A 144,179-nucleotide genomic window follows, 5' to 3' on the forward strand; every position below is an offset into this window, starting at 1 on the left:
CTTCTATTTTAAGGTAAGAATTATATTAAATCTTAACATTTACAGAATCTTTTCTCTGAAGAATTATGGTAGCAATCTGGGTGATTTCATAAATGTCAGGAATCAGATTCACATGGAGCCAACTGAAGCCCTCTCTAGCCAATTTACACAATTTTCTCTCACAGTCAAACTTCACACTCGTAGATGGTGCTAATATTTGCTCTGCAGGTTGACTCTGATTCCTGTCTGGTTTCACCACATTTTCTTTTTGAAATTTAAAAAGAAAAATGATTACTCCAGGAACGATGAAAAGGCACACACCTTCATTTTCCGCAGAGCGCATTGGGGCTGAGCGTGGAGCTGCTGGTCACGAGAGACACGTCCTTGCCAGCCCCAGGTCTCCTGCACACGCCCTCCTCTCTTGCTGTCAGTAGTAAGCGCTGTGCCAGGGTGCCACTTCACTCAGCGGCTGGTTCCAAGCGGCCTTGAGTCACTCACTGCTCTCTGCAGGGTGGTACTTAACTGCTTCTTAACCTGGCCATGATCAAAATATTTTTTCTTTTAAATTGCCAAACCATAACTGTACATATTTATGGTGTTCAATGTGATATTTCAATACACATATACATTGTGGAAAGACCAAGTCGGGCTCATTACCATATCTATCACCTCACTTTCTATTCTATCTTGCAGCACAGCCTGATGATCTAGTGAATGGTTAAACAAAATTTTATGTATTGATTTATTAATGTTTGTAACACAGAAGACTTTTTAGAAAGCTATGGAAAACTTTTTTGATCCATCTGTACTATGGATCTTTATGATATCACTTAGGAAAGTTTTTAAAAAGCATAAAAGTATTGTCTCATCTAGTCATGCAATGGGTTGTTGGTAGGTAAAACACTATATTCCTCATATTTCCCTACAGTTTTTTTTCTTTAAAAGGGCCAAGTGGGTACTACTTGGTTACAAGGACAAAGTAAGATGAAATTATATATAAGGCACTTAAAAGTACTTGCAAGCTACATTATATAAATATATGCACTGTGTTTAAATACCTTACATTTATGTTGACTATTTCTTCAGAGATCTGGACCCTGAGTTTTTGTGAGGACCAAATATTAGTTCATTTATTAAGTTACTGAAATGTTGGTAATGTAGGTTTGTGTTCTCTTGCTTGTGGAACATGAATATAAATATCAGAATACTGCTTTGCTGTGGCTGCCAGAATAGTCACAAGAAAGCACTATTTGGGGGAGTTAAAATTTTAAAATGAGCAAGCCAGGCGCAGTGGCCCATGCCTGTAATCCCAGTGATTTGAAAGGCTAAGGAAGGAGGATGGCAAGTTCAAAGCCAGCCTCAGCAATTTAGCAAGGCCCTAAGCAACTCAGAGAGACTCTATCTCTAAATAAAATACAAAAAAGGGCTGGGGATGTGAGTCAGTGGTTAAACACTCTTGGGTTTGATTCTTGATACCAAAACAAATAAATAAAATTTTAAAATGAGCAGAATGAGGAAGAACAGGCAAACAGTAATTTGACTGATTTCTATTCCCTGTTCACTGAATAACTATGAGCTGTACCAAGAGAAAATATTAATGTTCACATTTTATGAGAATTGAAACTAGTGAAATAATTATAAAACATCTCTGAAGGATTAAGAACAAACCACAGAGTTACAAAGGGGTGCAAGAGAGTCCTCTGGGAAAGCTTTGTCACAGTCACATCTGTTTAGGTCTAAATTCACAGACAGCACTGGAACTGGAGAGGCAGGGCACCAAGGAGAAATTGACATTGAAGCTGCGTGGGGTTTGCAGTGTTATGAGAAAGGTATCGGCAGTACACGGAAAAGTCCAGGGGACTATGAACTCACAACCAACTCACCAGTCACGCTAAGACACTAGTCACCAGTCACCATAAGCTTGTTTCAGCCATAGCAACAAACTATAGGTTCAGACACACAAACGCCTTACATACACCCCGCCCCCCCCCAATACTACAATTATCACAGAATTCAAAATAAGGATTTAGTATGTTCAAAGAAAAGAAAAAACGGACTAATAGAACTATCCTTAATTATAAGGAAAGTTCGAAAAAGTACCAAGGCAACACTTCTAAAAATGAAAAAGAAAAAAAAAAAACCCACAATAACTCTAAAAAATAGCAAAAGAGAAGTTAAAGAGGTGAGAGGGTGGAGAGGAGGAGGGAGAAGACGAAATTTGTGAACTGGACAACAGATCTAAAGAAATTATCCAGAATTCAACAAATAGAGGAAAAATATGTAGAAAATATGAAACCAAGATTTAGAGATCTGGAGAAGTCGGGGAGAAGGTAAAACACGAGGCTAATTTGATTTCATGAAGGACAGAATAGAGAGAACACAGGAGACAAAAAATTCAAAGAGATAACAGCTAAGAATCTTCCATAATTCACAAAAGGCCTAAATTAAGCATTAATTTGGGATGATGACAAGAAAGCCTTAGCTAAACACATTGTGATGCGATGACACAAGGCTGTGGAACACCAAAGACAAAAATCTTAAACATGACTTGGGGAGAGAAGACAGAGTAGCTACAAGAATATTAGTCACACCGACAGCTGTCACTTCAGAAGCAAAGGAATAACTGAAGAAAGAGAACGGAGGAGAAATATCAGAGAGAAGACAGCTGTCAACCTAGACGTGTTCACCCAGCTAGCTTTTTTAAAAAAAAAAAAAAATTTTATCTAGTTGTGCATGGACACAATACCTTTATCTATCTATCTATTTATTTATTTATATGTGGTGCTGAAGACCAAACCCAGTGCCTTACACGTGCTAAGCAAGCAGTCTACCACTGAGCTACAGCCCCAGCCCCCAGCTAGCTTTTTTGAGAACAATAAAATGGTAAACTTGTAGGTAAGTCTAAACAAACATTGACTCTATAAAATAATTATATTTGGAGTTAAACCTAGACAGGACTAAAATTCTAGACAATAATGTATTTGTAAATTTAGGGGAGCCTATCAGACAGTTCTAAAGTCTCTAATGTTTAGGAAGAGAGTAAAAATATTAACTTTAGATTTTGTTAACTGTGCAAGTTAAATTTCCTGATAAGCACTAAAATATAAAATTTGAAAACTTATATAAACTATTACAAGTTAACATAACAAAACTCAATCTACAAGAAGGCAAGAAAACAGGGCTTTGAAAAAACAGAAAAGGCAGGACAGAAACCAAGAAATAAAATAAACCACAAAATAATCCCTAAAATTAGTAATGTCAACAAATGTAAATAGATTAAACTCCCCAATTTAAAAAATAACCGAAAAGAAAATTACACTTTTAAGTAATTTGACTGCAGAACTGTATTCACTCAATGAAGTGATGGAAAATATTGAAGTTTATCATGAGTTCTGGTTTGAGGAAGCTACAAATTTGGCACCCAAACTTGATATTTTAATGTAATTCCCTGGGAATTCTACAGGCCCAGTGAGGTAACCTGGAATCTCGGCTAACCTCTGAGGGCTACTGTAAAGAAGCCCTAAGTGTTCCCACATGAAGCACCTTACTCAGGAACTTATCTCAGAAAAGTACCTTCAAGGTACAAGCTCTTCAATGCTTATCTCTGGCACCTTCAGTCATGGAACAGCTCAAATTCTACAGGTCAGTGGAACCCCATGCTGACATGTATGAAAGTAGTGTACCTAATCCCATCACATTCTCGGCCGAGCTTCAGTGTGGAAAATAAAATGAAAACCCAGAGGGAAAGAGAGCCATTTATAGTTTTGAAGAGACCTATTTAAAACCTAATAGAGAAATCCAACAAAAGGATAAAAATCCCATATAAATACTAGTTTATATTTAAGGCAATGCAAAATGAAGCATCACTAGAAATAGATGCTATTGAAATTAGTAACTCCACTAGAAAATTCTAACATGTTTCAGAATATGAGAGATCAAGCAGAAGGAAAAAAGGTAACAGTAAAATAGAGAATTTGAGCAATACAAAAAAAAATGTTAGTCTAATGAACAAGCAACATCTGGAAAATATGTATACTTTTCAAAAACCATTTATATAAGTTGACCACAGTCTAGGTCTTAAAGCAGTTATCAACAAATTTCAGCAGATCAGTATTATATGTATCTATTCTCTATAATTCCATTAAAGGAAGAATCAATCAAAATAGAATTTAAAAATCTGTTAGGAAATGAAGGAAAAAAGCCTCCTGCAGTCAGACAAGAAATCATAATGAATATTGGAAAATACTTAGAATTTAAAATAATTAAATAATTCTATAGTGCTTTAAAATCACAAAATATTACTTCATTTAATCGTATCATAATCCTGTGAACTTCAGAGGACCCACAGTATTTCTGTTCAACATAGCAGAAATGTAAATTATGAAATGATTAATATCAATTTTTACATAAAATAAATACATAACAAAAGTAGTCTGGAAAACTGGGAAACAGAAGCAAAAGTGTTCAGCACTAAAAATATCAAAAGGAGGATAAACGAACCACCCTTTTAGAAGTTAGGTTGAATAGCTAACAAAATTACAAAGAAAGAACTGAGTATCTTACTGTTTAAAGCTCAAGAACCCCTTGAATTTGTTTTGGTCTAGAAGTCTCTTAGATACTTGTGTAATATATACAAACTTACAAGGTAAAGTATTTATTTATGTGAGATTAACAAAAACTATCAGAAAAGTTTTCCTGTGCCAGTTGAGCAACCACAGAGTACATTCCCACTCACACATATAATCCCGAGTTCTTGGCTACAGCATCTGTTCAATGGTGTGTTGGCGATTAATGGCATTCCGTAAAGTGCCTATGATACAAAGGGAATTTTCATTTAAGGCTCCCCTCCCTTTTTATGTGTGGGATATTTTTGGAAGTTTTTTTTTTTTTTTTTTCCATCCACTGAAAGAATTAAGAAAATTCCAGCATGCCTTAGTGTCAGCAAGTACTCTTTTTAGTCCAGGTACCAGAGGATGATTGATGAATCTGTCAAGCCTACAGTAGCAGACAGAGAAAGTTGGCAGAAGTTCAGTGTTATTGAAAGAAATCTCAAATACTTATTTCATCTCCTCTATTAACTTTAATCACATTTTCAACATGCAGCCAAGAATGAAGCTTTGACAGTAAGCCATAAGTTTACACAGTCAAGCATTGTCAATTTTCTGCAGTCGCAACACTGAGATAAGATGAGAAAGTTAGGTATTTTCTTTCTTGTACCTTTCTTGACTGAAAAGCAATGAAAACTATTACAAAGATTTGGCCATACCTCAAATTCATTTTCCATAAATCTCCTGAAATTATTGCATTTACTTTTGCTTGGTTTATGGCAAACAAAATCAACTTAGTTCTTCAATTCAACTGTTAAATGCAGAATTTTAAAAATCACAGTGATGACAAAATTGGTACATGTTTCATCATAATACACCTGCTTATGAGAACAGACGTGAACATTAAAAAGGATTTACATTTAACATGGATCATTTGCCACGTGGACAAACACTTCTGGTTCATTCAGAGCCAGAATGCTTATATGGTTCCAGAGGGATTCCTTGGCAGAATTTGCTAATTACTCATTAAACAGTTGAACATGTATAGACGTTATTTATCTTATAAAGCTTACCCACAGAAAAACAGACACAAAAATGAGGTAAATACTATGGGCAAGATTGTGGTTCTTGGAAAAAGGCTAAAAGCCAACATATATTTTTGGTAAGCTTTTCTTCCTAAGCATGTTTCAAAAGATGAAAATACTAAGAGCTGGAAGGCCACAAAGCTTAACACACACGTCTTGTCCTCCAGGGAAACGAACGTCACTCTGCTGCACTGCAAAATCTGATCTTTCCCAACAGGCAGTGCCAGCACCACCGTGGCCATCTTTGTCATAGTGGAGACAATGCTTTGATCATTCCCTCTTTTAAATGTGATCTTTGTTCCAAGGCCAGCTGTTTGTTTACATTACTCACGGAATAACACTTTATGCATCCTTAGGTCTCTCACAGCCAGGGAAGCTGTGGGAGGCAGCTATGCTACCTGCCTTTTAAGCTACAGTAATTAACATCAACCCTGTATGAGAATGAGTTGAAAGATCCTTCTAAGAAGTCTGTAGTTATAGTTCTCTCAGCTAATGATCAGAAAACAAATCAAATTCTGACAAAGAGTAAATTCGTCTCATTTTCCTCCTCTTCTTCCCCTCTCAAATGATCATATTTAGGCACTTGAAACAGGAATGGTAGAGCACTCTTCTTCTATTGGCCATTCAGTCAGGCTCCAGCTGCAGTTTCTCTGTGTGCCACTGAAGAGTGCCACTGAAGGTATTGCTAAGCTTGAAGCAGAGGCTAAATGTTGGTGGGAGTATTTTGTGGAGCAGTCAATGAATTCTCCTCCATTTGTGAATGTTGTGGTTCAAGTTCTTAAAAAGTTGAGAATTTTGCTAGGCCCTTCTCCATCTCAGCATATTGTTCTTTAAGCCTCTCCATGGCTCTTCTGTGTTCTTCATCCACCTGAGCCTGACGGCGGGGTTGTTCTTTCATGAAATCCTCCCACTGGAGTTGATGCTGTTTCTCAGTAGCTATTAAGTGGTCATGATACATCTGAGAAAAGAAAATGTGAAAATCACCTAAGATCTTCTATACAGTTATTTTTATATGCAGATGAGACAAATGTAACTTTATTGCTTGATGTTTGGTTACTGTAATGATCAACTATAAATCACAATAAGAAAAATTACATTATCATTTTAACATCCAATAAGAATAGGACACATTAGAAACAGTGAAGGCTTTTCTTATTATAACTGAACATGATTACTCACATTTTTTAAAATTCATAGGTGTTTAGTATCCTTAAATGACAAAAATCCAAGTAATTTTAATACCTCTAGTTTTCTCAAGTTCCAAACTACATATACTTTATCAAGTTTAAAGAACATATGCTAAGACAATCATAAGAAATTAAAATGTCTGTCTTACATAATATGTTTTGAGTACATTAGAAGGAATCAGATCATTAGCTACTGAAGGAGAAATCGAGAAATCTCTTCAGTGCAATTCTAGCCCTTAAAGCAAATCAACATCTAAAACAGGCAAATTAGTGTTTTCTCAAATATTTAAGGTCGAATATGTCAAATATCTAAATTCTTCTTGAGATGGTCCTTAAAATTTCTCTAAAGATGAAAGGGTTTTTCTTTGGCGCACCACAGCAACAAATAGGGAATACCACTGTAGAAAAACAACAGCAACTTAATTTTCTACCCTGAAAGAAAAACTTCAATTATTATCTTTGAACACACACAACAAAGAATTAAATAAAAAAAAGGGTATGAAAAGTAACTTTCTATATTTTCTTCAAGTATTCTACATACATGCTAGAAGTTTTGATGTGGTTTTGATTCCCGCTACGTTCTTTTAAACAAACCAAGGGAAACTGTCAGAAGCAAACCACAGAAGCCTATAAGGCATCTGAAATCACAACTGATTCCTCCATATTAACTCCACAGAGCTCTAATGGAAAGGGACACCTGGTGGGCTCAGAGACTCGACTGGCCACTCAGAGGCTGGAACCTGAAGCTTGTATATTAGTAGTGGGGATCTGAATAAGTACTAGAGTGGTGGTGGGAAAGGGTTCATAGACCAGGGGAAGGGAAACAACTTCAGCACACTCCTTTTTAACTTCTCAGCCTTATGGATTTCAACTCGAAAAAAAAAGGACAATACATGAAGAGTTTAATTAATTTTTTGGTAGTACTTCTGCCAAAAACTATTAATAGTCTCACAGAAAAGTCACAGATTAAAAACAGAATAAAAATTAAAACTTCATCAATATTGTTATCTTGCTTTAACTTATTTATTTACTTTGTTATTTATCTACTTATTTATTTATGGTTGTGGAGATTTAATACAGGGACACTCAGCCACTGAGTGTCATCTCCAGCCCTTTTTGTTTTTTAATTTTGAGACAGCCTAAGTTTCTGAGGCTGGCCTTGAACTTGCAATCCTCCTGTCTCAGCCTCCCGAGCTGCTGGAATTACAGGCATGTGCCACAGACATAATTGGCTTAGCTGCTCTTTTGATCTGGCTGATGGCCTGGGTTCCTACTCCTATCAGGCAGCACTTTTTATCCAGAGCAGCTCAATGGAGAAAAATGCAGACTTGGGAACCATATGAATCTCACTTCAAGTTCTAGTTCACCCATTGCCAGTTGTCTAAAGACACTAAGTTAAAGTTTAATCTAAAAATGAGAAAAATATTACTTTGTTCAAAAATAAATAATATTTATGAAGACTAGAGGTAATACATGTCAACTTCCTAGCTCAGTACCTGAGGTGCTTAAGAAAAGTTAAATATTATTGTAGAAATCACAAGCACAGCATCTAGAAGGCAGATTACTCCACTTTTTATCCCCTGGTAGTGAAGTTTTTGTTCTTTAATTAATTAATTAATTAATTTAATTTTTTTTAAAAAAAATTTTTAGTTCTAGGTGGACACAATATCTTTATTTTATTTTTTTATGTGGTGCTGAGGATCGAACCCAGTGCCTCACGCATGCCAGGTGAGCGCGATACCACCTGAGCCACATCCCCAGCCCCTTTAATTTATTTAACAATAGATTCTTGTAATAAATTGAAGCATACAAGTAATGCAAATAAAGTAAGTTTGCCCCTCCCATTTTTCAAATTCACTGCATTCCTCCTGGATATAGCCACTGCTGATGAATTGGCTGCCAACAATCAGTGTCTCCATTTTGTACTACAGAACGTTATAACTAAAGACATACACACCCAAGTGGCCTTCCCACATCAGTTATATCACTTCTTTCCCTCAAGGTTCAGGAGACAAATTGAAAGCTGACAATTCCCCAGCCCAAAATGAAAACCCAGTCTTGCTTTCTTCTCCTGAAGTTCCTGAGGTCAGTCCACTTGACCTAATTTCTTAGTCTCTCACCATTAAAAATAATAATTGCTATGCATTCTTCATAAAAATTACACACAAAAAAACAGAGAGGTTGATTATATGTTTCCATATTGACAACACTGCAGTCTTCACATATATAAAACTCAGCTACCCGGGAAGAACACCCACTTGAGACTTAGTTGAGGAACTATGCAGCAGGGTCTTTGAGCTATCCAAAAAAAAAAGATGTAACAAAGTCCATTGGCAAGAACTGCTGTTTTCAGAAGATTCTGAACCTATCACAATTCTAACTAGTTAACTGGTTTTCAGGACTACACCATATGAAAAATCACAAATAAGAAAAAGAAAGAGCTGATAAATGAGATATGAAGAAATGATAGCCTATGGCAAAGAAGGAGACAGAAAAACCCGAAGCACAGTATTTGAAGGCATTTGGTATAGAAACACAATCCTCTCTCTCTGACCCCGCTCTCTCTCCATGATATAAAACTTATGCATAGAAGAACATATTTTTAAAGATTTTCATCCAAAACAGTTTTAAAAAGTCATATAAGAGCTCCATGTTTAAGGAAGACAAAAACTTGGGCTTTTTGGTAAACCTAGCTATATAATATTATAGAGGTTCCTCCAAACGTTAAATGTAGAATCACACATAACCCAGTAATTTCACTTTGAGGTCATACCCCAAAGAACAGAGAGTAAGAATGTGAACAGATATTTGCACACTCATGCGTACAGCAGTATTTTCCACAACAGCTCAAAGGTGGAAGCAACCCAAGCACCCATAGACAGATGGATAGGTGCACAAAATGTGGTCTATACACATAATGGAATAGTTCTTTAGCCTTAAAATGGAACTTAAGTCTGTAACATGCTACAAACACAGATGAGCCTTGATGATATAATACTAAAGAAATAAACCAGTCACAAAAAACCCAAATATTATATGATTCCACTTTGAGCAGCCAAATTCAGAGACAGAAAGCAGAATGGTGGTTCTGAGGAGTGTGGGCAGAGGGAAGTGGGAGTTAATGGTTAGTGGATACAGAATCTCATTAGTTTTGCAAGATCAAAGAGTTTTACCGAGAGTTGGTGGTGATATTACTGCAGCACAACAATGGGAATATATTTAAAGTCACTGCAATGTAAACTTAAAAATTTGGTTAGGGGGAAAAAAATGGTTAAGAAGGTGAATTTTATGCTGTACATATTTTACCACAATAAAAAAAAATTGAAATCAAGTTTCAGATGAAAACAATTGCATTCTTAAATGGATATATTTGCTTTCTTTTGGGGATAAACTTAGAAAATTCTAAGTTTAAAAGAAAATGAAGAGGCAGTTTATTAGTGAGCTACAACATGCAGCAGAAGTCATAAGCGGCAATGGTGTTATATCTTTCTACTGAGTAAATTGTACAAATTAAGTCACAACAGAGAAAGAAATAGTAATAATATACTGAGATACCTATCTATATCTATTTATATCCCATAAAAGATAAATTTAAATAAAAACAAATCCTGAAGCTAAACTATATCTAGAACCAGTTCAATAAATAAAGTCCGGAATACAAACTAAAGATAGTTTTGCTCACATTAGTTAGAATCAGTGAGTCTCAACTGGGGTGGGGGGAGTGCTTCTTTCTCCAGAGATTTTTGGTCATTGTAACAGAGGTCAGGGGAGGAGCTACTGGCAGCCAACCCATGGTGCACTGGCAGCAATCCTCAGCAACAGAACAAAGACCTTTCTATCTGGTCCAAAATGTCAACAGCATCGAAGTGAAAAATGCTGGTGTAAGAAACAATTCTGAATAATCCAACTAAGGTTTAAAAGGTATTCTGGAACATATGTCAGCAATATACGTGCTGTTAATTTTACACACACTTTACCCAGGCACAGAAAAAACTACTTTGGTAAGAAATATCAGTACAAGTGCCAAAAATTATTTTAAAGAGAAGAGCAGGAAATATTACTCAGTATTCTCCAAATCTTTTCAAGAATATGGCTTTATATGATCTCATCTCCCTCATAAAAAGAAATTATGAAGAAGCATAACCAAATCTAATAAATATCTGTGGACAAGACTGAAACAGTTACATTTATTTCACTGTCTCTGGCGTGGCTGGACAGCGCTTCAAGAGTGGATGCTGCACATGAACCTAAATTTAAATTATTGACGATATCAATCACCTTCTGTCTCCTAATGGCCTATTTTTCAGAGCTAGTGAACTTTATAAACCAATTGCATTTTCAATTCACTACTTAGTGCTAGCACGCAAAATGTAACCTTTGTATTAATGGCAGTTCTCATGACATGTTAAATAAGTAGGGAATGTGCATTTATTGTTCTTTTGAATATACTTTTAGATATCAATTGTGGGAAATGTGATTTGGCTGAATGACGCTTATCAATTTACTTCCGGCAGAATTCCACAAATTGTCTTGGCAAAAAAGAAGTAATGATTAATGGCAAGAGTCTATTTTATTCCATCACTACTCCCATCTTTCTTTGCTTTTGAGAGCCTTTCAAATATACAAAATGTGGCCAACAGGATAAGCAAAAGCAACAATTAACATTAGCCTGTAAAATGCAAATAGAAGTCATTTTTATTTTCTACATATTTCTCTCTCTCTCTCTCTCACACACACACACACACACACAGACACGGAGGTGGACTGTACATATAGTCCAACACCCTGCCATGTGAAAATTTCAGAAAAAGCTAGATATGGCAGTTAAAAAAAATCCTAAAGATCCATACTTCAAATTGTTCTAGTAAGTAGATAAACATTTTTAAAAAATGAAAATTTAAGACACAAGGCTCATTGTCCCACTAAGACTATAAAGAATTTTCACTTTTTGCTGGGCTGTGAAAATGCATCCCTTTAATACCTTTAAGCTGATTAATTTTACTAAACCATCTTGAGAGAAGAAAATCAGGGTGGTTCCTCACTAACAGAGGTTTCATATATTCTCAGTGAAACTCAGCTTTGCAGTACATTCAAAAACATTAACTTTTAGTATTTTACAAAAATTAGTATAACAACATTCTCAGACATAAAGACAGTTAAGAAATATACTGGTCTAATTCCTTGAGCCACCCCCCCCCCCACCTTTTTTGGTCCTCCTCCTTCTTCTTCTTCTGCCCCCTTTCCCTTCTCTATACTGAGGACTGAACTCAGGGACACTTGACCACTGAGCTACATCCCCAGTCCTTTCTATTTTATTTTATTTTGAGACAGGGCTCACTATGTTGCTCAGACTGATCTGGGCTCAAGTGATCCTCCTGCCTCAGCCTCCCGTGTGCTTGAAGCTTAGGGACTCGTCCAAGGGCATACAGTCAGCTAATAAAAGAACCAACCATTATAAACAGAAGAAGCCAGATATTTTTTATGCAGTCTGGTCATTTTTCTCCTATATAGAGAAGGCTAATATGTTAAATATGAATATAATTCAAAGTGATAAGAGGAAATATTCCAATTATGGTTTAAGGGTTCATCCTACTCAAGAATAAAAAGAATTTCTGTTTATCAGACTTGTAACTGTTTTGACATGTCTGAAAGACCAACTCAGGTGTGAGTGCAAATTCACCCTAATCTGCTTACATAACATTGCAACGTGTCAGAGAAGTAGATGAGGCACAGAATGCTTTTCCATTTTGAAAGCCAAGAGAACTACATGTTAAAATGTATAGCCAGTATTCTATCAGACAGTTATTCTGCTGCTTAATAACAGAAATGCTCCTAGTGCCTCCAGTAACAGATGGCTTAATAGAGCATTTTGGCTGGCTCCTCTAATACCTCCAGAAATAACCACCTGATGCTCACACACCAGCTCCATGAGACCACTGCTTTCCTGCATCTTTTGCCCTTGCATAGGTTACATTCCTTCCCTGCACTATCTTTCTTATCATCCAGCAACTGAATTCTTATTGACTGATCAAGGTCAGGCTTGAATGTCACCATCTTCCTAATAAATTATTCCTTTTGCCAAATTGCACAAATTTTTCTTCAACTTGATCACAGTTCTTACTATCCTACATTGTGTTAGCTTTAGGGGTTTGGAGCCCCCCAACTTTTAACTCCTTGAGTGTAGCAATTATCTTAAACTTAACAAATTAAAAAACTTTCATACACAGTGGTACCTAGCAAGAAGAGGATTAAAAAATCATCTGCTCTCCAGCCTGGCATGACCTACTCAAGCCCCCACGCCTGCCTTTGCAGTTTTAGGAGCATCATGCTGGCACTACACCCCAAAATGGACAGTCCGAACGAACTATGGCTCTGTGACTTGCTATTTCATCCATGTGCTCAGCAGTGGCCGTGCTCCCTGACCCTGCCTGCTGGGACTCTACTACCCTTGGGCAGTCTTCCCATCAGTTGAGTCCTTTCAGTAAGACTTAAATCATCCAAATGTTGAATTTTCAAACTTTACATCTGGAATTGAGTACAGAGTGTAGAAATTAAAGCCCTGGAAAGGTTCACTCCATTATATACTTATGTAGTAACAGATCTGAACTTTGTACTGTGGATTAACTACAACATTTCCAAAGAGAGAGAGATAGTAACATTTACTGATATGCACACATGCAAAAAGGAATTGTTTTCAGAGTGACTTAGTATTTTCACATGTCTTAGTGTATCTTTACTTAGAGTGATGAATAAGTTACAAAAGCACTTTATGAAAAGTCCAAGTGAAAACACCAAATTATCACAGAAACTTAAATTTGTATGCTGTCTTCCACATCTGAATTTAGTTAAGATATAATTCAAATAAGCAAAGCACTGCCCATCAAGTGATTCACATACTCCTATGACTATTCATTAAATAACCCATCTGCAGGCATGAATGCTTCCTTTTCTAGAAGAAATATACATAATATATTCTATGCTTAAGGCTCAAAGGAAAGATTTATATTTCCAATCTGGTGGGTATTTTTTTGCTACATGTAAAACTTCTATTTTCTCTCTCCTTTATGAGACAAATACCACTTTCAGGGAAAAGGTGAAAATGCTGAAAAGATAAAAAAGAGATCTGCAATTTGAATTATAAAAATATTGATGGTGTGACCATGTGACCACATCTCCTCAACCCATATTCAATAAATTAACTCACTGTATAAATCAAAATAATTCAGAGAATTTTCTGATCAAAAGCAATTGCTAATGATATGATGATAATAAACACCCAGAGAGCTGGGTGTTACAGTGCACGCCTGTAAGCCCAGTGACTCAGGAGCTGAGGAAGGAAGATCACAGGAAGAAGCTAGTCTCAGCAATTCAGAGAGGCCTGAAGCAATTTAGCGAGACCCAGTCTCAAAATAAAAAATAAAGAGTTCTTTAGCTGGGCATGGTGGCACATGCCTCTAATCCCAGCAGCTTGGGAGGCTGAGACAGGAGGATTGCAAGTTCAAAACCAGCCTCAGCAAAAGCAAGGAGCTAAACAACTCAGTGAGACCCAGTCTCTGAATAAAATATAAAAAACAGGGCTGGGAATGTTAACTCAGAGGTTGAGTGCCCTGACTTCAATCCCCAGTAAACCCACCTCACCCCAAAACAAAAGCTGGGGATATAGCTAAGTGGTAGGGTGGGTTCAATCAACAGTACCAAAAAAAATTAAAAAATGAAAAGAAACATCCAGGAATCACATGCTCATTATCTACTTTTACCTTTCTTCGTTCCTGTTCCCTCTGCTGGAGTCTACAGACGGAGTCATTAGCTGCTTGCACTGAAATAAAAGAGACAGTTGGTTTACAATTGTTAGCCTTTAGTCAGGAGAGACTGACTTGGATTCTGTTAATCTCAAGAAACTACAAAAAAACCCGATCATTTTGATGGCTGGTGGGTGGCTAAAAGGGAAAAACAAGTTTTGCCAATATATTTGGGATATTGTAATTAGAACGACCATCATCGTTGAGCGTTGAGATATGCAAGCCAACGGCATATGAGTACTGGCTTCAATGACAAGTGTCAAGAACAACCTCAGAATTCTCTGATCACTGCATTCTGAGGAATTATGGCTTTCCCTCATCTCTCCAATTCGCTGACTCCCACCCTTCCTCACCCACACCACCATTTTCTTGCAGGCAGTGCTTCACCTCTAGATAGTTTCAACAACTTTCTACCATTCTTCTCACCCCTGCTCTTTTGTCTTCTAATGCATCCTGGCAGCCCGGACAAGTTTAACTCTCCAGATCATTTCTATTAAGTCATTTCCATTTCTTAAGAACCCAAACTGCCAGTACAGGATGAGTACCCCTAATCTGAAAATCCAAAATCTAAAAGGCTCCAAAATTCAAAACATTTTGAGCACTACCTGGGTGTAGTGGTGCACACCTGTAATCTCAGAGCTAGGGAGGCTGAGGCCCTAAGCAATTTAGTGAGATCCTGCCTCAAAGTTAAAATGAATAAATAAAAAGGGCTGGGGATGAGGCTCAGTGTTTAAGTGACTTTGGGTTCAATCCTTGGTACCAAAACAAAACAAAACCCTTCTGAGTTCTGACAACACAAGTGGGATATTCTACACAGACTTTACGCAGTAGGTCTCAGGCAAAATGCAAGCACACTAAAAATACTGCATAAAATTACCTTTGGGCTATATGAATAAGATATATATGAATTAGAGGCGAATTTCCTGTTTAGACTTGGGTCCTATTCCCAAGAGATCATATGTGCAAATATTCTGAGATCAATAAAAGAAAAAAAGCCAAAATTCAAAACGATTCTATTACCAAGCATTTTAGATAAGGGATACTCATGTATTCATTACTGAAGTTATTTGAATATTTACTATGTGCCAAGACCTGCACTAAGAAATTCACATGCTTGCCGGGCGTAGTGGTGCACACCTATAATCCCAGCACCTCAAGAGGCTGAGGCAGGAGGCAGTTGAAAGCTAGCCTCAGCTGAAGTGACATGCTAAGCAACTCAGTGAATTTAAATGAAATACAAAATAGGGCTGGATATATGGTTCAGTGGTCGAGTACCCCTAAGTTCAATCCTTGGTATTCAAAAATGAAATTCACATGCTTTAATCCCCTTAATCCTATTTTTCTCTTAGAAAACAGACCATCCCATTTTATGGATGACACATCTGAGGAACAGAGAGGTGATCCTGTCACTCAAGAAGATCATACAACTAATAAGAACAGGAAACAGCATTTCAAATCAAATCTTTCTGACTCTCAAAAGACTTGGCTCCATACTTTACTGCCTCTTAATATTTCATCAATGAAACCAGTTTCAATTCTTCAGTCACTCAATTTTTTTCATTTACCAGATCTATTATTTCTGTTTACAGGTGTTCTCACTTCACTCAAATAAAGATGTTTGGTATGCAGGCTGAGGAAGCCTTGGTCAGCCCAATCCAGGCTTGAGCCCTTGGTTGTGTGGCTGATCCTGGACATGTTTTCTCAGTCATTCATTCATCAAATATTTACTGAGCATTCACCATATACCAGCACTGTTCCTGGTGCTGCTCCTACTCCCTTCACACCTTACTTCCTCACTTATTAAACGAGCATAACAACCAATAATAGGACTTCAGGACTGACATGATTGTTACATGAGATAACAGCAGAGATTATGCTTATAATAATTCAAATACTACTAATAAAATCACCCAAAATAGCTCTTTGCACACAGCCATTAGTCCCAAAATGTTATTGTTACTATTATTCTATTTACTGCACTACCCTATTGAAAGTGCTTTCTTTATTCCTTTCCTCTTTTTAAAATGTTTTGATTGTTTCAAAAGCTGAGTTCAAGGTCATTGCCTTCACAAAGCCTTCCTAGATTAGTTATTCTCTATAAAGATTTTTCCTGATTTGAAATTCTTTCATCAGATACACGTGTATGTGTATTCTACCACTTTATCTTGCATTTGCTTAAACTGGAGGTTGATCTAATTGTTTTACAATTATGCCTTCCTACCCCACCCCAGGCTGGGCCCAACTAGGTCACAAGTTCCATAACAGGGCAGGGACTGTGATTACTCTTTCAGAAAAATGTTAGGCTTCTCCCTCTGGGAATATGGTAAAAGAGGAGGAATTTGTTTTCAAAAAGCTATGTTTTTATCAGCAACCATTAATTTTAGTTATTATCAAAGATAATATTTAAGGACTGAAAATTAGGTTCCCAATCATTGTTTTTTCCCTAAAAGAAAAGATGAAAACAAAACAAAATAGGAGTTGATTAGATCTGCCTCCTTTCTGCAGCATTTATTAAGATGACATCATCTTTCCCAGGCAGTGGTTCTATCATTTCCTGTTTTTTTCCCCCTTCCTGGCTCTGTGAACATAACTTAAAAATCCAACTTGCTGTCTTTAGTTGGTTGCCATTTTCAGATCATTCTGAGCTTACTCTAAGAGTTACAGGACTGTGCCACTTATTTTGTCATTTGTTACATCCTTTAGTTATGACATATCTGACAAAGGCACACTTGTTTCTCAACAGAATTTTCTTTATGTCTGAATAGAACATCCATTTTAAGAAATTTCAGCCCCTGTGAAGTAACAACACATTTTAACTCATTAGCTACCCAACAGATAAAATTTCTTTTCTGAATTCTGAAATATGCTTTTGTAAAATCTAAGAAAATCATCTTCCTACACCAAACATTCTCTTCCTTCATAATTACTGATTCCAAGAGGAAAAAGTCCATTTCTCGGAACTTTCCTATCACTTCCACATCTCTTACTGGCTCTACCTAATTCAGTACAAAGAAACTTCCCGGCTGTCTCACTGTTTTAGGAGGCTATGTTGACTTAAAGAATAAAAGGTCAGGAATTTAGCAGATGCCTTTCTCTTAACCAAGATTTTTCAAGGAAGTTAGCACCTTGATAGAGTTATTATGCCAAACATGCAGCTAGCATTGTCCCGATTTTCCCAACATAAAGGAGAAATTCTATCATAATAATTTTGGTTTGGTGTTAGAAGCAGATGTTGGCTCACTCATTCATTTTAATGAAAAATAATTACTGAGCAGCTACAAAGTGCCAGACACAGTCATAGGTCAGACTATAGTGAACAAAAAGTCCCCAAGCTCAAGGAACTTGAATTTCAGTATGGAAAACAGGCAACATGTAGGTAAACATTCAGCATGTCAGCTGGTGAAGGATGATATGGATAAACAAAGCATGGCAGAGAAGCCAGTGAATGCCAAGTGGAAGAGGTGGACAAGAAAGGTCTCACACTAGCATCTGGGCAGAGACCTACAGCAAATGAGGGTGCTCAGGCATCGGAGAGAAGAGTGTTCCAAGGGAGCAGTATGTGCAAAGATGCTGAGGAGGGAGGGAGTATGCTCGGTGCATCAGAGGAAGATGAAGGAGGCCAGTGGCTGGCATGAAGGGAGGGAAAAGGAAATGGTAAGAAATAAAAGTGAGAATGTGGGACATTATGTAGAAACTTCCAGGTCATCGTGAAGATTTGGGCTTTTAATCTATGTAAGATGAGGAGATTCTGAGGTCAGTTATGACAAGAACTTAGTTATATAAAAGGATCGTTCAGGCTTCTCTGTGGAGGATGGACTATAGGGAGGAAAAAGAAGAAGTAAAGAGATCAGGTATGAAGTACTAGAATAATCTACATAAGGGATGAGAGTGGCTTAAACCAGAATGGTAGCAGTTGGTGAAGTAGCAAGGATGATCAGATTCTAATTAGTCTCAAAGTTGAACAAAAATAATTTGAAGTTTGGTTCTAAACATGTTATAGTGAGATGCTTATCAGACCAGGCAGTTGTATATGGAATTCAGAGGAGTGGCCTAGGCTGAAAACAAAAATATGGCATTATTGATTGGCATGCAGTTGACATTTAAAGCTATGATTCTATATGAGATCACTAAGAAATTAAGTATTGATGGGATGGCAGTTGGGGGTAACCCAATGTTAAAGTCAAAGCTCTAAGTGGGAACTACAAAGCTAAGGAGGAGCCTGGGTTAGAAGGAAATCCGAGAGAGTGAGTGAGGTCCCAGAGGAAAGGAGGACTTTTATTGGCTGTACAGAAGGTGATGGCCTGAAGCTGAACTTGGGCTCTGGAGTCAGCAGAATTTACTTTGCACTATAGTTCCTCCCATAGAACCAGGAGTATTAAACCACTACAAATTTCAGTTTCCTCCACTATAAAGTGGGGAGGATAATAAATATTTATTTTACTGGGTTTTATAGTTAAATAAAAAAAGAGGTGAAAATTCTAATAGTAAAATAGTATAAAAAAAGTTGAAAAAAGGTCAAAAATTCATCGCTTAGTAAATACGAAAAAATTATGACTGTGTACTACAAACACTGAAAAGTGGTGGCCAAGAATAGGAACAGATTTTAGTAAAGAATCAAGAATACAAATCCCATCTATCCAAGTCATCCCCCAAAAGTCAAAATAGGATAGAGAAAACAAGTTGCCAAAGCCCTTAGAATTCGAATGTACTTTCATTATAGATGAGCGAGGGGAGAAAGGAACATGATATGTGAGAACATCCATTCTGAAAGAAAACCTAATAAAATTCTTGATAGGTCCTTTGCCATACAAATCAACAATATGAGTTTAATGAAAGAAATCAAATGTGATGATAAAATACAGAATGAAATAAAAAGTGAGACTGCAGAGCTAAGTAAATAAATTGAGAACTATAATACCATTACAGATATAATAAATGGAAAGGGAAACTTAGTAGTAAGAGGGTGGGGGAGAGAAGTGAGGGGACACGGACACAGCCCCACCACCCTCCCACTGGGGAGGCATGCATTCATGTTGCCAACAATGGAAACAATAAAAATAAACAGCAGCAAGAACACTGCACTTTCTAAATGTTTTTTTATAATTATTCTCCTTAGAATGATTTTTTAGTAACTACTATCTTTTATAGTAAAAACACTTGTTTTAAGGTATTGCCTTCTGTTTTCTTTAAATTTTTGTTGTCAAATGTAAATGAAATTAAAAATTAATACTTCAATTTAAAAATTATACAATATCATTGTTGCCAAATGTCCTTTCTTCTTTCTTCCTTTCAATCCTTCCCTATCTACTCATCCAATGATCGCTCCTCCATCTATCCTTCTATTGGATTAAACAAGCAGATGTCTGGAATGATCTTCACAAAAGTTGAAAAGCACTTGTTATTTTTAGGTAATTATTTAGTGTGATTTATTGTTTTCCTTTTTTTTTTTTCTTCTTCTTTCTTTTAAAAAGTTCTCAGTTAGGGGTGTAATAACACAGGGGTAGATGATGTGCTTTCTTAGCTACAGGTGTAACTCAGGGGTAAATCATGTGCTTACATATGTGAGGCCCTGGGTTTAACTCAGGAGTGGGGGGGGGGGGGAAGGGAGGGAGGGAGGGAAGAAGAGAGAAAGAATTTATTTTTTCTTCATTTCTTATCACTTAAAAAGATCCTTTAAAAAATAAGAAAAATCACTGTACTTAAAAAGAGGGAGAGGGGAGAGAATATTCTCCAACTTTGGCCATGTAAGGTTATCTGAGGAACAACCTAGAAGCTTTTTGTCCTCCTTACTCTCTAAAATCAAGGACCCTTTACATTGAGGCAAGATCTTTTGACCTCAAACTTGGTGAAATTTATAAGCCTATTGAATAACCAATAAGTGGAACCCAGACACCACTGGTATATTCAGAATGAGAATATGTAAAGGCAATATTTTGATGACCTTCAGGGTTGCTTTCTTGTATCCTGGTAGACTCATTTACTTTTTGTGGTTTTTAAGGAACCATGGATGAGTTTTGGCCTAAAATCTCTGCTCACCCAATCCCAGAACACTCTGCAAAGTGAGTAGTAATGTAGCCAAAAGCAGAAATGATACCAAGCTGAGGATTCTGGCCCAACTCTCCACTGGGAGACTCCTAGAGGTCCCTGGCTTCCTGTTCCACAGTCTGCTGTGTGTACAATGTCAGACCAGTGGAGTATGGTCCAAATCTGCAGGGTTCTAGGAAGACAATGGACTGAATCCCCTGTATGTTCTCAAACATGTATAGGAAGATACAGACATGGCGGCTTTATTAATAAGCACAAAACTAAACTCAACTCATCACTAGTCTTGTACTCTTTCAGAAAATATTCAATATATAAGCTTGCTTACATGATTTTGCAAAACTCCTTGATCAATCAGTACTGAAAATAAATAAGCTAACATATAATTTAGAATGTCAAGTTTTTAAAAATAAAACTTGCTAGGAATGACAGCCAGGTCCAGACTAATTTTTAAAACTACATCAACTTTAAAGGCAGATAATTATCTCCATTGTAACTGTTGACAGTCAGCATAATAGGCACAAGGACATTCTTATGTCGGAGCCCAACTGAAGAAGCTTTTCCTGCTGTTAGCAGAAAAACAGCTCCAAAAGCCATTGCCTGGTTTCTAATGCCAACCAGACCAAAGTATTTCACAGATGTTAGAACCCCATTAACTTCACATTTTGTGTTTTAATTCATCCATTCAAGAAAATGTATTTTCAGTCCAGTATCCAAACTGTCAGTTAATATTTTTCTATTTCACTGGGAAGACTTTACTTTCAAAAGGCTGTCCTTATTCAGAGTTTCAGACCAAGAAGGCAACCAGTCAAAATAGCTGTTCATTGTTTTCTACTGAGTTTCACCCAATTTACTTTTATATAATCAAAGTGTGGAAAAGAAGAGTTATAGGCACATATCAAATGCATACATAAACATTCTGATTAATAACAATTGCAGTTTTCCTTTTAGCATAGTACTGGAACGTTTTTTGGGGTCTGGGTTCTGTACAAACATATAGACTTCTTGCTGTTCCACTCAAGCCAAATATGATCTTGGGAATTTACCCTTCCAACCCTCTTTTAGTATTAGAGTACATCAGCCTGGACTTAGTTCCACACAAAGCCATTTATCTCCATTATGAACCAAGGTCTCTGCTGATCTCCTTCACGGCCATTCTATTATAGGTCAGTTTTGTCCCCACCACTATCAAGGATACTTTTCCATTTTGCACTTCAGTAACCCATCATTATTTGCCAGTATATCATACCTCAAATGTTCTCAATATAAATCTGAGAAGCCTTAAGTTTATGATATACTGCTAATTTTAAAAACAGCTACTCATAAAGCTTCTCTATGTTATGATATTAAAAATACTAATAAATAATCTTTTGATCAACTATCACTCTACATTAGAATGTCACTTAATAAAGAAAAGTGATAAAATACAAACATTTATGAAAGGATTATTTTTTTGGGGGAGAAAAGAACGGAACTAAAACCTCTGATAGTCTGTTTGGAAAAAAATTTCCACTTCATATTCTAATTCCACATCATCAAACATTTTCTTACAGGTAACTTTTTAAAAATTTTTTTATTTTTAGATGGACACAATATCTTTATTTTATTTATTTATTTTTATGTAGTGCTGAGGATCGAAATTATGCCTCATGCGTGTGAGGCAAGTGCTCTACCACTGAGCCACAACACCAGCCCAGTAACTTTCTTTTTAAAAGGTAAAATTGTTTTGATTTTTTTGCATGCTAGAAGGACTGCTTTGCACACATCTTGCTTTGGAGATGCATGCTCCTAATACCAAGGCAACTTGCATTAGTCACTAGACAACCACTTTCATGTGTCCTGATTAGAAGTTTCTTCTTTTCCTTTCCCACCATAATACTTCAGAAAATAAATTTGTCATAGCATTAATTTGAAATCAAAATCAAAAACTTACATCTCTGGAGAACTTCTTTCAAGTTGTCCTGCATCGTTTCTCTGCATTTGGGAAGAGTGTGTTCATTTGTTTCATGGATCATATTCTTCAAATTTTCAAGAACTCGCATTTCTCGAAGACCACGTTTTTCCTATTAAAAGGAAGTAAATGACTAGTACTTATTGTGTCTGAAGTCTTAATAATTATTTTCTGAGCTTTCCACTCAAGTTCTGGTTGTTATGTTATTACTTACTACTGAAATTTACAGCCTTCTAATTATTTGGCAATAAATGAGGTCATAACCTGGAGGCATTTTTTTAATTATGAAAAGCTCCAAAAATTGCCATGAGTAATATTTTTATAGCAATGTTTGAAAATGGGCAAGAGAAATACTAAAAGAACAAGAGACTTAAGAGTACCACATATTTCACTAGGAAGAAATTAGACACTTTGATCTGACTTTAAATTTCATTGTGCATTACATTTTTTTTACAATTTTTTTTTACTCTCAATAATAAAAATGGGTGGTAAAAGTAATGATATGTAGATAACTCCCCTGATAGAATAGAACGAGCAGCAACAGACTGAGACTGCTGTCCTCAGAAAAGCCTGCTTGCAAGGCTGTCCTTGGCTGAGGACTGGAATACTGACCAGTAATCAGTGTCCTTCACTGGTATAACTTTCCATAAATTATAAAACAGCTCACTGTGCCTAAACTGTTTGCACAAAGACTGCGGTTAACACTGACACCTTCCTTCTGGCGCATGGAATTCTGGTATTCGCTAGGCTGAGGATGCCTGTTTGACTAGTCCAAGTAGAAACCCTGGACACCCAGGTACTCTGAATGCACTCTGTGCGTGTTGTCACAACCTGTTGCTAGGGGAGTCAGGCACATCCGTGGAATTGGGACAGAAGTCTTGGGAGTTTCTGCCTGGTTTCCTCCAGACTTCTCTCAGCACCTCTTCCCTTTCCTGGCTTTGCTCTGGATCAACTGTAGCTGAGTCCTGTGAGCTCTTGTAATGAATCACAGCCTGGGGAGAGTCTTGGGGATCCTGCTATACCCACCCCCCAGAAAGTAGAGCTTAACTACCTTCCCCACCCAACTTGAGGGTGGGCTAGACTTAGTGACATGCTTTGAAAGAACAGACAAGGGAAAGGGGAAACCCTTCACTTTATAGAGAGGAGAAACCTAGCCAATGTGACCTCAACTGGGCCATGAAGGTTCATGCAATTAGTGGAATCATGTCCATAGCATGTAGCCCTGATGTGATGCTATGGGAAGGGGACTTCAACTCTGTGGTTTTCTTCCCTCAAATCCATAACCCCAAAAGCCTAATCATGAGAGAAAATCAGACAAACCCAGATTGGGAGGCATTCTATAGGGTACCTTGCTAATATAAGACTATCAAGGTCAAGAAAAACAGAAAGACTGATAAACTGTCTCAGCCAAAGAAGTCTTGGGAGACATGATAATTAAATGCAAGGTGGTACCCTGGATCAGAGCCCAGAACAGAAAGAAGGCAGTAATGGAAAAACTCATGAAATCCAAATACAGTCTGGTGTTTCATTAACAGCAATGGGCCAATGTTGATTTCTTAGTTTCTTCAAATGTGGCATGGTAATATAAGACATCAGTAATGGGCAAAATTGGGTGAGAAGTATATGGGAACTCTATACTATCTCTGCAAATCCAAAATTAATACAAAACAAAAAGCTCATTAAAAAAGGTTGCTAAATTTGATTATAATAGTAAGTTCTACTACTGGGATTTTTATTTGAATCATGCTTATGAAACAGCTGTGGCCAGTTTTTCACTTTTTGTAATTTTCCCATAATGAAAAATTAAAAACTTATAAAAGTTGAGAAAGGATAATATAATGGACCCTCGTGTACTTGTCAACAAGCTTCAACAATTCTCTACTCATGACTGATTTTGTTCCCTTTATAATACTTCACTGATTCCCCTAGAACATTTTGAAGAAAATCCTAGGTAGTGTATCATTTCACTGTAAGTATTTCAATATATCTTTGTAAAATAAAGATTCCTCTTAGGAAAAGAAATAAAGGCACATATTCTCCCCCCTCCCCCGAAAGACACACACACATACTGTACACAAGGTCAACAATCCTTTAATATCATTAAATATCAAAGTAGTGCTCATATTCCCTCAAATGTCCTATAAATGTTCTTTCTTATCCCTCCATTTGTTTGGACCAAAACCTAAATTAAGATTCATATATTGCAACTGGTTAACATTTCTTAAGTGCTTTTTAATCTACAGATTTCTCCTCTATCATATTTTTTCCTTGCGGTTTGTTGAAATAAAGTGAGTCATTTGTTCTGCACAATTTCCCATAGTCTGTTTTTTAATGAATGAATCCCTGTGGTGTAATTTAACATACTCTGCTGTCTCTTCCCTTTCCTGTAAATTAGTAGTTAGAACTAAAGGTTCAAGCAGATTGAGGATTTTGTTTTGTTTTTTTGTTTGTATTAATTTTTCAGAGGTGGGTTATGCACTCTCAACAGGATGTTGGCATTCCGTCCTCATTTATCAGCAGGGATTCTTCTATGAAAGAGAAACTGCCCTTCCTCCACTATTTGGTTACTCTGAGGAATGTTCACATATGAAGGAAAACAACAACAACAACAAAACCACCCTTGATTTTCTCTCCCTTTATTTACCAATTTAAACAATAATGAGTTACTTCCTTAGTATTCTCTAGGGATGATTAGAAAGAATTTTTGTTTATATACATCCTAGAGCTTATAGATTTAAGCCTACTTGGGATTTTCCAACCTATTTCAGTATTGCTCTTCAGTGATACTCAAGACTGTCCGAGCTTTATCTAGTGGAAGTCTCTTCAAATTGGCTGTGGGAGGCTTTTTAGGGAATTCCACTATTCTTTGTCATTCTCTTTGCCTTCTGGTATAAACTGATGCTTCAGACTCATCCTATACATCTGCTCCAGAATCAGCAGTTCTCTAACCATTACACCAGCACCAAGAGACGGAATTCAGAAACTGAGCACAAGGGCTGCTGGCTGCTACCGGTTGGCCATTATTTCTAACCTTTCAGTAGACAAGGCTGGGAGCTATGTGAAAAAAGGAAAAAAGGAAGAAAAGAAAAGAAATACCATGAGGTGATATTGACAAACAAATTCAGACTATAGAATTTTTTTCTGCCCTGTACTGCAGATTGAATCTAGTGACTACCATGGAGTTACACTCCCAGCCCTTTTTATTTTATTATTTTTTGAGACAGGATTTCCCTAAGTGGCCAAGGCTGTCCTTGAACTTGTGATGGTCCCTCTTGTCTTAGCCTCCCAAGTAGTTTGGATTACAAAGTGTGCCACAGCATTCCCCAGGACTATAGAATTTCAAATTACCTTCCTCTGTTTTAACTGTTTCTTTCCAGGTTTTCAAAACACCAACCCAATTACTCATTTACCTTATCATAAATTTGATCAAATAAAAACACTAAATATTAGCATTAACAAAATGATTACTAAAAACAATTTAATATTTTTAAAAAACTTATGTGTTTTGAAAGTATATTACATTAGAAATGTATATTTAAGCCAGGCAATCCCCAGTACCAAAGAAAGAAAGAAAGAAATGTATCATCCAATCACTGTGTTTTAACATTATTAGGAATAATTTCTTTCTAAAACACAATTTGTTTCTCTACATTTAATTTGATGTTTTGAGATTGTTCCTTAAAGTTCAATTTTGATTTAAATTATGTAAAATACTTACATGGCTCCAAAACTACATCTGTGAAACAAACAAAAAATTCAAAGAAGCCTAGCTTTCATCTTTATGCTTTGTACCTTGTGTCCTCTATCACTTTCTCTTCAGGTAACTATTTTTAAAAATGTATCCAACCACTATTTTAGTGTAAGGATATATACATCCATACACATGTGTATGCATGTAAGTTGAAAATAATGTAAGTCAAAATGCACTTAATTCATCTAATCTACCAACATTCTAACTTAACACATACACTGGTGAGTACTGTTTGTTTCCTTTCATGATTGTGTAGCTGACTGGGAGCTGTGGTTTGAAGTACTGGCCACATGGTGAGAGGACTGGACCTCATGTCACAAGCCTGGGAACAGATCCAATTCAAAATATTTGAAAGATGGTTTCTACTGGCTGTGTATCACTTTTGTTCCACCATAAAGGAACATAAAGGTGAAAAATCTAAATTGAACTACTTAAAGTTGGAGACTGTATTTTTAAGTCAGCATTTTTGTTTTCATGGTTATGTATATACCAATTCTTTATGCAATAACCTTGTATATAATACCTCCACTTTTTCAGCAATAGTTTATTTGTTCTCTACATAAAGAATATATTAGGTGACCATCTTTTCTTTCTCTAGTCTTTCCTTATTCCTCAGGATCTAATTTGAAATACTGTCTATTATGGGTTGGGCCTTAAATGTCTTCCCACAAGCTCATGTGTTGAAGCCTGATCTCCAGCTACTGGAAGGTGGTGGAAACTAGGCGATGGGGCCTTGCTGGTCACTGGGATGTGTCTTTGAAAAGTATTTTTTCCCAGCCCCTATCTGTCCCTTTCCCTTTGTTCCCTGGTGGATAGGAGGTGAGGAACTCTGTACCACCATGTGCTTGCTTCCATGACATTCTGTCTTAACACAGGCTCAGAACCAAAAGAACCAAGTGACCGTGGACTAAAACCTCTGAAATAGTAAGCCAAAATAAAGCTTCCCTTTAAATTGTTTTTCTCAGGTATTTTTTTTCCCACAGTGACAGGAAGTTGACTAATACAGTATCTTTTTATTTTCAGTTAATATTTATGAGGCAACCAGCAAGGGAATCCTGCTTTTCATACACCTTCCCATCTCCTTCCATTTGCTGATAATTATGCTGCGTCTTCACTGTTAGAACACGGAGCCACTGCATGTCACACTGTTCTTCTACACTGTTCAGTCTTAATTCTTTAGCTCAACATATCTTTAATGCTTACTAATTCACTTTTTAAAAATATTTTTTAGTTGCCAGTGGATTTTTTACTTTATTGGTTTATTCATATGTGGTGCTGAGGATTGAACCCAGGGCCTCACACGTGCCAGGCAAGCGATCTACCACTGAGCCACAACCCTTACCAATTCATTTTACGAGGGAGTCTCTCCAAACATTTTTGTTGTCTGAAATTCACTCTGTTGGAAATGCTCATTTGAACAGTATTTCCAGAGTCCTGCAGACTTTCACAGTGTGTCTGTGGTCCTTATGTCTAGGAATCATTTTGGCTAAATATAAAACCCCCTATTGTTACTCCACTGTCTTCTAGCACAACACAGATAAATCTGTTAACGATCTGATTTTCTTCCTCTCATAAAGGACTTAGCCACTTTGTCTGGATGCCCAGGGGATTTTTTTTTCCCCTATAAAACCCAACAGTTTTATCTGCAAATGTCTCTGTGTTGGTTATACCAGGTTAATCTTCACATAAAGCAGTGTGCCCTTCAATACAATTCCAATAGTATTGTTAATATGGGAAAGTTTTCTTGAATTCTTGTTTTTACATTTGTCCTTTACATTGCTTTGGTTTTCTTGTTTAGGAGCTCATTATCACACATAATCTTGGATGGTCTGTATTTATCATCAATGAACATTCTTTCCTTTTGAATCTTTATCTCTTCATCCCTGTCTCTTCGATTTTAAACCTATTTTCAGTTTCACATAAGGACTAGCCATTTTATTCAGTCTTGTCTTCTTTTTCATTTAGTTTTCAATTCTAAAATACTTCTAAAATTTTCTTTTTCCTGAATTCGTTCATCTCATCTTTTATTTCCCATTTCTATTCTATGCAATCATTTGGATAGAATTTTTCTGACTTATGTCATCATTCTCTCCTCACTTCCCAAATTTTCTTATGTTCTCTAAGCTCATTTTGAAGTATTAGCTTATAGCTTTTTATCTTTCAGGGTAGTTATTTTTCTTATTTTATTTTCTTGAGGGATACTATTCTGCTCTTTTATCTTCTAATAAATTTCTATGGAATTTGACTTCTGTGCAGGTTTAACTGAAATTAGGTTTCCTCCATTTTTAGAAGGAAGTTCAGCCGAATTTCAAATTGTAGAACTTACCTCTTAAAAAGCCTCTATTTTTCAGCTGCTACTAACAACTACACACCTTCTTACTGATATACCTAGGTATTCAATAACTATTCAAGAAAGCACTAAGTGTATGGGGTTTGCTAAAAACTACACTGGGATTTGAATAGCACTATTTCATTTGTATTTCATAAAACTCATAGACTAACATGTATCTCTCCTCAGCATCATGAGAAAGGCCAGCTAGAAAGGTAATGGCACAGAGGACAACACCTTGACTCATAGGATTCCACCTGAAAGGAAGACCTTTCTGAACTTCTGTCCATAATTTTTGCAGAAAATCAGGAGCAAGACAGTCAACTCTCCTTAAACACTAATGAAAATACAAGAGCTCACACTACCAAGTACTTCAATAATTTAAGTAATGCTGCCACCATGTGGCACTTATTTCCTTCTTCTACAAATAAGATTTAATCAAGGAAAAGATAACTGTTGCCATATGCATTAAATCTTTTAAATATATAAACAATTTTAGTTTTAAATGCTAGCCAACTTTTCTTAAAGTGAACTATATTTAAGTGGCAGAAGGAAGATGAAACTTCCAGGAAGTACTGATACCCCTGCTTCATCACCTTATCCTGTACCCCAGGACACTCTGAACAAAGGACATTTTTATTAAATATAGGATATTATTGTTGGGGCCAAAATAGTTTTAAAAATGTGTAAATACTGCAGATATATATTCAAACCTGAAGCCTCTCAGCTTTTCCCTTCTAATTTTAGAGGAAATGTGCGAAGATAACAAAAGAAAAGGGAGCTGAGCCCCATATGCAGAACAATTTCTATGCTGCACTAAGCCTGGGAAAGACCAACTGGGGTGGCAATTGTGTGAAAAGCCCAGATCAAGTACTCTTTAATGGGATTGTGGCTCAGCGGTAGAGTGCTCACCTAGCATGGGCGGGAACCGGTTTCGATTCTCAGCACCACATAAAAATAAAGGCATTTTGGGCTGGGGATGTGGCTCAAGCGCTAACGCACTTGCCTGGCATGCGCAGGGCGCTGGGTTCGATCCTCAGCACCACATAAAATAAAGATGTTGTGTCCACCGAAAACTGAAAAATAAATATCAAAAAAAATTCTCTCTCTCTCTCGGAAAAAAAAGGCATTGTGTTGTGTCCACCTATACCTAAAAAATAAATATTTAAAAAAGGAAGAAGAAGAAGAGCACTCAAACACAGCTGACCAGGAACTTCAGAGCCCTTCAAGATCATTCCTTAATGACAGAGACCCTTCTTCAAAGCAATACGAGAATGCTCTTACATACAGGATACAAATGTATTTTTGGGTCCTGACATTATGTCTTACAAAATAAAAAATTTTTTTTTTGTTTTACTCTACAGAATAAGCTTTTCACATCACAGCCAATGTGAAAATTTTATTCTTCAGTAAACATTTTCTAAGACAATGCTTATGCCAATAGTTCAGGTAAACCATGTTTTCCCTTGAGATATTAAAGACTGGACCTAAACTCACTTAAGTTATTGCAAATTCTGAATTAACACATTTTTGTTTGCTTGTACTTGTTACAATCTTTTTCTTTTCTTTTTTTTTATTCTTTTTTTGTAGTTGTAGATGGACAGAATGTCTTTATTTTATTTGTTTATTTTTATGTGGTGCTGAGGATGGAACCCAGTGCCTCATGCATGCTAGGCAAGCACTCTACCACTGAGCTATAGCCCCAGCCCTACAATCTTTTTCTTAATAGTTAGAAACATTTGTCTAACATCTATATACCAAGGATTTTTTAGATGATAGATCATTAAATCCTCATAAAAACTAAAAAGTTCTGTAGTGTATATTATTGTTCTAATTTTAATGACAAGGAAAATGATTCTTATAAACCAAGTAATCATAACTACCTGGATGCCAGGATTTGAATCTGGACACGTCAAGTTCTAAGGCCTATATTCTTCCTACCCTTCTATAGTGCCTCCTCTTCAAAAAGATTTTGAAGGACTTATTAGTGCAGAGTGCAGGTGTTATGGTTTGGATGAGGAATGTCCCCCAAAGGCTCATATATTGAAGGCTTGATTCCCAATGCAACAAGGTTCAGAGATGTGTCTCTAAGTATATACTAAGTAGGTTGAGAGGGCTCTGACTTCAGTGGATTAATCTATTGACGGATTCATAGGTGATGAGTTTCTGGGGGAGGTGGTGGAAACTTCAGGAGGTAAGGCCTAGCTGGAGGAAGTAACAGGTTACTGGGCATGCCCTGAAAGTGTATATCTTATCCATGGCCTTCCCCGATCCCAGCCCCGGGGCCCCTCTCTCTGCTTCCCAGTGGCCATAAGGTGAGCAGTTTTACTCTGCCTTACTTTAGGCCTAAAATAATGGAACCAGCCAACTATGGACTGGAACCTCTGAAATCGTTGAGTTTAAATAAATCTTTCTTCCTTCAAGTTTTTTTCTAATTGATTTTTAAAAAATAAATGATAGCAGAATGCATTACAACTCTTATTACACCCATACAGCACAATTTTTCATATCTCTGGTTGTATATAAAATATGTTGACACCAATTTGTTTCTTCATACATATACTTTGGATAATGATGTCCATCACATTCTACCATCCTTGCTAACCCCCTGCCCCCTCCCTTTCCCTCCCACCCCTTTGCCCTATCTAGAGTTCATCTATTCCTCCCATGCTCCCACTCCCTACCGTACTATGTTGTTTTTCTCAGGTATTTTGTCACAGTGAGGAAAAGCTCACATAGCAGATAATGCATCTCTTCTCAAAAACATGCCTATTTTCTCTTGGCCAGCTATCTTCCAGCTCAGTTAAACAGGTGATGGCTTCAACAAGAAGCCATCTTGAATACAACATATTTCAAAGCATATATAAGGTATGTTTTGAGGTAAACTTAAACATTTCTTTCCTCTTCCATTCAAGACTCAAAGTTTTATTTTTATAGTGCTTTTACAGTCCTATTTTACACTAATATAGAACATGAAAAGAAGTATAATGACACTTGTATCTTAAGGACAACTCAGACACTAATCAATTAACTTTTCGACTTTATTTTTTGCTCTCCAACTTTGGGCTCAGTCTCTATGAGATGAAGGGTTTAGATTAGAGAAAACAACCTAATTCCAAAATTCTATTTTTCTTTTAATATAAATATAAATTGGACCTTCAGAGGTATATTTATAAATATTGTTTTAATAAAAACTATTCAGGGGCTGGGGATGTGGCTCAAGCAGTAGCGCGCTCGCCTGGCATGCGTGCGGCACTGGGTTCAATCCTCAGCACCACATACAAATAAAGATGTTGTGTCCGCCGAAAACTAAAAATAAATATTAAAATATTTAAAAAAATAAAAATAAAAACTATTCAGTATTACAAATTGACCAGATTAACAAAAAGATGACTCATAAGAAAGGGCATATTAAATGTCAAGAAAACCCAAATTTAAATCCAAGCTCTGTTGCTTGTTCTTTTAAATCATATTAAGCACCTACAATGTGCCAGGTATTTTTAAGCATTTTGAACACAAGAATATGAAAGATAAGCCCCTACTATTATGGTACTTACATTCTAGTGAGAGAAGACAGGCAATAAATAGTAAATAAAAACAATAAGTGCTTGTGGCAGACAAAATTTTAAATGGTCCCTAGATCCCCACCCTTAAGGCACATACACTTTCTCCCGGTTAACTCAATCAAACTCTAGTGCTATGGTGAAGGGATTCTGAAGGTGTAATTAAAATCTCAAATCAGGTGACTTTAAGAAAGATTATCTTCAGTGTGCCTGTCTTGCCAGGTGAGTCGTTAACTGAGACTGAGCTCTTCCTGGCCAGAAAGATTTGAAGCATGAGAGGAATTTTCTGAGGGGGGAGCTCTTCACTTTTGGCTTTGTTGATGGGAGGGGGTCATGTAGCAAGGGTTATAAGTGTCCTCTGGAAGCTGAGGAACTGAGTCCCTCTATAATCATGTCAGTCTGGAAAAGAACTCTGAACCCAAAATGAGAACACAGCCTGGCTACTACCTTGATTTTAGCTTTGTGAGAACCTGAGCTAAGGTCCTAGCCATGCTGTGACCACATTTCTGACCTGGAGAACTCTGAGCTAATTAATGGGTATTGTTTATTAGCTCCAACTTTGGGCTCAGTCTCTATGAGGTGAAACGTTTAAATTAGCAAAAACAACCTAATTCCAAATGCTATTTTTCTTTTAATATAAATTGGATCTTTAAAGGCATATTTATAAATTTTGTTTTAATAAAAACTATTCAGTATTTCAAATTGAAATAAGCTACTAAACTTCTGGTAATTTGTTACATGGCATTAAAAAACAAGAATAGCATCACAGAGGGTGAGAGGATAGAATGCCTTAAGGACTGCTGTGAATTAAGGGACCAAGTGACATTTAATCTGCAACCTAAACAAAAAATAGCAAGCTGTACAAAAAATGGAGAGGAGCATTTAGGAAAGATGAAATTGTGGGAGCAAAGACATTAAGATGTGTTAAAGAAAGAAAGAACGTGGCAGAAGCACAGTAAATGCATAGCTATGTGTAACAAGGTATGAAAGACAACTCGGAGTCTGTGATCACCCAGGATTTTTAAGCACAGCTAAGGAGCTAGATTTACTCTAAGTGTGAAGAGAGGACCTGGGTGCCAGACATAGACCCATTTGGCTAGTGTGTGAAAAACATTCCACTCAGGTTGAAAGCAGGAAAATCAGGCAGAAGCCTATGGCAGGTGTCAGGGGACAGTTGGTGGTGGGCTGGATAACACTAGGGGCAGTGGGAAGAGGGCTAAGTAGGAAGAGTTAAGGTATGTTTTGGAGGTAAACTTGATCATGTAGTTGCTGATTCAACTATAATTCTCACATTTAAGTATAACTAAATCCACAATTCCTATCTGAAACATTCAATGCAATTCTTAAAACATGTTTATACAACACACTGTAAAGGAACATAGCAAGTTTCCATAGAAATTTCTATTATGTTCTCACAAAGAATTGGTGACAATCTTTACACAGCATATAAAGAATAGTCTCAAGATAGCTTTCGGTGTGTCCTACCTATTCTTTTCCTATAAGGACAATGAAAATAACTGATGGTTATTCCCAGGTACCACACAATATTCTAAGATACACACATGCACACACATGTGTACAGACATACACACTCACACATCTTTAATCTTCATTATCTTGTGAAGAAACAAGGAAATGACAGTTTTTGAGTTAGTCTGCTGAACTAAAAAATGTTTGTCTAATGCTACAGCTCAATCTATCTTGAGTGCTCAGTAACACAGGCTTCCTGTAGTTTTAAGGGTTTATTAAAGAGTCTTTGCTTTTGGCAGATTTAGACACCCTACTTGGTTGAAGTCTCATTTGAAAAGAGAACCCCAATATACACAGAGTCACAAAATAGTGTAATGCCATTTATCATCTGCCCAACAGTAGCTTGGGAAGTTATTATCTAACGTACAATGAGTCGATTACACACGTGCAAAACTAAGAAGAAGACAGCATATTGCTGGTAGTCAAATGCAAGGTGAACAGTGGCAGGTGGAAAAGCTTGGACTTCACCCTGCAGCTAACAAATATTTATCAAAGGCTTTTAAAAAGTAAAATAATGTTAGATCACTGTAGTAGCAAGGCAAAATCTTGATCTGACTTGGTTGAGATAACAGGCACACCAGTCAGAAGGAACTGGAATTCTAGATGCAGTAACATCTAAAAGATCTGCCCACTGGATATGGGCCCTCAAGGGAATTTGTGATTTCAACTTAAGTGTGTCAGTGAGTGCTGATGCCCCAACTGAGGAGGAAAAAAAAAAAAAAAAAGAATTCTCTATAGAAAGTTTCTTTCTAGAAAAAAATTTTTTTTTGGTACTGAAGATTGAACCCAGAGGTGCTTTACCACTGAGCTACATCCCTAGCCCTTTTTATTCTGAGACAAGGTCTTGGTAAGTTGCTTAGGGCCTCACTAAGTTGCTGAGGCTGTGATTCTTCTGCCTCAGCCTCCAGAGTCACTGCGATTACAAGTGTGCACTATCACGCCTGGCTATAAAAAATTTTTCATTTTCTATAAAACAAGCCTGGAAAATTCAGACCCATCAAGCCCTAAAATTTCTTTTTTGGCTATATTTCATTTTATAGATAAAACCCCTGCAAGCCATTGGCATTAAATACCTTAGAATAAGCACTAGAACTTGAACCTGAGTCTCTTGCTATCTGGTCTTGTACTCATCAAAGTACAAAAGTAAGTTTTGGGGACTGGGTATATAGATTAATGGTAGCCTAGCATGCACCGGGCCCTGGGTTCAATCCCTAGCACTCTCTTTTCCCACCAAAATATTTTCACCTCTTTGTACATAATAATAATAATTTCTATTCAGTATATTTTCTAAGCCTCTGAAATAAAACCAGAGGAATTTCCTTTCTGTATAGTATTATGTTAATGAGTAGGGTAGTATTTTTACAAAATAAGCTTTTGATACTCACTTCAAATTCTTTTACAAAATAACGAGTTTCACCTTGAATAACTGGTCTGTGATCCAAAAGCCTTGAATGAATTTCTCCAAGATCTAAAAAAGATAAAATAAAATTTTGGGTTAATCCATGGTAAATGACATAATCTCTAGATTGTTTTATTCTTCCCCTTCCCCACAAATAGATGAGAAAGTAGGTTAAAAATCCATTTCTGACCTTGTATTAGGAGAAAATCTCATCCACTGCCAGTTGGTACAAAATTGGTACAACTACTTTTAAAAGCAACTTGGCAATATCTAATAAAATTGAAGACATATGCATCTAACAATTTCATGCCAAGATATACATTCAAGAAAAAAATCTTGCGAAAATGAATAATCCATCTGTAATTATTTACTATGCATAGGTATACTATCAAAAGAAAAATTAAAGAGAGCATCCTAAAAACATTCACACAGTGGGATACTACAAATCAAGTAAAAAATGAATAAGTTACACATAACAACATGGATAAATCTCACTGACATAATGTTGAACAAAAAGCAAGTTTCAGAAGGATTAAATACATTTACCCAAACTTTAAAAATATGTAAAATAATACTTCAGACACACAGAAGCAATAAAAATAAAAGACATGCAGAAGAATGATAAACACTAAATTCAGGATAGTGGTAACCTTTTCAGAGGGGGAAGTCAATGAATGTAATTAGAGAGGGGTGCACAGTGGGTCTTTTAATGATTTATTAAGGTGGGTGGTGAGTGTTCATTATAAGTATCTTTACTTTTTGGAAGGTTTGAAAAAGTGATAGTTAAGTAAGAAAGTTCTGAAGTTTCAAAGATTTTGGTGAGCCTACTCATTCTTCTTAGTAACAAATAGTTTAAGATGTAAACCACAAAATTCCTGGAGAAACTGAATATCCAAATAAAAATATGTATCATCATATTCATTTATCAGGTTAATTAGTATAGCTCTCACCTCAAACATTCAAAATCTTCTCAATTGGCTTTTCTGAAATATTCAATAGTTGTCAATTATAGTTATCCTACTGTGCTACACGACGCTAGAAGTTAGTCCTAATGTCCAATTGTATACCTGTACTTGTTACTTGCTAATCGTTCTCTACCTTTGGAAGTCATTTTAAACAGAGAAAGCACCAGTGAAAAGTCTCAAAATGTGAAAAATAAGGCACTAGCCAGAAAGTGGAAAAAGAGACTTGCTTACAATATGACTACTGAGATAAAAAGTAGAGCATCACTTTGACCTCAGCTGGGAAACGTGCAAATCAGATGACTCAAACTCTGACATTGCAGATGAACTTGAAATCACCACCAATATTGATTTCAGAGTTACAAGTTTGTTTTAGCAATTAAGTGAATTCAATGAGGATGGCTGTAAGTAACTAAATACTATATTTAAAAAACAAATCCAACCACATGGCTCTTTATCATTGTTCTATAGTTTCCTACTATTCAAGAAAAATCTCATTTTCCTTAAAAATGTAAGAAATCCTCTATGGTATGATTTCCCCTAGCCTCACCCCTCAGTCACACTGAAGTAGTATCTGTAGTTCCCAAATACACCAGCCTGTTTCAGAACTCCATGCATGGCTCATGCTGTTCCAAACTAAGTCCCAAACACTAATCCTCTTTCTTCTCAACCCCCCAACACTGCATTCTTTAAGACCCAGACCAGACACTCATCTTCCAGCAGCCTCTGCAGTTTCCCAGTCCTCTCTTCCTACTCCCAACCAATTGCTGGCAACTCTCACAGACCCAGGGCATAATATCTATTTACATATTCACTAGAATCCAGCAATAATATTCAACAAATAGCTGTTTATACCTGATAGTCTTAAAATGAGATGGACTAAAAATTGTTTTCAAGATGAAAAGGTCCCACGAGAGAAATCAAGAGGGTGGAGTGGATAGATAGCTAAGTGGTGAAGTGCTTGCTTAGCATATGCAAGGCCCAGAGTTCTATAACTATCACTGCAAAAAAATGGAGTGGGGTGTTCCTTGGAAATTTTTTTTTCTTCTCTCAACTTTTATTTATTTATTTATTTATTTGTTTATTTTTGTGGTGCAGGTGATTGAACCCAGGGCCTTGTGCATGTGAGGCAAGCACTCTATCAACCGAACTATATCCCCCGTCCTCAACTTTTATTTTTTTATCTTTTATCCCCTGGTTTTATTTGGGTATCAATTGACAACAAAAGTTATATACATTTAAGGTATAAGAAAGTGATGATTTGATACACATACATTGTGAAATGATTACCACACTTAAGCTAATTAACACATTCACTGCTTCATACGTATAATTACTATTTTCCCCCAAAGGAGAGAGTACTTATGATTTATTGTCTTAGCAAGTTTCAAGAACACCATACAGGACTGAATTATCTTTTTTTTTTTTTTTTTGGTTCTGGGAGTTGAACTCAGGGGCATTTAACCAGAGCCACATCTCCAGCCCTTTACTGTATTTTATTTATAGACAGAGTAGCACTGAGTTGCCAAGTGCCTGGCTAGTTGCTGAAGTTAGCTCTGAACTTAAGATCCTCCTGCCTCAGCCTCCTGAGCTGCTCTCAGATTACAGGTGTGCCCACCAGGCCCTGCTGAATTACCTTTTTAACAAAAAAAGTACTGCCAGGCACCGAGGTGCACACCTGTAATCCCAGTGGATCGGGAGGCTGAGTCAGGAGGATCACAAGTTCAAAGCCAGACTCAGCAACTTAGCTAGGCCCTGTCTCAAAATGAATAATAAAAAGGGTTAGGGATGTGGCTCAGTGGTTAAGCACCCCTGGCTTCAATCCCTAGTACCAAAAATAAATAAATAAATACAAATAAAAAAAGCACTACCTCAAAGTTTAAAAACTTCTGTACTATACATCAAAGTAGACACAATCAACAAAATGAAGAACAACTGACAATATGGGACAAAATATCTGCAAACTGCTTTTCAAGGGAGTTAAGATCCAGAATACATAAAGAACTACAACTCAATAACAATAATGAAACTAACTTAATTAAAAATGAGCAAAGGACTTGAATAGACATCTCTCTAAAGAAGATACATAAATGGCAAACAAGCACATGAAAACATGCCTATGATCACTAAATATTACGGAAATGCAAACCAAAACCCTAATGAAATACCATCTTACACCTATCAGGCGTCTACTACCAAAGATAGAGTAACGAGTGTTGGTGAAGACATGAAGAAATCAGAAGCCTTGTGCTGGTGAAAAGGTAAAACACATGGAACACAGTATGTCAGTTCGCCAAAAAATCGACAATAGAATTACCATAAGATCCAGCGATTCCACTTTTGGATATAAATCTCAAAGTACTGAAAGCAGAGCCTCAAAAAGACATGTACATTCATGTTCACAGCAGTATTACTCACAATCACCAAAGATGAAAGCTACCCAAGCGTTCAGACAGATGCATAAAGTATGGTATATACATACAAAGGGCTAATATTCAGCCTTAAAACAAAAATTATGATACGTGCTACAACACGGATGAACAATGAGGATATCTGTAAGTGAAAAAGTCAGTCACAAATGTACAAATACCTTATGATTCCACTCATATGAGTTAGACAAATTCAGACAGAAAGTAGTAGGATGGTGGTTGACAGATGCTGGAGAAGAGGAGAGGGGGAAATGGAAGTTACTATTAAATAGATACAAAGTTTCAATTTTACAAGGTGAAAAGAGTTCTCTGGATGTCTAGTGGTGATGGTAGCACAACAATGTAAAGTTACTGAATTATACACTCTAAAACTGTGAGGATGATAAAATTCGTTCTTTATTTTATCATCATAAAACAACTGAAAGTCATATTTCACTGATTGCACACAAATATCATTTGACCCTAAGCCCTGTGCAACCCTTCCCCGGGACGCTTTCGTATGTCATTTACTCCTGGCATGACCCAGGAGCAGACAGGGTCGGTAAAGGGAATAACCCGACTCCTAAAACAACTCCTAAGTGATTGCCTGGGAACCCAAACTCTTCCCAACTCCCAGGTCGGTGCCCTCTGCGTTACAGGTCGGTGTGAGACTCTCCACAATAACGCTGCCCTTCTTTGGGTTGCTGAGCTTGGGGAAGAGACAGAAGGCAGGCCTGGTGGCTAAGGGCTTTGGAAGGAAAGCGAGGAAGGACGAGCAAGTGGGTTGGCTGGATTCGGGGAGGCGGCTGGCTGGGAGAAAAGGCGGCGACCAACCACTGCTCACTCCCGCCCGCCCCGCTCAAACGCACGCGCGCCCGCCGGGAGCTGGGCTCGGCCCGGGTCAGAGGGCGCAGTCTGGGAGGCGGGCTGCCTTGGGATCCGTCCCAGGGTCGAAAGCCCTCCCACTGCGTACCCTTGATAATGAGGTGTGCTGAGCCCGCAGTCCCCAGCGAGTCCCTCTTCTTGCCGCCGCCGCCGCCGGGGGCGACCTCACAACCCACAAGGGTTTCTGTCCCTCCGCCACTCATCCCGACTGGCTCCGCCTACTTCGCTGCGCCTGCGCAAAACCATATGGTCCGCTTAGGAAGAGCGCGTAGGTGTTTTCGTCATCAAAAGGCGTCGGAGTTGCGTCTACTCAGTGGGCGGTTCCAAAAAGGGACCTGGAAGCGTAGCTAGGGATGTACTGGCAGTACCGGGTGCCGCCATGTTGGACTAGGGCATATGCTTCTGGAATAGAAGGTGCCTGAAAGTTTGAGCGGAAAACTCTATTATCCCTCCCTGAAATCGCTGGGACTCGTTGTGTGTCAGGGACAGTGGTGTGCACTTACGGCCTAATTCTAATAGTAGTATATTTCTATATTATTATCTACCACCAATTTTTAGAAAACATTTTGGCATGCGCTGTCACATTTGGTAGGCATTCGGGGAAACCCCTACAATTTATAACAAACGAAGTAACAGGGTTAGAGGTTAAGAGACTTGCACAAGTTCCTTGTCAGACTCACTTATGCCCATGTGAAAAAAATTCTCTGGCTTTTGTATTTACAAAATTGCAACCATTTTTTTTTTAAATGGAGTAAGATAAAATATATATAATTATGGAAGGGACTGGTTTGCAAGGCTTCTTTGAATTGATGTAGTGAAGAGAAAACCACAGGATTGCCATGTGCCTGTCTTTTGCCATTTGATAAACTCCACAACGTCCATCTTGTCTTTTTAAAAAGTCTTCATGCTTTCCCAAGAACCACGTGCAACTTCCCAGGAGTTTCTTTACCTCCCATGTTATCCAGTGGTTCTAAGAATCATCTCTGCTCTCCCTGTTTCTTTCTACCATCTGCCTAAATAGTCCTGAACTTAAAAGGTCTCACAGTCTAGTGCTGAAGAAGGAAATATAACCCAACATTTTACAATAAAGGCCTTGTGAATAACTGATAGGATGGAGGAAAGTGCGGCATACATGCAGGATACCTGGGGTGAGGGGTCAGAAAAATTCCCAGAGGAGGCAAAGCTTGGTTCCCAGGCCTTAGCGGTAGGCATCAGGGATGGGGTGGGATGGGCAGGTGAAGAAGGAACTTGGGGTTTCCTAGCAGAAGACACAATAAGCCCAAACAGAAAAAATACAAAGCAGATGAATTAATCAACAAAATCTTAACTTAGTTAATTGGAAATAATTGGGTCTGACTTAAACATTCAGTTCTTACTTTCATTTCCTTACCTTTATTATCAATCTCTAAAGAGCGTAATTCTTTTTAACGTCATTTGGTATTCTCCACACTTAAGCACTTTCCTTAGTCAAGCTTTTTTTTTTTTTTTTCCTGTTCATGTAAATATTTTTCTTTTCTTTTTCTTGTTTTTGGTACCAGGAATTGAACTCAGGTGTGCTTAACCACTGAGCCACATCCCCAGCCCTTTCTAATTCTTATTTAGAAACAGGGTCTCACTGAGTTGCTAAGTGTCTTGCTAAGTTGCTGAGGCTGGCTTTTGAACTTGGGATCCTCCTGCCTCAGCCTCTGCGCTGCAGGGATTACAGGCATGGGCCATCCCACTCAGCTGTTCCTATAAATCTAAATGACTTCTAAGCCTGTCTTCTTAGTGTCTTTGAACTACTGAAAAACCTGAGAAGGCTCACAATTGCACAGTAAGGATGGATGCTCCTCCTATGTTACTGTGGATGTTTTTAAAAAATGCAGATTTCATCTCCAAAGTTTGCCAATTGATTGTGTTATAAGTGATAAAAGAAATTCTGGCTGCATTAGTTTAAGACTTGAGAATCAACCAGAATTTGGTTCAAACTCTAGCTCACCACATAGCTGCAGTTACTTTCTGTAAAATGGCAACAAAATATTTACCTTGTCAGGTTGTTGTGATGATTAAAGATGATAATACCTTTAAAGCAGTTAGTAGAATTCCTGGAACATAGTAAATAACCCCCAAATATTTTTACCTACAGTAACCTCCTCTGCCCGCTCTTAAAGTGCTAGATATTCTGCTTTAATTCTTTTTAATTTTTTTTTTCTTTTTAGTTATACATGACAGTAGAATGTATTTTGACATATATACACATATGGAGTATAACTTCCATTCTTGTGTGCCGCAGTCTGGCTGGGCACAAATCACCAGCCACTGAAGCAGGAACAAACTTTATTTTTAAACTGCAGAAAAACACTTCACACAGCTCCAGGGGAATCCTCCCGAACGCAACACGAGGCTTGTCCAGGAACCCCCAGCCGGAACTATCTCTCCCGGAAATCCCTCCTCCTGCACTTCCCCAACCAATGGGAACTCTCGGGGAATCCCCGGAAATCCCCACGAGAACTCCAAAATAGTGCGAGAACTCAAAAGTTGTGGCAGAGGCTGACAGGCAGAGGCGCCTGTCAATCAATACTGTTGGCAAAATGCCAGGGGCCATACAGACTCAGCCGTGGCTCTCAGCATTTGTGGTTGTACTGATGTGGAGTCTCACTGGTCTTGAGTTCATATATGAACATAGGAAAGTTATGTTTGATTTATTTTACTGTCTTTCCTATTTCCATCTCCTTCCTTCCCTTCATTCCCCTTTGTCTAATCCAGTGAACTTCTATTCCCCCCAACCCCCACTTATTGTGAACCAGCATCCGAATATCAGAGAGAACATTCTGCCTTTGGTTTTTGGGGATTGGCTTATTTCACTTAGCATGATAGTCTCCAGTTCCATTCATTTACTGGCAAATACCATAATTTCATTCTTCTTTAGAGACGAGTAATATTCCATTGGGTATATGTACCACATTTTCTTTATCCATTCATCTGTTGAAGGGCACCTAGGGTTGGTTCCTTAGCTTAGCTATTGTGAATTGCTGCTCCAATTCTAATCAACCGTTATCACCCACCACTAAAATATCTTCTACTTGCTTAGCACTTAGAAATGTATAAAATGCTATCACATATCATATGCTATATATCTCCTAATCCTCTCATTAACCTCATAGAGAGTTTGAGGAGGATCAATTTCAGAACTCCCTCTGAAACCCAAATCGGTAAGTCCCTTATATAAAAGTTAATTTTTTATAGAAGCTATGCATATTCTCTGCATAGACTTTAAATCACCTACAGATGACTTATATACCCAACATGATGAAAACACTATATAAATAATTGTTACGGGCTGGGGCTGGGGCTCAGAGGTAGAGTGCTCGCCTGGCATGTGTGAGGCACTGGGTTCAATCCTCAGCACCACATAAAAAAATAAAATAAAGGTTTTGTGTTCACCTACAACTAAAAAATACATATTTAAAAAAAATTGTTATTCTGTATAGTTTAGGGAATAGCAACAAGGGAAAAAGTCTTCATATGTTCCAATACAACCATCATAGGCCTACCTACATGGAACATGTCAGTCATAATGTTAAAAGATACTTTCAATCCTGGTTGGTTGAATTCCCAGATGAAGAACCCATTGACTGGTAAGGAGGGCCATTCTCAGATGAGGAAACAGCAGGTCAAGGACAGTGGTAAAATCTCCAAAGATGATCATAGTGGTTCCTCCCCTCCCCGCACACAGGAAACATGCTGCTTGCTCTGTCAAGAGACAGGGCTCATGTTGCCTCCCCTTGAATCTGAACTGGCCTTGTCGCTTGCTTTGACCAACAGAACACAGTGGGAAAATGTCTGTGCCAGTTGATAGCTTTCCTCCCGTGGAGAAGCACAGGAAGTGATGCTACGGCATGGAGAAGTCCTGTTAGTTGAGACCACACACACACACACACACACACACACACACACACACAGGCTGCATGAGAGAGGAAGGAAGCAACCTGGCCCACCGTCATGGGAGAAATAAAAATCTTCGCTGGTTTCGTTCACTGTCATGCATATGTTCCTGGGACATTTTCTATTGGCATCACTTTTTAATCTCCTTTTTTCCTAACCTATTTTGGAAGAGGGTTAGAAAATTGAAAATGCAAAAACTGATGAAGGCAAGGGAGGGGAAAAGATGAGAGGGTCTCTTGGGGTAAGATGCTATCTATCACTGCATATGAATTCCCTGAAGTTTAGGAAGTCATGTGACACACTGGGCACCAACATCCCTTTGGTGTGGAGCAGTGCACTGTGAATTAGCATCAGTGGTCTTCCTCTACCAAATCCTGCTATTCCCCCAGAGATGCTTCTAGTGAAGACATCATTTGGAAAACACCTTCAGTGCCTTCCTGCTAGAGCTACCGAAGACAAACTGCTCCAGTGACAAGCGCCACCCCATTGGCAGGTGGAATGATTCAGCTGTGCAAAAAGCATGATCCTTGGATGCAGGCAGCCAGCTCCCAAGTCCACCGTGTCCTGAGCTCTAATAGGTGCAGCACAGGTGTTCTCATAGTGTGGATATCACATTAGAATCACCTGGGAATTTGTTAGAAATGCAAAATATCAGGTCCCACCCCAACATTCCTGAATCAGAAATTTAAATCAGAGGCCAGAAACCTGTTTGAAGAAGCCGCAGGTGATCGCCATGCATGCTAAAGGCTGAGACCCATTGCTTGCATGCAGGATGTTGCCTACTCCCTAGACATCTGGTAATGACGGTTGAGCACAGTCATCCCCCTTATCCAGTTTGGCTCACCACTATCTCGGTAACCTGAGGTTGACTGCCTCTGAAAATAGTAAATGGGAAATTCCAGAAATAACCACATCTTAACTTCTAAACATTTTTCATTACAGTATAGTCATATTTTATTATCAGTTATTGGTAATCTCTTACTTGGCCTACTTTATAAATTAAACTATACTGTAGGTATAAATGTGTAGGAAAAAACAGTCTATGTAGGGTTTGGTACTGCCATAGTTTGGACCTGGAATGTCCCCAAAGGCCCATAAGCTAGTTCTCCAGAGTGGTGCTACTGGAGGTGACAGACTCTATAAGAGGTGGGGCCCAGTGGGAGGTCTTAGGTCACAGTGGTGTGCCCTCGAAGGGGATTGTGGGATGCTGGTCTCTTTCATCCTTTTGCTATAAGGTGAACAGCTTGCTCCACTGCATGTTCCTCACCATGATACGCTGCCTCACCACAGGCCTGAAAAGAATGGTCTGCTGGACTATGTACCGAACCTTCAAAATTCTGAGCCAAAATAAACCTTTCCTCTTTTTAAGTTGATTATCTCAGGTATTTTATTACAGTAACAAAAAGTTGATTAATATAACTACTATATGGGGTTTCAGGCATCCACTGAAAGTCTTAGAACATATCCTCCTTGCGTAAGTGGGGCTGCTGTGTGGAGTTCATTTACCTGAGGGAAATGGCTCAAGTCCAATCAGGAAAAGTCAGGAACTGGAAATCTGATGAGGCCAGCCTGAAAATTAAAAATCCCTAAGGACCTTTAAGACAAGGTATGTATGTGATACAGAAGGCGAGTAAGAAATGGGGCAGTGGAGAAGGGATAACTTATATTATGCAAACAGACTAGTCCACGGACGACCCCAGAGGAGCTTTGGAATCTGTAATCAGGTGGTTGGAAAGTTTTTCGTTTTGGTCAAAGCAAGCCTGCGGCCTTATTGTTTAGAGCTATGCCTTGTCAAATTAGTTGTATGGCTACAGTATCTCAAGCTTAACTTGGACAGACAGGCCTGCCAGGCACAAATTTCTCAAGCAGATGATGTGAGGGAGGGCAAAAATTATCCACAGCAAGACCGTGAGGACAGATGACACTCAGCAGGAACGGCAGGCCAAATCTGCAGGATCCATAATACAATTGGCGAGCCCTAGGGACCAGGCCTCATTGAAGTGGAAGAGATAGCACGAGAGAGCCACCAAATTAACTCACCGGTCTGGAAAAGATGCAAAGCTCTCATTCCCCCCAACAAAGAAGCAAAAGTTTAGAGAATTAAAAGATTCTAAAGGAATCGTGATAATGTAAACAGAGGTCCTAGGAACCTAATAGCAAAATGGGCAACATCTCAAATTCTCCTGACTTCCCATCTTACCCTCTTTTAGCCTCTCTCCTGTATGTGAAAGATGAGTTTTGCTAGATTAGGTAGCAGTTGGAATTAGTTTTATTCACCAGCAGTGTTGGGAATAAAGGCAGAGCCTGCAGGAATGTGGGCTTCGTAACAAGTAATCATTATTGCAAAATCAAATTCCCCATCTCATCTCCGATATGCCTGTATGTAACCCTAGAGCTGGGCCTCTCGGTGTTATAAATCCAGCATACAAGACATGGAACCGTGGGATATGGAGCCCCTTGTGTATCTAAAAGCTCTGCCCAGCAAGAGAGATATATGATGGTAACTTTCTCCCCATTGCTTTTGCAATAAAAATTCACCCAGCGCTCCAGGAAGAGTTAGGAATGTAATTCAGCTTCAATAAATCAAGACTAAAATTAAGATGGCCAGATATGTAGCAGCCTGCTCAGGTGTATGGAGAATTTGAAATTTAGTGCCCTGGTAATGGGTAGCAGCAGATTATCTAATTATGGGGAGAAAGAAGAAATATTGCTCTCTGGGGTAAAAAGCTAAATGCTCTAATCCATTAAACCACCACATCTCTGCCAAAGCTAGATTAATATTAAAGTTCATGTAACATCGGACTTTTTTTATTTTCTTATAAGGAATGAAGTCAAATGTTAGGGAAAAAATACAAATGAAAAAGCTATAGTTCACAATCATTCTCATTTGACTACCTGTCAAATCGTTGTGTATTTTATCTTTGGGTGTGATGTACCTGGACCTAAGTATAATGGAGTCCTATTCTTTCTTAACAATATATCTGCTGAAATTTTTATCAACATATCTTGAAGCTATTCTGGACAGACTTTCAGCAGGGCTCTTATGAATTAGATATAGTTGTGAGGGACACAGAGGTCGATGTGCTGGCAGTGGGCAATCTTGTCCATTCATTCTACCGCTATCTCTGCCTTTGTCCCTGGGAGAAACCTGAGGTACCTGTTAATGACCTTGGTGAACCATGATTGTGGGTATAAATGAAGTCATTGGAAGACCAGTGTTTAACAGGGAGTAAAAATGAGAATTCCCACATACGGTATTCCTCCTCCAATCCAAGGTTTTACTTTCCAATGCTTTAGTTGTGTACAGTCAACTGTAGTTACCATTAAATAGAAAATTCCAGAAATAAACAATTCGTGAGTTAAATTGTGCAAGTTCTGAGTAGCATGATAAAATCTTGCCCTGAACATGAATCATCCTATCGTCCAGCATAGACATGCTTTATATGCTACCTGCCCACCAGCCACTTAGTAGCTCTTTTGGTTGCCAGATTCACCTGCGTAGTATCATCAGACTGTTTGAACTAGTCTATTTATTAGTTAATGGTTAATTTCTTACTGTGCTTAACTTACAATTAAGCTTTTAACATAGGTGTGTATGCAGAGAAAAAAATTAGTACACAGGGTTTGGTACTATTTGTCATTTCAGGAATTGACTGGGGGTCTTAGTGCATATTCCCCTGCAGATAATTGGAAACTACTGTTATCTGTTAAAAACTTGAGTGAAATGATCTTCTTGTTATACTGGATGGGGAAGAGGTGTTTAACTGGGAAGTCACATCAAGCATGAATGATTTTCTTGAAATTATGTCACCCATATTGGGACAGCAGTCACTGAGATTTATAGTCACAAACCTCACAAAATACTTCAGGATATCTTGGATGCTTTGGGTAGAACTGAGCCTAGAGACAAATGGCTTTTTATTATTGCTTCCAGATCCATTATTTCTATCTTTTAAAGTTAGTATTTACTCTTTACTAATGAATAAATGTATGGATCCTCAGCTGAAGAATGATCCCTATTTGGAATTTTTAATGTTCCTGAAATGTGCATGTGGAACTGGGACATGTAACTAATTCAAGGCAGTCAAATCAAGACCAGTGAACAGTATGGTGACAGGAGGTCTTCCAACCCTAAAGTCATACAATTTCATTTCAGCCCCTAACGGAGGTCAATTTGGAGGTTTCTGCCCTCTACGAGAGTTAGTCTCTGTTCTCCTAGCACCAAAATTAACATGAGATAAGGCTAATATGAAGTGGCTAGTACAGAGCCCAGAACACAGAAGACACTGGTAAGTGACATCCAATTATATTTATTTATTCACTTTCAAAGAAGCTGGAAGCTGGCAGCCTCCCAGAGAAAGCTTCATGTACCCTGCCTCAGGAATTTGTTCACAGATCATTGGATTATAAACCCCATGAGGGCGAGGATCTAATTGTGTTATCTCCAGGCCTAGCAGAATGTCTAGTACATAGTAGGTGCTCAATAAATTCAGAGGCAGTCGTTGAATGGCCAGTGCTGTAAGCTTCCGAGAATTACAGAAAGAAAATGGTTGGAAAGGAGCATTTTCAGAAGGAAAAGCATGCAGATGAGGACATTCTCTTTTAGATGAATCTTACAGATCTTTTACAAGCAAAATAAGAAAAATGGACCTTTTTTCCCCCAAATGCTTGAAAGAATGAGGGTCAGATTTTTGAAGTGGCAAGTAATATGAATTCATGTTTTACTAAAATGAGAACATTCTCTGCCATCACATGCCCTGAGAGGAGCTCACTGTTCAGCAGGGTGGCATTTCAGGGATGGCAAATAAAAAGACCAAAGAGTTTGGCTTTAATAAAATTGTAGGTTAGGTTATGATTTTACAATCTGTCTTTCACTGATGATTTTCTGTGTGGTAAACACCAGGCTAGGTGATTTTTATAATTCCCATGCAACTGAAATATCAGTCATCTTTTACTCATTTCATGAGGAATTTCATGGGTAGTTAATTATCCAGTGTCTCAAAATTGATATACGGAGAGGGTAGTATGTTTGACACTCCCTGCCCCTACCGCGCAAAATGTTTTAATGAGCTATAATTCTCATAGCACAACATTTACTAAAGTGCACAGCCAGGCGCGGTTGTACGTGCCTATAATCACAACAACTTGGGAGGCTGAGGCAGAAGGATCACCAAGTTCGAGACCAGACTCAGTAACTTAGCGAGACACAGTGCAACTTAGTGAGACCTTGTCTCAAAATAAAAAATAAAAATGGCTGGAGGTGTGGCTCAGTGGTTAAGCAGCCCTGGGTTCAATTTCTGGTACTTAAAAACAAAAAAGGCATCAACAGATCCTCATAATGACAACTTTGCATATCGCAGGATCTGGAATCTAGCTTCTGAATTATGAGAGTTCAATTGTGTTCAGTGAAAAGTTATATAGTACATCGGTGATCCAATTTACAAGGTTCTTTTAAAATTGACCATTTGGCATTCAGAAGGTTTTTTTTTTTTTTTTTGTATATAAGCACTACTCACCATGATGGAGGTAGCTAGTTGCCTCTCTAATGCCCTTTTTTCCTTCTTCCTCACTGACAGATGAGTTTTTATTCTGGGTGGCAATGTCCCCACTAAAGAACTATTAGTGGCATTTCTCTATTTTCAGTGTCAATGGATACAGATGAACAAGGCTCCCAGGAAAGGTCCTTTAGTGGACTGACTGAACTGGCAGAAGAGCCTTTGGCCTTTCTTTTTCCCCCTTTGGATCTTAACCAGACTTGACATCTACAGCTCTGATATCAATATTGGATCTTAAGTTGAATTTAAGGATGGAAACTGCCTGTTGAGTACTGAGCAGAGACAGGAGCTGGGTGCTTACACCAACTACAGACCATCTCCCACCTTCACATGAGATAAAAACAATCCTCTCTGATGTTACTTGGTTTTCCTGCTATATACAGCTGTAGCCTAATTGTAATTTATACTTTTCTGGTCAGCTCAAATGGACCTAGACGAATACTGAGCACCTATCGTGGGTGCCAGTCACTGTTTTGAGGGATGGATCTGCAAGGGAAGAGGATTGAATACTAAAGAGGCTATTCGGTGAATATCCATTAGTGCTCTGCCCCATCAGACAGAAATGACCATGATGCACAGTTGCAATCCCACCAGAACATGGGGAGTTTCCACGGGGACACTGACAGCATCATCCAGCTCTCAGCCACGGGAGCCAGCCAGGTCATTATCTTCCTGCCATCCCCTCATCCTCTAGGACCCAAGTTACTGGTGGGAAGTCCTAGCACATAGCAGGACATCTGCTACATCTATGTTGTACCCTTTAAGAAAGAACCGAGTAGCAGGTGGAAAGATTCAGAGGGCTAAGACTCACAGCTTAAAGAGGGAAGAGGGCACAATGGTTGCAGGAAGGCTGGGTGGCCCTTCTTGTGCCAACCCTATTGTCCTCCTTCATTCCTCCTGCTCTCCAGGGGGACAAGAGTGAAATGCCAGAGGAAGGGTCATTTGTAGCAGTGAAACATCCAGGTAGTGTGATGGTTGGCACCTAAGGTACATCGACTAGCCTGCGCCGACAGTGCCCTTTGTAACTTGATGAGCTAGAGCCCCTCTAGTCTCTGAACATGCAAACACCAAGTCTCCAGTCTCTAAATTAAAGGCCAATTTCTAACATTAAAAATGCTCCCAAGGGCAATGAATCATGATTCATTCAATTCAACCCTGTAAAACTGTCTTGATCTACTGTAAGATACTCATACACTTGGCTTGTTAGTTCTCTTGACTTGGGGACATGAAGGGCAAAAATGGGGGGTTCCTACAAGTCCTCATTTCCTTATAAACAAAAAAATCCCCATCTGCCTGAAGATAAGAAAGGAAACTAACATTTCCTAATAGCCATGGGCTCTATCTTGTTTTTTTTTCTGTACAGTAACCTTTTCAACTGCCTAAGTTACAGTTATATTCATTTTTACATGTTTACTTTTACAGACTAAGAAATAAGGTTCACTGCTTTGCTTAAAATCATACAGTTAGAATCTGATAAAAAAAAAAAGGACTCGACTGAAGCGCTGTACATTTTCTTAAGTACCTGCTCTTCCCATTGGAACTCTGAATCGTATACAAGTCAGGCCTGGGGTCAGCACCAAACTATGCACAGTATTAACCAGAAAAGGACCCAAAGACTCTGCTTTTCTTATTTGGAAAGATAAAGAGCTTTCTTTGGAAAGATTGATTGCTATTTACTCAGCTAGTAAAAGCCATAAAATTTATAGATCCATTAAAACATCTCTTCTTCACACAGTGCTTCAAAAGCAGCTTTGATTCTAAGAGAGCTGGCTTTCTATTTAGAAAAAAATTAGTAATTTTAAGTCCAAAATGAGAGGGATAGTAAGAATTTCCCATCTCTTTTAGCCACTGCATATTCCAGTGAACCCAACAACAGAACAAAATCGTTAACTCAAGAAGAATGTATCTTATTCCAGTTCCCTTAAGGGCAGCTCAGTAGTTAGTTTCACCCCAATGAATACCGACTACAGGAAAGAATGAACAAACAAAATGGGAGTTTTTCAGCCATGTTTACTAGCTCACATAAATATTTAAAACAAATACATGTCTTCCCTTTCTCAATCCTTGGTATAAATTATCACAGTTTTTAATAAACAAAGTATGGTAAATATCCATAGGAAAAAGAATTTTAAAATATGAAAGAGAGGTTAATAAATAGCCAAATACATCAACCATTGAAAGTACTACCTTTTTTTTTTAAAGATTAAGCCACTGATTTGCAACTTTATTAAAATAAATTTGATCTTTTAAAAACCAGGTAATTTATAACTTGATTTCACCTTTTTTTTGGACAGCAGTTGAATTTTTTTACATCAAAATTTGCAAAACTTCAACTAAAGAACAAATAAAACATCCAGACACAGGTTTATACTTCAAAAATTCTACCAACTTCAACAAATAAACAATGACAGCATATCAATTTACATTAGTACTATGGTCCAGACGCACTTTCCATTTAAAACATTTTAATTACGCCGTGTGTGGCATGGTGACTTCTAGTGGGAGTTAGTGTATAGTCTGTTCTTGATGAAGACAACACTAGACAGATGTTGCCTGACGCCTGGGTAATGCTGAATGTGACAAAACCAGCGAGACACATTGAGATATTTCTCCTTTTCTTGAACTGTCAGGTCAACCTAAGTAGGATTAAAAACACACATACATAATACAGACATAAGCACAGCTATCAATATCATGAGATACTTCTTAGAAATTAGAAAGAAGAAAAAAAATCTCAGGAAAAAAAAACAAGAGTTCTCCCTCAAAATCTAATGTATTTAGCCACTTGGGAAAGCTATCCATTTATTAAATGTGTTTATGTTTAGTTCAAAACCAGATGTGCTTTCTAATGAAATATCACATATTCCACAAATGCAAAATTTATATGAATCCAGGGCTGGGAGGCACCCAAAGTTTTTTACTTTACTGGAAAAGAAGATGGGACAGGGAAGATAACAGCTTCTGAAACACTAAGACATAATTCTTTCTCCAACATTTTTTCAGTAAAACTCAAAAGATGGAGAGGTTCACAAATATCAACATGTTTAACAAGCGAACATTGTGTTAAAGAAAACAATCATATATTCACACACATTAAAATGGCTGTATAATATATAATATTACCGCCTCGATACTCAGCTGAGGAAAAACCTCACTCAAGACAATGACCCACTTAATTTCAAGAGATTATTGCTTAACAGAATTAGAGAAAGACACCAAGTAAAAACACAAGAACAACATACCTTCTGCATTTTGTCTGCAATAAAGCTGAACTCTTGTGGATGTAGCAGTTCACACCTGTTACTCTCAAGCTATGAGTACCCAGAGATGTGGCTATAGAAAGATGCAATGAAAACTATAGGTGCCTATCATTCCACTAGACTCAAATTCAAAGTAGATAACTCTTAGGACTCTTCTAAGACAAAGTTTGGAATTATTAAGAGTCATCAGGTAAAAAGAAAGCCAGCATGGTGGTAGTATGCACTGGTAGTATGATTCCTTCTCCTTTGTTGATTCAACATTTATTTAACAGATATTCCAAAATCTCCACAGCGCAAAGAAAATGAACAAACAAAAAACCCAGTCAAGACAAGAGGGAGTCAAACCCATCAGAGGTTCTATTATTGGAGATACTTTTATTAAGATAGAGTCCTGTGGCTTTTCACAATTTAGCATATACTTATGCTGCAAGTAAATGTTTTGCTAAGTGACTGAACCAATAAAATTGAAATACAAATCACTTCACTATTCAAAACTTATTACAGAATGCAAATTAATATTAACAATAAAAAGGTAGTATTTTTTCAATAAACGAGTAACTGAACTCATTTGTGGCTCAGCTTACTTCAAGTGAGTTTCAGGTTTCAGCAATACACACTGAAGTCCTACACACAGGTGGCTGTAGCAAATTATAAAAATCTGTTCATCTTGCTTGAGGTGCCCTGACACTAAGGAGATGTTACTATACATGTTTCATCAACAATACAGTAGTAAGTCCATGACCCAAAAACAAAAAGCTAACATATTAGTCAAGAAGTCTGGTCAAGGATATCTTTTTTTTAATATAAAAGTTAATTTTTATTAAAATAGAATTCATGTTCAAGTCAAAAGAAAACATCTGCCTGGTGCATTTTTATAGAAGGCACTTAGGCAATCATGTGTGGAACAATCTTGAGTGTTAGTCTGTATTTTAAAATATTTTAAAAACTATTTTGTAAAGAGCTAAATTTTTAGTCCTTATCCAAAGCTTTATGACATGTAAATTTTACCAGAGACTTCAAATAAATAAAAACCTTAATCAGTAGAAAACACAGCTGCAAATCTAAATCTAACAGGATACGGGTCTGAGTTTTCTTACAAGAAACTGAATGAATGAGCCAGGACAGTGATGCAAGCCTGGTATAAACCCAGCCAGTCAGGAGACAGAGGCAATAGGATTGAGAGCTGGAGGCCAGCCCAGGGAACACAGCAAGAGTCCATCTTGGGGGGAAGGAAGGATGAATGGCTCAACCCACAGGGGAGGGGGAACAGATGAATAGAATTTAAAATCAACTTTAGCAAACTTCTTTGGCTGATAGTTGAAGCAAACAGAAGTAACTTTTACTGCATTTTGACTTCGAATCAGTCGGCTGAATTCTGACTTCTTTAAATTTTAGTTCAGAGCTTTTTCATTTTAAAGTCTCCATGTAGCCATTTTGTGAGATGCTATTTTTTTAGTATTCTGTGTACTAAAATACACAGAGAGTAAAGCATTGCCAATAAAGTTCTAATAATTGTTTGATTTATGTTCAAATTGTGCACCTAGATTTTGAACCAAGTGAAAAGGGCAATAGACAGCGAATAGTAATATTTTAGAATGACATTTGCTTAAACAGAATACTGGCATATGTTGCTAGCAGACCTATTATTTAAAACGAGAACAACATTCAATACGCAGCAAAATAAATATTCTCCAACTTAAAAATTTCATATTCAGAGTCTCTAATGGGGCTGGAGATACAGCTCAGTTGGTAGAGTGCTTGCCTCACATGCACAAGGCCCTGAGTTCAATCGCCAGCACCACCACCATAAAAAAAAAAAAAAAAAAAACAACCCACATACAACAAAAACAAAAAACCTTACAGAGTCTCTAATGTAAGGACTATAAACACACCCACACAAAGTAATTTTTATTCTAAGACCTTCGAAAGCTTGTAACATTTTCTAATCTACACTAACAATTTCAATTACATGATCTATTTTACGATATTTTTAGTTGATTTACTTTAAGGAGTGTAAATTTACTCATTTTTCCTCACAAAGTTATGCTAGATACACAGAGCTTTTCTGAAAGGATCAGGGTTCCACTTTAACTTTCTTTTAAACTTTGGAACTTGTCCCTGCTAGTCTGAGAAAATGATGATCAACCTCAATCAGTTACCTCTCCTCCTTGGGCAGACATTTTACATATGCAATTACTGTAAACAAACAAACTAAACAACTTTCCCTTTCCAAATGTACTTTTTTTTTTTAGAACATTTTTGATGGAATCCCCTGGGCTGCTTCACTTTGATTTTCTGTTACCCCTCTTTAGCTAACAATTTTTTCCTTTCTTATAACAGGAAACACCATGCAATTGTTCTAGTTACCATTTCCTGCTTCGTGCTGGTCTACATGTCAGTGTGTCTAGCTGTGCCTGGCTCCTTCTCCCTGCTCTTCCTCTCTGTTTATACTGGCACTCTAATTACTTTAAACCTTACAGCCAAACAGATAATATTCTGAATCACTAATTTTCCATGAAGACATGTAAGACACACTTGAAGTGAACCCTTCCAGATCAGTGTGCAAGACTGATCTGCTCCCCTCCAACTGGCACCAGGAGGCCTTTGGGACATTCTTTAGGGCCGGTGTTCCTGGACTATTTTGTAGCTATTTTACTTTTCTTTTAAAGAATCATATACTCTGCTCGTGTTCCAAACTTCAGAAGAAATGTACTTCAGCTGATAACAATCTTATAGTCAAGCAGCACAGAACATTACAAAGGATTTCAATCATCTTATTAACAGTCTGTCCACAGGGACTACTATCTACTGGTGAGATCACTGGAAGAAAGCAGTGAGTCACTGGTGTTATCAACAGCCACAATGAGGGACACTGAAACAAAGAAGGCACAATATAATATTCCTCAGAGGGATTAGGACAGATCAGATCTTGGAGTATCTCAGCCAACCAAGACTGGGTTCACAATGAAACAAAACACAGCGGTATCACTGATGACTGCTGTTTTGTACACTATGCTGATTACATATCAAGATTTAACAATGTGAAAAAATAAGGCACATTTTCTAATCTACACCAACAATTTCAATTACATGATCTATTTTACGATACAGGCACAATAAGTAAGGGCAAAAATATATATACTGCCAAAGCAAACAAAGCTGAAGAACCTGATGACTATGAGCAGGTGGCCAATCCAGACTTTGTATCTCTCTGAATTAATACCTAGCAATCACTTTTTTTCTCACCTGTGTATATTTATGCCCAATTTAACAGGGATGTTATTCAATACCACACAGCAATCCTGTTGTGTGTAGATTTTAGTCTGTGAGGCCTGTTCTTTAAGAAGGTCTTTAGATCTCGGAGTATTCTGCCTATACTTGGACTGTGGTGAGAGAGATGCTGGGACCCACGGTTTGAACCCAAAGAGATGGTCAGCAGGATGACATAGGTAGTATTCCACTCAAAGTCATTTTGAAAGGGCATAACATCTTTAATCATAAATCCTCAACACCATATATAAAAAGGATGTGCATCCAAAAATAGGAAATATAAATAAGTACAGATGGTTAAAATATAGCTAAAGTAACCCTAATGTCAATCAATATGCAGAACTAGAGGAAACACTCCTAACCTGTCTGAAAACCCAATGCCCTCCAGGGCACACAGACTCATAATTAAATAACTTTGCAGCTGGGCCTAAGAATATTTTGCATTCTGGGATTCTGACCGTGTTTACTCTACTGGCAAAGAAAGGCCATGCAAGCTGCTGCCCTTTCAGAGCCCTTCCTTTCCTGCCGGGGTTCTGTTCTCGCGACTAAAAGGCTCAGGGGTCACTCCAGGAAAACTGGGCTAACTGGGCTGCGCAAAATATCCACACAAGAGACACAAATACCTTTTTCTTTGGGGTCACTGTGATGGCTTCTCTGACCTTAAGGGTCTGCAGGAAGAGAGAGAGAGCACGCGCTGACCCCTTTTATTGAAGAGAAGCTTTTCAAATGAGGCAAGGGGTCAGGTTTGAGGGGGCTGAGTCTATCTTCATGATGTCCACTGTCAGGTTGACTGACATTTGGGTAGGCCACACTCAAAGGTACAGTAAGAGCAGGGGACACACACAATGCACTTCCATGGAAGATTCTATCCTAAACAGGGTAAGGGGTTATATTACAAAGGAACAGGTGAGCATAGCTGTAGCAAGACACACCCATGCATGAGACACTGACCCTAGAACCCAAGAAGGGTGGGGAAAGCTCTGCCACATTTCTGTGACTGAGCACCTCAGTACCCAGCAGGGGAGTGTGACTCAGTCACGTGCAAGGTTGGTCTCCCACACTTTTCCTGCCACATGACCTGCATAAGCCAGTAGACAGGAAGAGTATGTGTATAAATATATACTTGGTTTGCAAAAGTTACACCTCATTCTCATCTATTTATTTTTTTAATTACATGAGACATGTTCTCCTCTTTAATGACAGCTCAGTGCTGCAGGAAGCCAGACCCTGAGTCCTGATAGATGCTCACTAGCTGCTGGCAGTCACCACAATTTTTCCTAAGATTAAGCTTTTAAAGTAACCACAGTCAGTAGCACAGGCTCGCTCAAGTCAAGTTCTGGACTCCCCAAGCTGAAAGACTAGGTTTGCCACCAGGAGAGAGATGCTTAGATACTTCACAGCAAATCCTCTTTACCTTGGAGGCTTTTTTTTCCGTTTTGAAATGAGGTAGGTGCCATGTCATCATTCTAAATTCAAAAAGCTACTAAAATATATTGAACCTAGAACGGAATAAAAAGAGGCTGGTGTGATCAATGTATTTCAGCTCCAACTACATTTTCTTCACATTCAAATAAAATTACTATGATTTAATGATACTGAAGAACATAACTAAAGATTACATTTCACTACAGATATACAACCTAAAATACTTTACAAATAGATACAGACTGTGAAATATTGCTAATCTCAAAAGCCCAGAGCTGTACAAGGAACTGGGCCAAGAGCCAGGAGGGGCACAAAGAGAAACGACAGGATCCTCCCTGGTCTCCTATTTTGCTTAAAATTGAGCCATATTCCTTGTAAGTATGGGGACTGTTCATCCCATTTCATTCCTGCTAGTGACTGTAATCCTGCGTAGTGACTGGTAGGCTTTCTTTCATGGCCCAAGTGTTTTGGATGAAAAATCATACGGTCGTACTACTTACAAGCAATATTTACAGTCCAACTTATATGCTTTCTAAACAGTGAAAATTCCCCTGGATAGTCATGGTTATCCAAACTCTGAATGTATTCTTTATGATTCTTCATCCTACTTTACTTGTCTCTTTAAATGATCAAATTATATTCTGATCAGGAGTTATCACTAGATTCCGTTTTCTCTAATTAACTGTTTTCATGTAAAAGTCTTATTTTTTCAATGAGATTAATAATTCCTTGAAAATTGAGTTTATAGGTTTTTTTTTATATCCCTCTCTGGTGGGCACACAGTAGGCTCTCAGGAAATAATTTAAATACAATCATAACAACAGGGAGTTTTATGCTAAATTAAGGATCAAACTAGCCTATTGAAATAATACTATTATAGAATACAATTACTTAGGAATGTTTGAGGAACAATTTTTAATAAGGTGAAGTAAATCCAAATTATGGGATTATAGATTGAGTAGGGAGATTAAGAATACAGTAGTCTACTGGTATCTGCAGGGGACTGGTTCCAGGACACCCACCCCCAGGGACACTGAAATCCACAGAGTTTCACATAACACAGTATAGGTTAAGTATAGACTCCACACAACCCTCCTGGTGTCCCTTAAATCACCTCTAGGTTAGTAATGCACTCAATACAATATAGATGCTACATATGATACTAGATTGGGGAATGAACACCAGAAAAAGTCAGTACAAGTTAAGTACAGATGCCATTTTTTAAAAGAGCCTTTTCAATCTGCAGTTTGTTGAATCTGCAGACATGGAACCTGCAGAAGTAGGGGGCTGAATATAACTGTATCATACATTATTACAGTCTCTTATAGTTTACAAAGAGTTTCCCCACACACTAAGAAGATACTTGATTCAGGAGACTGAGGTTTGTCTTGGCCCTTCAAAAAATGAGTTCTGTGCCTTTGACAAATCACTCAAAATTCCTAAGCTAGTTTCTGTCTCTGTAAAAGGAAAATTTTTGTACAGCACACCTTGTATTAAAAAAAAAAAAAAAAAAAAAAAACTCCTTTAATTTTTATTTGATAGTTGAAAATACAAATCTGATTAAATTTAAGACAAATCTCAAAAAATATTCTGAACTTTACAGAAAATAAACCAGAAAGTATCCAGATACTCACTATAAAGCGATGAAGTCCATAGTACAGTAGAATATCTGCTAAAGTAAAGTTATATCCTGTAAGGTAGACTTTATCTTCAAGATACAAATTCAGATCCTAGAAAAAAAACAGTAAAACATTAATGAACAGTATTAACTTGAAAACATTTAGATGGCTATCAGAAATTAAATACTGATATTTAATAAATTCACTCATTCATTCATTTATTCTTTCAGTGGTGGGGAAGGAACTCAGGGCTTTGCACATGCAAACGAAACAAATGCTATGTCACTGATTGATAAATTTATTTATTTATTAATAAATTCAATAAATTAATAAGTTAAAATTAATCTTCGATAAGAAAAAAATTCATTCAAAATCACAATTAGACTCCAGTCACATCATTTAAAAACACAGAATGAACATTATTAATCTCATTTGATTTTAAAGAACATTAAAAAATGAAAGAATATTTAAAAAACATTAGAAAATGATAGACTTCTGAACAATTTCTACCTTTTTGCTGGGCATAGTGGTTTAAGACGCAACCCCAATAATTTGGGAGGCTAAGATAAGGGGTTCAAAAATTCGAGGTCAGCCTGGGCAACTTAGCAAGACCTGCCTCAACGTATAAATAAAAAGGGCTAAGAATGGCCATGCATGGTGGCCCACACCTGCAATCAGGAAACCCAGGAATTTGAGCAAGGAGGATCCCAGGTTCAAGGTCAGCCTTGACAATTTAGTGAGACCCTCAGCAGACTACAGAGATCCTGTCTCAAAATAAAAAATCTGAAAAAAGAATGGGGGAAATCGCTCAGCCAGCAGCTCAGAGATGAAGTGCCCTTGAGTTTAATCCTAAATTTAAATTAAAAAAGAGTTGGGGATATAGCTCAATCCCTAGTACAAAAAAAAAAAAAAGTTGAGAATTCCAAGTTACTGGGTTTTGCAGTACATTTGTGTATATGTATGTGTACTTTATGCATACACATACATTTTTAAAACTTTAATTGGAATACATTACACATAACACAAAATTTACCAACTATTTTTAAGCATACACTTCAGTAGGGTTTACAGTTGTTTACATTGCTATATAACCAATCTACAAACTTTTTCACCTTGCAAAACTAGAACTCTATGACCCATTAAACAATTCCCCATTACTCTCCCCTCCAAGCCTGGCAACCACCATTCAACTTTGTTCTGTGACCAACTACCCCAGATACCTCATAAGTGGAGTCATGGGGTAGTTATACTTCTGTGACTGGCTTTATTTCACTTGTACAATGTCAAAGTTCATCCATGTTATAACATGCATCAAAACTGTCTTCTTTTTAAATGGCTGAAGCATACATGTATGTATACACCATATTGTGTTTGTCTATTGACACAACAGACACATGGGTTGTCTACCCTGCCCTAGCTGTTTAACAATGCTGCTATGAATGCAAGTGTAAATCTCTCCTCAAGGCAATGCTGAATTCTTCTGGGTATAAACCAAGAAGCAGGATTGCTAGATCATAGAGCAACTCTATGAATGTCTTGAGTAAGTGCTGTCCTATTTTTTGCTAACAGCTGCATTTTTTTTTTTTTTTTTTTAATATTCTCACTGACAGTGTATCAGTTACAATTTCCCACATCTTTGCCAACCCTTGTTATTTTCTGGCTTTCTTTTAATGGATTTGTTTTGGTGGGTGGCAGCCATCCTAATGAATGGAAGATGGTATCTTATTGTGAGTTGATCTGCACTTCAATCAGTGATTATAATTTCAGCATCTTTTCAAATACTTATTAGCATTAGCATATAGTCTTTGGAAATGTTTACTCAAGTCTTTTGCACATTTTAAAATCAAGTTATTAGTTTTTTGTTGAGTTGTTTTTTTTTTGTATACTAAATATTCACAACTTATCAGATACATAATTTTCAGATATTTTCTCCCAGTGTGGGTAGATTTTTTACCTTTTTGTCATTGGATATAAGATTGAACTTTGAACATCAAAAACTATTTTTTGTGACTAAAATCAGAATTCATAAATATATTTTAGCTATGAAGATAGTCTTAAATGTAGTTTTCATAAACTATGAATAGGAAATACTTTCCTGATTAGTGACATAAAAGGTTTCCTATCAAATAGAATTTCACACTTGAAATAGTCAAAGAAGGGAAATGTCTAACATTTCTTCATTTTTAAAAACAAGTCTTTCTGATGCTATTGCCAAACCTGCTAAAATATTTCCTCTAGAAATCCAACTGATTTTTCTTTTTCTTCCCAGCTATTATTAAACTTTTAAACATCATACAATCGAAAGTTGAAAAAACACAATAGACAACTATATGTATCATTCATCTAGAGTCAAACAATGTTAGTATTTCACAATTTTTTTTTAAAAAAAATATTACCTTACTTATAAGGCATTTACTCTTAAGAGCTGTGGTTTTAGCACCAAAATGGAAATTTGACAATTAAGAATTAAATCTTTTCTTAATATCCAAAGAGCAAAAGATTTAAAAATTAAATAATAAGGTAGCCCAGTACAAACATGGTTAAAGAATACATACAAGTAAACGTTTAGAAATAAAAATGGTTCATGAGCATTATGAAAAAATGCCACAACAAAGTCTTATGAAAACAAAGAACACAATGTCAACAGGGAAATCATTTTTTGGCTTGCTTGTTTTAGTAATGTAATTGGGGAGGTGATGGAGAAAAAGGAAAATACCTATGTTGTTTTGTGGAAGAGGCCACTTCATATACTGACATATTGTAAGATTACACTGTTCTGGAGTCCACAGGAACCATGTAGCCTTAAAAAAGATCTTTTTCTTTTTTTGGTAAACAAATAGGGGAAAACTGGATATACATATGTTGAAGAAAAAGACTAGACCCTTAATTCTTATCCTGCACAAAAAGCAAGTCAAAATGGAACTAAAACCTAGGAATTAGATCAGAAATTATGCAACTCCTGGGAGAAAATACAGGGTCGACACTCCAACATATAGGCACAGGCAACAACTTTCTCAATAGGACCCCCTAAAGCTCAGGAAATAATGCCAAGAGTTAATAAATGGAATGAAATCAAATTAAAAAGCTTCTGCGCAGCAAAGTAAACAATTTAGAATCTGAAGAGAGAACCTACAGCAAGGAACAATAACGTTGCTAGCTGACAAAGGATTAATATCTAGAATATATAAATAACTCAAAAAACAACCCAATTAATAAAGGGCCAATTAATTAAATAGACACTTCTCAAAAAAATAAATACAAATAGTCAACAAATATACAAAAAAATGTTCAGCATCATTAGCAACTACAGAAAGGCAAATCAAACCTACACTATTTATATCACAGCAGTAAGAATGGCAATTATCAAGAATACAAACAACAAAAAATGCTGGAGAGGATGTGGAGAAAAAGGAACATCTTTACACTGTTGGTGGGATTGTAAATTAGTACAACCACTATGAAAATCAGTATGGAGTTTCCTCAAAAAAGACGAGGCATGGAACCACCATATGACCCAGCTACACCACTCCTCAGTATTTATCCTAAAGAATTAAAGTCAGATAATATGCATACCCATGTTTATAGAAGCACAATTCACAATAGCTAAACTGGAACCAGCCTAGGTGTCCATCAGTGGATAAATGGATAAAGAAAATGAGGTATATGTACACAATGGAGTTTTATTCAGTCATAAAGAAAAATGAAATTATGTCATTTGCAAGAAAATGGATGTAAGTTGAGACCACTGTGTTAAGTGAAATAGGAAATTCAGAAGATCAAGAATCATGTTTTCTCTCATATGTGGAAGCTACAGAGGAAAAAGGAAAAGAAAGGTAAGGGAAGATGTCTCATGAAAATCTAAGGAAGATCAGTGGAAGAAAGAGACCAAGAAGTGGGAGATAGAGAAGAAGGTGGGAATTGCTGGGGAGTGATATTAGCCAAATTATATTATTATATTATGTGCATGTATGAATATGTGACAGCAAATCCCACCATTATGTACAACTACAATGTACCAATTAAAAAAAAAAAGGTAGAAAAAAATAATGGCAACTTTCAGGAAGAAGAAAAAGAAGGCAAGGCTTTTCTTCTAGCAACCTCCCTTGTAGGAATTTAGCCTATGAAACAAATAGGAACATGTTCAATTATCTAGCAACAAGCTGATAACTACCTGGGGGTAGATAATTTAAACTGTGGTACAACTTTGTGCTGGAACATACAGGTTATCAAAAGGAAAGAGCACACACGGACATGAAACAATGTTCCCAACACTCCGAGAGCAAACATAAGCCACAGCAGGTTGCTGTGTCCAATAATGGCCCACTTTTTAAAAAAGTCCCACATGCTTGCATGCATGGGAAGACCATAAAAAGGATTTAATAAAGACCTGATGACTGAACGCAAGCATTAATAATAGTTCACTCTCGATCATGGGACAATGGTTGTTTAAAATGTTTTACATTTGCTTACTTCATATTTCCTAAATTTCTGTAACAAATATTGACTGCCTTTAAAATTAACAACACTATCTTGAAACACCACAGTTGCAAACAAAACAAAAACACAACAACCCTTTCCTTTTCCTGTGCTCCTATGGTGAAAAAGCACACTTGTAGTCCATTCACCTCCCCAACTAGAGACAGAACAGCCTGCTCCAGACAGAGGTCACAACAGGTACAAGCTACCTTGAGCTAAAAGGCAACAGGCAAATGCAGCCAAGAGTTGGAGGTCTGCATACCTTGAAGCAAAAGAGAACAGGTAAAGGCAGCCTGTTCCCAGGTCTGGAACCCAAGGGGAGAGATTTCAGCTTATTACAGTCCACGCATTCCAACAAATCACAATACCTTCAACAGCGTGTGGATATCCTCTTTACTGGACTGTCTGTCTACTCGAGTGACCCTGTATTCCAGCCACTGCTGAACTGTTGCTTTTTCTTCTGCAGTACTCCCCAGCAAATACTCCTTGTTGGCTTCTTTGACTAGATGAGTTGCTATGGTAGTCAATCCTGTTAGGCTTGGACCATTATTTGTTTGAAGAACTGGAATCTTAAAAAAAAAAATTCTTCAGATAAATTAAAAAAATAAAGACCATCAATCATGACTACAAATTCTCAGTAATCACTATATCATGCAGCTGGTTTTCCCATAGTCTTTGTTTTTAAGATCAAGATTATCTATACAGATTAATCAAACAGTGCTAATCCAGGTAAACTAGATTATACAGCAGTAACAAAACCTAAACTCTTACCTTGCCCAATATAAGCTCATTTCTGACTTAAGCAAAGTCTACTGAGGTCTGAAGTGACTGGAGTGTAGCCCAGAGATTTGGGCTCCTTCCATCGTGGCAACTCCCTCATGAAAAATGTCTACAATCACCACAATGGGGGAACTGACCACGGTGGGTGGCACCAGTATCAGCAACCAAAATCTGGAAGTGATGTTTGTCACTATTTCATACATCTCACAGCCAAAACTTTCTCTTAATTCACTTTTTTGGTCCCAGAAAATTTTGATTTTTGTCATTCCCTGATTCTGGAAAAGATTATGCCTTTGCAACTACCAACTTCTGAGAGTGACATGCATTTCATTTACCTAAGACCTATTTTCAAATAAAATCAATTTAGAATTTAAAAAAAAAAAAAAAAAGAACAAGAACAAAGGTCACTTGGTTTATAATGGCAGAGTCAGGGTTCAAATAAAATACCACTGGCTCAGAAGTCCATTCTCTTTATATAACCTGAAGTATACAACTGCTAGTCTTATGTAGTTGCAAACATGGAACACATACTATTTTCACATCAATCTTACAGTTCATGATCTTCAAAGCAATTACTTTTAATGGCTGCATAAGTAATATTCCAATGTGGTAATGTACATTTTGGGAGCCTGGGGGTGGGGAATGGTAGGGATAGAATTCAGGGTCTCAACATTACTCTACCACTGAGCTACACATCTATCCCTGATGTACCATAATTTAATGAACCATTCTTCTACAGCTTAATCCCTAGGCTGTTTTCAGTTTTAAATTATTTTGGGTATGTGGCAGAGAGCTTTAATTCTGGTTTATTTGCTGTCAGTTGCTTAATCAAAAAAAAATGGCTGAAACTTATCTGCAATGCCCAGCCCTTTCCCTAAACACATAAACAGAAACTTTCAATAGCTACCCAGTGCTAAAATTTTTTAATCAAAATAAAATAAAATACCACACTTTGAACTGGAAAGCCCTCACAGTTGGACCTCAACTATGATTTTGGGTTTACCTTGCATTGCACCCACTCCCCATACTGATTTTACTTATTGCTCTAGACTTTCCAATCTTTCGTAATTTAGTGTTTTCACACATCTTTCAAAACCTAATTCCTTAAACGCCAGCTTTTCCAGGAAGAGTAAAAATCCATCTTCAAGTCATAATTAACTTGCTCTTCCACATTTCTCACTAATGTTTTGTTCCACTAGTACATATCTGCTGTGCTTTCATTTAATTGTTGTTGACTGCTTCTCATACTAGGTGACAAAGGTTTAAGTGTTCCCAGTGTTTTCTAAAAAATATAAACCAATATTGAAAAGTGGCTGACCACAAGGAATTGGTACCAGGAGGAGGAAAAAGAAAAAACAGGCCACCTTAGGGCCAATGCCTAGCCTAATCTGCCACCAATCAGAGGGCCCATCTTAGGCAAGTCACAACCTCACCAGGCTTCGAGTTATTTTAAATGTAAAAACTAAAATATTGCTACTTTTGAGACAAGATTTAACATCAACCAAGGAAAGAAAAAGTTAAGGCCAAAACACACTAGTCTGGAAAAACCTCAAAGGGGCCAGAAACATCAGAATGCATCAAAGTAGTGTTCTACAGCACTTTTTTTGCTGTAATACATTCGCTCCTCGGCAAACAATGACCTTCATAAAACACAAATGTTCTTTTCAATACCCTGGGAAATCTGAGTCTTTATGCTTCATTAGTCAGTCTCACACTCTGTAACTTTCCCTCATTCTCTGCACAAAGCAAACCGAATTTGGGATTACAGGCCTCAAAAAAAAAACAGCCTTCCCTGAATCCTCCAGGGCCAGCCAAGCCCCCAGCACATGTTCCCTTGGCCATAGCCTCGTCAAAGTAGCACTTTCCGCTACTATAATTTAAATCACTGCCAAGTTTGTCCACCCAGCCAAACAGCAAGCTTCCAGAGGGGAGGGGGCGTGTCCCCTTTATTCAACGCAGAATTCCCCAGGCCCAGTGCAGTACCACCGGGTCCCCGTTTGCGCTGACGGAATGGTTGCGCAATTAACCAAAGATGCAATTTCGGCAAGAGCAGCGGGTGAAGGCGAACGCTGGCCTCCACCTTGCTCCATCGAAAGGTCTTTTGTACCTTCCCTCAAATGGTTTCGTGATGGCTGAATGGGATGCTGAGAATGTCGATGGAGATAAAGCTCAGGCCGAGCCCGTCCTGAGCAGGTTCCCCTTCGTCCCTCCAGGACCTAGAGTGGCAGAAGCCTACGAGGACCAGCCGACCCGCGGCTCGAACGCAGACACGTGGGAGCCGCGGAGCTGCATCCCAACCCCGCCGGCCCGGCCCCGCCAGGTTCGGCAGGCCCCGCTCCAGTCCGCTCCTTCCCCTCCGCGCCGCCTCTGCAGCTCACCTGTCTCTCGCCCTGGGCACTGTACTTATTTCCCTTACTCAGCCCCAGGGACTTCTCCAGCAGCTTCAACTCCGCGGCCGCCGCCATCTTCCGGCCCCAGCTCTTGAGAAGGGTGGAACCAGGACAGCAAAGGCCTCCTGCATTGGCGGAGACGGAAGGCAAGCGTCACCGGTGATTGGCTGAACGCGCAGGGGAGCGTGAGGGCGTGCCTGAACGCAAGAGGCGTGGCCAAACGAAGGGGCGGGGTCTAGGAAGGGATGTGGGACCGGTGAAGCGGTGATGGCCAATTTCCATTCGCCTCCAGGTAGAGCGAGCAGCAGATCCGAGCTTGGGTTGCTGCAGTCGCCTGTCTTTGCCGGCGTCTGAGTGGCAGGCTGCTGGCCTGGCTGCCAGAGTTAACTAGGTACTTCATTTGGCAGCCTGAGACTTCGAATATAATGAGTAGTTTGGCTCAGGGGTCTGAATTTGAAAGATTGATAGTAAGGAGTTCACAGTTCATTAAGAGTTTCTAACCTATAACATCATTCACGGGGACTTTAATTGTGATGTAAGGGTGATTTGGAAAACCTGAAAATCCTTAATCACATCTCTACAGGTCCTTTTTCCTTAAAAAAAAATCACGTTTACAGATTCCAGGGATTAAGATGGGGCCCATGGTCAGCCTTCCAGACCTTCATTTCCAGAACACATGGAACATTCTGTTTCTTAGGACTAGAAGAAAACAAGAATTCTAAAGGACAAAATACATGATTTATTAAAAACTAATAATAAAATAAAAATGTTAAAGGCCTTTGAAACCTAGAATTACAAAAACATTCTTGTAAAAATCTCTTTGCTCAAAAAGGAAATCCAAGTTGAAATTGCAAATTCTGTTATGAGGGATATAGTAATAGAAGAAAATTTATACTATAAAATATTCATATTAATAAAAATGAAAATAAAGAATTTTAAAATAAGACAAAAAGCAAAAGCAAAAAAGTAATCAAGATAACTATAAGAAAACTAACAAGGAAAAATTAATAAATAAAATTAACAAAACAATTGCTAATGTAAGAAAGAAATAAAAAGGGGGAAATGCATAAATACACAAAATTAGAAGTGACAAAAAGGAAATGTGAGCATAGCAAAGGAAATTAAAAGAAAATCGAGAGACCTACTTTTTGGAAGTTATGTAAATAAATGTGTAAACTCAGATGAAGCATTTCTGAACAATTTTTCAGAATAATTTACTAAAAAAAAAATGCAACCTAATAGAACTGACGTTGGTGGGAGAGGAATTTTAAATATATCAATTACTATGGTAGAAATAAAGGAAGTAGTGAAAGAATTTTCTCATAAGACGTACCAACTCTATTCTTTCAGGTGAAGGTCAAATGATACAGTCCATCCCATAGAATATTGGCAAAAATACCAAAAATCAAACATTCATGCATAAGATAATTGATGTTCTGTTTATGATAATAAAAATTGCAAACAGATATTCCTACATAATGGATTGGTAAAATGAGCCTCAGTAAATTCATACCATAGATTCTTTTATGCAGCTTTAAAAAAGAATAAGGAACCTCTCTATGTAGTGGTGTGGAATGATCTCTAGGATATGTTAAGAGAAAAAAAGCAAAGCAAAGAAAGTGTTTATGGCATGCTATCATTCACCTAATAAATTTGGGGTGGTATAAATATAAACACATTTTTGCTTCTATTTTAAAAATGAATTACATACCAAAAAATGTTTAAAAAAAAGAAAAAATATTACTTGTGAGGGAGGGAATAGTATGTAGAGAGCAGAAATAAAAACCAGAACTTTGTAACTACATCTTTTCAGTACAGAAGTCTTTCATGTCCTCAAAACACAATGATTTAGTTATGCATTCTTTGTGAGAATATTCTATACTCTAAGGACATGAAGTTGTGAAAAAAGTTTTTGGTTTTTTACTGTTGTTGTTTGATGAGCATATTGGCAGCGTCAGTGTTGGTATTGTTATTCCAAAGCACACGCATATATATGGGATAAAACAAAAGAAAAATTGTGGAACTTGGAGCTTTGGCATTGCAGAAAAGGAAGTAGATGTACCTTAGGTAAAGCAAAACCAAAATTCTTCAGTCCTGAACTTGAATCTGAGTTCATAATGGCTTTATCTTAAGAATAATAAAAATATTTCCTTCCTGTTTTATTTTAAAAGGCCTCAAAACAAGGACTACTCAATAGCAATAAGAACCCCTGAGCACCCAGGTTCTACTTTCAGATACTATTTCTCACCAAAAGGAAAATGCCTAGAAAACTGGAAACATTTTGGAGATTGGCAAATTCCAGACCTGAGCAGAAAATATCTGAATTGAGCCTGGATCGTGTTGTGTAGCAGAAAGGGAAGAAATCATATAAGAGTGACCATGGATGTCAAGGGATAAGATAAGATCACTTTGGGGTCAATAAGAATAATTACAATGAGTTGAAACACTTAAAATAGATTTAAATCTATCAGTTTATAATGATGCTGAAAAAGAAAAATAAGACCAAACGTGAAACAACCCTTGCTGGTCACCTTTTGAAGACACTAGAGACCTAACTTATTATTTTGAAAATGATAGAGAACAAATAAAGAAATCAACATTTGTCTTAATCATCCTAAAGAAGCTCTATTTCAGGGACATCAAGCACTGATGAAGGGAAGTCTCTTTATAGATTTATTCCAACTAATCAATGAAGGCAAACCGTAGGATATCATTGTTTTTCATCCTCCAGTGAAATAATGGACCTAGGTTATGATCACCGATAGCTGTTCATTGCCCCTGAAGTATCCTGGACAAACGAATCCAATTTTGATCAAGACTTTGGATCTAATGCCAAATTTCTAGCGAATCACAATGGGAAAGAAGATCATGTTACATGATTCCATGGAGATGCAAAGAGCTCATTCTAGACCAAGGAAAATGCTGTATGACATATTGAGGTAGGAGCTTAGGAGCATCAAAATAGCAGAGGCAGGATACAAGAAAAGTGCTGTTGGAGTACAAGATGCAGAGATGAGTCTTCCTGTCCCTGTTTACAAAAGTCTCATTACCATGAAGAAAGCTGCTGAGGGCCTATGGCCTGTGGCAACTCTCAGCACAGGCTCTACATTTTAGTTAGGCGAAAATAAAGTAACCAATGGGAACAAATGGAGCAAAGTCTTCAATCAGGTCTGTAGGGAGAGCAGAAGGTGGCACAGCTCTGCATATAAGACCAGACTAGTCCAGACGTCAGGGCCTTGAGCCATTCTCTCTAGCTAGGCCCACTCCACTCTACTCTATGGGGTGTTAATTTTACTTTTCATAAATCTATGTACTGCTCTTAGGGAACACACAGATGAGAATGGTGGGAACCCAAGGTTACAAAAATAATTCTATAAAATGGGTCTACTGTGCTGACCCCACATGCTTTCTTTTTCCAAGAAACTGATAGATTTAAATATATTTTAAGCATTTTAATTCATTGTAATTATTCTTATTGACCCCCAAAGTGATCTTATCCTATCCCTTGACATCCATCGTCACCCTTATATGATTTCTTCACTTTCTGCTACACAAGATGAGTTACCTGAAGCCCTTCCTGGCTTAGGTGGGCAGGCTATCTCACTTTCTTCAGCAAACTACCAGTTACCTGCAGGAGAAATGCAGGCCCAAGATAATGTCAGTAAGAGGAACCCAGGTTACCTGAAGTGGGGAGACTTTTGAAGCTCCGGGAGGTAAGGTTCCTCCTAACCATAAAATCTGTAAGAATGTGGTGTTAAGAATCCAATTAAAATTGGTCAGCATGGGCCAAGGTGACCTGGAGTTGTCATGGCAATGGGGACTTGAAAGTCCGATATCATCTTGCTGTCAGTCAAAAGCCAAGAGGTGGACGTGGGTGAGACTCTCTGGAAACCTCTCTAGGATCCCCAATAAATCTTGAGTGCAGTAAAGACATGCTGTCCTCTTCTCTGAGGGGACCCATTCTCTCCCTTGAGAATGTCCTCTTTCCCTTTTTATATCCCTTCAATAAACTCATTCCTATTACTCTGAGGGACTTCTCTGAAATCTTTCTGACTTGATTGCAAGAATTGGAGTTTGAAGTGGGCAGCCTTCACACTGCTTCAGTTGCTCGGAAGGCCCCATCTTTGTAACACTGCCTGTTATTTTCACATATTTTGCTCAATTCTTTATTCAGGTTGTCAAGATCCCAAGTGGACACTCCAATGGTATCAACATGATTGATTGTGTCAACAAATAAATTCCAAAAAGAAAGAAAAAAAAACTGAAGGAAAGGAGAGAGGAAGGGAAATGTAATTTTGGGGTGATCTGTATATTTGATTTTGGAGATGTCTGTATCAAGACAGCCTAACTCATAATAAAAATAATTAGAGGAATTGAGTTTGTCGGATAGAACATTTCTCCAGTCCCTTGATAGCACAGTCAAGTTTTAAGTCCACAGTACCTTAGGATACAAATTAAATGTCAGATGAAATTAATTTGGCAAGCAGAACACGGACTGGGTGGCTTTCCTTTCTGGAGCAGACGTGACAGCTCTCTCTGTGTCTTACTGGCATCTGTTAAAATGAGCCGCACATGCCAGAAGCTGTTACTGTATCGAGTTGCTCTTAGTGGTGCCATCAGCTGAAAATGCTCTGTTCAGGGGAGTGTATCATTCTATTTCAGAGTATGTTGGGGTTTCCAACTCAGGTTTAACAGATATCCAATGTGTGGCAAACAGGGTGTTGACCCAGGGGCTGTAATTACTTTATCTGTCACAGACACCTTTCATAGCTATGGGTGCCTTGCATTTGCCCCACCTGTTCATCGAGACATTTCTATGCACCAGGCCCTAAAATAAGCTCGGGGGACACATGGGGGATTAACCCTCCATTAATCTTAGGGTAGCTTCAGGGGAGACTGGTCCATGTCTGAACCCAGACTGCCTTCTGGCCACTTTTGGACCTTCTGCAGGATGAGATGGAACCCAAGGTCTCCCATGTGCAGGGCAAGCATTCTACAAATGAAACTGAAATTTATTCTTAGAATTTTTTACTCATTCTGCTATACTTTTAGAACTTTGGTTTGTTATGCACTTTCTCTCTCCTTAATAATATTCGTGTGTTAGAATAATATAACAAATAATTCCACAGTCTTAGAAGTTTAGCATGCAAAAGTTTACATCTTGCCTGTGCCACTGGTCGGTGTGAGTCTCTGATTGACACTCACTGAGAAACCAAGGTTTTATAGCTCTATCCTTCTGTAAGTCCCCTCTGTCATTTGAACTGTACAAAGAAGGAGGGTATGGAGGACCATGCCAAGTATTAAGGGCCAAGTCTGAAAATGTTGTGCATCCTTCTTTCCACATCCCAAGGGCCAGAACTTTGTCAGAAGGCCACCCCTGGCTGAAAGGAGACCAAGAAATGTCTGTCTCCTGGTTATTTTTTTCTGCATCTGCCTCCACTTCTATCCACTGCTCTCTTCAATTCTGTCAGTGCCTCAGAAGATCTACCCTGTGGATGACATCACCCAGGTCTCTCATTTTTTTTGTTGTTGTTGTTGGCTTCCAGGTAGGGTCAGTGTAGGAGGCACGGGGTGCAGACTGGAGAGCTAGAGTCTGGAGTGTTTATACCTTGCTCCCTCCTTACATTTGTCTGGGTTTGGCCTTCATAGTGCCTGGGGTAGGGAGTCTGACTGGAAAAGGGTTCTGATGCCTGTGATCGGCCTGGGGGGTTCAAACCTCCTGGTGCATGAAGAGCTAAGGAGGTAGCCAACAGGGTATGGTGGCACCTAGAACAGAGACAGAATGATTGCAAGTTCAAGGCTAGCCTGGGCAACTTAGCAAGACCTTGTCTCAAAATAAAAAATAAAAAGAGCTGAGCTCGTTTGTGATATTTGACAGCCAACAGCATTTAGGCTTCCTTGCCTGAAATAATAGGATTTTTAGCAGCAGCACATCTCACCCAGCTATCTGGAGAAAGGCTCAAGGGTAAAACATGTCCTTGGTGCTACCTTTCAGGTGATGATGAATGCAAATAGAACACATCTGGTGCTCTGTGAAAGGACCCTCTCCCCAGCAGCTCCTGAGCTCTTTTTTTTTTTCTTCTTCTTCTTGTTTTGTTTTGTTTTCAGGATGGGATGGAACCCAAGGCCTCATGGAAGTTTCTATCACTGAGCTATATCCCCAGCTCTTTTTATTTTTTATTTTGAGACAAGGTCTTGCTAAGTTGCCCAGGCTAGCCTTGAACTTGCAATCATTCTGTCTCTGTTCTAGGTGCCACCATACCCTGCTGGCTAGCTCCTTAGCTCTTCGGGCACCAGGAGGTTTGAACCCCACAGTCCGATCACAGGCATGAGAACCCTTCTCCAGTCAGACCCCCTACCCCAGCACTATGAAGGCCAAACCCCGTCTCTGTTCTTTGTTCTCTCCAGTTAGAAAGGCTTTCATTTGCCCTTCCTGCCCTAGAAGTCCCTAGTGTGTAAGTAATAGACTTGCTTTAAAATTATTTTGGCTTTTGTGCTACAATTTGAATATGTCCCCCCAAAGTTTATGAGTTGGAAACTTGGTCCCCAACGTAGCAATGTTGGAAAAGGAAACATCTGGGTGGATATTGGGTCATGGGAGGACTCTGCCCTCACAAATGTATTAATCTTTTCATGGATTCGTGGGTTATCAAGGGAGTGAGTTGGTTCTCTTGAGAGTGCATCTGTAGTAAAAACCAGCTGGACCATCTCTCAGGGTCCTTCTTGTCAAGTGATGCCCTGTGTTGTCTTGGGAACCTACAGGGCATTCCCACTAGCAAGAAGGCCCTCACCAGATGCCGATGCCATGCTCTTATAGACTTCCCAGCTTCCAGAACTGTGAGCTAAATAGACCTCTATTCTTTACAAGTTACCCAATCTCTGGCATTCCGTAATAGCACAGAAAATGGACTAAGACAATGAAGAAATATCATTGGTCTCAATGTATAACCTATCGATTGGGAAGAGTCCATCTCTTATTTGTGGGATGGTCACAAAACAGGCCATGTTATCTAATAAGGATTGGTAATCGAGGTGTTACTGGCTTTCTATTCTTGCTCATACCTAAGTTTCTCTTATGGTTTAGATATATAATGTCTCCCAAGGTCTTATGGGTTCAGAGGTGGGATTTGGGGAAGTAATTGGATCATGAGGGTTTTGATCTCATCAGGAGATTAATCCATTGATGGCTGCATGGACAACTGGGAGATGGAACTTAGTTGGAGGAAGTAGGTCAGGGGGGGCATGTGGTGGAAGTGTCCCCCCACCCCTTGGCTCCTTCCTCTTTCTTTGCCTTCAAGACACCATGAACTGAGCAGCTTTCCTTGGTCATGCCCTTCCACCTTGCTTTTCCTGGCCATGACCTTCCCTTTGCCTTGGAGTCAGCTGACCTTGGATTGAATCCTCTGAACCATGATCCAAAATACTTTTCCTCCTCTAACTTGTTCTTGTCAGGTACTGTGGTCATAGAATTGCACAGCACAGAATCCTGACATTCCTTATTAATTTTCTTAATCCCTTCCATGCCTCTGCATATAGTCAGTCCTTCTATTAAAGTTTCTTGAAGATTCTGTTCCTGCAAGGATTTTGACTGGCACCAGAAGAAGATGAAACAGGTTTAGTGAACATTTGTTAACTTGTTGTCACATTATATATAAATTTTATCTTCACTTTCAGCAGATATGGATATATGTTTCACATCGTTTATTGCATGTATGTATATGGGTGTGTGTAAATTTAATAGGGGAGGATCTTTATCAAACAGTTGAGGCTGAAGTGTCACTTTGCTTTAAAACATTTTTGGGATTAGGATGACATTTGGACATGAATTGAGATAGAGGCTACTCATGTGCTATTGGGCTTTAACTAATAGGAAACAAACACGTTTGAATAAATCTTCAGTGTAGTGCCTGTATGAGTCAGCTTTGAGTTATTACAATGATGTACCTGAGGCAATTAATTTATAAAGAGAAAAGGTTTGTTTTTTTCATGGTTCTGAAGATTTGGGTCCAAGATTCATTGCTGTGGGCCTCTGGCGAGGGCACTGGATGGCATTGGCAGGGAGAATGTGGCAGAGCAAACTGCTTATATTAGAGGTCAGGAAGCAGAGAGAAAGATGGCGAGAGAAAGAGCGCATGGTCCGGGGTTTCATAACCCCCTTTGGGGGCACACCGCTAGTGACCTATGGACCTCCCATTAGGCCCCGCCTCCTAAAGGTCTCATCACCTCCCAATAGCATCATTTAGAACTAAACTTTTAAGACCTTTGTGGGGACACTATCCATTTTCAAATCATAGCAGGCCTCAACTGAGCATTAGTGTGTAGGTCTGTCTGCAAAGTAGACACACCCTTCTATTCACCCTGCTGTGACACACATGGCTGTCTGTGTCCTAAGATCTTCCAATGCTGAGAACGGGCTCTGTTCAATCAAGGGGGCAGGAGCTACAGAAAGTGGGGAGAAAGGCCCTTCCCACAGAGCTGCTTGGAATTCAGTAAATGACCTCCCTGCCTATATCTTACTTAGTTACTGCATTGAAATTAGGCCACTGAAACTTCTGTATGTATCCTTTATTTGATTTTATATCAAGCATCCCCTCTACATTGAAGGGCATTTTTCAAATTCCCATAAAGTTTGTGGACAAGAATCTCCAAGGAGGTTTTGCGATCTCTGTTCCTGATTTGTGTGCTCTTGCTGGCTTGCAGCTCTTTCCAGGATCTCTGGTGTTAAATTAATAACAACTGATGTGGAGCTGACAGGTAGGAGAAGATGGAGAGTATCATGATATTAAAAAAAAAATCTCAATCTATTATGTAGCACAGAGTGCAACACTTTGTCAGGTTTTGCCTGTAGGTATCTTAATTTTACTTAAATATTTTGCTCACATCTTTTTAACCCAGAGGAGGAAAACAGCACTTAGCATCTCTCTAGCTGACTTTGTAGCATGTGTGTTAGTGTGATACAGAATACCGGGCTTTGCCGGTTGCTTGGGATTATTTGGAAAGGCAGTGGATAACTTAAAAAGGATAACAATACTTTTGGGGTGTAGAAATTGACTGGATCTCACTTGAAGTCATAAGGCAACATATTTTGTATATAAATATAAACATCATTTTCTCATAAACAGAGCTATCACTGTCTCAAAATTAGAATGCTCCTTGTAAGTATTTTAGCAATTACAAATCATCTGCCATGAATTCCTTGGAAATGATTCTTAACAAGTATTTAAAATATTGGAAGAATACTTTGGCAATTTTTTAACTACATGCATTCCATCTAGTTTATATATTAAATGCAATGCAATATTTCATTCAAAATATTTACTATAAAATATTTCAAACATACCCACAAATTGAGTGAATAACATAATGAACCCCAGTTTCAACAATTATAAAATTTCTTTGGAAAAGAGGTGCTACTTCTAAAAATAGATTTAGAAATTACTGAATTAGATGATGTCTGAAGACTCCACAATTTTATTTTATAGGCAACATAGGGTCAGCTTTCCCCCCCAAAAAAACATTTTTTTCTTTTTAATTGATAATTATTTTACTTACTTACGAGGTGCAGTGTGATAATTCAATATATGTATACATGTCTAATGATCAAATCAGGGTAATTAGCATTTCTATCTCCATATACATTTATCGTGTCTTAGTGTTTGGGGCCTTCAAACTCCTCTCTTCTACTTCTCCATAAAATATTAGGTGCTGTAAACTATAGCTCACTTACTGCGCTGTAGAATACTAGAACTTACTTCTCCTATCTAATTGTATTTTGGTTCCTGTTATCCATTATTCCCTACCCATTCCCTGCCCTCTGCTCCAACTCCTGGCACAATATACTACTCTCTACTTGTATGTGTTCAGCTCTAAGCTTTCACATATTAATGAGATCAGGCTGTATTAGGTTTTCTGTGCTGGAATCATTTCACTTAACGCAATATCCTCCAAGCTCACTCTTGGTGCTACAAATGGCAGGATTTCTTTTTTTTTTAATGGCTGAGTAGTATTCCATTACATTTTCTTTACCCCCTCATCTGCCAATGGACACTGAAGTGGCATTTTCTTAATGTAAGTTGGAAGAAGTTCTTATTCATGGACCTCCTGAGATGTCCTCTTCTTCATCTGTCTTCTTCATCTTCACTCCCAGCTCTGCTGGGGACAGCTACTTGTTTCTCTGTTGTTATTTTCAGGTAGTTTTGGATAAAATTCCTGAGTAAATATTGTTCCCTCCCTGTGTTGCCTGTGGGTGGGGGAAATGGGGCAGGCTCCACCTGCCTCTTCTGTTCTCACCCTTTGTTTTCTTCCACCCATGGGTCAAATCAACTATAAGGAATGTCAACAAATGCTGTTTCACATTTAACTGTTTGGTTCAAGAACTAGTTCCCATTCAAGAAGCTATGTTTCCTAAGGGATCCTCTCATGGACATTCCCAGGTCCTGACCTCATTTCTTGTGTCCACAGATTGACCCAATTTCACAAAGGTGCTCTTTATTTTTCTAACTTTCGTGATGTGCTATATCCATTGATCTTTCAGAAAACCCCATGGTATACTCACTGGGATTGGTCTCTCTCTTCCCATTTCTGCAAGCCTGAATCCTTCAGTCTGGAAGCCCTCTCTGGGGAGAAGGGCTCCAGAATGACAGCATTTTGGTTTTGCCTTGCCAATGCTATGGAAGATAGGAATATCCTAAGACCAACTGAAGGAAGAAACGAATAATCATTCCTGGTACAATCCTCTCCAGTGTGGCCACTATCCCCTGTATTCTCTATTTTGTTCATTGAGCAACTATTAAATCAAACACACCCATTTCCTAAGGACAGTCTTCAATTCTTAGCTCAGGCTGTATAGTTGAAACCAAAGCCACAAAATTGTAGCCAGTGAGCCAGACTCAATCTGTAGATGTGTTTTGTTTAGCCAGTATGATGTTGGCCTACACAGTTCAGAAAATTTGAATTAGCTGCCAACCTTTAAAATCAGAAGAGTTAACATAAAACCCCAGATATCTAATTTTCCTTGAGAAGTAGGAAAATCTGGCAATGTTGAACATGATTTCTGCTTAGGTCCAAGTGAGTAGCTCTCCTTTGAAGGAAAGCATCCTTTTGTTGCTTGATATAGACCTCATCCTTTTTCTAGTATCCCAGGTACTAGTTACTCTTTATTATCTTACATTAGCCCATTTCTTTTTTTTTAAATCTTTTATTGATTTTATTTTTCTTTAAATACACAACAGCAGTGGAATGCATTACAGTTCTTATTACACATACAGAGCACAATTTTTCATATTTATGTATATAAAATTTGTTCATGCCAATTCATGCCTTTATACATGCACTTTTTTTGTATTACGATTCTTAATACACATATATACCACAATTTTTCATCTCTGTTTGTATATAAAGTATGTTGACACCCAATTCAAGCCTTCATACGTGTACTTTGTATGATGATGTCCATCACATTCCACCATCCTTGCTAATCCCCTGCCCCCTCCCTTCCCCTACCCATCCCTCTGCCCTATCTAGAGTTCATCTATTCCTCCTATGCTCCCCCTCCCTACCCCAATATGAGTCAGCCTCCTTATATCAGAGAAAACATTTGGCATTTGTTTTTATGGGGATTGATTGGCTAACTTCACTTAGCATTATCTTCTCCAATACCTCCACCCATTTACCTGCAAATGCCATGATTTTGTTCTTTTTTAATGCTGAGTAAATTTCCATTGTGTATATATATGCCGCATTTTTTTTTATCCATTCATCCACTGAAGGGCATCTAGGTTGACTCCACAATTTAGCTATTGTGAATTGTGCTGCTAAAAACATTGATGTGGCTGTGTCCCTGTAGTATGCTGTTTTTAAGTCCTTTGGGTATAGACCAATGAGACAGATAGCTGGGTCAAATGGTGGTTCCATTCCCAGAGAGCTAATTTAAGTTCTTCTTTTCCTGTACATGTCCCTTTAATTTCTTTCATCTGTCTAATTGCTCTGGCCAGTGTTTCAAGAACTATGTTGAATAGAAGTGTTGAAAGAGGGGCATCCCTGTCTTGTTCCAGTTTTTAGAGGGAATGCCTTCAATTTTTCTCCATTTAGAATGATGTTGGCCTGAGACTTAGCATAGATAGCCTTTACGATGTTGAGATATATTCTTGTTATCCCTAGTTTTTCTAGTGTTTTGAACATGAAGGGGTGCTGTATTTTTTCAAATGCTTTTTCTGCATCTATTGAGATTATCATATGATTCTTATCTTTAAGTCTATTGATGTGATGAATTACATTTTATTGATTTCTGTATGTTGAACCTACCTTGCATCCCTGGGATGAATCCCATTTGATCATGGTGCACAATCTTTGATATATTTTGTATTCGATTTGCTAGAATTTTATTGAGAATTTTTGCATCTATGTTTATAGAGATACTGGTCTGAAGTTTTCTTTCTTTGATGTGTCTTTGTCTGGTTTTGGACTCAGGGTGATATTGGCCTCATAGAATGAGTTTGGAAGTGCTCCCTCTTTTTCTATTTCCTGAAATTAATTGAAGAGTATTGGTATTAGTTCTTCTTTAAAGGTCTTGTAGAACTCGGCTGTGTATCCATCCATCCAGTCCTGGACATTAGCCCATTTCTACTATTTCTATTTCTCACTTGGCCCCTTTAGCCACTTGAATTTGTGTCTACAGATGAAAAACCCACAAAAAGAGCAATATTTTTCTGACCACCCTGTTACCACCCAATGAAATTCTCTTTATTATGCAAAGAAATGTTCCATTTTTGTAACCTCCCATGCAATCAGATTTTCTTTTGCCCTATCCTACAGGAATTTTGCAAAAGGCTCATTCCTGAGCAAACATCTCTTTATGATTCACCTCTGTAAATCCCCAAATGAATGGCAAGCTTTGAAATGACTTCATGAGTTTCTTAGCTAAGGTACATTCTAACAATCTGGGGGAAGACTATATAGAGAAAGGAGTGATTTCATTTTTCAGCAATTCATGACTCAAAGCCTTGATTGAGTAGCATGTCACCTCTATCCATTAATGGAATCTCTGAAATAGAGTATAGTAATATTTTCATTTAATTTCATTCTTGAAAGGATAAGTACGTCTATGTGGAGCATGTCTTTGGCTTCTGGAGAGAGACAATCAACAAGCAAACAGTAAATACTTCACATGATTTCAATGGTTATAATTACTATTGAGAAAATAGAGATTTATCAGGAAGTGGATCCAGGAACAGCTTTTCTAAAGAGTGATATTCTCTTTATTATGCAAATGAGACCTGAATATGGGAAAGAGCCAGCTCTGAAGAGCCTTCTCTGGTACAGGAAGCACGATATCCTGAAGTACATCAGAGCTTCATGAAATAGTTCGAAAAGAGCAAAAGGAGATGGGGTCAGAGTGGTGTGGAAGGACCAGGATGTCACAGGTGCCTTTAGGTTTTATTTCAGACACACTGGTGGGGGGGGGGCGGTCTTCAGAATCTTTACCTTCAAATGTCACTTTGGTAGCCCTTTGAAGAGAGGATGGTAGGGCACAATGACAGGCAGTTATAGAACACTTTTCTTGGGTAGACTCGTGACTGTCCAAAACAAGGACCCCATTTCCCAGTCTCCTGTGTGTCTAACTGAGGTTGTGTGGCTAAGTTCTGGTTAGTGGGATTTGGGTTAAAGTGTCTTGCAAAGGAACGCTCCCCTCTTTGATTTTTCCTTCTGCTGACTGGAATGCAGGTATAATGGCTTAAACTGGAACAGCCACATTGGACCACAAGTAGGGAGCTGCCCTGGATTATGGCAGAAAAACAGGAGAAGCTTGAGTCACTGAAGGCTATAGATTGGTCATCAGCTTCAGATATCTCTATGCAATAGAGAAATAAAATTTTGTTTTGTTTCAGTCATTGGTTCTTGTGCATTTGATGGTTTTTCTGTCCCATATATAACCCAATCTAGTCCTACTTATTTATTTGAATTTCTCTTGCCTATCTGGCAAATTATTATGCATTCTTTAATACTGAAATAAAAACCTCATGTAATTATTTTTGTATTCTCCGTAATAGAATCATTTGCTCTCCTATTTCTTATCTAGAGCATTGTATGAAGACATCTTTCCTAGAGTGAAGTCACCATATTATGTCATATTAATGGCTTGTATATTATGGCTGCTCTGCCTGCTAGTGAACTACATTTGTTACTTTGCTGTGTATTTCCAGTCTTATCACAACACCAGATAAGTGGCAGACAACCAATGCTGACTCCGATTCCCAGTTCTTTATTTTGTCCCTTTTATATTTCAAGCGATGGTCATGGTTGTGTATTATAATTTTTTTCTCTTTTCTGATGAGGATTACTGGGAAGAATCTTAAAGCTTTATGCATGAGAACAGAGTTGCAGCTTTCATATGGATCAATGACATTTTGAAAAATGTACTTCTAAAATTACCCAGACTTGGAGGTCTCATGATGACATTTCTATCATATTCTATTTATCAAAGGCCACCCAGATTCAAGGGGAAGGGAAATAAACTCTTCCTCTTGAAGGGATTGTGGCAAGGTTCTGGAAGGGCGCAGGGAATAAAACTATTGTCACATGCGTTTTTGGAATGTGCAGTCTGCTACAGGATACCTCTGGCCACGAAAAATAAAATACACCTGCCCTAAAGCTTCATCTTCTATGACTGGCTCCAACTCAATCTCCAGTGTCTCATCACTTACAACTGATCCAGGGTCAGGTGAACAGCTCAGGTGTACAGCATTTGCCTCGCGTGTGCGAAGCCCTGGGTTTGATCCTAGCCCTGGGGTAAAAGAAAAAAGTCAGGTCTAGGTGAGGATGAGGTTTTCAAAATTCCTTCCTTGAGAACAAGTCCTCAAGGACTTTCTTGTGATGGGAAGACTGTAGCTAAGCAATGAGTCACCTGGATCCCTCTTTGCCAACACACAGTGGTGGAATAGTCGTGGGATGTCCACTGCAGACACGCCTGTTCACAAGGAGCAAAGGGACCCTTTAAGGGAAATGCATACATTGAGATGTTTTATGTTAGAAGCAGCAAGTAACTAAAACCTAGCCCCTCCCCTCGTTGCCTGCTGCCCTCCCCCAAGAATGAAGGTTGGATCAGCTTGGGTGAAACCACAGGAGAAAAATCTAGAGAGTTTTCTGATTAGATGTTTTTGAGGGAAGGAAATGCCCTTGGTGATTGGTGATGGAATACTTTAGATCTAGAATGTCCCCCAAAGTCTCATGTGCTGAAAGTTTGGTTCCTGATGCAGAAATGTTCAGAGGTGGAGCTTTGGGAGAGTGGTTGGTTTGATCTTGAGAGCTCTGACCTCATCAGTGGATTAATCCATTGGTAGGCTCATCATTGAGTAGACCATGGGAGGTAGTGGGAAGTGAGAGAGGTGAGGCCTATTGAGGGAAAGGATACTTGGTGGCCCTGGCCTAGTCGAAGGGAGAGGGTCCTGGGAGGCAAAATCTCTTCCTCCGTCCAGTCCCTTTCTCTCTCTGCCTCCTGTCTACTATGAGGTGAGCACCTCTGTTCTGCTACACTGAGGCCCAGAAGCGAGGAAGCCAGTTGACCGTGTACTAAAACCTATGAACCCATGAGCCAAAACAAAACTTTCCTCCCCTAAGTTGATTTTTTGGTCAGGTATTTTAGTCAGGAAAGCTGAATAACACAGGTGAAGACTAGAACTAAACCAGGCATGGTGGTGGTGAATGCTGAAATCCCAGCAACTCAGGAGGCTGAAGTAGGAGGACTGCAGGTTTGAGACCAGCATCGTCCACTTAGAGTGGCCATAAGGACTAAATGAGACCTGTCTCAAAATGAAATGTTTGAAAAAGGGCTGGGGGGGGGGGTGGCTCAGTGGTCAAGTGATCCCGGGTTCAATTCCCGGTGCCAAAGAGGGGGGGAATAGAACTAAAGTAAATTTCGGTCATTATGTGGCTTTCAAGCCCTTTCATCAGGGAGTGAAGGTCTTAACCACATTCTCCTGAAAATACCTGTTCAACTTGAAGATACAGATGCTCCTCAACTTCCTAGAGGGCTGTATCCCAATATACCAACACATTAAAAATACTGCGATTTGAAAGTGCATTAACCTTCAGACCCTCTTAGATTAGCACACAGCACACTGCTGAGTGTTGGTGGTATCCTCTCAGGATCCCAGGGCTGACGGGGACCTGCAGCCCACCGCTGCTGCCCAGCATTGAGAGAGGATGGGACAGTAGTCCCTCCTAGAATAGAGCCACATTCAAAACTCAAAGTGTGATTTCTACTGCGTGCTTATCCCTTTCACACATCCTAAAGTCTACAAGTCCTACACTGACCCATGGTAAAGTGGGGACTCCACCCCTGTGGGCTCACCTGTCACATGGATGCAGAGGTGGGGCAAGAAGCATTGCCTCCTCCCGTCTCTCCCAGCAGGTGACTCATTCACCTGGAAGAACTTCTCTGATGGGTGGATGGGCTGAGTGAAGCTTTTGCAGCTGGGGTGGTGGGGATGACCTTCAACTGGTGGGAATGACCTGGATACTTCAGGAAGGATTATGAGGCTTCTTTCGGTTTACTAGGAAGATAGGAACAAGCTGTCATGGGCAAGAGGATAATGTGGCATTTTTGTGACCAGGACTCATGAAGAACACACTATGCGATCTACATGTTCTTTACTTAATTGTGGTGATGACTTCATGATTGCTACGTATCAAATGGGATGATTGAAGTTCTATACTTTTTATGTCAATCACATCAATAGTTTCTTAAGATTAAAAAGAAAAGATAAAGACACACAGCAGTTACAGGCACAAGTGACAAGCTGAAATCCAGTGTGTGTTGCCTGATCCATGATTGAGGCTCAGTTCTAATGCCTGGGAATGATTCACTGTGGTCTTTAGCCCAATCTTTTGAAATATCCTTCTTTTGCCCTGAAAACATGGCCCTGTTTGGAACTGAGTAATTTTTTCACCCTGTTTTCTGTCCATAGGAATAGGAGAGTTCAAAATTGAAAGTTCATTTTATTTTATATTCTCTATGGCTTTCGTTGAATCTAGAACATGCAACTCCTTTGAAATGTTAAAGATGCGCATGTGTGTGTATGTGAATTGATTTGTAATCCAGTCCAGGAGAAAAAGACACACCCCAAAACTCTCCATTAACTCTGCTGTAGCTCAGACTCACTGTAGGGCAGCAAGGGACAGTAACATCAAGACTAATCTTACATACCCCACTCCCCTCCGTTGGAAAGCGGAAGTGACTTCTGAGATCTTAGCAAAAGGTTTTATTGTTACACACTTGCCTTCATCTTTAGGCCATCCTTTCTTCATAATGGTCTGGATTTGGTTTTAGAGGGGTGATGGTGCTGTAAGGTAATTTTTGATTTTTGCATTGTTTTCTATCTGAAAAGTCTGGGAGTGAGAAATTATTTTTAAACTCAGAAAGATCTGGCTCCCTTATAGTAATCATTCTTTCTCTAGTTTATTTAGTTTATCTTGCATTTTACTACAAGCAGTAAAGAGACCAGCAACACTGTCAACTCTGCTTGAAAATCTTTGCTGGATTTTCCCTTCTAAACTGTGCTTTCTCTTTCCCTGTTTGCATAGGCAACAGTGTTACTAAGTCTTTTGCTATTGCGGAACAAGTATCCCCTTAGCTTCTGATAATGTTTTCTTCACTTTGCTTCTTTCCACAGGCCTCCTCAAGATTCTGCTAGTAGTTTTTTCAGGTCCTTGGGACTTCCAACCACTTGCATAGAATTTTGGAAGAGCAGCACTCCACTTCCGGGTACCAAAATCTGGCCGTTGTTTATCTATATAGTCCAAATATCAAATAGTGACTATTTGATGTGGAATTTAGTGGAATTCAATTTTCAGGTTTTTTTTTTTTTTTGCCTTTTCCCATCTTAAATGGGCATAGGTATTATGATTATTTTCATTTTCTTGGAATCTAGTGGGGAATGTTAAAGTTTTATGAATGAGGAAAGAGTAGTATTTTTAATAAAAGATCAATGATATTTATAAGTATTCTCTTTCGAAGTTACTCTAGCATACAATTTGATACTATAATTTGTTCTTATTCTTTAGGGCCTTTGTGAGGAACAGGAAATTACTTATAAAATAAAAACATTCAAAATGATTTCTCTCTCTCTCTCTCTCTCTCTCTCTCTCTCTCTCTCTGTGTGTGTGTGGGAGAAGTTGTTGGAAAGATTCCTTTTGTTTAGGATTCTTTTTGCAGGTAAGGAGAATTTAATCTATTAGAATCACCAAGTCATTGTCTATGTATTAATTTAATCAATCAATGGGAATAGGGTTTTTAAAGTACGTATTTAGTGGTAAAGTTGATGGGTTCATAAAAGCATCTAGGAGTTTCCATTTCTTATCTTAGGTCAGTTGTCTGCAGTAGCTGAATTCTCCCCATGGGAGGTGGACATAGCTTCTCTGCTTTTTCAAGGTTGTGTTCCATTGAGCCAATGTGACTTCCTCCACTCCTCCTTGTAGGAAGAGATTGCAGGAAACAGTGATTCAAATTAAGAGCAGGAAAAAGCACAGAAGCAGGAGCACTTGCACAGACAGACCCTGGGGGGTAGACATGGAGCCATGGTGGGCATGTGGATGCATTTCTCCAACAGTCACTGCAATCCTCCCACCTCACTCCCCGTCCGTGTCCACTGCCTGCAAGCCCTTTGTTCTGTTCACTGTCACATACACTTGCAAGAAAAAACCGACTTATCACCTTTGAGATTCAAAAGAACATGGTGAACAAATACAATCACACAACTACTATTTTTTTGGCCACAAATAAATAATTTGCAAAGATTTTTTTTTCATAAGTTAAGGGGGCTAACAGCACTTTTTTAAAAAAAGAGAAATGGCACATTTTAAAAAGTTTGATTGTTGAATAACTTGCATATGGCAAAGTGCATCAGTTGCAAAGGTTAGGCTCTGTGAAATTTCACAAATAGAACACACCTGTGTTAACAGTGCCTGGCTCACTAAAGTAATATCCCCTGCACCCCTTTGTAATTCTTCCAGTTACTCATGCTAAGAGCAATGCCACCTTCCTTCAAACTCCACACATTAGTTTTGCCTGTTGCTGAAACTTTATATAAACATAATCATATGGTATCTTTTTTAAAAAAGCTTTATTGAGGCATAATGACATACAATAAATTGCCTAATTTAGAGGATGGAATTTGATGAGTTTTGACATGAATACACCCATGAAACCATCACCACAATCAAGATAATGAATGTATCCATCACCCTTAAATTTCGCTCATCTCCCCCTTCCTTCTCCCACCCCCACTCTCCCCAGGCCACTATTGATCTGCTTTCTGTCACTATAAATTTGTGTGAATTTTCTAGATGTCAGTGGAATCATGTGAAATTACTCTTTTTTGGTCTTTTACTCCTTATAATTATTTGGAGATTCACCCAAGCTGTTCTATGTATCTTTACTTAGTTCCTTTTTCTTGGCTAACTGTGGATTCAACGCATTGGTTTTTCTCCACTTAGCTGCTAGTAGGTGCTTTTTGGTATCTGGCTGTTTCGTTTAATGTTACTCCTTTTACTTATTAGAAACACAGCCTGGGAGTCAATTACTCCTCATTTCTGTGCTTTAGTTTTTTTTTTAATCTGTAAAGTGGGACATTTCTAAAATATAATCCCTTCATAGGTTAGTCATGAGGACCAAACGAGTTAATGCAGTCATCTCTCAGTGTCCAAAGGAGGTTGGTTCCAAGACTCTCCAGGGACACCAAAATCCAGAGGTGTTCAAGTCCCTTTTATTAAATGGTACAGTATGTGCCTATAATGTCCACATATTCTCCTGAACTCTATCTATCTATCTATCTATCTATCTGCCAACCTATTTATTTATTTATTTTTATCAGGGATTGAACTCAGGGGCACTCAACCACTGAGCCGCATCCTCAGCCCTATTTTGTGTATTACTTAGAGACAGGGTCTCACTGAGTTGCTTACCGCCTCACATTGCTGAGGCTGGCTTTGAACTTGCCATCCTCCTGCCTCAGCCTCCCAAGCCGCTGGGATTACAGGTGTGCACCACCACGCCCAGCTTCCCTCCTATACTTTAAACCATCTTTAGATTGTTTACGATATACGATACCTAATGCCATGGAAATGCTGCATAAATATTCCAGAAAAAGAAGACTGTACAGGTTCAGTACAGACCCAGTTGTTTTATTTCTGAATATTTCCAGTTCATGGTTGGTTGAATCCATGGATGTGGATCCCTCATCAAACCTCCTCGCAGGTCCACCATGCAGCTCTGAATGTACCAGCAGATCCATGCAGGGTGCTCAGCCACAGTGGGGCAGTCTGGCCAGATGCTACCTACTACACATTGCTAACATTACATAGCACTATATAAATCACACACACACACACACACACACACACACAGAGAGAGAGAGAGAGAGAGAGAGAGAGAGAGAGAGAGAGAGTTTGTCCTGTGTTTGATGGAGCTGAGGTTTTATCCAGTGCATTGCTTGCCAATAGGATTGGCTCCAGGACAATTTGAGAAGTAAAGTCATTCTACAGCATTCTCCCTTTGTAGTATTTGTTCTCTCCATCAATCCATCAATTTTGGATAGCCTTCCTCTTCTTTATATTCTAGTAGGACAATGTCTTTGTGATCTTGATGCTGATCGTTATGTCAGTGGGGTTGGGTCCAGAACCAAGCCATGCAGATTTCCAGTTTCTTATTTTGTTTTAAATGTATTCTTTCACAGATCTATCTGTCCATCCACAAACATTATGGAACACGTCCTGTATGTTAGGCAACTGTTCTGCACAGGATGTGCTGGGGGAATGACAGAATTTCTGACAGTGATATTGGATTAATCCATAGGAAATAATACCAAGTACTGAGAATTCTGGCATTTTGTTAGGCTACTAAAAGAGATACTGACCTTTTCAGGGACTATTTCAAAACATTTATATGGTAACATGTGAGGCTTTATCTACCTATTTGAAAGATATGTATTACAAATACTACAGAAATTTAAAGACAACAGGAAGCTGGAATATTTAGAGTCAAGAAGTTAGGCAGTGAAAGAGGAATGGGTATTGTGAGTGCAAGAATTTGATGTAAGAATTCTGTATCCTAAACTTTGCCTGGTCTGAAACCAACCAATCATTTTATACTGTGGCTCTTCAGCACAGCACAAGTGGAGCTAACGATTTGATCCATCAGTTATGACCACAGGACTCAGGTGCTATTGCTACAGGTGGAGACAATGATTAGGTACTATACTGACCACCCCAAGGAGTGCCAATAGAACCCGTCACTGTGCTGATTCTATTTTCAGCAAGTTATTAGAAGCATGTAAGGATTGTGTAAGATGTCACTGCACAGCTTTTCTCACTTGATATTGCTGATCAAATACAAATATCCAAGAGGTTTCATCTGTCCTCTGTAATCCCTGCCCCACCTAATTCATGCCAATGCTCTTATGGCTTCTCTATATGCAGCTGGGCTTCCACCAAGATGCTCTGTGGTTGCTCACTAAAATTAGCTTCATTCCTACCTTGAAGCTTCCACTCACTCTCGCCCCTTGGTTAGATAATTTTTTTTTTAAAAAAATCTCTTGCTTGTTATTTTCTGGTTCTATTTAAAACACACCTGTTCAATAAAACATTCCAAGATTGCTCCAATTCTTTAATTGCATCTAACTTTCCCCCTTCAATTTCTAGACGACTCTGTTCAGAAACTTGATTGTGCACCTTGGCCATTAAGCAAGGACTGCTCTGCTGACTAGCTGCATGGGCCACTGTGGCTCCTTAACTAAATGGCAAGTTCCTAGAAGACTTCCTTTCCCATCCCCACATATGCCAGAGCGCCTTGAAAAGTGCTGAGCAAATACTTAGCACCTAACAATAGCCCCAGAGCATACAGTGCTGTGGGTATGGGTTTCAGTTTTATGGAGCCTGAAGCATGTACAGTTTGAGGCACCATATTTTCAGAGAAGACTGCAAGATTTTGAGTACAACATCAGAGCAAAAGTGAACCTTCCTGGAAAGGCATCCATTGGGCCCTTTTTGGGAAAAGGAACTGTTCAAATGGATGGAATGGGGGGGGGGTTGTGGAGGGGCTCTGGAGATCCAGCAGCTCTGAAACTAATGGAAAAATCTAGACATTGGCCTTCCCCATCTGTCACATAGAAACCAAACTTCAGACCACGCCATCTTTCTCACAGCTGCACCTTCCCTCACATGGTTAGATTTGCGAGGACCTCTCCTAAGTTAGTCCAGGTGATGAATCTGGGTGTGTGGTTGCTAGGGAGAGAAAGGATTGACATTTAAGCATCAACAATGTTGATTTTGAGAAAGGGAGGAGGAGTCTGTGAAAGCCAAAGTATCCATGCACTTTTATGTATTAGTTATAAACATATGAGCCTATTTATGCCTCCCGCTGTACATATTATTTAAATCAGAACAGGCACAGTCAGGAGGGCTGGCTGGCATACAAGGGCTGCGTGGATGTCATTCTGAACACAGTGTGCCCAGCTGAGCCATTTCCTACCCGCTGAGGCTGTTGTTTGGAATCTGACCAGGTGATGTCACTATGGGACCATGAATGTGGACATATCCAGGGATCTTGGTTTAGAAAAACTTGGGATTGACATTGTAGCCCTGGGAAAGATAACCTCCCTCCCACCCAACCTGTCTCTCCCCTGCCTGCATAGTTTATGAAATCGAAAATTAGCTGACGGATTTAATTTTGATGGAGAATTACCTATAGGCAAGAGGGTGATCAAACCCATACTGTTAAGGAGAGGAAGGCTGAGGTAATGAATCTATGATCTACACTTAGCAACTGCAGACTATTAGGCTAATCATCCTTCGGTTCCTTTCTCCTATGCTGTAAACTTTCACTGCCAGCTTATTAGGTATGATGAACTCAGAACTCTCTGTAAAGGGCTGACTCACCTATTGGTGTATTTTTCAGGCTCACTCTTTCCCACTCTCTGTCCTTCAACTATTTGGACTACCCAAGAATCCCAGGTGGATTTGGGGTTTTGAATCCATCTCTTGGGCGTGAAGTTTCAGCGATCATGGAGGTTTGGTAGGGGAGAAGTTTGAGAGAGGAGCTAAGAAGAGTTTTGGATTAGTCACAGGGGGAAGCATTTCTCCTGTAAACCATGTACATCTTTTATAGGTCGCAGGAGATCAGAAAAACCTTCGATTCAAAGTTCCATTAAGAACCATGCTGACTCAGGGCTTCTAGCTGGGTACTGTTGTAATCATCTGGGGCTGCCATGATAAAGTTCTATACCTGGGGCGAGGAGCCTCTTAAACTGTGGATGTTGATCTCCTTGTGATTCCATAGTCTGTTAGTGCGAGGTCAAGGTGTGGGCAGCGTTGGGTTGGTTTCTCCTGAGGACCTTCTCCCTGGCTTGCATGATCAAGGACATCTTCTCCCTGTGTCTCCACATGGTCTTCCCTCTGTGTGTGACCTTGTCTCCTCTTTTTATAAGGATAGCGGTTAGATTGGATTAGGGTCAACCCCAGTGCCCTCATTTTAACTTAATGTCCTCTTTAAAAACCCTGTCTCCAAATAATAGTCATATTCTGAATTACTAGTATTAGGACTTCAACCTAGGAATTTTGGGGAACACCGTTCCAGCCCTAACCCCCACCCTACCTCCCTCATGTGCCTAGATAGAAGTTGTCCAGTCCGGGAGGCTGATTATCTGGCTGCAATATGTCCTCCAACTCTCTTAACTTCTCTATGCTGTTTTGAGTAGCCTCATACAGACAGCCAGCAGCCTGGGAGCCCCTTTTCAGAATCATGAGATCACAGAGAATTTCTTTTTGATGTCCAGAACCTCCCTGGGGCTTAAACACACAGGAGCTGGGGCAAGCCTGTGGTTTGGAAAGAGCTTCTGATTGACCCCAAAGGATCCACTTGGTCTCCTTCTGTTTATGTTAGAGTGTTAGGCATTTGAAAGAACCTGTTATACCAACATGCTCAAAAAATTAATTTATTGAAAAGAGTCAATACAAACATAATTGAATTTATAATATAGCCTTTCTCTGCAGTATGGAGAGCTTTAATATTTTACTACTTAAAAATAAGGAAACATGCATTAAAATAATATGCAGATAATATGCACTTGTTATAAAATAACAAGAATAATGTTCATGTTAGAAAACTTAGAAAGTGAAGGTGTACAAGGAAGAAAAGGAAGACATAAATTTTCTTTATTTCTCTTTAGGTTTAAGCATATTTTACCACACACACACACACAAAAAAAAAAAAAAAAAAAAAAAAAGCCAAAAGACTAGCATAAGTGCTGCTTTTTTTTTGGCCAGGGATAAAACCTAGAGTGTCATCCATGCTAAGCACATGCTCTATCAGGGACTACACCCACAGCCCCAGAATAATGCTTTTTAACAAAGAAAAAGAGTTTTAACTGAAAAGAAAAAGTCTTTCCAATTAGCAACTTAATGGGATGTATGAATTGATTAATTCAATCATCTATTCAATGCATGTTGATTGCCTAGCATGTTAGCATCATCCTGGGGTTGGACAAGGCAGTGAATAAAATAGACCAAGTCTTGCACTCACATTCTAGAGGGGAGACACAGACTGGTAGATAGCAGCTCAATGCATGCTGCATTTCCTTGCATTCCAGGGCGTATATGTTTTGTAAACAGCTTTGATTGGGATGCATCTTACAGTCACTGTAAGCCTGTAGCATCACTGCCTGAAAACAACTTCAAAATGGGCATCAAGAACTTGTGAGAAAATCCCAGTGATGGTGGGGAATGCTCTTTTATCTCTACAATTAATGCTTGTGGGGTGGAATGGCAGCAGTGGCAATCATAGGACTGTAGCATCTTTCTGGAAGATGGAGTCCAGTAGGCCTACGATGTATCATGCAGGAGGATTTATGGTCTATTACAGATTTAAGAAAAGCTGCATGATCAAGGACCTTAAGTTACCAAAAAAAAAAAAAAATGACATCGTGTGCCAAAATGTAAACAGAAAACAGCTCTCAGTTGGAAATTGTTTCAGGAAGGGGAAATGCTGTGAAAAAAAAAATTCAGGATTATCTTAACTGATTCATTTCATGTCATAAAGATGTGTGCATAAGGGTGATACATGATATAATTTATGCCTAATTAAGTCTAAAAACTCTTTTAGTGAATATGCAAGGCTTGTCTAAATAAGGAAGCATGTTCAAAGAGTGGTTTTTCCCTCACTGGATATAAAATGGTAGTACATGTCAAATTTGAGAGTTTATGAAATATACTGACATATCAGATGGTGCTAAGTGACTCAAATAAATTCAAGGTGAACTTGGAGGAACCCAGGTAGACAGAAGTGGTTTGCAGGATTGTGGGACATGACCTTGGGCCTACTGGCAGAAGCAGGAACACCTGTATTTGGGTCCTGGTTCTCCTGCCAAGTTCCTGCTTGAGTTTATGGGAATTCCTCAACTTCCCTCAGCTTCAGTTTCCAAATGATAGCTGTCCTCCTTGTTTATCAGAGGCTGAGTGAATGTCCCACGATATCCCTTCATGTGGCCAGAAATTGAAGAATTTAACCTGGAGGTCTGTGCTTGGCACTGAGTATAGATAGCCTCAGCCCTTTGCAGGATAATATTTGATGGAGCACTGAGCCAATACCTTACCTACCTATTCAGTTCCTTCAACTTTCTCTGCCCACTAATAAAAAGTAATATATAGCTGGGTGCCGTGGCGCACACCTGGAATCTCAGCGGCTTGGGGGCTGAGGCAGCAGGATCGTGAGTTCAAAGCCAGCCTCAGCAACTTAGTGAGGTACTAAGCAACTCAGTGAGACCCTGTCTCTAAATAAAATACAAAATAGGGCTGGGGATGTGGCTCAGTGGTCAAATGCCCCTGAGTTTAATCCCTGGTACAAAAAAAAAGTCATATACAATGTGGCAAAAATGTGTCAGTACTTTAAATCAAGCTTTTAAGTCACATTTGAAAGAAATAAATGGATATCATTAAATGGACTTTAGATGCCTCTTGATATAATTATCTGGAAATTGTTTAATTATTTCAATATTAGGACTGGTTCTTGATAAAATTGTGAAATAAGAGTAGTTGGCCTTCAGGAGGTCAAATATCATTTTGGGTAAATTTCTTCTTAGTGCTATAGACATCAACTTATAAGGATCCGGTTAGTATCTTTGATTCCCACCCCATCTTTTTGTCTGCCTTACCTCTGCTACACGTTTGTGCTTCCAAAACTTACTTTTAGGAGCTAATACATATGAAGTGGTAAGTGACTGATCAAAGCTTAAAGTGTATTCCTTCATAAATGCTCTGCATTTTAAATGGTATCAGTACCTTGAGTAAATAAATTATTATTATATTTTTTCCCAATGGGTTTTAGATCAGAAGCATTAAATAAAGAACTTGATGTCTGCTTTACCTGTCGGCCCCTTGCAGGCACATGTGAGACAACCTAAACCATCCCAATGATGAGCACTTACTCTGCATTCCAGTCAGATTGTTCCACTTAACAGGAAATTTTGTTGCTATTGTTGTTCTATTTATTTCTTATTATAATTTTCTATCAAATTTATCTTCTCAAAGTCAAATACATTTTCAGGGAAAACCTGTTCCCTAATTCCACTCCCCTCTCTTTTTTTGTTATTAGGGATTGAACTCTCAGAGCTTCTTTACCACTGAACCACATCCTCAGATGTTTTAGTATTTTATTTAGAGATAGGTCTCACTAAGTTGCTGAGGCTGGCATTAAACTTGTGATCCTCCTGCATTAGCCTCTGAAGCCACTGGGGTTATAGGTGTTCACCACTACACCCAGCTGTTCCCTAATTCTCTAACTCTAGAACCAGGAGAATTATATTTTATGTTTAATTTCTTTGAATGACTTTATAATTTTAATTTAAAAATATGTTAGATGGCAAAGTGTTAACTATGTGTTGGAATAGGACGTGCATATTTAAAAACAAAACAATATAGATACAAATAACATGTCATTTATACTCCTTATTCTAATGTTTGATGATTCATTTTAATTAAAGGAAAAAATGTGTGTGTGTGTGTGTGTGTGTGTGTGTGTAGCAGGGATTGAACCCAGGGGTGCTTAACCCTGAGCAACATCCCCAGCCCTTTTTATGTTCTATTTTGAGATAGAGTTTCTCTAAGTTGCTTATGGCCTCACTAAATTACTGATGAAAAAATGTGGTTTCTTAATTTAACTAGAAGAGTGACTTTTGTTGTTGTTTAAAAGAATTCCTCCCTCTTTCTGCTATGAACACCAGTTGATGGGATTCTAGCCAAGGGCAGAACCTGCCATACTGAAGAGCAGGACAGGTGTTTGCCGTAGCCTGGATGGGGTTCATATTATCTGCACAACTTACTAGCATTAGCCTAATTTGATGCAAAGTTTTGAGAAAGAATGTTCTCACCAGCGAACGATGACCCAATAAAATCACTTTGCTGTTAGCTGAAGTTTAATCAATAAAATGATCAGCAGTGAATTTGCTCTACTGTCCTGCGTTGGTGGGTGTTGTCTTCCCTCTCTGGTCCTGCATCCTGGTACTCATGGATCAGAAGTCAGTGGTGTGGAGCTGTCGTTGCTCTTGGGAGACTCAGCAGCTCATGGAGAAGGGCCTCCGTTTTAGTGCTGATTCTGGGAACATGTAGCCAAGCTCTACCCTGGCGCTGTGGGCATCAATGAAGAGCAATAGTTGGGAAAAACTATCCATCTCTGCTGATCTTTCAGCCGAAGAGGAATGAGGGAGGGCAGAAGGGAAGGAAGGACTGTTCTGATGGGAACACCAGCCGTTTTTAACAATTGTAGTGTAATGCAGTTGGAAGAAGCCATTGAGTTAATAGGCAAAATTCACCTCCATTGTCATCAAAGTAAGATCTTTCTCCTCTAGAACCCATGGGGAAAAGAAGGAGTGAAGGGGCTTCAGATTCATTAGATTTTCAGTATACATTGAACCACTTCCTTCAATGTCAGTATCATTCCTCTCACTTTACAACTGAGGGAACACTGGGCTCAGCATGGTTAAACCACATGCCCAAGGTCACGTAGACATCGCTGTAGTTTGGATCTATGTTTCCCAAAGATCCTTGTGTTAAAGACTTGATCCCCTGGGTGGTGCTGTTAGGAGGTAGTGGAAGTTTCAAGAGGTGGGGCCGAGTGGGAAGAAGTTATGTCAATGGGGACATGGGGATAATGGAACTCAGGCCCTTCCCTATTCCTTCTTTGCTTTGCAGCTATCATAAGGTAAACAGGCCTTCTCTTCCCTGTGCTCCCACCATGATGTGCTGCCTTGCTACAGGACTCAAAACAACGTGGCCAAGCAACCATGGACTAGAACCTCTGGAACTGTGAGCCAAAATAAACCTTTCCTCCTTTTAAGTTGTTTATCTCTCAGGTATTTTGTTACAGCAATGGGAAGCTGACTAACACAAATATCAATAGAAGAGCTGAACTTTGGATTTCTAAAATTATAACTTACATTTTCATCTTTTTGAGGAAATAATACTACTTATTTGTGTAGATGACATTTCATATTTATAGAACTTTAAATCTTGCATTATAGATTTTTAAAAAAAAATAAAAATGGCATGCCTTAAAGGAAGAAGCTCCTGTTACAAAGTTTTGGAGAAATAGAACATACATAGGCTCTGTAGTTGCATAGAATGGCTTAAAGCCCACTTTGGGTGGTGACCTATGTGATGTTCTTTCCTTCAAGTTCTTCATTTATAACATGAGAATGCTTGTACTGAGAAGTTGTAGACTGTATAAATATCATCCATTGTATAATTCTAAATATATCACATGAATTGATCACAATGAAGGAATATTTTATAAAGCATATTGAATAGTTCTTAAAAGTATCATTTAATTATTCTCAAAACATCTATAATGTCCATACATAATAATTTGAGCAGAGGTCTTGACAATTTGCTGCATTGGTAAAACTGGATCTGATTTAATACACTCTAATGTAGTGGCGCAAGAAATACAGGAAATTTCTTCATTGTTTTAAACCTGAACATGTATTACATGTGAATGTTCATTCTCGTTGATTTCAGAAAGACTTAAATTTGACAACTAAAGATAACATTTTATTTTTCTTTAAAAAATAAATTGGGTCAATTGATAAACTTCAAATATCCTATCTCTCCTCCTAAGGAGGACTTTCCAGACTCATGGATCTCTTGGGAACTGAGATGTCCCAGCCCTCCTGGTCACTTTGCTTCCTGCGCAGGGAAGTGCTGAAGTGTGGTAGGTTCTGCTTGGGTGCTGGGCATCCTCCCAGGGTCTGCTGAGATGCCCTCATCCCTGGACTCTAAGGTCCCTTTGGTCTGCTCCCAGGTCTCCTCCGGACATTGGTTCCCTTAATTTCATGTAGGAGTGTATTCAAGGAGCCAGATAATTCAACAGGAAGTGAGCATGAAGCCTAAGAAGAGCTGTGACCGAGGCATGCAGGTATTCAGCACCATTTCTACAAAGATGGAAACTCGGGAAACAGTGATTGATCTACTGTTGCTGGGACCTTGGTGACTTGTGGGTGAAAATTGATGTTTCCTGGGCATCAATGTACAAACCAGGGGTGCTGAGTCCAGACTGTGGTTCCTGAGAAGGGTTTCCTGTGAAGTTGCTCTCCAGCTGCAGCTTGAAGAAAGTGAAGAAAACAACTTTCTAGACCAAAGGCAGTGAGTTTCTTAAGAATTGGGAATGGAATGGTGGTATGGATATACCAGGCAGAGAATACAGTAGTCACCTGCTATTCACAGGGGACACATTTTAAGATCCCCAGCAGATGCCTGAAATTGTGACTAGTAAGGAATCCTATATATGCCAATTTTTTCCCCATTTATACATGCCTGCAATAAAATTTAATTTGTAACTTAGGCATAGCAGAGAGATGAACAGCGATCATAAGTTAGAAAATAGAACACTCAAAACATTATTCTGTAATAAACTTTATGTGAATATGTTGTCTTTCAATATTTCTTGCAAAATATCTTTCTGTTCTGGAGATCTTAGCAACCTAGTGTATGTTTTTTCTTTCTTTATTAAGTCAAGAACTTCTACCTTTTCACATAAAGGAAGAACTTTATGATTTTTCTTTGGCATATCCAATTGCCAGCATCACTATTCTTGTACTTTGGAGCAATTATTAAGTAAAATAAAGGTTACTTGAAAAACACCATCACTGCAATCTCCCCACAGTTGGTCTGATGGCAGAGATGGCTACCAAGAGACTGACAGGTGGGTAGCTAATATAATGTGGATACACTGGATGAAAGGATGCTTTAGGTTCCAGGTAGGAAGGAGTGGGATGATGTGAGATTTCACTCAGAAAGGTGCACAATTTAAAATTTATAAATTATTTAATTCTGCAGTTTCCATTTAATATTTTCAGACAGAGGTTGGCCATGGGTAACTAAAACTTCGGGAAGCAAAACTACAGATAAAGGGGGACTACTATAGAACATGTAAAATGGTCCCGATGGTAGTTTTTGTTTGTTGGTTGGCTTGTTTTTTGAGTAACTGAAAGGTGGGTTAAGGGTAAGATGTACATGGGTAGAACTGGAAGTGTCAAAAGATAGGGCTGGAGAATAAAAGTGAGACCATGTCAAGAAGGTCTGTAGTGACCATAGTAACCATGGCCACCATAGCCAGTGAGTTCCAGGAGCATAGGAAGTGTTAGTCAGTAACAATAGAATATGTATGTAATGATCAGAGCGGGTTGATCAGATTGGCTTGCATGATCAGAGGCTGCATAGTCCCATGATGACCATCTGCATGTCGGAGAACCAGGGAAATCAGTTTCCAGAAGCCAGAAGCCTCAGATGAAGGGGACCAATCATGCAGTTCCAGTCTGAGGCTGCAGGCCTGAGGCTCTCTGGAGAGTTCTGGTGAGTTCTCCTTCCAAGGCTCAAGAAGGAGCCTGATGTCTGTGGACCTCAGCTGTAACAAAAATCCACACCTGCTAAGAACATTGGAGCTTGCAGCATGCAGGAGCTTCTCTCTTCCTTTTCTCATTCTATCTTGGTCCCCAGCCTGTTGGGTGGTGCCACCCACACTCAGGGTGGGCGGAACTCTCCCCTCAGTTTGCAGACACACATGCCAATTGCTTCTGGAAACACCCTCACAGACACACCCGGAAGTGTGCTTTACCAATTTTCTGGGTGTCTCTCAACCCAGTCAAGTTGACTTCCAAGATTAAGAACCATATGCTTTGTGGGCATATGACCAGGCAGTACTGAAGAGGATGGGGCTGGGGGAGTCTTCTGCAGCAGTCCAGAGATTTGCTAGAAGACAGATGTGGATTCTACGCCTTCCACCATTTGTCTCCCTCCCCTCCATAAAAGTTCTCTGGAGAAAAGGGCAGAAGCTTTGTCTGGGTGTGTGTGTTGCTTTCCACAGCATTCTTCTTCACAGCCGTCCACATTTATACAGTCAGCAAGGCTGAAAGCACATGTGAAGAGCCTTGGCCGGTTTCCTCAGAAGCAAGGTATAAAAAAAATCAGCTGGTAACTAAGCACAAGTAGGTTAAATAAAAATAATACTTGTGAAAAAATTGGAAAGTTTGAAATTTAAACTACTAGAATATTAGGAAACCACAATTAAGAAATCACTCGGTTGCCAACACAGCTACAGACTAACATCATTCAGGGGAGGAAAACTTCCTTAGAGTTATTTTTATATTCCAGGGATTTTTTTTGTTTTGTTTTGTTATTTTTCCTCTTAATTTTAGAATTCTTTAAGATTTAAACTTTACCTTTACATTATTGAACATAATTTAGGTATTGTGAGCTTAAAATAAAAAGGTTTCCAAACAACCCCTTTACCATAAACAAGCCCCTGGCAAGCCATAGCTTTTTGTTTCAGAGTTTAAAGCCTATGAACAGTATTTTATTTTTTTTGAAAGGCCATGACATTTGGTGGGTTTAGCCTTCACACTTGACTGAAGGGAGCTCATAGACTTTTAAGTACTGGTTGAGATATGTCCTCATAAGGTTTTTGGGTACTGTGGGTCCCATTGAAACCAGAGGCAGGAAGGGCATCTCTGAGTTTGACCCTTTTTATCACAAGCTTCAGTATTTAAAAAGTTATTACTAGTACTTTTAAATCACTCCAAGAAAAATTTCTCTATTTCTTTCTCACCACTACAGATAGTATACATTAATTCTACAGGGGATACATAGTATACATTAATTCTACAGGGGATACAGCCTGCCTTGGTAAGCCTGTACACCAAAGGTGGACTTGATTGAGGGCCAGGCGAGAGGCAGAGGAGATGCTGAAATGGCAGGGTGACCTGGTGGTTCTGCCCTTGGAGAGGTGGGATTGGGTTTTGCTGGCTGTGTATTTATACTGTATAATAGATTTCATGCTTTTTAAAAAAATTATCTGTGTCTGTATTGATTTTCATGTTTATAATGTTTTCTCATGCCAAGATTTGTTTATATTTTTTCAATGTTAAATTAAATTGATTTGGGTAAAAAAAAAATCAGCTGGTTCTATTACTTGAATAAATAATAAGGAAATCCTTTAGGACTTTGGGACTTTTATGGGACACTTTCCATTTTACTCCAGTTAGCAATTTTTTTTTTTTTGTATTTTTGTCCTCTTTTAGTTTGGTACGGGGAAAAGCACATGCAATTTAGTGTTAGAATAGATAAGGGGAAAAGTTCCTTCTTTTTTGAGGTCTGGTTCCTCAAGTGGCATAATGTAAACTGTCTGTCAGTGTTTTTCTGAGGGTTAAATGAGCTAATATGTGAAAACAATTAGCATCATATCAAATATATAGTAGTCACCCAATAAATCCCACTCCTTTTTAGTTTCTTCTCTGGCATGCTCTTTCCTTAAGGAAAGCTTGCAATAGCCTCACAGTCAATGAGATGGAATGAACAAAGGTGGGGAAAAAAGGGAGAAAGAGGAAAAAAGGGGAAGAAAAAAGAGTAAAGAAATAGTATTAACCTGACATGAAAATTAGTTTGGATACACAATGTTAGTTAAAATGATTGTTTAGTATTCTGCTAAACAAAGTAATTAATTCAGGATTTAAAAAAAATTGGTAGTCCAACATTTATTTAACACCAAGTAAGTACCAGGTACTGGGATAAAAGGTGAGCACCCATGAGTCCTGGGATCAAAAGGTGCCAGCCCTCCAGGAGTTCAATTTCATGTGGGAAAATAGTCACAAAAATATCTTTAACAAGATATGCAAAATCCTGTAACAGAGGAAAGGCTGCACATTGGTGGCTGTGTGTCCCATGTTGTCACATTAGAAGGGAGACTTAGGTTTAGCTCCATGAGCTCCATTAGTCTCTAGCACATTAGAGCGAGTTTTTTTTTTTAATCAGTTATATATGACAGTAGAATGCACTTATATAATTTGATGTATTATACATAGATGGGGTATAATTTCTCATTTTTTCTGAGAATCACATTGGTCATGCAGTCACATACCTACATACAGGAATAATGTCTGTTTCATTCTATTATTTTTCTTATCCCCACATCCTCTGCCTTCCCCTCCTTTCACTTCCCTCTACCTAATCTAAGGTAACATTATATATATTTTTTGCATTACAATTCTTAATACACATAAATACCACGCTTTTTGTAATTCTGTTTGTATATAAAGTATGTTGACACCCAATTCAAGTCTTCATACATGTACTTTGTATGATGATGTCCATCACATTCCACCATCCTTGTTACTCACTCCCCTGCCCCCTCCTTTTCCCTCCCACCCCTCTTCCCTATCTTGAGTTCATCTATTCCTCCCATGCTCTCCCTCCAAATCCCACTCTGAGTCAACCTCCCTATATCAGAGAAAACATTCGGCATTTGTTTTTTTGGGGATTGGCTAACTTCGCTTAGCATTATCTTCTCCATCATCCATTTACCTGCAAATGACATGGTTTTGTTCTTTTTTATTGCTGAGTAAAATTCCATTGTGTATATATGCTACATTTTTTTTTATCCATTCATCTACTGAAGGGTATCTAGGTTGGCTCCACAGTTTAGCTATTGTGAATTGTGCTGCTATAACATTGATGTGGCTGTGCCCCTGTAGTATGTACAGCGAGTTTTTCCACAGAGCATTTCCCAGGAAAATTCCTTGCCATTGGCTGGACAGTTGGAATAATTTAATACTCAGGCAAAGAATGACATATTTTGGCTTCCGTAAAAATTATCTGATCAGAGAGGCAAATGATTTTATATTAGGGTAAGCTATAGATACTCAAATTCCTCAAGGGTTAAAAAATTTTTATCATTTGTTGTATTTTGTAGCAAATCCAACAAATGCATAAAAGACCCAAATGAAGCATCTATCTTATCATTTAATATTCTAAAATAAGTTGGCATATCCAAGGAGAAGGTATAGGTTGGAAAAAGCCCCTGTCTCGCACAGCTTTAAGCAGATCCGACAGTTTCTGGTTTAGAGAGAGCATGCTCCTTAGTTGACATGAAAAGTTTTGATGACACGCGGCCCTAATTATCTTCCACGCTCAGGAAGAGCTGAATCCACAATGCGATTCTGGGTGACATATTTGTGCCTTTCTTGCTATTCTCAGTCTCCACTAACTGGTCATCATCAAGTCAACCTGCAAATACAAACTCCCAAACCACTTAATGAGACCCTTATCTATGGCCAACTTTGAGGCCTCCATTGAACTCTCTCCCAACCTCTCCTCTGATAAACAACATCAAATAATGCTTCCGTGAAAATAAATGCATCTTTGTTAGAGATGTCAGATTTAGGGATGCCCGGCTTTTCTGAAGTGGGCTAAGACATCACTCTTTTGCTCTGACGAGGTCAGGAGCTCACTGGAGCGATTAGAGCAATTATTCAGAGCTACCTGTCATGGGTAATCAGCTCTGGCTCAGCGGATGGGAAGAGGTGACCTAGACCTGCCTTTTCAGACCAAGCATTGTTAATCGGTGGCATCCGTGCCCCCTGCATCGCCGTAGATGTGCTCAAGTTTCAGACATCTGTTGGCAAAACTTCACTTTCTTCCATTTATTTTTCTGTTCTCTTTTAATAGTCTTCCTTCTTGGAGAAGGTCATTGGAGGATTGTTGTGATTTATTTTTCTTCTGCAAGCTCTGTGTTATTCCACCTGACATATTTTATTGTTGAATTCCCTTGTGATAAAGCAAGAGTTCTGAGTTACAGAAAACTTCTTACCTTCTTTCATCCTACCAGATCATTCTGAAGAGCAAATAAAAACCTTTTAGTGAAACTTGATATGACCAAAGAAGGGAAGACATGCAGAAGCCATACAAAAAATGGATTATATCAGATACAGAATTTATTGAAGAGTCAGGATTTATCATTAATCACGGTCCCCCACCTAATCAGCATCATCTTCATCAGAATTATCCTTATTTTTCTTACCATGGATTACTGTGTGTATGCTGAATAGCATTTGGAATGACATAAAAATGGAAAATAGACATAGTTCTGCGTCTCTGAGTCATGCAATTTGAGGCAAGTGAGATTCAAACATTCAGTAAAAGTTACATATTAAAATTTGAGCAGAGAACAAACAAGACCTCAGATTGCAAAAATAATTGAAACACTGTCTTCACATCAACACTTTTTTTCCCCCTAAGTGTGAGAACTAAAGGAAAGCCACAAATGCCACTTCATGAGAGCAGGGCCAGGAGAATGTTGTTATCACTCCTCTAATTTCTGGGGACAGAACTCAGGGAGGTGGGACATTATTTTATGTACTTTAGAAAGGGAATCGGATGTCTCTACTGATGGGACGTTGAACCCCATTAGCACCTTTATTAAAATTCATTATCTTGGTAATTTTTGTGAAAGTGAAATCAATTTCATTGGCTGATCTGGACAAGAGCAATGGCAAAGTTGGGGTGGCCGTCTCCTTGGTGATCCGTGGACCTTGATACGTGACAAGGTATTTGACTTTATCTGGATCCAGGAAAGTTTTCTCTTTTCTTAATTTCTATTTATCACAAAGATGACCTCACTCTAGAGCTCTGCGGGCATATCTCTCCTTTTTATCCGGAAACATCTAATAGTTCCTTCTTACCTTTTTGTAATCAACGTATTTCCAAACAGAATTGGAAGAAAGATCCCTTACCAAGTATGGATGCAGGAAAACAACAGTTATTCATGAGAAGTTTTGCTCTCTGTTCTCTCCACGAATACCTTTTGGGATCCTCATTATATACTAAAACCTGCTTTCCCATTCTGCTTTGGTCCAAGTTGAACCTCCACTGGGAGATGTTTTATTCACACCTAAAGTCATCCCAGGTGATATTTGGGGATTGGAGGGTGAGGTGATTCCACTGGATTCTCATAGCATTTATTGCCTTACACAGCAGACGTTGCCATGTATTATTATTGTTACTCTCAACATGAATTCACCAGACACTGACATCATGTTATTTGGAAATTCCAATCACTGGAGTTATAAGCCACATCAACCTCAACCTCTTTTCTTTTTACATTACTCATTCTCAAGTGTTTTGTTACAGCAAACTCTGCAACCCCTTCTCACCCATTGTATTTTTCCCACACTGTACCTAGAAACATTCCCCTTCACAGGGGAGAAAGACATTTTATTCATTAGGAGACAGAAAATATAAATCAAACATGAGTGACTGAAGTAATGCCAGTAATCTTGCAGGTGGTGTGATTGCTCAGTGTGATATTTCAAAACCTCTGAAGAGAAAGTCAAGATGATGGAGTCAGTCAGGGTGACACTGAAGTGGGGCCTGGAGAATGGCAGCCTTTTCATTGTGACATGTTTTTATGTTGGGTTTTTATGTGTGAATTTTTATGTGTGATATTTATGCGGCATCTATTTTAGAATTATAATCCAGGAGCTCTGGCATGCAGGGTTTTTTTTTTTTAATTTCTGTAAGCTCTTTTGGGTTTTGAGTTTTCTACAACATTTGTCTGAGCTAAAGTTTATCATGTATGAGAGAATTAAAAATTTAAAAAGCAATTATAAACAGTGTGAAATTTAAAGATGCCAGAGACATTGTAATAGTCAGCGTTCTCCAGAGAACAGCCAGCAGTGTGTGTGTGTGTGTATGTGTGTGTATGTGTGTGTGTGTGCATGCACATGTGTACACATGTATGTGTACAGATTTATGATAAGCATTCAACTCTCGTTCCGGGATTTGCAGTCAGTATACTGGAGACCCAGGAGGGCCAGGGCTGTGGTTCCAGGCTAAGACCAAAGCCTGAGGACCAGGAAGAGCTGCTGTTTCTACTTGTGTCCAAAGACGGGAAAGAGGCAATGTCCTCGATGAAGGCCACCAGGCAGGAGCAATCCCCTCTTACTTGGTGAAGGTCAGCATTTTTGTTCTGTTGAAGTCTTTAACTGATTGGAGGGCAAACTGTTTAAGGAACCCAGTCAACCAATTCAAAGGCCCATCTCATTCAGAAGCACCTTCTCAGATACATGTGGGATAATAATGTTGGACCAAACATCTTGACACTTCACAGCCCACTCAAGCTGACACAGGAGGTCACCGTGACAGACATCTGCTGACCAAGTGCTAAAGTGGGAGTCAGGAGATCTGTGGGGTGAGGTGTTTAAAAGGTCAAAGAGGCAAATTCCTAGCGTGAGCTGTCATCTCCTTGCTATTTCATCTATGTTTTTGTGAGTGGGTATGCTTCAAGTCACTTAGGTAATGTCCAGTTGTTCGTCTGCGTGCTGGGCTTGTGGTGGGACCGTTTAATATACTGATCTGCAAAATGAAGTTTTGTTCCCTTCCATATGGCCTATAAGGAATCCACTGAGGATCGCATGCTGACCTGCAATCAGGCATCCTGGCTTTTAACTTGGATTTGGCCACCAAATTTGTTGTGAATCTGGGCAAATTATTTGAGCCTCATTTTTCTTATTTGTAAAATTCCCAAATTAGGCATAACCTGAGTAATCTCAAAGGTCTCTTCCAAACTCCAAATCTTAAAATGAATAGATGATATGTAAATTTCACATAAAACCAAACAAATTTTTTTCCCTGTTGAATTCCCAGGCTAAAGATGGACCTAAACACACAAAATAGGCTAAGAAGAAATTTTGCTTCTTAGTGCCATTTATTTTTTAGTTTTTATTTTATTTTGGATACTTAGAAATGATAAGTGTCTTACTTCCTCATTTGGAATGAATTCTCTTCTAAGTAATTGTTTCGAAACTTTATTACCTTGCTTTGGTCTTCTGTCTGAAATGCCATAAAGAGCTTTGAAACTAAATTTCTTTCTTCCCATAGAAATCAAAATGCATTTGTGGAAACACCTGACACTGCTACACCGCTGTATGAGATAATAGTTGTTAGTTCATAACTTGTAAGTTCTCGATTTCGTAACTCCAGGGCAAAACCCAAGCTCATTATCTCATCAGTTGGTTTTGAATCCAATGATGACATGTACCAAGAAGACAATCTAGAAGGCTGATTGACATTGTGAGTATAGAGAAAACTCTAACATGAATTACAGTTGGATGCAGGATAGGAGACACATTTCCTATTGCTGTTTTCTTTTGTAGAGAAGGCAAATAATCTATTGCTTAGAGATTAGTCTGCTAACTTCATAACTTCACCCTTGAACTTCAATCTCCACATGTTTCAGGACCACACAGGATGTCAGTGACGAGGTGAAGGCTATTGATCAAGATCCTTGTGGAACCGCCCACACATTCTTCATAGAATCAGGGCTGACAGAGTGACACACTATATGTTTCCACAATGACATAGAGATTGAATATGGAAAAGTTAAATATAAATCTTCGTGGAAGTTTCAGTAATTTTTAATAATTTGTTCTTTTGTGGCATGCATATGTGAATGATATATTTGCCCTAGAGTAATATGAATTCATTTCCCCACATCTGTAATATCTGCAGTAAGCTAAATTAAAAATGCATTTGTACTTGTACAGTTAAATGATCATATTTAATGAAATGTCAGAGATGAATCTTAGCAAATAGTCAGGAAATTATTTTAGAGAGTACGGCATTTCATTACTAGCAGACAGGGCAAAGCAAAGTGATTAAACAAATGGTTTACTGCTCTAAGGTGTTGGCTGCCCAAGAAGAATTCAGAGCCAGTGTGTGCGGTCGATAGACAAATGCTGCATTTTCTGTCTTTGCCCTCTCCTCTCCGGCTCTTCTCTACCTGCATGGAATCTTAAGTTGAATAGTAGCTCACATTAGGTGAGTTGCAGACTTTCCCCATGCAATAAGGGAATTCTGCCAGTAGGAAAATGATATGATGAATAGGCATCCTTCTCCATGAGTTCCAAATTTGTATAAGTCCATTTTCCATTACTATAACAAAATGCATGAGGATGGATAACCTTTGAAGAAAAGAGGCTTATTTAGCTCTCACTTTTGGAAACTGAAAGTCCAAGATCAGGTAGTCTCATTTGTTCAACCTCTGTGAGAGCCTCATGGTGGACAGCATCATTTCCAACTGAATCTGGGTGTAAGCAAAGTGAAACTGGAAAGAGATAGGAAATTAGTACCTGTGCTGTGGGTTAGAACAGGGTGAAGGAAGATGGGCAATAGTATAGGTGGTAAGAAGAAGTGGAGAAAGAGAAGGGGAATCAAGTGAATAGCAGGGAGTCTGATGGGAGTGTATTGGTCAATTGAAAGGGTAGAGTGTTATCATTATTCATCACCAGTACAGGGCCACATCCATACCAATCCATCCAGTTTGCATACAGATGCAACTTGATGTGCCACCAATCCAAAAGTTAGAATAAGAATTTTCAAGTATTTTGGATTGTGTTATAGGTTGGTTTGTGTCCCCTTAAAATATATGTTGAAGTCCCAACCCTTTGCACCTTGGAATGCACCCTTCTTTGAAGATGGGGTTGTTGTAGATGGAACTAGTAAAGAAGAGATCTTACTGGAGCAGGTTGAGATCTTCATGCAGTGAACCTGGTGTCCTCTTATGGTAATGTGAAGGTACGCAGGGAGGCAGCTAGTGACAGGCAGTGATGGGCAGCATGTGGCTGCAAGCCAACTTGTCCCTAGGATTGATTAATAGCCACACGGGAAGCTGATAAGAAACGGAGAAGGATTCTTCCCTAGAACCTTCAGAAAGGGTGTGGCCCTGCTGACCTTGGGCCCTTCCAGAACTGTGAGAATAAAGGTCCACTGTTTGAAGGCACCCAATTTGTGGTACTTTACTATGGCAGCCCCAGGATCCTAATGTGGTCAGAAAAAACACAGCTTGAAATGACGGAATTGGGAAGCCATACTTATCAACCTATTGAAATTTTTTCTTAAGGAAATCACATGATCTTCCATTTACATTTTTTGTACTGTCATCTGGAACTTGGGTGAGACAAACGGGACCTAATTAAAAGGGCTGCTGAAAAGTTCAGTGATTAAGATAAACTTTTAAGGCAATATTTTAAAAATAAAATTCTGACAAAAACATCAATGATGAAGAAAATATGAGCGTTTTACATACAGGATCAGCATTAGGAATTTTTGCTCTTGTCAACATCTACGTAACACAAATAAGTTTACAAATGCTTATGATGAAGGACATAAATGTAAGAATGTGCATATAATATATAATATATTATATTTTTTCAATTTTTATCTCAGGCAGACCCCCAAAAGAAATGGCATGGTAACAACAAGCCGATGAAATGAATTCCTTTTCAACATGTGAGGACTTGGGACTGTATCTGGACATTGGAAAGACCAGATCAGTGACATCAGCTTACAATGGAAGCCCAGTTAAGTCTTGTTCAAATATGAAATCTGCATAAAAAAGACAAGCTGCTATAATCCCAGTGGGTGAAGGGAATTAGATTCTTTGGCCTTTACCACATGACAGTAAATGACAGCATAATAAATAAAGCAAAAATGATTTCCGACTTGTATTTTTCACATCATATCCCGGAGGCACTTTGCTATGGGTACAAGTATATTAAGTGTAGGTCTGATTATTTCCTAGGGAGAGATGACAAGGGGCAGATTCTGCAACAGGGAGCTGCTGGCCTGTGTTTGGTGGCTAATATTTATTGGGTGCAGACTTCTAAAGCTGGGGCAAGATCAATAGTGGAATTGGGAGAGGCCAATTGTGGAAGATTTCATCATGCATCTAATTCAGCTGGACTTTCTTTCAGTTGCTTAAAATTATTGTCGCGTATTTGTTCATCACTTGAAGATGGCTATTCAATCCTCTCTCATCCTCTGAAAGGACAAGTATCCCTGCAGTGGCCAATGGACAGGACTAAGATATGGATTTTATGATTGAGAGGAAATGAATAAAGATAGAATAATTAAACGAACATGGAGATCTGTGTTGATGGAAAATGTTATTAGTTCCTTTTTGGCACATAGTTCTATGAATTGTAACACATATACAGATTCACGTACATATTGCCACAATCACAGAAAAAAAAAAAAAACAGGCACATTCTTTAAAATTTGATTTTATCTTTTCTTTGTAAAGTTTCCTGATATTTAGGGCTCACTTTTTACTCAATTCTTGTGCTTCAAGATATGGTTCCATCTAGTGAATATTCTGAAAATTTATTTTGCTTTTAATAATTCCAATCTATCTAGGTTTTGGAATCTCTGGACTTCAGGTTAATGGTTTAATAAGAGATATTTGATAAAAGGAGGAACCCATGGAGGTGGGGCCATTGTTGGAACAGAATGAGATACTGAACCACACTCATCCAAGAACGGTATAAACCACTGTGTGTGAGAGTTGGGGCATATGTTCAGCTTTTAAGGAGTATTTAATTTTACAACACAAAATTTCTTTCAACAACAGTATTTTTATATCCAGTATTTTTGATAATGTGGAAAGGGTTCAGATATTCTGAATTCACTTTTCTTTAATAGTTCTTTTTTTTCATTCTAGCTGTTTCCAAGTGTAGGGTTCTGTGGCATTAAGCACACTTACATTATTGCACCACCATCACCATCATCCATCTCCTGAACTTCTTCATTTTCTAAAATGGAAGACTGTACCCATGAAACCTAACTCCTCATTCCACTCTCTTCCCCAACCCTGGCCACCACTTGTCTACAATCTATCTCTGTAAACTTGACTGTTTTTAGAACCTCACATAAGTGGAATTATACTGTATTTGTCCTTTTGTGGCAGGTTTATTTAATTTTGCATAACCTCCTTGAGGTCCATTCATATCTTTCTGTGTAGCTGGGTCTGCTTCCTTTTTAACACTGAATCATGTCCCGTTGTCTGTGTAGTCCCATTTTAGCTTATCCTAAATACTTCTTTAGAGTCCGTACTTTTAATTCTATATGGGTATATACCCAGAAATAGTAATGCTGGATCATGGTAATTCAATTTTAAATTTTTTTTGAAGAACGAGTGAGTATATTTAAGACAGTTGTTTTAAAGTTTTCTCCTAGCAAGTCTAATGTCTGTGTTTCTTCAGGGGTGGTATCTGGAGATTTATTTTGTTCCCTTGAATGGGTCATGCTTCTCTGTTTCTTTGTAAATTCTTGTAATCATTTGTTGAAAGGTAGGCATTTAAAAGACAAAAAGGGGCTGGGTTTGTGGCTCAGTGGTAAAGCATTTGCCTAGCATGTGTGAGGCACTGGGTTCGATTCTCAGCACCATAAATCAATCAATCAATAAATAAAATAAAGGTCCAACAACAACAACAATGCACACACATATATTAAAAAAAAAGACAAAGAACCACCTTTCTTGGTCTTTGTAGACTGGTGTGAAAGACCTTCACTAATTACTATGGTGTGTCCTGAATCTTGGGGTCAGTCAGTGTGTCTTCTAAAATCTGTTCTAGGTGTATATTCTGAATGTGTGTGTGTGTGTGTGTGTGTATGTTTAAATTTCCTCCATATGCACAGCTACCTTTAAATATTTTCAGTTTTTCTAAAGAGTCTCACCCTAGCCTCTTCCTTAAAGCTGAGATGTCCTATCATATTCCTCTGCTGGTACATTTAGATATGTCCAGGTCTGTGGTGCCTCTGCAGCTCTCAAACACTATCTTCCATTGCTTCTCCATTTTGAGATATGCAGAATGCTGCCAGTCTCTCTATGAACTCTGATTCAGCTGAGACGGTCCTTTAGGTAGACCACAGATAGTTTAGAATGTTAGTTCTGCTATGTTCCTTGTAGTGCAGTGTTGCTCTTGGGAGAGAAAGGAGCAAGCAAGCATAAGAGGCACCACATTGGTCTTCTCTTGTCTGTATTTGACAAAGTGTTTTTTTTAAATATTTATTTATTTATTGTTGTAGTTGGACACAATACCTTTATTTTATTTATTTTTATGTGGTGCTGAGGATCGAACCCAGGGCCTTGCACGTGCTAGGTGAGCGCTCTACCGCAGAGCTACAACCCCAGCCCTCATTAGGTTTTTAATAATGCAATTTAGGGGCTGGGGTTGTGGCTCAGAGGTAGAGCGCTCGCCTAGCATGCATGAGGCACTGGTTTTGATCCTCAGCACCACATAAAAATAAAATAATGATATGAAAAAAAACTTTAAAAATATAATTTAATATTTAATTGACACATAGTAATTGCACATATTTATAGCATACAGTGTAACATTTCAATACATGTATACAAGACTTAATGATCAGATCAGGGTAATTGGCAGATCTATCAACTCAGACATTTATCATTTCTCTGTGTTGGGATCATTCAAAATGTTCTCTATTAGCTATTTTGAACTATTCAATTAAATGTTGTCAACTACAGGTATCCTACTGTGCTGTAGGACATTAGAAGTTTTTCTTCTTCACCTATACCCCTGTAATCATTTACCAGCCTCCACCCATCTGTCCCTTCCCTCCACCCTTCCCAGACCTTGAAGCCCACTAATCTAATCTATTTCTTTGAGGTCAACCTTTGTAGCTCACAAAAATGAGTGAAAACATGTGATACTTTTTTTTTCCTGTTCCTTATTTCACTCAAAACAATACCCTTCTGTCCCTTTCATGCTGCTTTCAAATAAAAGAATTTCATTCATATTTTTCTTGTGGCTGAGTAATATTCTATTATATGTATGAATCACATTTTCTTTATTTATTCACCTGTTGATGGTTAACTAGGTTGATTGAATTAATTTTTCTTGATTGATCATTTGCTTGGTTGCTTAGATCTTTGACTATTTTCCAGAGTTCTTAGAAAGTCATTTTAAGTTAGTTTCTATATGTTGTTTTTGTTGGTTTTTTGTTTGTTTTATTTTGTATTTCCATGGAGTTTTGGGGCTTCTTAGTCTGGCATATTGCTGATCTCTCTTTTCATAATTTAATAAGAGTAAATGACAGGATTCATTTAATAAAGGTGTGTAGTCTAATCCTGTGGTCTCTCGTGTCTAGTAATCATCAAGTGCGTTTCACAGAAAAGACATTATCACCAAAGAGAGATTGGGTACATTCTAAAACCTGAAGAACAGCATTGGTAAACTGATATTAGCCATTAAATCTCTCAGAGATTTAACAATAAAAGTATCACTCTTGTTTAAAACACTATATATTAAAAGAAAAACAAAAGATCAGTTCTCACTAGGTTCTTATAAAATGAAAAATTCGATGCCCTGGATGTTAAGAAAAGTACTACCAGGTATGAGGATGTGTTAGAGGTTGCAGAACAAGGCAGGGTGAGATTTCAGGCTGGTTGCATTTCCATCATCAGACAGTGACAACGTTCCCACATGCAGGGTGCATGCGTCATGGTGTGTTTGTGAAGAACTCCACAGTTCCATGGTTTTCTATCAGAGGAATGTTTCTAACCCCTGAAAAAAGGGGTGTCCAGGATTAATGGTGCACTAGGTTTAGTTTCTGTGTTCTAAGACCTCGAAGAAATGGCAAAGGTGAAGTATCTTAAGACACAGCAAAAACAAGAACGCTGTTGACCTTGCACAGGATGGGCTCCTTCTCCACCTGTGCTGGGTGAGAGTTTGCTTCTGATGCTTCAGAGGATACCATGGTGGGAAAGTTGGTTTCACTGACATGAGATGTTTGGAAATGCCTTTCTCTATGATAGTTGGAACTGGCTTATGGGCTGGGTTTCTTGACTTTTGGATGTCTTAAAGGAACAGTGCTATTTTCCATTCACAACTTAAAAAAAATTGCATTGATTAGCTTTTTTTAAAAAAAGTGCTAAAAGATGCTTTTTAAAGTTAAAACAAAATTTAAAGGATTCATAGAGATGAATTTTCAAGAAATTGGATAAATTAGTTGTGTTTCTTGTGTCATTTATATGACCCCAAACAAATGAAAGGAAAAAAATTGGGCAATTCACTAGTGTACACAAAGACAGGTGATATTTTTGACACATTTTCCAGCATCAAATTAATGAAATAACTGATTACTTTGATTCCTCATACACAAAGCCCCAGAGCTGTCAAATGCTAGAGAGTAGCATAGCTAAATTCATTTGCTCTTTACAGGAAATGGGGGCCCAAACTATTTGGAATATTGAAGGTAGACATTGAAAATCTGCTTAAAGTTGGCTTGTAAACACATGTAGTCTCTTTTATTTACATTTGTAAAATAAAATGGAAGACAGAGTCTCCAGTTTAGTGGAGAGGATTAACCTACATTTGTTAATATAGCCTAGGTATTTTATATGAAAATTTTTTCAATGCATATAATTTGTTATTGATTCTTTCATCCAACAAATATTTTTCAAGTCCTTGAGCTGTGCCAGCCCTGGGAGACACTACAGAAGAAGACAGAGTTGGAGACTGTATCCTTGTTACCACATGCTCAGTCTTTGTCCCCAATGCCACTCCAATAAGGAGGACACTGTTTTGAGAAAAAGGAAAAAGAAGGTTTATTGCTTTGCTAGCAAAGGAGAAGCACAGGGGACTCCTATCCCAGAGACTGTGATTCTGCCCATCTGGCAGGGGGGCTTTTAAAGAGGTGATTCAAAGGCTATATTTCCTGTGTTCTCAGTTGGAGTTGTAATTCCCTTGTTAATTTGGGAGACACTCATTTCTGAGATCTTCTGGTGCCATCCCCAAAATCTGGATTCCTTCGTTCCTATAGTGCGAGTGTGCTCAAGGGCAGATAACTCTGCCTAGGATGGGGGAGAAAAGTAATCCTATTTTCCCTGAGATTGAGGGGTGGGGAGAGATTAGGGAGGAGCAGGGAGAGAGGAAGAGAAAGAAACTATTTGGGAAAAGTCACCTCTGGCAGAAAACACAGTAAGTCCAGGAGAGATGGTGCGGGCTTTGCAGGGCAGGCTTCCTTTGGAGCTGGAATAGGGAATGGGAGGGGGAGGTTTTGAGTAGGCTGGACAAGAAAGAATGCATTAGAAGGCATAGGGAAGTTGCTCTGCAGTAGACACTGATGGTTGCTTTTGAGGATGTCATGTTTTTCAATCCCTAAGACAACTTTCCCCAAAGCTGTTATTTCCACTTTGTTGTTATTCTTTCTCTAAAGTGTCATTGTCTCTCAATAAATGGGAAAACCAAGGTGTAGAAAAATGAAGGGACCCGCTAGAGATTGCCACGTATTAATTAGTAGGTTCAATTGACTCTTAAGTCCAAACTTTTTCCAGTCTGCTGAGCGGCCTTGGATGAAATACTTGTCAGGAAGCCAGTGGCCGCATGCAGGCTGGGCTGGAGGAAATATGATTTATCAGTTTTATCCTCACTGAAGCAGTGTGCTAATGTGTGTCCATGGAAAATTTAACTTAATAATACACCTTTTTTTTCCCTAGATGCTCCTGGACTTCCGTGAACCCTGGGTAGCTGAGGAAAAGCTTGCACTTACAAAACGGTGAAACTTTCTTAGGTGCATCGTCAACTACTGTGCTAAGCACGTTAGCGGACAGGAACTCAATGAATAATTGCAGCAATTGGAAGCTTGGTGTTAATTTCACAAAAAGGAAAAACTGGGTCTTAGTGAAGTCATGTCACCTGGTCAAGTGGCCAAGAGTTTACTTATAGAGTTAATCGGGGAAGATCGTCTTCAAATCTAGGCCTGCTTTCATAACTTTGTTCTATTCTTTCTCTTGCTATTGGCATAAAAAGTCAAAAGAATTTTGATTGAAAAAATGGCTCCAGGAGCATGGGGTAGAGTATGTGCTTAGCCTGTGTGAGACCCTGCACAGAATCAATCAATCAATCAATCAATAGAATGGCTCCACCAAATTCAGCCACCTGTGAAGGCAGCTTTGTCTGGGACCACAGATGCCCGGTGAATGTCCCCACCCCAGCTACTCTGTGCAAGTTCCTTGACTCTTTTCAGCATCTCTGCTCCCCTTTGTCTTCTTTCACCGAGGGCTTCTCATGACATCTTTTACGACCACCCTGATGTACACAGATCACTTTGACATGGTGCCACAGCCGTGATGGAGCGTGGCTTTGCAAGGCCTAGGAATCTCTAGAGAATTTCAGTTTGCTGTGCCTTGCTGGGGACCCAGGGGATCGTGGCTGGTGAGAGGCTTTGACTTTCACCAGCTTCTTGTTTGTGGAGACCTTGGCAGTTTGAAAACGTCCCTCCCTCCCTCTCTTCCTTCCTCTTTTCTAAAAATGAAGAGAAAAGGTCGTAAATGCAGTGACTCATTGTTGGCACAATTATTCCTATTTATACTCCTTTTTTTTTTCCCCCTCTCGATCATTTTCCCTAACCCCTAGCGTTCGCTGCCTTCTCATTTTAATCAGGTTTGGCGTATTTATGGAGGGACTGCTATGTGCAACCTACTAAGTGTCCTAACACTAATGTACAGTCTTCAAGTCAAGATGGGAGACGAGGAGGACTAAGTGAATGAATGTGACCCTGGATGTCTTGCCTCCTGTATTTTTTCTCCTAGGTGCTGCTTCCTGGGATCACACCCACAGCAGTCTTCATGGAAAGCTGAAGAGCCAAAGAAGGTCGGTTGCTTTAAGCTACTGTCGCTTCTTGGCGATTCATAGTGCTAATTACCGCTGATACAAATTGCACAGTGGATTTGTTATAAGCACCTATAATTCCATTAGTCATGCTCTAATTAAAGTATAGACTCTCTGGATATACTTTATATCCTATATGGATAGCTTATAGTTGCTAAAGGTCCATGGGTAAAAACAGCAATACGCACCATGTCCTGTGGTGACTGATGTGCAGACATCCTTAGACACAGTGCTTCTTTTGGCCGGTATGGGAAAGAAAATAGACAAAATTGAAAGTTACGTTGTTATTAAGTGAGCCCTGTTTCTCATTCTTGCCAAATTCCTTTTATTTTTTTTTTTTATTGTGGTAGATATTAAACCCAAGCCTTTCTGCATGCTAGGCAAGCACTCTGCCATTGAGCTACATACCTAGACCTTGCAAGTCCCTTTTTATTTTTGACTGGCTCTAGTGAGTTAGGGAGAAGTCTAAAATAGTGATTTTCTGAACATTCTTTAAGTTTGAGAAAGCATAGCTGTTATCATAAATTTATAATAAAAATTAAACAATTAAGCTGCTTACATTTCCTGATCAGGAGGACCATCTTTATTGGTTGGGGTGACTGTGAGTGAGTGTGTAGAATTCTCTTTCTTTCCCTCGGACTGTACCACAAAGTGGGTAGTGGTTGGGTTACTCATAAAAGCCCATGGATTTAAAAAAATGTTGGTGAACTAAGGACTAAAATGAACTTCAATCTGGGACTTTTGTGTAGACAGGGTGGAGACAAGTTGATTCTGGTATTCTTGAAAACTCCCAGAACTTTGCATCTTTTTAAATTAGTGACTGTATTAGTTCTCTGCTGCTGCTATAACAAAGTACCAACACCTGGGGAACTTAAGAAAACAGAAATTCTCTCTCATTTCTGGAAGGCAGGCATCTGAAATCCAGGCATCTCCAGGGCTGTGCTATCTCCAGAGGCTCCAGGGGAGAATCCTTCCTGTGTCTTCTGGCTCCGGACAGCCCTTGACTTGTGGCCACAGTACTCCAACCTCGTGGGAAATAGGGTCCCATTTCCTCCTCCTCTTCAATCTGTCTTCCATCTCGCTCTGCTTCTCCCTTACACGGATATTTGTCATCAGATCCGGGGCCCACCCAGGTACTCTAGGATGTTCTCATCAGCTTGAAATCCTTACCTTAATTACTTAGGCAAAAAGATTCTTTTGTCCAAATAAGGTCACATTCATAGGATCTAGTGGTAAAGATTTGGACATATCATTTTGGGAGATTCTATTCAAGCTGCTACCAAGGCTTTCAAAGTTTTTATTGAATCACAGAAGAAATACATTCCACAGTGTAGCTTAGGCCCATTGTTCACGGGGGAGATAAGGAATTTCACGAAAGAGTTCATGTCCTATGAAAGAAGAAGTGCTCTGTTCCGTTCCATTCCATTGAATTCCTACAAAGCCCTAAACTGTCAAAATCCATTCATGGCGTTGCCAACTGCTGTTCTAGATCTCAGATGATCCTGGGCTGTATGAGAATGTCCAGACCCTCTTGACTGGGGACACTCCTTGACTTGGATTCCTTACAGCCAGCAGTCTTTGAAGGAGAGGGTGGGGAGGTAAATGGTGTGCTCAGCACACTGCGTTATTTGATGACTTCTTAATTATACTTAATGCAGATCACCAATATTTACCGACATCTGTTCATGTACCAAACATTGTATTGGATGAGAACCAAGAAAGGAAAAAAATTACACAAACCCACCACTGACATACCCTAAATTCTCTTCTGTGCTGTACCACACACATTATTTTAAGTGTGCATTCTTAATCAGCAATTTCTCTGCCAAGGCAAATAGCTATATAAAGATACTCTTATTAAATTTTCATATTTTCTTAAGTACTCAAAATACAGCATCTCATTGAAGCACCTAAATTCATGCTTTATAAATTGTTTTAAGAGGATTTGCAAGCAATTAGAGGAAAGCCATTTCAGAGAAGATGATAATCTGAATTTCTCATAATTGTGTGGACATTTTAAACACCTTTGCAAGAAGGACTGTACATGTAAAAACAGAGACAAAAAAAAAATTCTGCTTCCATTTCAAGCAGGTGACGTAAGAGAACTGAAATCCATGATTAAGAAAAATGAAATTGTATAAATTATAGCAGAAATGCCTGTCATCACCAGTATTAGCTGCTAAAATGCCTCCAGGGGGTTAGATTAGAAAAAGAAAATTACTTATCTGTAATTCTTATTCTCTTTAGGTAGCAATTATAATAGATATACACTCTTGGGTGTAAGTCATTGGTGTGAGAACCAGGAGTAGACTCAAGTCAGCTAAAGAATTATAACCCTCAAGGAAGGGGCGCCCTGGGACCTCAAGGGCAAAATGTATATGGAATGTCATCGCCCCGCATTTCATTCCTCTCTGACCATCGAGAAGAGCAGGCGAATTTGGTCCCTTGGAAGAAAAGAACGACTGAGTGGATCTATTATTATCATCACCGTATATTAAATGTGTAAAGGTCTAGCCCTAGGCAAAATTTGTGAATTGGGTCTACTCATTTTCTCTGCGCCTCCGTACCTACTTCAGGAATCCCATACCCAGGTACTTGCCTTCTCCCTCGGTTCTGCTCTTAGGAAAGACTTCATTAAACTTATTTACATCAAAGCCAAGACATTCTCAGCAGGAAGAACCTTGGAGAAGGAACAAGGAAGCTGCCAGGGGCCTGGTCCTGGTTTGGCCACCCACCTGGTCTTGGGACGCCAGGTAAGCTGTGTCACCTATGTTGAGGTCCAGCTAGGACTGATCTCTAGGAACATGAACAGGAGAGAAGATTAAAAAATGAGCTAAGTTTAGACTGGATTGTCAGGGTAAAACTGTTACCCTGGAAAGATGGTCTTTTAAACTTGGCAAAATCAATGAATGCTTCATCCCATAGAAATGAAGACTCACAGCGCCCATGGGGACACGAGGAAGGATTTGGGGTGCTGCGTGGGTTTGATTAGAACCTCTGAGATCTGGAAAAGATGCTTCGTCGTTAATGGAGTGAATCTAGGGGTTAGTATGGCTCTATGGATTGGATTGGTTTGTACCCCAAAAGTTCGTGGGGTGGAATCTTGTAATGGTATGGAGACGTGGATCCTCACGGGAGGTGACTGGTCGTGAATTAATGCCTCTCTTGTGAGATTAGTTTCTTGAAACTGGATTAGGTTTGCGGGGAGCTAGTTAGGTCTTACAGTACTGAATTAATTATCTGGAGGCTAGGTCGTTATAAACTGGGTCAGCTTTCCCTCTCCCTCGCACACACACCTGTTCCTTCACATGTGTCCATTTCCCCTTTCTGCTTCTCCATCATGAGTTGACACAACATGAGGTTTTCACCAGAATCTAACCAGATGCAGCTGTCTGAGGTTGTATTTAGACTAGGCCAAAACAACAACAAAAGAAAACAACTTCTTTTTTTTGCAACATACTCAGCCTCAGGTACTTTGTTATAGCAACACAAAAATTAAGACCTGTCGGTAGCAGGCTCATGTGAGCCCATCACTTGCTCTGGCCATAATATTGACTATATTCCAACCAGTTCTCCTATCTGGGCCTCTCTAAGGGACACTTTCAACCTAAAGTGCCTCATATGGAGATGAGAGATTCTTTATAATGCAATATTAATGCATTTGGTACAGTTGGGTCTAGCTTGACCGCATTTCAACACTACTCTGTGGTCCAAGACTTGTGAGCCTGTGCCTGGAGACCAGAGGACTGTGTTTGTTGACCCAGGGAAGTTTTGCTTTTTTCTTCCATTTGTCAACAAACACTGCTAATAGTTCAGGAGACAATGGAAAATGAGACAAATGTTTATCATCTGAGGGGTTGGGGACATTTCTAAATTGGAGTCCTCCAAGATTCTCTGTCGACCTCAAACAGAAAGTTTTGGAGGTCATCTCCTGGTACCATGTTAGTCTTCTCCTGATTTCTAGTGTCCATGTTGTGAGAACATGCCAAGAGTAGTATGTCTAGAGCGCAGACACCTGTGTAATTTTGGGAGGCTTTGAAATGATCATTTAATTAAAAGAATTTGCTCTGAGGACTGAGAATCCAGAGCCATCCTTGGGGCACAACTGTTGGGAGCAACAACCCTTGACCTCATTCTCTAAGAGTGAGGCCACAGGCAGCCACAGGAAGGAGGTGGGGGTGGGCCAGACATTGGACCAGAATCCATCAGAAGGCCCAGCGACATAATTAACTTGATCCAGTTGCATTTTTTCCTACCATTTTTTTAAAAAAATTTCATATAACCTGGGAATGGTTTCGTAGTGACCCTGATTCTATGTTCCTTGGTTGATTGATTTATGACGGATTGATTGACAACTGTGGTGCAATAGGATGGAACCCAGGGCAGGCGTTCTACCTCTGAACTGCACTCTCACCCTGCTTATATTTCCTTTGTATCTGGGAAGAAAGGAATGAAGCTGCTGTGCTTTAATCTATTCTCTCTTCTCAGTACTGGGTTATGGGAACAGAGGAATGTCCTGAGGAAAGAGAAGAGTCAGGTCTCCACCTTCTTTTCACATAAACCTGGTAATTAATTCCCAGATTTCCTGGGAAATGAACCATGGTATTTGCTGGCAGGTGAGTCCTTATCTCTGGAACATATTTAGCAGGATGTATCTGATGGCCTCGGATGACTTATCCTGAATTAATATGAAATGCACACATTTTGGGAGCATGGCTTCCTGCAATACCCCACACAAATCATCCATGGAAAGATGTGTATCTTGATTAGGAGATGGAATTCTTTTGTGAGTGATGTGAACCCTGCAGACCGCTTAGCGATGTCACAGGTTAATTGAAGCTGGAGAACTTCCTGTGTGATGAGAAGGAGCTGGAGAGCTTGTATCATGGTTCTAGACCTTTCCACACTTTACCTCTGCCTCTCGATCACTGTGGCCTCAGAATGACCACTCAAGTTTGATACTGACCAGAACCTCTGATTCATTTGTGGCTGATTGGGTAATCTTATCCTTTGTGTTACCTCATTTGCAGTTTGTTTCTTCAGTGGCAGTGATTTTCCTTAATTTTTTCCAGGTTGAACTTAATATATTGCTTTATTCTCTCTCTTGCTCACTCGACATGCATTTATCGAACACCTACTACATGCTGAACTCTCTTCCAAGCACGGAGAGTTCAGTGGTGAACTCAGAGGACAAAAATTCCTGCCCAGGTGGAGTTTACCTTCAGTGCATGGGGTGGGGGGTGGGCTGTGAATATCAGGGCTGGTGTGGGCTCTCAGGACATGCAAAGCTTTGGAGGCCAGGGAAAGCTTAGGGCTGTCCTCTAAATGGCACGAGAAGCCCTGGGACGCTCTCGAGCAAAGATGTGACATGATTCGACTTGAATTTTTTAAGCATGATTGATGACTTCATATTTAATTGGAAGTCACCTAAAAAACCTATGGGGGCAAAAGGTGATGGGTCAGGAGCTTGTAGGATACCGACGATGACCATCCAGGAGGGAGCCCTGTATACTTTAGAGTCAGGGTTTTATAAAACTTCCTAGGGGACAGGGGGCAAGAAGTTTTCATGCAAGATTCATAAAATGGTCCTGGTCATCATTTAAAAAAAAAACAACTTAGCAATTTTGAAATATAGGGCAAAGACATGAGAAAGCACACAACATAAAAGTACAAATGAGTGCACTATTATAAAGAAAACCGTGATGACCCTGGGGTCAAGAAATTGAGCATTGTGAGTTGAGGGGTTTGTTTCTTTGGGGAAATCTTCTGGACGGACCAGGACCAGCCAGGTGACCCTTCTGTTATTTAAAGATGTTAAAACATGCTGTGACTGTTGATCCTTTTCAGATACTTGTGGCAGCAAACAAAGCAGTTCATCTCTAGAAACTGGGAAAAATAAAGATGAGAACTGTGTCCACTGAAATCATATTCAACCTCTCCCCAAACAAGAGTATTTCAGAGTTTTGAAAAAATTTGGTATCTCAGCAGATGACACTTCCATTTTCATTGTTCACATTGAAGAGGGAGAAAAACAAGTAAAAACATACCTAGTATCTCAAGGAGAAGGGCACCTGATTTCTCTGAAAAATCTTCCTGAAAGAATGAATATTTCTAAAGTCAAAAAGATATATAAACAGTCTTCACAAGAAGAAAAAGATAAGGACATTATTGGATGGTATCATAAGTCGAGTGTCAACAAAAGATGTTTTTGTAAAATGTTAAAAATAGTAACAGAAATTTTCAGCTTTAAAGAAAACATTGATTTTTCTTTCCTGAGTATAAAATTAATATGTGTGCATTATAGAAAAACAATTTTTTTTCATGAGATTAGGTATTGAACCCAGGGCCTTGTGCATGCTAAGCAAGTGCTCCATCACTGAACTATACTTCCAGCCTTACAAAAAAAATCTAAATCACAGAATGAGATTAAAAAAACCTTCCTAATCCTACCTTTTTTTTTTTTTTTTTACTAATACTATTACTGTTACTCTTTTAGTTGTTGTCTTCTAGTCTTCTATTTATATTCAAACATTTCATTTTTATATAATTGATTGCCAACAGTTATAAAAAAAAAAAAGGAAAGAAATTGAGCATTGTCAAATCCCCAGGATTCCTGGATTCTCTTTTCAACCATCTCTCACCCCTATTCTCCAAAGGTGATTGCTTTTCACACTTTTAGGGGTGGCCACTGTTTTGATAACTTTATCCTTTACAATCTGTGCATGGAAAAAAATATATATGTGTATGTATATATATATATTTATTTATTTTTTCCTTTCTTATTTGGTTGGGCGTCTGGCTTCTCTCCCTAAACCTTATGTCTGTGTGGCTCATCTAGGCTGTTGTTGGTGGTCGTGGCTCATTTTCATTACTGTGTAGGCTATGATATGAATGTCTCTCAATCTTTCTCCCATTCTTCTGTGGATGAACATGTGGATTCTTCCCTGCTAGGAATGTTTTTGTACAAGTCTCCAAGTCCATATGTAGGTGCATCTGTTATACACAAGCCTAGGACAAGAACCACAGGGTCTTAGGATGTATGTTTGCCCATCTTTAGCAGTTGATGACAGATTATTATCAGCAGTGGAAGCAAACCATGTCTGTCAGAAGATTGTTATCAATTTACATTCCTTCCAGGAGTGTATGGGAATTACTCATGATATGCACTCTGATTTATATTGTCATGTTGTTATTTTTTAAGCTCTTCTCGAGGGCATAGAGCAATATCTCAAAGTGATTCGAATTTGCATTTGTCTTCTTACAAATGAGAAGAACATGTTTTCATAAGTCTTTTGATATTTCATAGACCCTCTTTTGTGAAGTTCTTGTTGAAGTCTTCTTATTTTCTATTAGGTGGTCTGTCTTTTTCTTAATGACTTATAGGAGTTTATATATATATATATATATATATATATATATATATATATATATGTGTGTGTGTGTGTATACATATACATATATGAATATATTTATATAATATGTAAGTACATATATTCGGATATTAACAAGATATGAATAGCAAATTTCTTTCTTCACTCTCTGGCTTACCCATTCACTTTTTTTTTTTTTTTTTTTTGGTACTAGGGATTGAACTCAGGAACACTCAACCACTGAGCCACATCCTCAGCCCTATTTTGAATTTTATTTAGAAACAGGGTCTTATTGAGTTGCTCAGTGCCTCTCCGTTGCTGAGGCTGGCTTTGAACCTGCTATCCTCCTGTCTCAGCCTCCTGAGCTCCTGGGATTATAGGTGTGCATCACCGTGCCCAGCCCATTCACTTTCTTGTTGACTAGATGTGCTTAATTTTAAAACAGTCATATTTATCAATCTTCTTCTTTATGGTTGTGCTTTTTAAGTCCTGCTTAAAAAAATCCTTCCCTACCTTCCTTCCTACCTCTCCCCCTCCTCCTCCTCCCTCCTTTTCCTCCCCCTTCTCCTTCCCTTCCTTTCTCTTTGGATACTTTTTCCTTCTTGTTCTCTAGCATCATCTCTAACATAAAGCAAGTGTCTACAGATGCACTGAGACATCATTCTTCATCACCCCTTCCATACCTCTTCCCTCAGCTCTTTCTTGGAGAGAAAGAGTTTTACCTGGAAGGATTTATGATGAAAGTCCACCCCAGGATGAGCTTCTTGAGATCAAGGGCTGCATCTCTTCTACTTTTATTCCTCCAGTGCCTGGGATGGTGCTCCATAGATATTTATTTATCAATTTATTTATTGAGGAGTTCATAGATCATATTTTCATGGAAACACTGAGTCAAATGAGAAGCTAAAGCTTTACCCCAATGTCTGGAAAATCTACTGTCGGTCATGTAACTATCGCTCTTACCAGTTTCCTTTATCAGCTAAAACACCAACCCTGACAATGGTTCTCAACTTTGACTGGCACTTGGAGTCACAAAACTCCAGGGGAGTCTGTCCCATTGGCCTGGGATGTGGTCTGGGCATCAGGAGTTTTAAAACCTTTCCAGGTGATTCTAATGAGCAGCCAAGGCTGAAGATCACCAGACAAGGGACATAGTGAGGGTGCACGATTACTATCATGGGTGCCAGAGAAGACACAGGATTTCTAAGTCTGCATTTCAGATAATATATATATATATATATATATATATATATATATATATATATATATATATATATGTATAAATGTGTCCCAAATAGGATGTGGGACATTTTTGCTAATTCAGATTTTACTGGGTGGGCCGTGTTTTTATTTTCTGAATCTGGCAACCCTTGTTACTATACAATCATTCCTCACAGCTGACCCTGTGGGAGCCACTTCCTCCCAGGGTCTCCCCTTCCCCCGCACTTGATGGTGTAGTGCAAAGCACTCTGGCTGGACAGGGTTTTCTTGGGGCCTCCAGCTGTCTGTGCAGCTTTGTTCCATGGAACAAAACCCTCACAGCTGGAACACCTGGTGCCATACCTCCCTCACCCCCCAGAGGGTGTCAGGCTCAGGCCTGCAAAATTACGAATAAGCAATTGAAACCGCCTTTGGAGATTTTCACGGAAAATGCAAGATTGCATGAAACACAACAGTGGATACATGACACACTTAAAACCCAAGCAGAGGACCAGGACACCCTTCTCTTTCATTTTCCTTGCCTGACTAAAGGAAGTGGTTTAACCCACTGAATGACTCATTGATAGAGTGGTACCAGAGTTGGCTGATTTGTGAAAACAGACGACACAATCTCTCCCTTCCCTTGAATACCTTCTTGACATCCGTGGTCCTTCATCTTTCACCTAACAATTGTTTGGCGATTGTTACTCTTGAGTTCCTTGGAAAGTTCTAGAAAGAAAAGACCTCTCATTCCCAGGCTTGTGGGGTCCCTGTCACGTGATAATGAGGTTTACAACCCGTCACATCTGTAGTTTTGCTCCCACATTGTCAGAGTCTCTGGAAATGATTTCATTTCCATTTTTGGGGGAGGGGGAATTCCTGACTGCTAAGTCCATCTGCTCTTGTCCTTGAGACTACATTGTCTTGGAGCCACAAGGAGGTTCATATGCGAATAAATCCGACAGGGTTCAGGCAGTGTCATTAAATAATGGCACTTTTCTAGCACATTGTCACTTTCTTATAGCTTTGCATCTGATCTTGACAATGACCCTGACAGGTAAGGAAGGCAGACATTATTTTCACTGGTTTACAGAGAAGAAAAACATTCGGCACCGTTAAATGACTGCGGAAAAATACATCTGGCAAATGACAAAAACCAGACCCCAGGACTTTTGACTTTTAATATTGTGCTTTTTCTAGTACTAGTATACTCTGAGAACTCTATCTGAATGTGCAGGATCCTAACAACCCCTCATACATCTTCTTAAAAACGTAGATTCCCTCACTTCTCATGTTGTGGGGTTGGGAGTGGGACCAGCCTCCCAGAAGGAGCAGAAACTTAGATTTGAAATGTGTCACTGGAATTCCTGATTACAGTTCATGGAATCCCAGCCAGGTTGGAGGACAACACAGACACATGTAAGGGGAATTATTTGCTACATCTTTCCTAAGTGTCGTCATTACTCATAGTTTACTTCAAAAAATCACATTGGTTTCCTTAATAAGTACAACCAGAATTGAGAGGTGGAAGTAGAAAATCGGGTCGATTACTTACTGCTTGCTTCCACCTGTGCTCGATATCAGTGAGGACTGATTTCTTTTGGATTTTGTTCAGTTTAACCCATGTATATAGTGGATGTTTCCTGAATATCCGTGATATGCCAGGCACTGTGCTACGTCTGGAGTTAGCAAGGATAGTCTTCAGCTTTGTGAAGCTCACAGTCTATTGGGCAGATGGATGAAGAGGTATAGATCATTATAAGTGTCATTAGTAGGATCATCAGGCTATGGGTCACCATTGTGGGAATACAGAAGAGGGAAAGTTCTGCTGGAGTCAAGACAGACCCTAGGAGGGAGGCCTAGGGATTTCCTGGATGCTCATGAGTCTGCATACTTTAACTTGTGTTGTTTGGACAAATTCAAGGCCACTGACTCTTCTAGCAGGATATTAGGCTGACATCATAAATAAGGCATGGTACCTCTCTGTCTCTCTCCATATATATATATATATATATATATATATATATAGTCTGATGGGGTAAGAACATTTATAAATCAGAACCTCTCACAATTATGACGCAAACACAAAGTTTTGAAGACCTTGCTTGGCAATGAACTCAGATGGCTTGATCCCAGCCTGCTGGGTTCCCCACATACATCCTTCTAAGGGAAATTCTGCAATCAGAGTCAGCTGTGTGAGTCAGACTTCTGTCACTGTGACAAATGCCAAAGAAGGACAACTTAGAGGAAGAAAGATTCACTTTAGCTCATAGTTGCAGAGGTCTCTCTGTCTGTGGTCGGCTGGCTCCGTTCATTTGTGCCTAAGGTGAGGCACATCATTGGGCATGTGTGGGGAAGAGGCTGCTCAGTTCATGGCAGCAAGAGAGGGGAGAGAGAGAGAGAGAGAGAGAGAGAGAGAGAGAGAGAGAGAGAGAAGGGAGAGAATAAGGGGATGGGGACATCTTCCCAGGATACACCCCCAGTGACCTGCTTCCTCCAGCTAGGTCCCACCTTCCAATATTCCACTGAACCATCAATAGATGAATCCACAGAAGAGGTGAGGGCCCTCCTGATCCAACACTTCCCAAGACTCCCACCTCTGAATGCTTGCGACTTTGAAGGACCTTCCAGATCCAAGCCAATGTCAGGTGGAGCCAGCCGGGCTTGCGTCACCACCACACTGACCTCCTGTAGGAGAATGACAGTCACTAGGAGGGGAGCTGACAGTTCATGCCCACATCCTTGGTGTTAAAAGAAGTCTGCACATGCACCTGCAGCTCGGGTTTCAGGTGTGTTAATGTCAGGGTGGTACATGCCACCTTTGGTGACCTGCCTCTTGTATTCTTGGAGCTCTTTCTGCCCAGCTCAGCACGATCCCTGAGTAATAACTCCCAACCGGCAACTTAGGAAAAGGCATCGAGGAAGCTTAGCAGGTGACATCAGGCTTCTCTTTGGAGTCCTTTATGGCCCTCACTTACATTATTTCCTTGTAGAATTGCACTGTCTTATTTCATACAATTTTAACTCCTTTTCTCTCTATTAATCTCCTTCCTTTCTCTCTCCTACTCTCCTTCCCCACCCAGTGCCTAACCCATTTTTTTATTCTTTGCTTTGAGAGAAACCACTATAAATAAAACCACTATAAATAAAGCCAGAGTGGTGGCAGGTATCCCACCACAGGCTGAAGTCCCAGAAGCCATGGGCGGAGAGTGCTGCTGGCGGTCAGGAGGCAGGTGGACAGCCTGGTTCATGCCCAGCATCTCTCTGCCATTATCCTGACCTCGGGCAATGCTCTTGTTTTCACTGTGGTTTGGCTGCCTGGAAAGTGGAGCTCTTGGAGGCTGACTGCATGGAGAGGCTGGTATCTGTGTAACCCTGAGACGGAGGCAGGGTTCCAGAGCAGGAACGAAGACAGAATCAGCAGAGTCCTGAGGAAGAGATGGGAGTCTAAGAAAATGACATGGAACGTGCTTTCCTCTCTGAAACTGGCAACTCCTTTTGTCATCAGGGGAGATGGATTTGCTTGAAAATGTAACTTCCTGTTTTACAAGCATTTCTCAAAAACATTACAGCTTTTAAAATCTGGGCTCTGTGGGACGAAGAGTGACTCACTTGTGTGGTTGGGTACCTGAAGGAACCCAGAGCAACTGAATTCCGATCTCGGATGCCTGAAAGAAGATGAGAAAATCAAAGTAGAGAAAGGAGTAGTGTTAGCCTTTTGTTGCTGCCACCAGAATATCTGACACGAACAACTTGGAGGAAGAAAAGTTTGTGTTAGTTCATAGTTTCAGAGGGTTCAGTCCATGGGCAGCTGGACCCACTGCTCTGGGCCCCAAGAACAGCATGGTGTAGGGCATGGTGGATTGGTGGAAGAGAGATGCTCAGTTCATGGCTGCCTGGAAGGAGGGGAGAAAGAAAGAAAGGAAGGAAGGAAGGAAGGAAGGAAGGAAGGAAGGAAGGAAGGAAGGAAGGAAGGAAGGAAGGAAGAAAAGGGGAGGAAGTGGCCAGGGATAAGGTATAGTCCCCAAGGGCACACCTCCAGTGGCCTACTTTCCCTAGTCACGACCCACTTGTCTATTGTTTCTACCTCCTCCCCATAGTCCATTCAAAGTATTATCCATTAAATGGATTGATCCACTAATGAGGTCAGAACCCTCATGATCCAATCACTTCCCCAAAGTCCCAGCTCTGGACATTGCTGCACTGAGGTCCAAGACTTCAACATGAGCTGTCGGGGTCTCGATCCAAACAGTAACAGAAGTGAACACGCATTGACTTCTGTGTATGTCTCAGGAATTTCACCTTCTTGTCTCATTTAGTTGTGCGGGGAGGGCCTTCTGACTTGGGGTTATAGTCCTCATGCTACAGATGGCAAAGGCAAGGCTCAGGGAACTGAGGGAGTAGAGTGCAGAGCCAGAGAAGGGCACAGTTGAGATTCGAACTAAATCCATCTGGCATCCACTGGGTTGAGAAAAGAGGTTGATAGCTTGCTGACTTGGGAAATGTACATGAATTTTCTAACAATATGAGGAAATGCTACATTCTAGAATCCAACTACAACATTATCAGGTGTACATGAACAGAAATGGCACCTGGAAATAGAGCCTTCTGTTGAAAATGGAAGGACGTGATTAAAGAACTATAAACTAAGCAATTCTTAAAATTTGCCTTCCTCCCTCTCTCCCTCCCTCCTTTTCCTTCTTTTCTTCTCATTTATTTCCTTCTTACCCTCTTTTCTACTCTCTCCCGCCTTCCTTCTTGCCTTCATCTCTCTCTTACATTCTCTCTCTCTCTCTCTCTCTCTCTCTCTCTCTCTCTCTCTCTCTCTCTCCTCCCCCCCTTCCTCTGTATACTTCACCAGACTTAGAGATATGATGCATAATAACAGTTCCCACCCCTGAGAAGGTTCAGTCCATCTGAGGAGCTGGCCATAGAGACAATGATGTCCTGTGGCAAGCTGGGTTAGAGAGCCTTGCGTACCATTCTGCAAATCCAGATGAGGGAGCCAGTGGTTTTTCTTGGGTGAGTTAGGATAGAGAAAGTGAGGAGGTTGCATTTCACCTGGGCCTTGAATGCTGAGGGTAAACACTTACTCAGGGCTGGGGAAAGGCATTTGAGAAGACAGAAGAGCTCACTTTAAGTTTAGGGCATAGACAGGACCAGGATAGCTGGACTTCAAGGGCAGTGTGAGGGCTGAGGCTGGCATTTGACCTTCTCTTCAGGAAGGGCTGGGGACGATTTTGTCCTTCCTTCTCCTCCTCCTCCTCCTCCTCCTCCTCCTCCTCCTCCTCCTCCTCCTCCTCCTTCTCTTTCTTCTTCTTCTTCTACTTCTTCTCTTGTAAGAAATGGAGCTTGATATGACTCCTGGAGTTGGGGTGGAATTTTGAGCAGGGATAAGAACATTTCTAAATCAATACTCCCCACAATTCTGACCCAAACACAAAGTTTTGAAGACCTTGCTTGGCATTGAACTCAGATGGCTCGCACACTAGCCAAGTGTCCCGGATGGTAATGCTGTCACATCGACACGTCCACTCTGCTCTCTTGGCTTCTCCACATTTTCCACAATCTAGTGTAACAAGTCACTCACCCCACGGAGTCCACTGACCAAATTCCAAAGCAATGGGGCCGTCATCTATTTCTTCTTGCAGTGGGTACCAGGCTGTTCCTCAGGAAGTTGAATATCTTTGTTTGGTAGAATTGCCCTGGAAGGAATGCCTGGCGTTACTGGGGAAGAATTCTTTGGCCTTGTGGAAACGAAGACCAACCAAATGAGAAGGGGCGATGGCCATTCATTCAGGGCTAGAGCGAGGACTTACCACCAGCCCATGGGTTTGGGCAGAGACTCAAAGGCCAGGCAGGTGGAGTGGGGAATATTTACAAAGGAGGAGCTTTAAGTATGCCCTGAATGAGGCCATTGCTGTGGAGGTGCCCAGGTGGAGGTGGGGCGTCCTAGGGAGTGCTAGTGTGGCACATTTGGCTTTCTTTGGTTGATTCTAATAGAAGCAGGGAAACTGACAGTTGTTAAGTCCTGTCCTTTTGGGGCCATTTGTTATGGGGTTATTATATGACTCTCAGGACTGTTCCTGGACAGTGCCTGGCTTGCTACAAGTCCACCTTGAATAGCACCGACTGGCCCCCTGGCTGGCTCCTGTTGAGGGCCAGAGCTCTATTTTTACACATGGTCTGGTCATTAGTCACTCAGTCCATATACATGAAGGAAAGACTAGCTTCTGGATTTCTGGTTAGAATTAAGAAGAGTCTATTGGATAAGTGCACAGGCATATGGGGTGGAAAAGGGGCAGGATGAGCTGAATGCAGAATGAAAAGTTCCAAGGCCAAGTTGTGCCATGTGTTCTCGGTAGCACTGGGTTATAGGGCCAGCGTGGGGTCAGCTGCTGCTCCTAAAGACTGCAGGTCCTGCAGGAAGGGACACTTTATTATTATTATTATTCTTTTTTAAGTTCAGGATATTGTTGGGACCGCCCTGAAGATGCCCCATATGGAAAGCTGGCTCCTATATTTCCTTTGATAATTCGACCTCTCTGAGATGCAGGCCCGAGCTGGATGTGATATTGTTGCGATAGGAAATCAAGCCCCTTTAGGAGCAAAGATACTTTGTTTGATGAGCCATCCGGACAGCCCTGCTGTCAATTAACTGCAAACCACTTGAATAGAAAAGTAACTTTTCTCTTTTCTACTCCCCATCGCTTTATTTAGAATGATTTAATTGAAAATGGGATTTCCTCCCCCCCTTTAACTCGTATCAGGTGTCCTACTCAGGTGGTTGGGTATAAGAGTCAAAATATTTTTATAACAGCTATAAACAGCTTTACAATACACTTACTGTTTATGAGGAAGCCTGACATGTTGGGGAGTTTTCATGGCTGTGACCGGCATACAGCAGAGAGACCGGAATTTCTTATGGAGCTTTGTTAAAATGCGTTAATCCTGGTCACAAAGCCCAGTATAAAATTTTAGTGGCTTCTGAAACTGTCGCCCTGTTTTTATGTCCCCTGTCTGAATCACCCTGGAAGCCCATGGGATCCAGCAGAGATGAACGGATTTGCTCCTGTGCACTGTGTTTATGAGGCCACATTCTCTCACAGGCAGAGAGAGAGAGACAAGAACGGGACTTCAAAGGCTGTCTTCTCAACGATTGGTGGAGTGAACTAAAACAGTCTGACTTGTGTTTTGGGTAACTTTAGTTGAAGGTCTCCCCAAGCTAAATGGTGGCTTTTTACAAAGAAAAAAAAAATGTGACTCTTGGGGGGAAGATTGAATTAATTGGTGGTAAGGATGCCTGGCTTTTCTGAGGCAAGAATGCAGGCATAATGAAATGCAGCACAAGATGAACTTGTTTGGCTGGATCAGAAAGTAAGTTTAAATGATTAGCATCCTCTTTAATAGCCCATAGCAAATAACATAGTTTAATGACCTTAATGACATAAATTCTTGTGAATTAACAATTGCTAGAAAATTATAAAGAGGTTCTCATTAAATGGGCACCCACAACCAATATGGGGAGATGATTGCAATTCAGCAGTTCTTTAAAAAGCAGCTGTGAAGGAGGAGGCTACATATTTTTCCTTACCTATGCTATGGGCAGGGCGTAAGTCCTGCCTGATTACCAAGGGTACAGATTCAGAAATTGCACATTCCATTTCCTATTCTGTGACAGGAAAAAGCATTCCTGAGAGTTCACCTCTGAGCATTTTCATGACACCGAATTCAGAGATTGTTCAGGAAGGAAAGGTGAATGAGAAATTTTAATGGGTCCAAAAGGCAAGTGATGTTTCTTTTCTATTCATGTTGCGTTGTCAGTTGATTCTGTTTCTTACGTCAAGACAGCAGTATCTCCATCCCACCTGAAATTAGAAAAGTGAAAATATTGTTTTAAACCCCTCCAATGGGTAGGCTATGATTCTAATTTACTGTGGTCTCAGAATGGGGATCCTCCTTTAATCAGTGAAGTGGAATAATCCACCTGTCTCCTTGTTCATCTGAAATGATGATTCCTGGGAGTGCCCTGAGCACCTACACCCTGTGTTGGGCACCACGCATGTTAGGGGGAAGCAGTAGAACACAGCCCCACCCTCATGGACCCCACGCATGAAGAAGTTCCAGAAACAGTCACAGAGGCAGGCAGTCACTGTGCAGTATGACAGACTCCACCATGGCAGGAATTTCACCTGTATATAAAAGGGCCACAATCTCTCTCTTTCTTTAGAATTTTGATGTGCACCATTATTGAATTTTAAAATTGTACAGATTTCCAAGAGCCGTCGGTTGCGGAAGTGAATCCAGCACCTGGCTGTCTCTGCGGTCTCTGGGGCTCAGGTTGCTTCCACCTGTCCACAGCACGGGGATATATTTGCAAACCACTTTGAGAGTCTTTTTGGCAGAAAGAAATGTGAATCCTCTTGGTGGGCTGCCCGGGGAAGACCATGGTTCTGCACAAACTGATGCTTGGTGAAGCTGTGGCAGCCCTTCCCATTGGAGATGTCAGTGTGGAGACCCTTGAGTATACACAGTGTCTTCACGTGTGCAGGGAAAAATTGCAGCATCTGTGGTACCGTGCATCCCTATGGTTCTGAGTATCCGAAGTTGTTCCCACAGTTTGATCAGTGCACATCACAACAAGATGTACATGTGCAGAGTCAGGCTGCAGATAGACTTTTATTTAATGTAAATAGTTTCTGTTTCCACTGAGATCGTTTTTGATACTCCTATGCAGTATTACTCAGCTTTTTTATTGAAAAACGGACAATCAGCTTACTGCTCAATAGTGAAAAGGGATTTAACCGTGTGAGCACTGGTGTCCAAGAGATGCTGGTTTTTTACCTTGGTGTTGAGATATATTTGGTGGTTGGTTTTAAACCTGAACTTAGTGCATTCTTTTAAAAAGTTGAAAGTATAAGATAAGAACACTTGAACAGGCAAAAGAACACTAGAGCAGGGTTTGCAATAATGGCTTGAATGCTAGCCCATTGGATGGGCGGTTCCCAGGATCTCTGAAAATGTCAGAATCAGCAATGAAACAAACCATCATCCACTCTGCATGGTCATGATAGAGGTCCTTGGAACTGGTTTAACTAGGTCACAGGCATTCAGTAGTGTTGTGCTTGTCCCGTGTGCACATGTCACCTAGGGGACAGGCTGGGGGGCCATCTGTGGATGCAGGGCTCTGGCCTTGTTCACAAGTGTGTGTGTCTGGAGCACTAGCCTGTTGCCCTTGTGCAGGGTGCAGACTCGTTTTCAGGAGGTTTAGGTCTCACTCACAGGAGCTCCTGTGAGCTGGGGGGTCGGTGCATTCTGGATCCATAGCCCCTGGAGCATCCCATGTCCACAGAGAAGTAGCTTGTCCTCGCTGCAGTTGTGCCATTTGTCATCGAGAAAGATGGTCTCTACTCTTTGCATTTTATGTTTTGATAAACACTGAAGATCTGGAGCTGTTAAATATGAAAAAAAACTCAACACTGCTTTATTTGTCATATCGGAACTTTACTACTTTTAGCACACAATGAGTAATCAGTTTTCTGTACACTTGTCTTCATTTTCATCTCCATGAACTGGCACTGTAATTAAAGGTATTATGATAAAATCTGTATTAAAACTATACAAATTTCATAAAATTTGAATTAAAAACTCAAATCATATAAATGCCATGTATGTCAATGCGTTTTAATCTCATTTTTTTTTCTTTTGCTTTCTGCTGAACTTTCACATACTCTCTGATCTTTTTCTCCCATATCACATTCCAACCAGTATTTATAGCCTAGAATACATCTTTGGCTTTCTTCATTCTTAAATAATTGTATGCAATCGTATATTTACATATTTTTATATAGAAACATAATCTAGGCATTCTGATCACTGGGCTATATAAAAATAGATTATAGGGACATAGATCATAGTCTGATTTGATCTGATTCTAGGATTTGAATGAGGAAATTTATCCATACCCACGGCAGCAAGGGACCTTCTTGGACTGATAGACTGTTGCTCAGAATTTGCTGATTATATTTACACTTTGTAGAAATTACCTTAAGCATTGGCTCTCATACCCTGCAGACAGGTGGGAATAAACCCCAGATTTACCTGGGCTGTCTCCTACCTCTCGGATGACAGTGAGGTCTTTACTGCTCAGGGTTAGTGATGCTCAATTTCATTTGTGTCTTCTCTGTGATTGTGGCTCTTCATTCCAAAAGCAATTCTCAAGCTCTATCAGAGAGCAAAGAGTCTATTTGTGAACTCAAAGTTTTAAGACCATCCTGTTATATTTTAAAATAATCAATGGATGCACACATATACCAGCTCAATGAAATCCCAACTCTGTCTTTCTGGTGCTTCCAAGTGACAGGGATGTGGGGAGAGAGGAAAGCAGGCTTGAACACAAACCTGTCCTTGTCATTTCTCAATGGCCTTGGGCACTGTGAAGAACTTTACTGAAGGATAAACTTCCAAGGACTGTAAAAAAATTGGGCGTTCCATTTTTTGGTGCCTGATGGTCAACCAACCACAGCTGATTAACTTATAAGCTTGAGAGTGTCCTCGGAAGATCTGGTTTATATACAGGCTGTTGGAACCCCTCTGAGTAGTAGGAATTTTGAGAAGAATGCTAGTTGTCTGAGTGTCTTGCCCTAACTGCCAACTTTATCTAATAAATTCTTTGTACAGATGGTTCTTGGGAGTTACCCAAGTGGTGCAGGAATTTGGTTATATGGGAGAGGGGAGTGGGGAGGAGAATGAGAGATAGAAAGGGAGGGAGAGGTAGAGGAGTGGAAAGATAAAGGATGAGATGGGATGGGGTGAGTCTTGCCTGGAGTATCAGCTTCCATTGGGGAAGAGAGAGGAGAATCTCTCCGTGGATCCTTGTAGTGATGGGGACAGCAACACTCTACAGGCTTTTAAGATGATATGACTAAAAATAGCACAACCAAAGAGATGATGCAGAGGAATCCAGGAGACTCAAGGGAGGAAGTCGGATAGAGGAGGTGAGGCAGTTATTAGATGCACACAGGAAAAAAAAAATTCTAATAAGATTTAGGCAGATCCCTTTCACGCTGTTGTCAAAAGCCCCCACACACCCTCTTTACTCCAGGCTGCAGGTAGGGAATTAGTGCATTACCAGTTACCTCTGATGTTTGTGCAGGCCATGCCCGTCTTAGTCTATTTTGGACTGCTATAACAAAATGTCACAGACTGGGTGGCGTATGAACAAACAACATTTATTTTTCACCGTTTTGGAGGATGGAAGTTCAGGTCAAAGTGCAATTGTATTTGATGTATGGTGAGGGTTGCTTCTGGGTTCATAGATGGTGAGTCCCCCATAGTAGAACCTATTCATGGTCTCTCAACATCTTTTCTCCATGGCCTGAAACTCTGTCTTCCAAGTGATCTAGTCTGAAGGTGATGTTTTCCATTGACTTCTTAATTTTATTTATTTATGTATTTATTTATTTATTTATTTTGGAGGGCAGGAACTGGGGAATGAACTCAGGGACACTCAACCACTGAGCCACATCCCCAGTTCAATTTTTTGTATTTTTTTTAATTTAAAGACAGTATCTCACTGAGTTGCTTAGTGCCTCACTTTTGCCGGGGCCGGCATTGAACTCACAATCCTCCTGCCTCAGCCTCCTGAGCTGCTGGGATTACAGGCATGTACCACCACACCCAGCTTCATTTTGAGAAGCTGCCTGTCTGCTTTCTTGGTTTCATGTCACAGAGCAGTCAGAAAAGTGACCTTCTCTATTTCTCCATCTTCACTGGGACCTGAAGTTGTTTTTTCAAGAAAAATTTATGAAATTGACATCCTTAAAAGTCAATTTCAATGACTTTATATTTAAGACTCTTTGTAGATTTCCCTTCCACCTATATTTTCTTTCCCTGAGCCCATCTTTATGGTCCTTTGAGACTTAAAATATAAATGTCTGAATGACCAGCCTCCGTGTCTGCCTGGCCTTCTGCTGATCCTGTTCTCAGCATGGCCTCTGCCCCCAACACTGCGGCAATGTGAGGGGCACAGAAGAAGGGCTGTGGAAAAGTACCTTGAAAGGGGGTAAGGTTTTGTTTAAATGCAAGATGGGGAACGCGTCAAAGGGCGATGAACAGTTTTCCATTGTGCCAAAGCGTGCAGGAAAAGGCTTGGTCCCCAGCCTGTGAGGTTCTTGGAAGGTGGCATAACCTCTAGGAAGTGGGGTCAGTGGAGGAAGTGAGGTCACGGGGGGGGGGCATTGAGGGGGATATTGGGACCTGGGCTTCCTTCCCTGTCTCTCTTGGTTTCCTGGTCACTGGGAGGTGAGAAGATCTTCTCTGCCAGGACTCCCACCATGATGTACTGTTCTGCTGCAGGCCCAAAGTAACAGGGTTCGGGGATCGTGGATTAAAACCTCTGACACTGTGGGCCAAACAAACATTTCCCCCTCTTAAGTTGATGATCAGGTGTCTCATTGCACGGGTGGAGAGCTGACTAACATTTTAAGGATCCCTGGAAGCACTTGCAAAGACTCCCAGCCAGAGTCTGCACCTTGGTAGCAACAGTAGAGAGCAAGATGTGCCATGGTTTGCTTGTGTGAATGTGAGGGCTGTAGACCCAGATTCAGAGGGGCTCTCAACAGCTAATGGAGGGAGGCTAAAGTTCAGAGGAGAAAATTCTGGTCCAGGTAGAGAATAAGTCAAACAGGCATGACATAAATAATATTGTAATATCAAGGTATATTTTGCAATATTAAGAGCTTTTTTTTCCCTGGAGTCATGAGATTTAGCAAATAAAAAGGCCAGTATTTTATCTGTCAATTCTGTCTTCATACCATGAGTAATATTGTCATTTCCAACCAAATATATCATGCTTACTTTTAAAAATAGCTTTATGAAGACATGATTCATATAACATACAATCCACCCATTTAAAGTGCATAATTTAATGGCTCTTAGTGTAGTCACAGAGTTGTGCATCCATCACCAGAACTGACTGCAGAATATTTTTTGTTAGCTCAAGATAGTACTTTGAACTCATGAACCATCATCATCTCCCAATCACCCTCTCAACCCTTGCCCTAATTACTAATCTACTCTCTGTCATTATAGATTTCCCTATTCTGGACATTTCGTATGATTGAAACCTCACAGTATTTATCCTTTTGTGACTGACTTATTTCACCTTGCACAATATCCTCAAGGTTCATCTGTTCTTTATTTCCTTTTCAAGGATTACTAATATTCCACTGTGTATATAGACAGCATTTTGTTTATTTGTTTGTCTGTTGATGATGAACACTTGAGTGTCTTCCACTTTTTAACTGTGATTAATGCTGCTATTGAACATGGGTGTATAAGAATTTGTTCAAGTTCTTACTTTCAATCTTTCAGGGTGTATAACTAGAAGTAATAATGCATGGCCGGCTGATAACCCTATGTTTAACCATTTAAAGGACTGCCATATTGACATGAAAAGTGACATATTTTCCCTGTGATTTTAGTTGGAAAGAAATAAATGGAGCAAGCCTTCAAATCTCTATCCCTCTGATCTAATTGAGTAATATTCACAAGTTGCTATATAATTCTCCCTTCTTTCTGCCCTTGCATTCCCAATAAAAAGGGAGGAAAAAAAGCAGAAATCGTCTCTATGAGGAATAAAAAGCAAACCCAGAGGGAAAACTTCCTACCAAATTATTAAAAAACCTGATAGTTCATTTTCAAATGATTAAAAACGGAAAATTCTTTAAGTCCAGGAATAGGGATGGATTTCCAAAGCTTTCCCTGTTCCTTCAAACCCACAGTCCGGATTTTATTTTTATGGGTTTGGAAATGAAAACCACAAGAATCCTTCATGTAAATCTCGACATTAAGCCAGTCTTCCCTCGTCCTGCCCCTGGAATTATTTATTTAAGCGGGCAATAATAAAAGGTGTCAGCAATTCAGTCGTGAGCTCTGGAAGATTTCTGGATGCCCTGACCTTTAAGCGTCTGCGTCTTGACAGGTGAGCTGTTCTTAGGCCGCCTGTGAGATATGGCGGGCCGTGGGGTCAGGCATGCTAATGATAAAATTACCATTTACCTTTTACCTGGCAGGCCCAGGGCCTGGCATTATAAATGTAGGTAACCTTTCACCTCAAGCTCTCCGCTGCTCCTCCCTTCTGAGATGACGGATGGGGACAAGGACGGCAGCCAGTGTGGTTTTCCTCCGTGGGTCTCTTTGGGGAGTTGCTTTTTCTCTCGACCTGGATAAAATGTTATCTTGTTGGAATCTGTGCAGGGCTGGGGTCGGAGTGGGGCTAGGAGAGCAGGAGGCTGCGTTTGTCATCTCAGATGTCTGGCATTTTTGAAGCACAGCCCTTGCTCCTGCTCTTTCTCTAAAGCTGCAGGTATTCACGAGGTTTGTTTTTCTTTTCTTTTCTTTTTTTTTGGTGGCCTGCTTTCAATCTGTAACCGCACTCCTCTTCCTGCGGCTTGCAACAGAATGACATTTCAGTTGCTACTGAGTGCAGGATGCGGGTAAGTAATGAGGGGACCTGGTGGCAATTTACAGGATGCATGTTTTAAGTTGGTGCCCAAGAAAAACGAAACACAGAGGGCACGGGTTGTTGAAGAGGCAGAGGAGAGTTCGGCCAAGTCGTACAAAGTTCATGGAACATGGCGTTAATGACAACTTTCTGGGCTAGCAGTTGGTGCCGTGTAAGCTGAACCTTGACGTATTCATGAGTTAGTGTTTAAGGTGTCAAGGGAGGGCATAATGGTTTACAAATAACACTTAGCTAAATATCCAAAGACCGGTTTGGGTTAGAATTAAAATCAGAATGCCTTAATGATGAGGTAGTAAGATTATTATTATATTATTCTTCATTAAATATTTAACTTCCTGGTGGTTTTGAGAGCGGAGAATGTGAAGAGAAATAGAACAAGTGAGGGGAAGGAGAGAGACCGAAGGAGGAAGGGGGAGAGAGGAAGGAGAGAGGAAGAGGGGGAGGAAAAGAGGGAGAAGAAGATGGAGGAAAGGAGGGAGATGGTGATGGGGAGGGAGAAGGAGGAAGTGGAGAGAGGGAGGGAGGAGAGATTGAAGGATGGAGGAAGGAGACAGGGAAGACAGGAAGGCAGCAATACAGAGTTCCAATGGCTCAGAAGGCCGGGGCAGGAGGAGTGCAAGGTCGAGAGCAGACTCAGCAACTTCGTGAGACCCTGTCTTGAGACAAAAAAATAAGATGGGCTGGGGATGCGGCTCAGTGGGTAAGCACCCCTGGGTTCAATCCCTGGTACCAAAAAAACCAAACCAAACCAACCCCCCAACAACAACAACAAACCAAGAAACAAAACAAACAAAGACAAAAACTTAGAGGAAGAGAAGGTTGTTTGGGGCTCATGGTTTCCGAGGTCTCAGTTCATGATGGCTTACTGCTTAGCTCTGGACCTTAGGTCATGCAGAACATCATGGCGGAAGGGCATGATGGAGGAAATCAGCTCAGCACACGGCAAACAGGCAGCAGAGAGAGCTCTGCTCACCAGGGAAAAAATATAAAACCCAAAGCCACCCCCCATGACCTGCCTCCTCAGGGACACCCTGCCTGCCTGCCTACAGTTACCACTGGGCCAATCCACATCCATGGACTAAGCCATTGGTTGGTTGCAGGTCTCCTAATCTAGTCATTTCGCCTCAGCATGCTGTTGCACTGTCTCACCTGTGAGCTTCTGGGGTCACCTCGTATCCAAAGCATAACAGGCTGGAGGGAAGAAAGGAGGAAAGGAAAAGGAGAGCCCTGTTTTCCACGCTTGGTCACTTTTTATCTGAAGTCTGTCCAAAGCAGAAAACTGGGGTCACTGCTGCCTAAGAAGAGAGAGAGAGTGAGAGCAAGAGCAAGGGGGGGGGGGGGGGGAAATCAGTGTAGTTACTCCTCCAGGCCTGCAGGACGCGCTAGGCTTTTCTGAACCCCAGATCTCACAGATGGATGGCAGTAAGGAGCCAGGATCCCTGGCTCTGCAAATGTGCCTCTTAGATCCTCTCCACAAAGCTGAACCTAGGGCTTTCATGATATTCGCCTGGAACTTACAAGAATACTTTGTAAATGATGATAACTAAAAACCCAGCAAGTACTGCCTAGTTGCTTCATGTGCTCATTTAGCTCAGAATTTGGTACCTTGTATTTGTCATATGGAGTAAATCTTCAGCCACAGGATCTCATTATGAATGTGGTCCAGGGAGGAGATATAAATTCTTTTGACCACTTGCAGCATATTCAAATGAAAGCTGGTGCTAATGAAATTATTCTCATGTAATTAGATATATTAAATAATGTCCCAGGTTGGTTCAATGACATGGTTGGACTGCTAATTTTTATTCTTTCCAGGCACAGAGAGGATTCTCTCGGAAGATTTGTGCCACAAATAGCCCCAGAAGCTGGCTGATTTTGGAATCGTTGCTGTGCTAAAACCAGAGCTCACCAGGCATCCTCTTTAAGAAAATTAAATCTTCCCTTCTTCCTCAGTAAGCTGGTGACCCAAGTCAGAGTGACAGCAGAAGCCTTTTTCCTGGAACCCTTGAGCTCAAATTCAATGTGTTGACAAGGTCCTCGCGGGGACCCCATTCAGCCTGAATGAACTGGCAGAATTGGCAGTTGTTCCCAGGTTTATCGGATCATGTCCCCCTGTTTTACTTTATTTTGTGAGTCAGCCCTAACTCAAGACACCAGAATCACAACAAGAGTCCCATTTCTGCTGGACAAAGGGCTGAGCCCTGCATTCACACTCATCAATCATTCCTCATCCCTCCCTGGACCCGGAGCAACATGGAGTGGGATGATGGTTCTGTGTCAGATGCGGCACAGGTTTAGACCTTCTTGTCACACTCCTTGGTGTGGGGGGTATGACTGTATATGTTTAAGAGCAGGAGAAGGCAGGGTGACAAGAAAAGAATTAATCTTGCCTTCAAATTACTCCATTTATTTTACTTGGATAAACTGCAATGAATGAAATAACTTACAAGGAGCCTTCACCTCGGCAAGTCTTGAAGTCATGGCATCAGCCTCATGACAACTCTAGGTAATGACGTGGAGGGGGACACCATCCCTCTCTTGTCTCTTCCACAACTATTGCTCTGAGACCTCTGTTGGGTTTCCTGACTGCTGTGGGTTGGGCACAACTGTGAAAGAGAGACATGAAGAACAGAGGGGGAGAGAGAGACACAGACAGACGATCTTACACTTTTATTCTCTTTACAAGACCTTATCAATATCAGGAGCATTCAACATAGAGTCCTCCTCATGGGTGGATCCTTCCAATGTTTAATTTGGGTCCTTCAAGGGATAAGTGTAGTTACTCCTCCAGGCCACCAGGGGGGCACTATTTGGAATACTTGTTCAACACATGACTTTTTACACTGAATGGACCAACAAACCAGAACAAAATTCCTGACTCTCATCAACCAGCCAAGCCTGACCCCTTCCATTCCAAAGGGTAATGCATTTTGTGAACCGAGTGTGAAACTAAATAGGTAGTCCTCTTTAGGGATGTAGATATCTCTGCTTCAGAAAATGTTTATTGATTCTTTAGGTTCAGACCAACATTAATCATGCAAAAAGGCAAAGACGTGTGACTCAGAGTCCCGGTGGCAGGAGACAGGGGAACAGGTTTTCTTTTTACAGTGAGACTTATGTCAACACATTTCTGAAAATTAATCAATAGTCAAATAACTCAAGTGACAGATTGATCATTCTGGCGGGGACCAAAGTCTATAAGATGCCGCACGATTAGAAAAGAAACAACACATAAGGCATTTTATTTGATATTATTCAAGCGTCTACTGATCCCATCATAGTTAATTCATCCTTTCCCATCAGTCTCTGGAGATAGGAAGATAAATGTAACAGTAAAATGAAATTTAGCCATTACATTAGAAATATCAACTTGCAGAGCCCCTACCCACTCTTTCATGTATAATTTCATACTAGAAAGTAAGGTTATAGATTCCATATCAGTTGAAAATGGACTCTATGTAGTATGTTTATAAAGTCTTTAATAGATTTTAAAATACCTTTTCTAACATTGACTTATAGCTTGACTTTCTTCTAAGAGTTTTTTTCCTTTGGAAAAAAAATATGAAGTTTTAAGATTCTCCTCTTATAAGCTATCTTCTACTTGCTTATCAATAGAAGATTTATTATGGCTTCTTAGTTCTTTGCATGTTGAATGTTGCTCTGGAAGCTCAAAAACTTTTAATAAAAAAGCTGGGGGGTAAATATGTCAGGGTTCAGGTTTGTATGTTGCATGATCTCAGTTGATTTCCTGGGCTCTGGAAATCTTCATTCAAGTGTAAAAAGAATCAAAGAAGAGTCTGTTGGAATGGTTGGGAGGAAAAAATGAATTATATGCTTGGCAAGTGGTTGGTACTAATAATATTCCTTAGTGTCATGTTCATTATCTTTATTGCTATTCCTCTTATAAGAAAACTATATTGTATTCCTCCTATATGAAACATTTTTCTTTTAGAAATCTTTATCACAGAAAAATGAAAAAAAATCTAAAATGAATGACATTCAAAATGATAATAATCACAAAGCATGGAAAAATTCTAAATTGCTTCCCATTGTTAAAGGAAAAATGTATTTCAGATACATATGTTATAGTGTATGCTAATCCTTAAGAAATATTTATTTATATGTTATGTATGCCAATACTTTGGAATATTCAAACACATAACTATGCTGGATGGTTTTAAGCTATCTCTATTCTGTGTGTCACTCAGACACCATGATTGCCATGGCCAGAGTGACACATGTCACTTGTTATTTTTAATAACATTCTCAGCAAGTCATATGCCCAGACCTACCTTCCACATGATGGGGGAAGTTCTTTCTCATCATATGTTTGGAAGATAAACTGGAAATAATTGAACCGTGTTGATGATCACCACTGACTTCCATTTTTTCTTGCATTTTGAAATCAAATAGATACAACTGAGAAAAGGAGGAAGTCTTCTTCAATGGGGCCATGTGGGTGCTGTGGTTGTCCTACTTACACCCTTCCATGATCACTGCCACGGCCAGCATGGGGTAGGCTAAGGGTACCAGGGAGGACCCCCTGGAGCAGCCTCAATTCTGAGGCATGTTCTGTGTCGATGGCTGTCAAACTTTATCATGCTCCAGAATTACTTTGAGGAGACTAAAACTATACTCTAGAAATTCTTGAATCAGTAGATCTGAAGTGGAGTGCAAGCATTTGCTGTTTGAGCAAATTCCTGAAGGTGTAATTCTTCTGCAGTCTCTCTCTCTCTCTCTCTCTCTCTCTTTCTCTCACTTGCTATAAGGAATTGTAAAGTCCCAAGAGCTGCAGTCAGCAAGCTGGAGACTAGGGGTAGACAATGGTGTCACCCGTCTGCACCCGGAGGCTGAGAACCAGGAAAATGGATGTTTTAAGTTCCAGTGGTTCTGGGGCTAATGGTGTAGCTCCAGAATCTGGGCTGGAAGGGAGGGGAAGATGGTCGTTCTAGCTTGAAGGCAGGCAAGCAGAGGGAAAGAATTCTTTCTTAGCCTTTTATTCTCTTTTTCTATTAAATTATTTATTTATTCTAATTTGTGATACACGATGGCAGAGTGCAATTCATTTCATATTACACACGTGTAGAGCACAATTTTTCAAGTCACTGATTGTACACAAAGTATTTTCACTCCATTCGTGTCTTCATACATGTACTGAGGGTAATGATGTCTATTTCATTCCACCATCATTCCTACCCCTTGCCCCCTCCTTTCCCCTCCCTCCCCTTTGCCCTATCTAAAGTTCCTCCTTTCCTCCCACGTCTTAGCCTTTGATTCTACTCAAGCCCTCTCTGGATTGGTTGAGGAACACCATGATGGGGAGGGTAATCTGCTTCACCCAGTTCACTGACTCACGTGCTCACTTCATCCAGAAACACCCTCACAGACTCGTCCAGATGTCAATCAAATGTCTGGGCACCCCATGGCTCAAGTAAGTTGACACCAACAATTAACCATTAAGAAAGATGATGCAGATGCTGTTGGTCTGGGGACAGCACTTTGAGAATCACTGTCTCTCTGTGCTGTTTTCCAGAGTTTCCCAGGAGGATTGAGCCTCGGTTCCCTCAGTCGTGCCCTGCTCTCCTGGGCACCCTTTATTGACTTTCTTCCTTTCTTGTTCTCATTTATCTCCTCCTCTAACTCTCTTTTCTTTCCCCCATTATTTCTTGGGATTAAATTCCAAATTAAGTACTTGTTCTCAAAGCCAGCTTCTGGGGAAAACCAGCCTAAGACGTTTACCCATAGCACATCAATGTCTGAGACCAGCTGCTTATGAGCATTGTGTTTGAAAATGTATATAAATAAAAGAATACTTGTTATCTGTCTTTGTGGACATAAAAGTTATCATTCTTGTGTTTTCAATCTTAATACTTTTGATTTTAGATTAAAAGGATCATCCTCATGACTGTTGGAGCTCTGATCAAATTTATTGTGGGTGGAGGTGTTCTGTGTATATATGTGGTATATATACACAATGGAATATTATTCAGCCATAAAACGAATGACTTTAGGATTTTGCTGATAAATGGATGGATCCAGAGACTATCATGCTAAGTGAAATAAGTCTCTGCTCTGACTCTCCCTCTTCTGTCTCCTCTTCTTTCCAGTTTCTCTTTGCCTCCTAGGATACTCACACTACTCTCTGCTCCATCTTTTGCATAGGAAAGCAGTTGAATGATGCTATTTCACAGGAAAATATCATGCCTGATGTGTTTGTTTCATCTCTAAATTAAATTAGAAACCCGTATTGAAAGCCTGCTATGTTTCAAGAATCAAAACCAGGCAAAGGAAATCCAAGGGCAAATATTATACACCTCATGCTTTAGAGACAGGACAAGTTCAGTTTCTGAGCCTGTTTGCACATAGCAATCACTTCCAGAGCTTAAAAACTATGTTTAACCTAAGTATCCATCAATGGATGAATGGACAAAGAAAGTCTGGTATATACATACAGAGGAATATTATCCAGTCTTAAGACAGAGGACAATCTTGTTACCTGAGACAACATGGATGAAACGGGAGGATATGATGTTAAGTAAAATAAGGCACAGGCACAGAAAGACAAAGACTGTAGGGTATTATGGATACATGGGCCCTAAAAAAGTGGAGCTCATAGAAGTGGAAGCTGGCTGGGTAGTTACCAGGATCTGATGGTGGTGGGTTGTTGGTAAAATAATATAAAAATTCCAGCCAGACAGGAGGAATTAGCTCATGAAGTCTATGTATAACACAGTGGCTATAGTTAACACGTTGAACTCCTGAAAATTTCCGAAAGAGTTGATTTTAAGTGTTCTAACCATAAAGATTGACAAGAAGGTTGAGGGTATTAATTAGCTTGATTAAGCCATTTCACCACATTTACAAATTTCAAAGCATCATGTTGTACACCAGCTGATTGGTGGTTGCTAGGGGGTTGCTATGGGTCCTCACCTAGCCTGACTGAGTCAGGGACACCTGGCGCAGCAGATCTCTCCTGTTATTTGTAGATACACAACTCAGCAGGGTGGGTATGTGCCTAGGAGTGCTCTGTGGATCTTTCCAAGGACAAGGGTCACGCCCCCTTTCTTGGACAGGCTTTGCTCTGAGGTAGAGGCTGATTTCTCAAAAATGGAGTCACATCAGT

General features: G+C 39.4%; 2 protein-coding genes and 1 long non-coding RNA gene across 4 annotated transcripts; 1 reads left to right on the forward strand and 2 right to left on the reverse strand.

Moving 5' to 3' along the window:
- Window positions 1-5,036: 5,036 nt before the first annotated feature.
- Window positions 5,037-39,644, reverse strand: Bloc1s5 (biogenesis of lysosomal organelles complex 1 subunit 5). The gene is made up of 5 exons (XM_027948265.2): window positions 39,506-39,644; window positions 35,149-35,231; window positions 22,573-22,702; window positions 14,556-14,614; window positions 5,037-6,569 (listed from the first exon to the last, which is right to left on the reverse strand). Exons 1-5 carry the CDS (start codon window positions 39,618-39,620, stop codon window positions 6,390-6,392), a joined length of 567 nt encoding a protein of 188 aa, XP_027804066.2. The 5' UTR covers window positions 39,621-39,644; the 3' UTR covers window positions 5,037-6,389.
- An 11,242-nt stretch (window positions 39,645-50,886) lies between these two features.
- On the reverse strand, window positions 50,887-66,211 carry Eef1e1 (eukaryotic translation elongation factor 1 epsilon 1). 2 transcript variants are annotated; one of them, XR_003584565.3, is made up of 5 exons: window positions 66,105-66,211; window positions 63,315-63,515; window positions 58,486-58,581; window positions 56,841-56,925; window positions 51,360-51,532 (listed from the first exon to the last, which is right to left on the reverse strand). XR_003584565.3 is itself a non-coding variant. In XM_027948266.3 (4 exons), exons 1-4 carry the CDS (start codon window positions 66,189-66,191, stop codon window positions 51,392-51,394), a joined length of 525 nt encoding a protein of 174 aa, XP_027804067.1. In that variant the 5' UTR covers window positions 66,192-66,211; the 3' UTR covers window positions 50,887-51,391. The 2 variants fall into 2 exon arrangements, 1 of the variants encoding a protein (XP_027804067.1); XM_027948266.3 differs by lacking the exon at window positions 56,841-56,925 and having other exon boundaries at window positions 50,887-51,532.
- A 70,456-nt stretch (window positions 66,212-136,667) lies between these two features.
- LOC139706072 (uncharacterized) lies at window positions 136,668-142,881 on the forward strand. The gene is made up of 2 exons (XR_011707787.1): window positions 136,668-137,027; window positions 138,872-142,881. It is a non-coding gene; the product is annotated as an uncharacterized lncRNA (long non-coding RNA).
- Window positions 142,882-144,179: the final 1,298 nt, after the last annotated feature.

The sequence above is a fragment of the Marmota flaviventris genome, chromosome 6 (genome assembly GCF_047511675.1).
Source record: "Marmota flaviventris isolate mMarFla1 chromosome 6, mMarFla1.hap1, whole genome shotgun sequence".
In the NCBI taxonomy this organism is placed as follows: domain Eukaryota; kingdom Metazoa; phylum Chordata; class Mammalia; order Rodentia; family Sciuridae; genus Marmota; species Marmota flaviventris.

Excerpts from the sequence above, each read along its gene's own strand:
- Bloc1s5 (XM_027948265.2), bottom strand. The coding sequence starts at position 39,620 with ATGAGTGGCGGAGGGACAGAAACCCTTGTGGGTTGTGAGGTCGCCCCC. Across the intron at positions 35,232-39,505 it reads AGCACACCTCATTATCAAGG|ATCTTGGAGAAATTCATTCA; the intron begins GTACGCAGTGGG and ends TATCTTTTTTAG. Across the intron at positions 22,703-35,148 it reads ATTTTGTAAAAGAATTTGAA|GAAAAACGTGGTCTTCGAGA; the intron begins GTGAGTATCAAA and ends TCCTTTTAATAG.
- Eef1e1 (XM_027948266.3), bottom strand. The coding sequence starts at position 66,191 with ATGGCGGCGGCCGCGGAGTTGAAGCTGCTGGAGAAGTCCCTGGGGCTG. Across the intron at positions 63,516-66,104 it reads GTGCCCAGGGCGAGAGACAG|ATTCCAGTTCTTCAAACAAA; the intron begins GTGAGCTGCAGA and ends TTTTTTTTTAAG. Across the intron at positions 58,582-63,314 it reads ATATCCACACGCTGTTGAAG|GATCTGAATTTGTATCTTGA; the intron begins GTATTGTGATTT and ends TTTTTTTTCTAG.